This window comes from Cajanus cajan, chromosome 9 (genome assembly GCF_000230855.2).
Source record: "Cajanus cajan strain Asha chromosome 9, NIPB_CcT2T_4, whole genome shotgun sequence".
In the NCBI taxonomy this organism is placed as follows: domain Eukaryota; kingdom Viridiplantae; phylum Streptophyta; class Magnoliopsida; order Fabales; family Fabaceae; genus Cajanus; species Cajanus cajan.
Genome location: NC_138525.1, coordinates 47,445,373 through 47,589,551, shown reverse-complemented (window position 1 = coordinate 47,589,551; position 144,179 = coordinate 47,445,373). Strand labels below are relative to the sequence as shown.

The 144,179-nt window shown below is 37.2% G+C and overlaps 4 protein-coding genes across 8 annotated transcripts; 3 read left to right on the top strand and 1 right to left on the bottom strand.

The window, feature by feature from the left end:
- Nucleotides 1–16,552: 16,552 nt before the first annotated feature.
- Nucleotides 16,553–17,218, bottom strand: LOC145952122 (uncharacterized). Its single transcript, XM_083064349.1, has one exon. The coding sequence runs from the start codon at nt 17,216–17,218 to the stop codon at nt 16,553–16,555; it is 666 nt and encodes a 221-aa protein (XP_082920475.1).
- Nucleotides 17,219–38,509: 21,291 nt separating this feature from the next.
- On the top strand, nt 38,510–39,217 carry LOC109813269 (lectin beta-1 and beta-2 chains). The gene has a single exon (XM_083064348.1). The coding sequence runs from the start codon at nt 38,510–38,512 to the stop codon at nt 39,215–39,217; it is 708 nt and encodes a 235-aa protein (XP_082920474.1).
- A 29,812-nt stretch (nt 39,218–69,029) lies between these two features.
- Nucleotides 69,030–99,356, top strand: LOC109813255 (ABC transporter B family member 6). 5 transcript variants are annotated; one of them, XM_083064477.1, is made up of 7 exons: nt 69,030–69,202; nt 69,291–69,416; nt 71,464–71,671; nt 71,993–72,047; nt 72,127–72,302; nt 72,477–72,677; nt 99,265–99,356. In XM_083064477.1, the coding sequence occupies exons 3-7, from the start codon at nt 71,636–71,638 to the stop codon at nt 99,325–99,327; spliced, it is 531 nt and encodes a 176-aa protein (XP_082920603.1). In that variant the 5' UTR covers nt 69,030–69,202; nt 69,291–69,416; nt 71,464–71,635; the 3' UTR covers nt 99,328–99,356. The 5 variants fall into 5 exon arrangements, with proteins under 5 accessions (XP_082920603.1, XP_082920601.1, XP_082920600.1 ...); XM_083064475.1 differs by lacking the exon at nt 99,265–99,356 and adding an exon at nt 75,100–75,558 and having other exon boundaries at nt 69,031–69,202; nt 69,340–69,416; XM_083064474.1 differs by lacking the exon at nt 99,265–99,356 and adding an exon at nt 75,100–75,558 and having other exon boundaries at nt 69,031–69,202.
- Nucleotides 99,357–128,306: 28,950 nt separating this feature from the next.
- LOC109813268 (L-type lectin-domain containing receptor kinase IX.1) lies at nt 128,307–130,713 on the top strand. The gene has a single exon (XM_020377437.2). It carries the CDS (start codon nt 128,394–128,396, stop codon nt 130,251–130,253), a length of 1,860 nt encoding a protein of 619 aa, XP_020233026.2. The 5' UTR covers nt 128,307–128,393; the 3' UTR covers nt 130,254–130,713.
- Nucleotides 130,714–144,179: the final 13,466 nt, after the last annotated feature.

Below are 144,179 nucleotides of genomic sequence, written 5' to 3'. Positions count from 1 at the left end.
ATATTTTGAAATGTATATATTACGTCAATTTTATTTTATAAGAATGAAGTATCAAATCATCTTGAATTAATATAAAATTTTATATATATGAGCTAAGAGTAAAAAACTTTCAATCTAACGGTTGAATTTATAAAATTCATATTTAATATAAAGTTATTGAGCGATGAAATACTTAGTAAAAGTTACACCGTTGTTATTATAACCTTTCTCTTTTAAAATATTATTTTTATAAATTAAATTTTAACATTTTAAATAAATTATTAATTAAGTTAATATATTTATTCATCTTAAAATATGACTAAGGGAGGCGCATGCGAGGAAGAATGATTAAGGGAGAGCATTGCATTTTTTAAATAGTTATAGTACTTTTAAGATCGGTTAAATTTTAACCAATCCTAAAAGTACTTTTAAGATCAGTTCTTCTAAGACCGATCTTAAAAGGTATGTCTGACACAAATTTTAAGATCAGTTACAAAAGAACCGATCTTAAAAGTGGTCACATTATTTACAAAATTTCCACCGTGTCACTATTAAGATCGGTCACCTTTTAACCGATCTTAAAACCCCGATTTTAAAACTAATTTTTGCACTAGTGAATGTTTTTGCTGCAAAGGCTTTGGCCATTTTGCTTCTCATTGTCTTAAAAAGTTTTGCAATTACTGCAAAAAAAAAATTCACATCATCAAAGAATGTCAAATCTGACCACCATGAAGAAATGCAACAACCTTCACTACCCTTATTGGTTCTTCTACTACTCTTATTTCTGTGATCAAAATCCGCCTACTTCTGTGCCTACTTTAACCCCTAAAATGGTTCAACAAATAATCATTTCAACATTTTCTGCTTTGGTCTTTCAGGTAAAGCTTCTATATCCAACTCTCCTTGGTATTTTGACTCTAGCGCATCTGATGTGCTTCCACTTGGATGCACATGGATGATTCAATCCTTCACGGAATTCCTTGGAGAAACTTCAAGGAATGGAGACGCCACAAAGGATCAAGGTGACCTAAGCTTGCTTCAAGCTAAGTCCAAAGAAGAATGGTGTCCTAGCTCTACAAGGAGAAGCTCTCAAGTAGGGTAGAAGCTAGGAGTAAGGTGACTTCGGAGAAGGAGAATTCTATGTGAGGAATACTCATTCAATATAATCCAAAGTGTTACAAACTCTCGGCCAAAAGGAATATATAGAGTAAAATTAGGTTAAATGGTTCCTTGGGTTAGCCTAGGGTTAAGTAAAACCATGGTATGGTTACTTAACCTTAGGCGCCTAAAATTTGAATTCAAAATTCAAATTTTAGGAGCCAAACCCGGAACCTCCATGTGCTCCATCATTTGGCATGTAATTTGGCTTCTCATTTGAGTTGCATTTAAGTCACACCATGTGCATGTGTGCACATGGCCGAAATGCCTCTCAAATGCCAAGTTAATTACATGCTAATGATAATGCACATGCAACCTTAATTAACCCTAAATTCTAATGACCTCTAAATGTAATTCCTAAGCTACAAGGCCGGAAATACAAGGCCCAAAGAAAATACAAGGCACTAAGGCCCAATCCTATACTATCCCTAATCTAATGGGCTTGAGACAAAGCCCAACAAAACAAAGTGGCGGGCCTTCCTTGGGCTTGGGCCCACTCTTCATGCATCATCCTTGTCATAGCCCTAGTAGTTGGGCCCTTAGCCCATGGGCCTCCTCCATCATCCCCTCCCTTTTGAAGAGGATTTGTCCTCAAATCCAAAGCATCCTCCTCTTGGGTAGCTAGTCCTGTAAAAAGAGATAGATCAGAAACATTGAAACTAGAACTAACTCCATACTCAGAAGGGAGATCTACGACATAGGCATTATTATTGATTTTCTTAAGGATTTGGAAAGGGCCATCCCCTCGAGGACTAAGTTTTGACTTTCTTTGGGAAGGAAACCTATCCTTCCTAAGGTGTAGCCAAACCCAGTCACCTTCCTTGAAGATAACTTCTTTCCTACCCTTATTATTATATTTTTGGTATTTTTCTGTTTGGGATTGAATATGATCTCTAACCCTCTCATGTAACTTCTTGACAAACTTAGCCCTAGATGTGCCTTCTTTATGAATAAAGGAAGCAACATCGGGTAGGGGTAATAAATCCAAAGGGGTAAGAGGATTAAAGCCATAAACAATCTCAAAAGGAGACATGTTAGTGGTTTTGTGAACCACCCTATTATAGGCAAACTCCACATGGGGGAGATAGTCATCCCATGACTTTTTATTGCCTTTGAGGATTGCCCTCAACATAGTCCCTAGAGACCTATTCACTACCTCAGTTTGCCCATCAGTTTGGGGATGGCATGTGGTAGAAAATAGAAGTTTAGTTCCTAGCCTTGCCCAAAGAGTTTTCCAAAAATGGCTAAGGAACTTAACATCTCTATCGGAGACTATAGTTTTGGGTAACCCATGTAGTCTCACAATTTCTTGAAAGAATAATTTAGCAATGTGACTTGCATCATCCACTTTGTGGCATGGAATAAAGTGTGCCATTTTACTAAAACGGTCCACAACCACAAAGATGGAATCCTTTCCTCTTTGGGTTCTAGGCAATCCAAGGATAAAATCCATGGAAATGTCTACCCAAGGAGAAGAGGATATGGGCAAGGGGGTGTATAGTCCATGAGGTTTAGTGGTAGACTTTGCTTGTAAACAAGCAATGCAACTACTACAAAACCTTTGAACATCTATTTTCATATGAGGCCAAAAGAATTTCTCTTTCAAAAGTGAAAGAGTTTTCTCAATTCCAAAATGCCCCATGAGCCCACCCTCATGGCTCTCCTTAACCAAGAGTTTCCTAATAGATCCTTGGGGTATACAAAGTTTGTTTTCTTTAAAAAGATACCCCTCAGAAATATAGTACCCTTGATAAGGTTTTTGAATACATAAAGAATAAAAGTTAGCAAAATCGAGGTCTTTCTCATACAACTCCTTGATGTCATCAAACCCTAATATTTGAGAACCTAGGGTGTTTAATAAAATATGTCTTCTTGACAAAGCATCAGCTACTACATTTGTAGAGCCCTTTTTATATTTGATGACATAAGGAAATTGCTCAAGGTACTCAACCCATTTTGCATGCCTTTTATTTAATTTATGTTGACCCTTCAAGTATTTAAGTGATTCATGATCACTATGGATAACAAATTCCTTGGTCACAAGGTAATGTTCCCAAGTTTGAAGGGCACGAACTAAAGCATATAACTCCTTGTCATAAGTAGGATAGTTCAAGGCAGCCCCATGAAGTTTTTCACTGAAATAAGCTATGGGGTGACCACCTTGTAACAACACAGCTCCTATGCCAAGTCCTGAAGCGTCACATTCTAGCTCAAAAGTTTTAGAAAAATCAGGCAAAGTTAGAACGGGTGCTTGAGTAAGTTTATGTTTAAGTTCTTGAAAAGCTAAATTATGTTTTTCCTTCCATTCAAAAGCCACATCCTTCTTCACCAACTCATTGAGAGGTGAAGCTAATGTAGAGAAGTTAGAAACAAATATTCTATAAAAACTTGCCAAACCATGGAAGCTCCTAACTTCACTAACATTAGTAGGAATAGGCCATTCTTGGATGGCTTTGATTTTCGCGGGATCCACATGAACCCCATTTTTGCTTACCACAAACCCTAAGAAAATAACATTATCCACACAAAAAGTGCACTTGTCTACATTGGCAAACAAGTGATTGTCTCTAAGAACAAGTAAAACTTGTCTTAGGTGATCCATATGATCACTTAGACTCTTGCTATATATTAAAATATCATCAAAATAAACAACTACAAACCTACCAATGCAATCCCTAAGGGTATGATTCATTAGCCTCATGAATGTGCTAGGTGCATTAGTAAGCCCAAAAGGCATAACCAACCATTCATATAGACCAAACTTAGTCTTAAAAGCAGTTTTCCACTCATCACCCTCCTTAATTCTAATTTGGTGATATCCACTTTTAAGATCTATCTTGGAAAATATGGATGACCCATGCAATTCATCAAGCATGTCATCAAGCCTAGGAATTGGGTGCCTATATTTTATGGTGATGTTGTTGATGGCTCTACAGTCACAACACATCCTCCATTTTCCATCTTTTTTTGGCACCAAAATGACAGGCACAACACAAGGACTTAGACTCTTTTGAATCCAACCTTTCTCCAACAACTCTTGTACTTGCTTCTCTATCTCTTTGGTTTCTTGTGGGTTAGTCCTATAGGCTGGCCTATTTGGAAGACTAGCCCCAGGCACAAGATCTATTTGATGCTCTATTCCCCTAAAAGGTGGAAGTCCAATGGGTCCTTCACTAGGGAATACATCACCAAATTCTTTTAAAAGATTTTTCACCTCAAGAGGTAGAGAAGTTTCCAAAGAAGATGTGGCAGTGCAAGTTAGTGTTCCTCTACACATGAGGATATGAGAAGATGGTTCAATAAAAAGAGAAGTTTTATGTAAAGGCTTTGAATCAAAAATCTCTTCTTGAACTATCTCTAGAGAGGGAACACTAGTCTCTCTAGAATCCTCTTTTTCATCAATTTTTAGAAGCTTTTTTTTTTCAACTTTTTTTTGTTTTCCTTTTTCTTTATCACGTTTGGCCTTCATTTTTACTTGATCCTCCTTCACTTGTGAAGGTGATAAAGGATGAAGCACAAACTTTTTACCCTTATGTGTGAAAGTTATTTTATTAGTTAGACCATCATGATAAGTTTTTTTGTCAAATTGTCATGGTCTCCCTAATAAAATATGACAAGCTTCCATGGGAACTACATCACATTTAACTTTGTCTTGATAATTCCCAATAGAAAACTCTACTTCCACCTGTTGTTTGACCACCATATCCCCATCATCATTAAGCCAATGAAGTTGATAAGGTTTTGGATGGGGTGTGGTAGTCAATCCCAACTTCTCAACCATCCTAGTGCTACAACAATTGCACCAAGATCCACTATCCACTATGAGAGAACAAGCCTTGTTTGAAATGTTACATCTTGTATGAAAAATGTTCTCTCTTTGGGATTGTGTATCACTAGGTTGATTGTTGAGGACCCTTCTCATCATAAGAAGTTCCCCATTGTAAGGGTAAGTGACCTCACATGACTCTTCCTCACTTGCTTCTTCTTCATCCTCACTTGAAGATGAAGAAGTAGTTGCTTCATCATGGCTACTATAAATGTCTGGGCCCCTTAAAATCATTACTTTCTTGTTAGGGCATTGAGAAGCAATGTGGCCTCTCCCAAGACACTTAAAGCACTTAATATCACTAGACTTAGTGCTAGTGTGTGAGGTGTTTGTTTTTTTGTCATTGTCTTTTTCTTTACCTTTGTCTAGATTTTTGGAGGGAAAAGTATTTTTCTTTTCAAAATCATTTTTCTTTCCCTCCCTCTTGTAGTCAATTTTAGAATAAGAAGATGAGTATGAGCTTGATTTATAACCTTTTCTCAAATTTTGTTGTTCAACTTTGATGCAAAGTTGAACCAAATCATTCAAATCCCTATAAGGGAGAAGCTCAACCTTATCTCTTATATCAAAAGTCAAACCACTCAAAAACCTAGAAATGGTAATGTTTTCCTCCTCCCTAATACCAGCCCTCATTAGGTATAACTCCATCGTTTGTCTATACTCTTCCACAGTCATATTTTTTTGATGGAGTCTTTGGAGCTTGTTGATAAGCTCCCTAGTGTAGTAAGAGGGTATATGCCTCCTTCTCAAGGCACTCCTTAATTCATTCCAATATTGAATTGGAGGATCATTATGGAGACGCCTATCTCTCACAAGAGAAGTCCACCAATACATGGCGTGACCTTGGAAGCTTAGAGTGGCTAAGGAGACTTTTCTTTCTTCACTCACTTGGTGGCAAGTGAAGATTTGTTCAATGAATTTTTTTTTTTTTGATGTTTTTGTGAACTATGAGATACTAGTCGTATGAAAGCAAGTAAAGACAAGTATTAAGCAAGAAATAAAACTACCTAAACGTGTCCTAGGGTGAGAGCTTGAGAGATACCAAAGATCAATCAAGGACCACTCCCACCAAGTACTAACGAAAATTGACTAACTAAGGAGAGATGGTTGTGTACCAAAGACACTCCCAAGACACTCCTTCAAATGGCTTATTACAAGGTTTCAAGAAAACTAAATAGCAAAAGTGAATGGCTTAAAAGAAAACAGCCACCAAGAATTAGTGATGAATTAGTGACCAAATTTGAAAACAAATTTTCAAACTAGTAAGGAAAATTAGTCACTAAAATCCGTCACTAATACTTATATATATATTTTTTTTTTAAAACAATTACAAATACAATTCAATTTGAATCTCCACCAATCTTCACGGTTTGGTCTAGTCCAGCAGCCACAAAATGTCTAGCCAAGAATGTGTATGGTATTTGTGTTTAAGTAGTCAAATCCGAGACACCTATGTTCCTTCCTCCTCCTTTTCTTAGGCTTCTTTTGATGACCCTTGTAGAACTAGCTTCTAGGAAGATAGGCTAGGTCAAACTTAGGTCACACTTTGAATTTAATCAATTATAAGTGCAACAAAGAATATTGAAGAAGTAGAGAAGACAAGACTAGATTAGGAAATGACAAGTTTAGATAACACAAATGAGTAGATGACTAGAACAAGAAGGAATTGACCTAGATGAGTTCTAGAATGGATGCACAAAGCCAAAACACTCAAAGATAAGTGAGCTGAAAATATTATGAGTCAATAACAATTTCCAACCGAGAAGAACACATGTAAATTCAAACTCCTTACTTGGCTTTTGCTTTCCAAAATTAGGTTTAACATTTTTTTAATCACTTTTATTTTGAATTTCTTTTGATCTTTCTTCTAATATTTTTTTTTTAAACTTAGGAGTTGCCTTTTTCTTTCAATATTTAGGAGTCATATAAGTTTCGGTCACCTTATGAAACACTAAAACCGGATTTCAAATTTGAATTGCCAAATGACAAGCAAATAAGGTTCAAATTCAAGTCAAATGAGTCATGCTTTTTATGCTTGTAAATTTAGAAGGCACATGCACGGTTTTAGGCTCCACAATTCAAATTCAAATTTGAATTACAAACACAAATTTCAGCACTCCTTTACACAACAAAGATCAAACACTCACGGATTGAAGAAATTTTTTTAAGACATTTTCAAATTTTTGGAAACCTAAATATTCTAAGAAAACTACTAATGATCTAATAGTAGTTCATGAACTCAATCAAACAAAATATGAGCTTATACCAACAATAATGGATCTCGGCCAAATCCAGAAAAATACTTTTAATATGCAATTCCAAAAGAAAATCAAATCGGATCAACAAGCATAGCTAGGAATGATGAACATGAAAGAACTACACAATCCTACTAGACATGGATTCCAAAACCAAAAAAAAAATAAAACTCAAGCAATCAATGACCGAAAAAAAAATTTTCAATGAGACTCAAAGAAATTAAAAAGTTCATAGGCAGAAAATTTTCCTAATAGACAAAAGAGTTGGAGCATGATTCATGGAAGCAATTCAAGATAACATGCATATATGAATCATTCAAGCAAAACCGAAACTAGATCCATCAATTTTAAGACAAGAAAATAGATCTAGGAAGGAATCAACTCTAAAATGACATGAACACAAAATGAACAAGATGAACACAAGATGAATGAACCACGGATCACAAATTTCAAAAGATAAGGATCAAGACTTATCTCTTGAAGACAAACCGGATGCTCTTGATACCACTTGATGTGCTTCCACTTGGATGCACATGGATGATTCAATCCTTCACGGAATTCCTTGGAGAAACTTCAAGGAATGGAGACGCCACAAAGGATCAAGGTGACCTAAGCTTGCTTCAAGCTAAGTCCAAAGAAGAATGGTGTCCTAGCTCTACAAGGAGAAGCTCTCAAGTAGGGTAGAAGCTAGGAGTAAGGTGACTTCGGAGAAGGAGAATTCTATGTGAGGAATACTCATTCAAAATGATGGATTGATAAAATGGAGTGTTTGTTGCTAGAACCAAGAGCCGAGATGGTGGGAATAATAGTGACCCCTAAATTTTATAAATTTTTTATAAGGATATCATTAACCTATAATAAAATTTTCAGGTTGTAATAAGTTGATTTGATATCAAAATTAATGAAAATTCTCCAATAATTAATAAAATATCTTAATTATAGAAATTTAGGAAAATTTAAATTAGTTTTAGCTATTTTATTCGTAACAATTCCTAAAATGCATCTCCCAAAACTAGTCTAAGATAAGTTAAACAACCTACAAATACTTAGTTCAAACTTAGCACAAGTAGTGCATCATTTTGGTACAAAAATTATATCACATCAAATATGCTTACAAAAAATTTAACATAACCAAATAATGAGTCGCGTGATCTATCTTCTACCACATCATCAAAAATGCATGGCAACTCTTTATAAAAGTTTATAAAGTTATGTTGAAAACATATATTGATTTATATAAATTTTGAGAGAGAATGTTTCAAATTAATTCTTATGTTATGTTTGAGATTTTTTTTAATTAAGATAGTTTAAAAATTTTAAAATTTAATTTTTTTATTTAAATAAGATAATTAGATTCTATCGCATGCTTAATTTGTTTGTATACATTTATATATATATATATATATATATATATATATATATATATATATAACTTTACAAATGTAAATAATAATCAATTTTTAATATTTAACAATTTTTAAATTAAATATAATTAATAACTTAAATAATTTTTAAATTTCAACAATACAAAAAGTTATTAATATTCAAAATTAAATAGAAGAGGAGAAAATAAAAGAAAAGTAAGAAACATACTAAATGTTCTTCCAACACATCCGCATTAACTACCTTTGAATGACAGCACTTCAAGCAAGGGCAAATAATTCTACTAGGATCTTTTGCATGCTCAACTGCAAATCTACGAAACTCTTTCACCCCATCTTCATATTCTTTTGACAATCGACTAGCAGACATCCATTTTCGATCCATTTTTTCTTGATCTATCATATTAGTCATTGATAATATTTACATCAATGTTAACATCTAATCACATAAATGCATGGTTTTAAAAAAATTATTGTTTATCTATACTTTTCATACATCAAATAATAAAAAAAAGAAAATTCTTTAAAGACTTACCTTAATATTTTAAATCTGTAAAGGAAAAACTTTCAACAAGTACAATAAGGCCTTCAATCTTTTCAATAGTAGTTGCAAGTTCAACAATATCAACCTGCCATAAGATAAAATTAAATTAGAAATTTTAAAATAATTTTTTGACAATTAAAGTGATTATAATCAACTAGTTAATGATAGTAGTAATAATAATAAATATTAAAAAATAAATTTTAAAAAGTGACTTGTTTAAGAGAAAAATAATTTTTTTTAATTAAAAAGTAGTAATAATAATAAATATTAAAAAAAGTGTCTTAGCCAAAATCGCAAACTAGTTAAAGTCAATAATTTTGGAAAGAAAATTTAAACATATATAATAATTAATATATTATCATCACTACTAATAATATTGTTCTTGAATCAAAATTAGTTATCATATTTCATTTTGTTAAATTGCTGTTGGCTTTTCAAGGTAACCATACATTTTATCTTGGTAACAAAAATTGGTAGACCAATAATTAGGAAAATAGTGTCACCGATATTTATGATGTGCTATATATTATATTCATAAAATATGAACCTAAATTAAAATAACCTTTTTTATTTATTTATATTAAAATTGGTACACCAATAATTAGGAAAATAGTGTCTTACCCATGTCCTCTCGAACACGTGTATATAAAAAAGGAAGCAAAGTAGTCAACAACGCATGCACTCAAAGGAAAGAGCCTACCTCTGTTACAGGCCAATGCAGAGTTACCCACAGCAAAAGTTGAATTTCCTGAGTCTTCCAAGATGCTTTCCACCTCTAAAAAGTTAAATTATTTGCAAGTTCTGGATTTGAGCTCCAATAGGCTAAACTGCGCCGTTCCGTTTGCGCTGTTCGAGCTTCCCGCGCTGCAGCAGGTGACGCTGTCATTCAACGGGTTTTGGTCGGTGGAGGCTTTACAGTGCAACGGCTGGGTGTAACTGCATTTACCGGTTGCAACTGAAGAAATCTCAGAAGGGATACATGTGTATCACTGTGAGAAGATTTTGTTCTAGGTGGTGTCTTTGGAACCAGTGAATTACTTGGAACAGATGGTGTAGACTGGTTGAATAAGCATTTAGCAACATTGGATCCATGAACTTGTGATTGCCTGGGTATGCAGTTCTCTGATGAAGACTGAATGGCTGAAGGCTGAGCTACAATTGTATTATTGACAACGTTATCAGATTGTTGAGGAGCATTTTGACCTTGGACAGGGATTTTCCTACTGGATGATCTACCACGAGATTTTTTAGCAGCGGGAGGAGCATCCGCAGTTTTAGTATCCTTTCTCTTTCTGTCAGATACATTCACTATTGGTACTGTCGACATGTTTCCACCTCGGCATTTGAATTGCTAGATTGAGGCACTAATGGTGTGTTCAATTTGTTTTGCACAGAAGTAGGATTCCCTGGATGAGATTTGTAACTAAAAGTTGGTTGAGGAACCGCTACAACCGCTGATTTTGCAGCAGGTGCAGGGAGGTTTCCACTGGCATTGTAAGCAATCATCACATTATGCATGCCTTGCAACAGCATCTGAACCCGGTTCTTCTCTTGCTCCATAACGACCCGATCTTGATCCAACATCACCTTCTGCTCCTTCAAGCAGATATACTCATCCAGCATCTCACCCAAAGTCAACAAACTCAGGTGGAGTGGCGCGGTTGGAGAGGCTTCTGTTGGGGGGAACTACTTGTTCGGGGGGATTCCGAGTGCCCTAATGGCACTTGAAGCGGGTGAGGTGAATGTGAGGCTTGTTGATAATTGCTTCTATAGGTGCCCTCGTGTTTTCTTCTTTTGTCAGGGTGGGGAACCGAAGTCTTACGAAGAATAAGAGATTCAACCACTTCATTCCCTTGTACATATATTTGATAATATAGGAGGCAAATCTTCTTCTTTTTTTTTGTTTTTTTTTGTGCATTTGTGTCTTGTGATTAATTGAATGTTTTTTTGTAAAATATGCAGATTACCAATCACTACAACCCTATGAACCAAGCCCCTTCTTATTCGGTGGCATAGTGGTAAGTATAAAAGGTTACAGAAAGAATGCAATAATAGTAAGTGTAAAAGGTTACCAAACCAGAAATTCGAATGCAATAAAGCAGAGATAATCTTGTCTAATTATTAAAATTTCAAAACAACACAAATCCATCATACATCATTCGCAGCAAACTCGCAACTAAAAAAAATAGTAAATATAAAAATAAAAAATAAATGCAATATTTGACTAAAAGAAGGTAATCGCATATACAAGAACTCACCTTTTTTATTTCTTATAAGAAGAAACGAACGTAACTTCAATGAATCTTGCAAAAAGTGTAGTTAAGGATGAATCTTGCAAAAAAAAGCCCTAGATTTTTCCGTGGAAGAGATTGGCATCTTAAAATTTGTCATAAATTAACGTCTTCATCACGTAATTTGTCACGGTGCATTGCATTCATCTATTGATCAAAGAAAATTGATTAAAGAAAAAGTACAGAAAGAAAAGATACAAAATTTAATATACAGAAAGAAAAGAAACGAAATTTAATATTTGTTTCAAACTTGTATCAAAGTTAAGCATTAATGGAAAAAAAATATTCGATAAAGAAACAAAAAAAAAACACCTAATGATAAAAACCTGAAATATGAGTCAATAACGTGATTGCTGAGCGTAACTTGAGATACACTTTACGATCGAACAACAATGATGGTGAAGGAAGATTTCACAATCGGGAGGGATAAAGATGATTATGGCATGAAGGTCGAGAGGGACAGTGAATAAGAAAAGAACCGAGAGGGACAATGAATAAGAAAAGAACCGAGAGGCTAGAGAATAGGAAAAGAACCGAAAGGCTATAAAAATCTGAACAGTGAATAACAATGTGAACGTGATCAAGGACCAATTAATAGAAAGTGTGAATAAAAATCTGAACAGTGAATAAAAATCTGAACAGTATAACAATGTGAACGTACGTGAGGGACCAATTAATAGAAAGCGTGAATGAAAATCTGTTCAGATTAATTTTTTTAATAAAAAGCGTGAGGGACCAATAGAAAGCGTTTTTTTTTTAATAAGTGCTTTGTTTTTATTTATTTACAAAACTGGTTTTTCAATGAACGCCATAATAATTTTTTAAAAAAATAATTAATTTATAAAATTTTATAAATGATGCTTCTATTCACACGCGCTATCTATTTATTTTCTTTAGAAATCTGTTTTTTAGAAAAGCGCTATAACATATTTTTTCTAAATAAAATAACACAAAGAAAACATTTTTTTATTAAGCGCTCTCTATATAAAACTTTTTATAAAATCTTATAAATAACGCTTCTATTCAAACGCGCTATCTATTTATTTTTTTTAGAAAGCACTTTTTTAAAAAAGTGCTATAACATATTTTTTCATAAATAAAATAAAAGATAACATTTTTTTTAATAAGCGCTCTCTATATAAAACCTTATTATGGCACTTATTTAATTAAGCGCTCTTTTAATGTTTTATGTTTTAAAACACAGCACTTATTAATTACGCGCTCTCTAAATAGCGCTATCTAATGCCACTTTTGGTGTAATATTGTGAATTGGTCTATCGACCTTGTTTAAATAAAAATTAAGTGATGCTTTTTTAATTGGTCTTCTTAGTTATTTTTTTCCTTCTTAGTAAGGATGTATTAATCTTGGTTACTAAATCGATCTTTATATAGGAATAAAATAACACTTTTAATTAAATAAAAATTGAAGTACAGTTTTTAATTAAAAAAAAATATTAAATCATTAATTCATTTGTAAAGAACACAAGCATTGAAGCTTTTGTATAAGATTACTAGCGGCTCAAATACTGTGAATGCCGTGCACGGCCTTTCACTTTCTCTTTAAATGATGTTAGTGCAGAGCAATTGAGAAGAAGCTTCGGGATGAGACAAGTCAAATATTAATTTGGTTCTGATGGTACGGCCTTTTCATATGTTATTGTGATTGATCATCAAGTGTTTACAGCATAGAGCCAGTACGTAGAATAAGTCATGAATGGTTGAAGTAATTTCACTACAAGTCAGGTGTATAAAACAAGTTCCTTGACTAAACTGGTTATTTGGGCCCACACGGCAAGGTTTGTTTGATATTTTAATGTTTAAGAATCATTCAACGATTGAGAAATTAATGTGTGACGAGATATACTTTTAGCTAGATAATATCCTTTTTTTTTTAGTATAGATAATTACATTGATTTCTTTTAGTTATTGGTAGATGTAGTAACTAACATATCATTGTTCTAAGTTATACCTGAAATTAAACTCTAAGTAAATTTTCGAAGTTTAGTGTACTGCAAAATAAATATAAAAAGAAAAAGTAATTTCACGATGATTTGCATAATATACAAAAATTGCTACTAAACATTAAAAAATTGTATATAAATGTTTATTTTATCATTGACTCACAAACTATTAATTATTCAAATATTATATAAATTATATAACGACTTTTTAAGTTTTACTCAAACAGTTATAAATAAAAATATTTAAGTTTTACCTACTTAAATATTTATAAGTAAAAGTAAATTTTTGTTTTTCTCACAATCATCATATTTGTAAGAACAACATCATTAGGTATAAGTCATTTTCCTTTGAGTTGAGAGGAAGGAGACTCTGTTAATATAATTAACATATTTTTCAATGAAAACTAGTGATTAATAAAATTAATAAATATTTCACATCAACAGTATGTAAGCAAATTAAACAACGCTAATATAAATTGGCACTCTAAAATTTACTCTAAGATTAATGTATGATTTCTTCTAAATGCACTTGCTTACTCACGTGTTGGGGGAGTTGAGGGACACCTAGAAGAGTTAACGGATGTTTACGGTAGAATTCATTCGTGGACCCTTTATATTAGAACTAGCACGTAAATGGTTTCAATTTAGGTATTTAATTTAAAAACAGAAAATGGAATAGACAATGGAGTAGGAAGATTTAGTGATTACTTGTTTCTAAAGATTCTTCAATAATTAACAAGCAATAATTTCCAGACATATAAATGCTAAGATGAACAGAATGGATAATTGAGATATTTGCAATACAAATCATGGTTCAACTTACATAACGTTCCAGAATTACAATGCTGAAGTAATCTAACTACGTGGGTTTAAAAGAGATAAACTAAGAAAACTACGCTAATTCTACTCCTAAAAAGCAAAGAAAAGTAGTCAAGAAATTGGTACCCAGCAGATGCGTGCACGGAAGCCATATGCGCAGGCAGAGAGTGCTTACAGAAATGTGAGTATGAAATTTCCGACCCCTTGAAAGTACATATTTCTTCGTATTTATAGAGCCAAATGAAGGTGGTTAATTTTAGTGCATGTGTGTCATGGGAAGGTAACCGCCATCCACTATGCCCAATAGGTGGTTTTAGAATGTAACCGCTCGTTCCACTCTTTTTCTTTTCACTTCGATCCATTTTTCGTTAACCGTTCTGAGATAACTACTCACTACTTGGAAACCTTCAGTAATTTCCATCTTTCGAGCACTTCTCGGTTTGATTCGACTCATTTTTTCGACTATATTTTGAGTACGGACAGCTTGAGCTTTTGATACTTCCTGAAACTCCTGAATGTGCTTTTCGAGTTACCTGGTCTTCGAGTGATCCTAACAAATGCCCCCCTAGGAATTTAATCTTGATGCGCATACTACCCAAAGAGATTTGAATTCCTATCGAGAGTTATTTTCGAATCCTCATCGAATGGCTTCAAATAGTGACTTTATATTTCTTTGATGAAAACCTATCTTGATCCTCAAATTTCAGAGTATTGAAACCTCGAAAAAAACAAAAAGTGGACTCGGGCAGCACCAAAACTATAAGTAAACTTGCCTCAGTATTCTGTTATTTGTTATTTAGAGTCTTGACTATAAAGATGTGTCTTCCCATCTTAGGTTTTGACCACAAAAAAGCCAGATCAAGGGAAGGGAAAACTAGTGATCCCTTCCTCCAAGAAAACTCAAAAGCCTTCCAGTGAGAAACTTCTTAAGGATGCGATGAAGTCGGTTCCCAAGGTATTTTTATTTTGATTTCGATCACCTTTCCTTCTTTCTTGATTTTTCTAAGATATTTGCTCATCATAGGACGTCAAAATCATCTACATTGACTCCTCTCGAGAAATGTCGAGAGATATACCTCTTGTTACTGGGGCATCTCAACAGGTTCATCTTTTTACCAACTTTCATTTTTGTTAACTTTAATCTTTTCTTCTAATCACCTCCATTTTTGTAGTTGGTCACGCCTCAATTAAATGTTGCTGAGATTGCTTCAATCGTGGCCTCGATAAAGATCCCTCCTAAGATCGAGGAAGACAAGGTTCCCCAATCGGAACCTTTGGCGAATGTGGAGACCCTCCAACAATCTGCCCAAGGTGAAACTGCTTTCGAGCTAAAACCTCCCTTGAGTCCAAACAAGGGTATATCTCTTTTATCTTTGAACTTTTATCCTTTCATGAGTCTTTACAAAACTATCTGCCTTACACATTGTATTTGTCTATAATAGATTCGATTGATCTCCCAAGCCTTTCACTACTTCTCCTTCGACCCAAGGTGGCGTCGAATCTTCTATACAAGGGCTTTCCTCGATCCCTTCAACTGACTTGGATTTAATGAGCTTTTTCAATGAAGATGACGAGGATATCAATAGTATTTTCGACGTTCTCGACAACTGGACGAGTGGTCCATCTGGGTCGGAAAAGGAGAAAGAGAAAATTGGAAGCAACTCCATCTTTCCAACCTGTGCTCGAGTCTTTTAGATCGAAGGCCTATGTAGATGACCTGGATCAAGCCCTCCTAGACCCAGCCTTTAAAGTCGAAGTTGAGCAGATGGTCGAAGACTTGCTTGCCTTCTCTGACCTTCCTCCTGCAATCCATATCGAGCTACAAGAGTTTACTCAGTCTTTTACTCTTGCCTCAGATCTTCGATCGAAGTGGTCTACCATTTTCTAGGAAGTGGCTCAGATTGAAGTTGAAAGCGAGGGAGATCGTGCTAAACTCGAAAAGCTCCACGAAGATCTAATCTCCGTTCGGAAAGCTACTGAGGAGATGATCCCTGTTTTAAAGAAGTTACAACAGGAAGAAGTAGATTGCACAGCGTCCATTGAAGCCTTGCAGCATGAGTTGAATACTCTTCGCTCGAAACAGGCTACTTTGAAGACTCAAAGTCAAGACGTTTTGCAACGTTAGAAGAACTTAAAAGAAGAAGGCAAGGTTATCTCTTCGAGACTGGCCAAAACTTTGGAGCACAAGAAACATCTGGAGAGTCAATGTGTTGCTCGAAGGCAAAGCTTGGATGAGGCTTATAAGGCTTTTAAAGATTTCAAGTCCAAGTTTTGTAATAATTAGATTTTTCAATCTTGATTTTTTCAATTTCTCTTTGGCTTGTAATGAACAACTATTTAACATTCTGCTCTCTCATGAAAGTGTTTCAAATATTTTCCATTTATAACTTTGTTCACATTTGAATCGATTTCTTTAATCACGTATGAGTTTTTCGAATATACTTGCTCGATTATAAAGGGGCCTTCCCAATTAGGAGACCACTTTCCAAAGTGTAGAGATTTTTGATCCATGGGAAGAATCACTTTTAACACCAAGTCATCAACTCGAAAACTACGTGCTTTGACTCTCTTATTGTATGATTTCTCGACTCTTTCCTTTAGTTGAACAAGGTTTTGCAATGCAATCAATCTTTCTTCCTCTAAAGAAACCAATTTATCATACATTAAATTCCAATAATCCTCCATAGGTAACTCATTTTGTTTCTGTATATGAATTGATTGCAAATTAATATCTATAGGAAGAATAGCCTCGTGCCCATACACCAGTTTATATGGAGTAGTCTTCGTGGCATCTCTAGGTGAATTTCTATAAGCCCATAATACTTGAATAAGAGTTTCATGCCAATTTCGAGGCTTGCTCGAGATATGTTTCTTGATCAAGCCAATCACCACTTTATTAGCGGCTTCTACTTGACCATTTGCTTGTGCATAATATGGTGTTGAAGTTATTAACTTAATTCCTCTTGATTGAGCATATTGAGCAAATTTTCGACCTATAAACATTGTGCCTTGATCTGTGGTGATTGTTTAAGGAATCCCAAACCTTGTTATAATATGATCTTCGACAAAATCAATTATGTCCTTTTGCTCGACTTCCTTTAAAGGAATAGCTTCAACCCATTTTGTGAAATAATCTATGGCAACCAAGATATATTTATGATTTTTCGAGGAGGCTGGATGTATTTGTCCTATAATATCAATTTCCCAACCTCGAAATGGCCAAGGCTTAATAATCAAATGCAGTTCACTTGCAGGTACCTTTTGTATTGGTCCATGTTTTTGACACTCCTCGCAACTTTTTGCAAATTCGATACAATCTTTAATCATGGTTGGCCAATAAAAACCTTTTCTCGACAAGATCCATTTCATTTTTTCACCTGCCTTGATGTGCTCCACAGATGCCTTCATGTATTTATGCCATAGCTATATAACTTTCATGACTCCCGAGACATTTGAACAAAACTCCATCGAAACCTCTTCTGTATAATTCGCTATTTAACAAGACATAATTGAGGGCTTGGAGTTTAATTTTTCTTTCGATTTTCAAATTGGGATTTTGCAAGTATTCGACCAATTCTTTTCTCCAATCTTGTTGACTCGATGAACTGACACTTAGACTCCTTAAATGACATATCAATTCATTTTCGGTATGAATTAGAGAATCGAGACATTCCTTACTTACTTTATACCCTGATGCCACCTGATCCGATTCATTTGCGATGGTATTCGAGTCTCGAGGAATATGTTGTAACTCAACTTCATCAAACGCATTAAGTAACTGCACAGCTCGAGTTTTGAATTCAATTAATTTTTCGTTTAAACACTTATACTCTTGAGTTAATTGTTTGATGACTAGTTGTGAATCACCTCGAATTGATACGTTCCTAGCACCTAACTCTTTGAGAATTTCGAGTCCCGTTATTAGTGCCTGGTACTCAGTTTCATTATTCGAGTATCCTTTGTTTGTTTTTAATGATAACTTAGTCGGGAATCCTTCTGGAGAAATGATTAAAAGACCTATCCTAGTGCCTAATTCGTGTTTCGAGCCATCGAAAAATAATTGCCAGGACTTGGTGGTTAAGAAAGTAACTTCTTCAGTTTCTTTCGAGTGATCTGCAAGAAAGTTTGCAATTATTTGTCCCTTAGTTGCTTTTAACGGCTCGAAAGTTAACGAGTACTCAGTTAACGCAAGTGCCCATTTGTCAACTCGAGAATGTAAAACAGGTTTACACAACATATACTTAATCACATTACTTCGACAAAATATTACAACATCACAAGGCCTAAGATAATACTTCAACTTTGTACAAGCAACATAAAGACTTAAACATAATTTCTCTAAAGGAGTATATCTAATTTCTGCCCCTACTAACATTCGACTTAAATAATAGATGACTCTTTCGATGCCATTATTATCATCTTGTGCCAGCATGCCCGCAATAGTCGAATCGCTAGCTAAAATATACAACTTCAGTTGCTTTCCTTTAGAGAGTGGTGCAAGCACTGGAGGATGAGCCAAATAATCTTTGATTTCCTCGAACGCTTTCTGGTGCTCTTCATTCCATCGAAATTCTTGCTCCCTAGGAGAGATTGAAGTTCTTTCTTATTCGATGGAGGTTTAGTCTCCATGATAGCTTTGGTCTTGTTTCGATTCACTTCGATCCCTTTCTGGTGTATGAAAAACCCCAGAAATTCTCCCGCAATTAAATCATGGAATATCAAATTCATTGCCCTTTGATAAGTTGCACCTGCGTTTTTTAATCCAAATGGCATCATCACCCATTCATAGACACCTAACGCACCTGCAGCAGCATCTATCATAGTTTCAACAATGGGCATAGGATACTCGTACTTTGGGGTTGCTGTGTTGAGATCTCAAAAATCAATGCATACTCTGAGTTTCCCATTCTTTTTTATGACAGACACGATATTCGAGATCCACTCAGCATACCTTGAAGTTCTAATGAACTTTGCTTTCAGTAATCTTTCGATTTCTTCCTTGATTTTTTCGATTACTTCAGGAGCGAACCTTCGAGGGCTTTACTTGACAGGTTTCTTCCCAGGGATCATAGGTAGCCTATGTTCTACCAATTCTCGATCCAACCCTGGCATTTCATCATAATCCCATGCAAAGCAGTCTTTGTATTCATGCAAAACTCGAATTAATTCCTCCTTCAATTCCCCTTGCAAGAATTTGCTAACATAAGTGACTTTCCTGTTTTCGACAGTTCCCAGATTAATTTCTTCAAGTGGGTCTTGGGATTCTAGCTTATGTTCTTCATTGGTTGCTCTTTCGAATCCCAAAGGCGAATCATCAAAAATACAGTGTAATTTCAACTCCAATTCTTGCTCTTTGTCTTCTTTTGAATTTTCAACTTTTCGATCTACTTGTCCTTCTATTTTTTGATTTTCTTTTTTGCTCGAGACTCCTAGATCTCTTTGATTTTTTGTTTTTTGTTTCTCTTCGGCCACAGTGGCCGTGTTTTTCTCATCATCCTGGACTTTATTTATATGGACCTCCCTGTCCTGTCTTTCTTCGGCCATGTTGGCCGTTTGATCGGCCACGTAGGCCGATATTTGAGCTAAGAAGCTCGAATAAGGATCTCCATCCTTCATTCCTCAATTGGAGCCGAATCTTTTTCGGCTCGAATTATAAAACCTTTCTTCACATCCCAACAGAAAGTTTTCTTAATTCCTTCTTCCTCATCCATCACTCCAGAGTTGTAGGCATCGAAAGGCTTGGTCTTTGCAAATGCTGTTAATTGTTGATCAGCAAAATACATACCAACTTCATACGTTTTCTGGTCAGCCTCGAGAACCTCTAACCCTTCATCATCGTTCCAGAAGAAAATATTTTGGTGCACCTTAGAAGGGACAGCTCCTACCCCATGGATCCATTCTCGACCTAGCAGGACGTTGAAATTCGCCTTGGATGGCGTTACGATAAACATGGTAGTCCTCTTCACACTTCCAATCTGCACATCAAGCAGAATCATGCCTTCAGGGTTGTTTACGGTGGAATTAACCATCAAATCCTGGGTTCTTTTTATTTAGACTAGCATACGAACGTATTTCAATTTAGGTGCTTTACTGTGTTATCGTGTTACCGAGAATGGAGAGTAGGATGAAAAAGTCTTAGCAACTACTTGTTTCGAAATGTTCTTCGATTAAAACAAACAAGCAATGTTCCCACATGCAAATAACAATATGAATAGAATGAACAATGTATACATTCGCAATACAAATCATGTTCAAATTACATAATGTTCAAGCATTACAAGATTAAAGTCTATAACTACGTAATTAAAGGGAGAGAAGAGAAAAGAAAGACTACACTAATCCTACTCCTAAAAAGAGAAAAGACAAGTGGCCGAGAAGTAATCATACCCAAAGATGATTCCTTGCATGGAAGCCATATGTGCAGGCAGAGAATGCTTCAGAATTTGGTTAGAGTATGAGTTTTCCGACCTTTGTTAAGGTGCGTAGTACTTGTATTTATAGAATTAATTAGGGGCAGTTAATTTCGTGCACGTACATCATTAGGGGATAACCGCTGCCCATTATGCTCACCACGTGGTTTTAACTTGTAACTTCTCACAACCGCTTATCTCACGTAAATTAACTTCTCGACCCAGTCGTTAACTCTCCTTGTATGACTGTAAGTACTTTGCACTATGTTACTACTTTTCGAGCACATCGAATGTCCCATTTCAAATAATTACCCATTTGTTCATTGGTAGACGCGTGCCTTTATAATCTCTTTCGAGGAATCTTGCAAATATTTCGACTCGTTCGTCTTCGAGTTGCCCCAACAAATGCCCCCCTAGGAATTCGATCTTGAAGTGTATGCTAATCGGAGAGATTCGAATTCCTATAAAGACTTGCTTTGATTACTTACTTGTCAATCGAAGTACACATCTTTCGATGATACCCTATTCTAACCTGTACTTGAGTTTGCATTTACTGTACCTGACTGTTGAAGCGACATTGATGGAAAATACGGCGCGTGTGTCCGTTCTTTTTCTATTATTTTTTAACTTGTATCGAACAATTAACATTCCATCCTCTGGTGAAAGCATTTTAAGTATTTTCCATTTATTACTTTGCTTGCACTCGAATTTAACTCCCTAATCACATATGCATTACTTGAATATACTTGTTCGACTACGAAAGGACCTTCCCAATTATATGACCACTTCCCTAAATATCGAGATTCCTGATCCATGGGAAGAATCACTTTTAACACTAAGTCCCCAACTCGAAATTGCTGTGTTTTAACCCTTTTGTTGTATGATTTCTCGATTCTTCCCTTTTGTTGAACAATATTTTGCAACGCAATTAACCTTTCCTCTTCTAAAGAAATCAACTCATCATACATTAAATTCCAATAATCATCAATAGGTAATTCATTTTGTTTTTGTATGTGAATTGATTGTAAATTAATATCGATAGGAAGGATGGCCTCATGTCCATAAACTAACTTATACGGAGTAGTTTTCGTGGCATCTCGAGGTGAATTTCTATAAGCCCATAGTATTTGGACAAGAGTATCATGCCAGTTTCGAGGCCTGTTCGAGATATGTTTCTTGATTAAGCCAATCACTACTTTATTAGCAGCTTCCACTTGACCATTTGCTTGTGCATAATATGGTGTTGAAGTTATTAACTTAATCCCTCTCGATTGGGCATATTGAGCAAATTTTCGACCTGTAAATACTGTACCTTGATCTGTAGTGATTGTTTGGGGGATCCCAAACCTTGTGATAATATGATCTTCCACAAAATAAATTATATCTTTTTGCTCAAATTCTTTTAAAGGAATAGCCTCTACCCATTTTGTGAAGTAGTCTATGGCGACTAGTATATACTTGTGGTTCTTCGAGGAAGGTGGGTGTATTTGGCCAATCAAATCCATTGCCCACCCTCGAAATGGCCAAGGCTTGATAATCGAGTGCAACTCACTGGCCGGCACTCTTTGTATCGGTCCATGTTTCTGACACTCTTCACAACTTCTTGCGAATTCGATACAGTCCTTGATCATAGTTGGCCAATACAAACCTTTTCTTGATAATGCCCACTTCATTTTCTTTCCAGCTTGATGTGCTCCACAAATACCTTCATGTATCTCCGCCATTGCTATGTAGCTCTCATCTTTCCCCAAACATTTGAATAAAACTCCGTCGAAACCCTTTTTATACAATTCATTATTCAGTAAAAGATAACTAAGGGCTTGGAGTTTAATCTTCCTTTCTACCTTTAGGTTGGGATTTCGCAAGTATTCGATCAATTCGCTTCTCCAATCTAGCTGACTTACTGAACTAACATTCATAATTTCTCGGTGCTCCACCAATTCATTTTCTGTGTGGATTAAATACTCGAGACATTCTTCACTTACTTTATACCCTGAGGCTGTTTGAGCCAACCTATTTGCAATGATATTTGAGCCTCGAGGAATATGTTGTAATTCGACTTCATCAAAAGTGTTAAGTAATTGCACGACTCGAGCCTTTAATTCAATTAACCTCTCATTTAAGTACTTATATTCTTGTGTTAATTGTTTGACAACTAATTGTGAATCCCCTCGAATCAATACATTTCGAGCACCCAACTCCATTAATATTTCGAGTCCAGCTATCAACGCTTGATACTCAGTTTCGTTGTTCGAATACTTTTTGTTCATTTTAAGTGACACTTTTGTCGGCAATCCCTGAGGGTTTAGGATTAAAAGACCTATTCCAGCGCCTGACTCATGTTTCGATCCGTCAAAATATAATTGCCATGGTTTCGTGGTTAAGTATAAAATCTCTTTTGACTCATTCGAGTGATCAGCGAGAAAATCTGCGAGTACTTGACCTTTAACTGCTTTTAGTGGTTCAAAAGTAAGTGAATATTCAGTTAATGCAAGTGCCCATTTACCAACTCGAGAATGTAAAATAGGTTTACACAACATATACTTAATCACATTACTTCGACAAAATATTACAACATCACGAGTCCTAATGTAATACTTCAACTTTGTACAAGCAACATATAAACTTAAACACAATTTCTCTAAAGGAGAATATCTAATTTCTGCTCCTACTAACATTCGACTTAGATAATAGATGACTCTCTCGATGCCATTTTCATCTTCTTGCGCCAGCATGCCCGTAATAGTCGAATCACTAGTTGAAATGTACAACTTCAGTTGCTTCCCTTCAGAGATTGGTGCGAGTACTGGAGGATGAGCCAAGTACTCTTTGATGTTATCGAATGCTTTCTAGTGATCTTTATCCCATCGAAATTCTTGTTCCTTTTTTAAACGTAAAAGAGGAGAAAATATTTTAGTTTTACCAGACAAGTTCGATATGAATGATGGAGTTTAGGTTGAAGCAATGGAGTGATTCTTGCTTCTTGTGAACTTCTCCGAATTTGAAGACCTTTTCCTTGAGCTTGCCTAAATTCAAATGGAGGAAGAAGATGAATGGAATGATAGGAGAGTCCCTAAGCTAAGGATGGAAGCATCCAAGCTAAAGATCCAAAGGAAAGCTCATTTTCAAGCTTAGGAATGGAGGTTTTCCTAAGACTAGGTTTAGTGAGATTTCGGTGACTCTTGGGGAGAATATGGCTGAAGTAAAATTTAGAATTCTCATTCATTCAAAAGTGTTTACAATAGTGAAGGAGTCAAGCATTTAAAGCCACGGATCATAGGAGTCTTTGGAGCCATCACATGTGCACTCAAAAGTGGCGCCAATTTGAATTCAAATTTGAATTTGAATTCAAATTGGACGTCCACTTATCCTAACCCATGTGCAGCCCTTCCTTCTAGATTCTTAATTGCATTTAGAGGTAATTTAGGGTTCATTTGAGTGTACACATGTGCAGCCACCTTTGGCACAAAACATGTGACTCAAATGAAACTCTAATTACTCCTAAATGTAATTAACATTCTATGATTCATGCTTTATTACTTAATCCTTCTAAATTCCTATTCTAATGGCCTAAATACAATGGCCAAGCAAATACAATGGAAAGGAAAAATTACAAGAATGAAAATGAGCCCAATATTGGGTACCAAAAGCCCAAAGGCCCATGAAGCCCAAAACTAGGCCCAATAAGCCTATATCCTAAAATGCTATCCTAAATGGTCCAAAATACAAGACCTAAAATATAGGAATCCTATACTAACATGATATATGCAAGACATAAGAAAATAGCTAAAACAAGATATGGCCCATGAGAAGTTCAACTTGGGCCTTCCAAGCCCATCGGGCCCATTGGACCTCGACTGGCCCAAATCTTCATATCTAGCCCATTCCTCTTGGCTCTTTCAATGTGTCACCCCTTACTTTCCTAGGCATGATTCCATCAATGAATCTTCGCAAAAAGTTCACTTTACCTAGGAGAGATTGAAGTTCCTTTTTGTTCGATGGAGGTTTAGTCTCCATAATAGCCTTCGTTTTGTTTCGATCCACTTCAATTCCTTTCTGGTGTATGACAAACCCCAGAAACTCTCCTGCTGTAACACCAAAAGCACATTTTAGTGGATTCATTTTCAAACCATGTTTTCTCATTCTCTCGAAAGATAATTTTAAATGACTTAGATGATCCTCTTTTCGTTTCGACCCAACAATTATGTCATCAATATATACTTGTACAAACTTACCAATTAGATCATGAAATATTAAATTCATTACCCTCTGATAAGTAGCACCAGCATTTTTTAATCCAAATGGCATCATCACCCATTCATAGACGCCTAAGGCACCTGGACATCGAAAAGCAGTTTTCGACACATCGTTAGCTGCAATATAAATTTGGTTATACCCAGAATAACCATCAAGCAAACTCATAATTTCATTACCTGCAGCTGCGTCTATCATGTTTTCAGCAATAGGCATAGGATATTCATCCTTGGGCGTTGCTTTGTTGAGATCTCGAAAATCAATGCAGACTCTGAGTTTTCCATTCTTTTTAATCACAGGCACAATATTCGAGACTCACTCAACATATCTTGAAGTTCTAATAAACTTCGCTTTTAGCAGTCTTTCAATTTCTTCCTTAATTTTCTCTACTACTTCAGGGGCAAATCTTCGGGGATTTTTCTTAACAGGTCTCTTTCCAGGAACTGTGGGTAACCTATGTTCCACCAATTCTCGATCTAATCCTGGCATTTCCTCGTAATCCCATGCGAAGCAATCTTTATACTCATGTAAAACTCGAAGCAATTCCTCCTTTAGGTTTCCTTGCAAGAACTTGCTCACGTAGGTTACTCTTCTAGCCTCACCCATTCCTAAGTTTACCTCCTCGAGTGGATCCTGAGATTCTAACTTATATTCCTCTTTCTCCGTTCTTTCGAATCCCAATGGTGAGTCGTCGAAGATACAATCCAACTTGGGATCTAGCTCTTGCTCTTGGTTTTCTGTTGTTTTTTCGACCGCGTGGCTTTTTCCGTTTCCTCGATCTTCTTTTTTGCTCGAGACATCTTGGTCTCTTTGATTTCCTGTTTTTTGGTTTTCTTTTTCGTTGGAAACTCCCTGGTCTCCTTGATTTTCTATTTTTTGTTTTTCATCGGCCCATGTGGCCGTACTGTTTTTATCAACTTCCTTCAAAAATGCTTTTTTACTTTGAACTTCTTCAGCCATATTGGCCGTTCGATCGGCTACGTAAGCCGATATTTGAGCTAAAAAGCTCGAGTAAGGATCTTTATCCTTCATTCTTCAAGTGGAGCCGAATCCTTCTCGGCTCGAATCACAAAACCTCTCCTTACATCCCAGCAAAACGTCTTCTTGATGCCTTCTTCTTCATCCATCATTCTAGAATTGTAAGCATCGAAAGGTTTAGTTTTCGCAAACGCTGTAAGTTGTTGGTCAGCGAAATACATCCCAACTTCATAGGTTTTCTGATCAGCTTCAAGCATCTCTAACCCTTCATCATCATTCCAAAAAAAAATCTTTTGGTGTACAGTGGATGGAACAGCTCCTACTCCATGAATCCATTCTCGACCTAGCAGGACGTTAAAGTTTGCCTTAGATGGCGTTACTATGAACATTGTAGTCCTCCTCACACTTCCAATTTGTACGTCGAGCAGAATCATACCTTCAGGCTGAGAAGACTTTCCGGCATAATCCGAAATCATTATGTTGTGAGGTTTTAAATCTGCTAAGGACTTTCCAAACCTCTTCAGCATTGTCTTGGGTAGGATGTTCACAGCTGCCCCTCCATCAACAAGAACCTTATTTACCTCTTGCCCCTCAATCAACAATGTCAGCAATAAAGGCTTGAGGTGTCCTTTCATTTCCTCAGTAGGAGAATCGAATACAGCAGTGTTAAACTTGGGAATAACCCTTGATATTTGGCTAACCCATACGATTTTCGACTCATAATTGGGGTCCTCGAAGAAGTCCTCTCGATGGATATCTTCTTGTTCATTCACAGCTTCCATGTGATAGACTATGGCCAAGGCCAAGGAATCCAAGAGGTGATATCATAAAAGAACCAAGAGGAATGGGATGATCTTCAAGACCTTTTCATATGTTTTGTACATAGTTTCTTTTGTATAGGTTATTTTTGCCTTTGTATTTGTAAGGCACTGTATTTCCCTTTTTAGTAGCTATTGTATATTGATTCTAGGGTAGGTTACTTGGACACTTTGATTCCATTTAACCTAACCTAGAAATACATTCTTTTCTTAGTTTTCTAGTAGGAGTGGCATTAGCAAATTAGAGAGTGTCCTTAGTAAGCTAGAGAGTGCTCCTAGCAATTTAGCCAAAGGTGGTCCTAGGCTAAATTTTTCATATTGGACTCATTTTACTCCTAATTTTTCATAGATTTGATTTAGCTAGGTTCCATTTCCATTGAATGAACCTAACTAATCCAAATTAACCATTTTCAAATCAAAAGGAGTAAATTAATTCCAAGAAGCCACCCACCTTAGAAGTGTGTTCACACTTGTGTTCACACTTGTGTGAACACTTGTGTTCACACTTGGACGAAATTCATGGAGTTTCTTAAGCTTGGAAGCTTGAAGCACAAGCTTCTCCTTGGCTAGCTTACCAAGCAAGCCAAGTGAGAAGCTTGCTCTCCAAGCCTCTTGACCTTGGACGGTTTATCTAGACTCAACCATGGTTCCTAGTGAACCATGGTCAAGACTAGCTTGCTCTCTAAGTTTCCTACTCCTATAAACTTGTAATTCTTTGATTGTAAAACACTTTTGAACAATTTGAGAAATGAAATCTGAATTTTCTCTCTAAATCAAGAGTCACAAAAACCGAAGAGAACTTTCTCTCCTAAGTTCTCTCCAAAGGTGCTTCAACCTTACCTTGGTTCCTTAAGCTTCTACCTCAAGCTAAGGAGTAACCGAGCCACTTCAAGGCTTCTTCTCCATTGAAGAACACTTCAAGGAGCTTCAAAGAGTCATTGGAGTCTTAACCTCAATAGCATTCACGGTCCTAAGCATGGAGCAAGTGAAGGAATCTTCAATCTCCTCACCTAGTTCCATCACCATGGCTCCAGCATACTCAATTGGTAAGATCAAAACTATCCCACAAATGTCCTCTAAAGAGTCCTCGAAGCCACTCTCGAAGCAATCAGTGATCATGTCCTCCTCGTCATCTTCAACGAACTTTTGAGATGACTCTCCTCTCTGGGGAACAGGGATCGAAAAACGATTTCCTTTTACTCCTTCAAAAGTAGCTTTCTGCATCCTTTGCTTTCTTCTCCACTGAGTTTTACTCAAATTGTTGAAAGGTTGTCGAAAGCCACGACCATAACTTCCCGTTGGGAATTTCCCTAGATTTCCTTGCACTGGGTTCCGTGGATAAGCCATCACTTGTTTCCCTCGACCTATTCCTCCGACCATAGGTCTTGGCGGTGCATTCCATTTGCCAATAGGCACATTAGCATTTGGAACAAAAGTGTTACCAAACCTCGATGAATTATACATCTCCATCTTTCCTACTGGAGCGTTATATTGAGGCATGTGAACCTGCCTCATAGTTAACCCAGCATTCAACCCGACGTTGGGCTTAGGCTTTTGTCGAAGGTTTTCAGCCTTATAATTCATCATCATATCTGACTCCTCAAAAGCCTTAGCAGCAGCCCTATCAAATACAGCACTACATCGAGGGCATAACATCACTTCTCTATCAGCTTCTTTCTTTTTCGACAAGAAATCAACTAAGCTATCCCCCTCTTTAGGATAAATGGGCTCCTGCTCCTTAGCAAAATCTTCCATTAGTTCCTCGAGCTTCTCATCAGAAATGGGCTCAATATTGTCATCCTCTTCGACAGTGACATCCACCATATTGATCCTTCCTATCGAGACTGGCTCGACATATCCAGTATGAGCAGCAAATGGGTCTGTGTCCACTTTCATATCTTTCTCCTGAAAAGCAAGGCGACCATCAGTAATCGCCTTTTCGATAAAATTCCTGAAACGCACACAATTGTTAGTCCAATGACCATACATATTATGATATTTACAAAATTTCTTTCCTTTTCTTTGCTCGAATGGGGGAATTTTATGATTTTCTGGGAGTACGATTTGTTTATCTCTTAATAAAATATCAAATATTTTTTCCGCTTTGGTTACATCAAAACTATACTTCTTACTCGAATTACCTTCTACATTATCTCCTGGTTTTAACATTTGACACTGATATGTAGGGCCAGGGCGTAGTTCTGCTAAGTTGATCTCAAACTCCTCACTCGAGATTTCACAATTAGAATCTTCCCCAAGATCTGAATTTTCTAAATACGCTACCTTCTCCTTTCGAACAAATTTGTCAAATTTTCTCAACCTTTCTTTTTCTAGTTTAATTTGTTCGATCCTTCTCACTTTTTCAGCCAGTTGGGCCATATCCCTCAACTGTTCGTTTACTAACTTCTTGCGTATCGAGAAATCTAACCCTGTCGCCGCAATCCTAACTAATTCATGTTCAGGTATATTGGTGTAACATCGAGATTTTAATTGCCTGAATCTATTCAAATAGTCATCCAAAGTTTCATTATCTTGTCTTTTGATATTCATCAGATCGACTATACTAACTTTTGTTTCCTCTCTAAAGAAGTGTTCATGGAAACTACCCTCTAACTGTACCCATGTGTGTATCGAATTAGGAGGTAAGGTAGTAAACCATGTAAAAGCATGTTTAGTCAATGAACTAGGGAAATATTTCATTTTTAAATATTCGTTATTTGCTAAATCCCCACATTCGACTCCATACCTAGCTATGTGTTCGACTGTTGACTCAGTCAATTCTCCTGCAAATTTCGAGAACTTGGGTACTTTTACTCCTCGGGGTAGTTCTGCTTGGGTAATATAATCAGGAAAAGCTGACACGAAATATGGGCGTTCGTTTCGACCTACATCGAATCCATGCCTATTTAATATTCTTTCCACCATCTGGTCTAAATGATCATTGGGATTCCCATTAGGTCGAATTACATTCTGAAAATTTCCATGCCCCCCAAGGTTTTCTCTGTCATTCAAGTTCGCACTCATGGCTCTCGAAGGTGTTCCCTCACCTAGTTTATCCCCTATTTTGTTTATCAATTCATACAGGGGAGTCATAATGTTATGCATTTGAGTTGACAACAAATTGACCATGTCATGATTACTATGGTCCATTTGCTGTCTAAGAGCCATCATAGTCTGGTTACTAATTCCAATGGGTACGTAACTGCCTTGTCGAATTAACGAACCTTCCTGACTCGTTCCTATATGTTGATAGGGGTCTTGCATAACAAACCCCATGCCGTTTGGTCCAGGATTATATCCCTGTGGGGATATATGCATTTGGGGATTAGGCCCTATCAAGGGTACTGGCATATCAGCATGTATAGGTTGGGTACTTCGCCAATTAGGTGGCATACCCCAAGGATACTCCCTCGTGACATCTACCAGTTCCTGAGTTACATTATTTGGCCTTGCTGTGTTTTCGAGTAACACAGGAGGAGACCTTGCCCCCCCGGTCACATTAGTAGCACTATCAGGATTGGGGTTAGACTGTTCTACATTTGCATTATTATGGCTTGCATTCGGATTATTAGACGTAGACATAGTTCTCCCACTCCTTAATCTCATGCAATTCACACACCTAAACTAGTCCAATTATGTTCTGAATTAAACGAGTCCCACCAGGCGTGCCAATTTGTTTACGGTGGAATTAACCATCAAATCCTGGGTTCTTTTTATTTAGACTAGCATACGAACATATTTCAATTTAGGTGCTTTACTGTGTTATCGTGTTACCGAGAATGGAGAGTAGGATGAAAAAGTCTTAGCAACTACTTGTTTCGAAATGTTCTTCGATTAAAACAAACAAGCAATGTTCCCACATGCAAATAACAATATGAATAGAATGAACAATGTATACATTCGCAATACAAATCATGTTCAAATTACATAATGTTCAAGCATTACAAGATTAAAGTCTATAACTACGTAATTAAAGGGAGAGAAGAGAAAAGAAAGACTATACTAATCCTACTCCTAAAAAGAGAAAAGACAAGTGGCCGAGAAGTAATCATACACAAAGATGATTCCTTGCATGGAAGCCATATGTGCAGGCAGAGAATGCTTCAGAATTTGGTTAGAGTATGAGTTTTCCGACCTTTGTTAAGGTGCGTAGTACTTGTATTTATAGAATTAATTAGGGGCAGTTAATTTCGTGCACGTACATCATTAGGGGATAACCGCTGCCCATTATGCTCACCACGTGGTTTTAACTTGTAACTTCTCACAACCGCTTATCTCACGTAAATTAACTTCTCGACCCAGTCGTTAACTCTCCTTGTATGACTGTAAGTACTTTGCACTATGTTACTACTTTTCGAGCACATCGAATGTCCCATTTCAAACAATTATCCATTTGTTCATTGGTAGACGCGTGCCTTTATAATCTCTTTCGAGGAATCTTGCAAATATTTCGACTCGTTCGTCTTCGAGTTGCCCCAACAAGGGTGTGAAGATTTTCCTGCATAGTCCGAGATCAATATATTATGAGGCTTCAGATCAGCCATAGATTTCCCAAACCTCCTCAGCATTGTCTTGGGCAAGATATTCACAGTTGCGCCTCCGTCGACCAAAACCTTATTCACCTCTTGCCCCTCGATCATCAATGTTAGCAATAGAGGCTTAAGGTGTCCTTTCATTTCATCTGTAGGAGAGTCGAGCACGGTAGAGTTGAATTTGGTATATGAATTACATCTCTTATATACTTTTATTCAACCTTTTCATTACAATGTTAGACTAATCACTCAAAACTCTAAATTATTATGAACCTTTTAAAATTATTATTCATATTGTTATGGTGATTTAAAACTACCATTCGTTAATGAGATACGTTACCTAATCATTCTTACGAATAGAAAAACTTTCAATATTTGAAAATTTTATTATGATATATTCCTTAAGCTTTTATTTTAAACAATTTTTTTGTCCTTGGATATGTATAAGAGTTTACTTTTACTCTTTTGCAATTTATTTTTATTTATGATTTCTATAATGTTTAAACCTTTTTGGTTTAAACAGGATATGTGTTAGCATTTTGTAAAATCAAACTGTTGAGAAATCAAGTGTGAATATGATGTTCAGTTCGATCTCTTGGTAGTCATTATCATTAGTCGATCTGTTAACATTTTAATTCTCCCCTAGAATAAGGAAATATTTTTCTACGAAAAAATTAATCTTTGAATGAGCTGGCCAGTAGATGAATAGGATTAAAGGCCCTAGCTTGATTCCATTTTTAAAATATAATTATAGAAAATTAACATTGCTAAATTAATTAATTTTCTTCAAAATTAAACATGATATTTTTATATTTCATATTACTATTAATTTTCTTATGTGCAGTCAACTATTATCCAACTTCTTCCTATATGATTAAAAAAAAAAAAAACTTCTAACTATTGTACGGGGTACGTAACATACGTCATCTTCATTTCAGTCTATATGCATTTACTTTTTAATGGTTGCGAGTTAACGTTAACTCCTTTATCATTAATCTTGCCGAGAATCTCACCTAGTGTTTTCAATAACTTTCTTTAAATTTTATCATTAAATAAATTCTCTCTTTTATCATAGAAAAATTGTAGATGGAGATGATACTTCCAAGACTACTGAACAAAGAAATTAATTAACATGTTAAAACTTCTTAAATCAAGTATTACCATCCATTTAGTAATTAGTTGAAATTAAATAATATTCAATTTTACATTATATTTTATTTATCGATGATCACTAGATAATAAATTCCTTTTATTAAGGTATCAAATAAATTTCTTAAAAATATAAAATGTTTATGAAGAATAAAGCTACTAATTTAGTCTTTAAAAATATAAAATATTTGTAAAATTAATCCTTTTATTTCATTGGATTTAATCAATCTTACGGGCATAAAGACGAATATAATGGCCTTTTACATATTAAAAAAATAATTTATTAAAAATGCCCAAAAACTAATAGTAATACATAAATTTAAGAGACAAAACAATGGCAAAATTATTTGAAGAATTATTAGATTTACGTGCTAATCTTTAAAGATTATCATATTTTTCAGTCATTTTTTAATAACCTTATTCGACGTAAAATTAGAAATAAAAGACAGAAGTATTTAATAAAACGAGGTAATGTGACAAAGAGATAAAGATAAAATGTTTTTAGAAAGTATTATTTATAAGATAAGTGGGAATAGCATATATATAGGTCATCTTTAAATTAAAGATCAAATATCTTTTTTACTATAAAAATTAATCTTTAAACAACTGGCCAGTAATTTAATTAATCTGATCAAAACACCTACAATTAAAAATCAAAATTGTAATTTGTAAAGCATTTCGTTGTTAACATATTTTCCATAAAGCATTTAATAATACGCAAGGTGTGTCAAACATGTAATAAATAACCTTTGATTTTAGTTAGAGTAATGTTATTCATACACGCTTTTCCGCGAAACAAGAGAATAGATGGTGGAAAAGAAGACAGAAACGTGAAATAAAAATGTACGAGAAAATAATATTATTCTTGATACTACACGTACGGCATGCAATTCTTTCTTGAACTTCAAGCCACGATCCTAGCTGAATGACTCGATTTAAATCCCACTTGTGTTATAAATTTTTAATTTGGTATTTATACACAAATCAGTAGTGAACCTAAGACCTTCAGTCAGTAGAAACAGTATAAATTTTTTTAATATATATATATATATATATATATATATATATATATATGTGTATCAAGACATAAATATTACATAAAGAAAAAAACACAAAATTTAATTATACATATACATGTATTATCCTTATATATATAGTGAGGAAGTTTAAATGCATTCCTGAGATATACGTAGGTCTGCCACTACACAACACCTTATTATCAATCTTTATACTGATTATTGTTACTATTGGCCCTCTTTGCACATTTTTTATTAGGTCCTTGTACATATAAAATATTTTTAATTTAATCTTTACACGTGTATCACACTCTTAATTTAGTGTATATATAATTAAATAGCAACTAAATTAGTGTATATATAATTAAATACCAACTTAAGAATTCGTTAAGTGCACACCAAATTTATAATAAAAAGAACTAAATTAATAATGTATTATAGAGTTAACTGTCCCAAACTAATAATATTTTTTCATATTAAATCCAATTTAATAACATTTTCCATGTAAGATAAATTAAGAATACACAACACAGTTTAAATTATGTAATCAACCTAATATTATTCTTGATTTTACTACACGGCACGCAATTCTAATTATTTAATGAGTTTAAGGTATTGTTAGAGTAAAAACAAAATAGTAGTTAAAACCTTAAAAATAATATACTTTTAAATATAAAAAAAAAAATTGGAGGAAGGTCTCAGTTATAGCCTTTTAGGAATAAATATTCTTTTGAACCATTCCAAGTCATGAGTTATGACCATTTCAAAGTTAGGGTTCCATAAATATTCAACCTTTTACAATTTTTTTTTCTTACAAGATTATCCTATTATTATTTACGGCAATGGAATATAAATGAGCCGGTTCCATATATCTTCCCTACAAATACATGAGACAACAGCGAATCGGCCTAGAGTGAGTGGTAATAAACCATGATGTTTTTTTTTTTTGAAAATAGCAAAATTAATATATAACAGGTAGAAGGGGTACCTGAACCCATCTACAAAGTAAAGAGTTTACCAGGATTACAGAGAAATACTTCATACAATTGTATCTCTTCATGGTCAGAAACTGCTACCCTATCCACACCTATCGAAACAAATATACGACCCAGAGTTGCTACTCCATTGATAGAAAGAATATGCAAAGGATGGTTTGAGGGTAGATAGCCACCTCCAACTAAAAATGAGAATGTCTCTAACTATAATAGCTTGTTCAAAAATTTCACCGTCAAAGATACACTTATTCCTATACCTCCATAAGGTCCACATTGTAGCGAGCCACACAGTATGCCATGTTTCTGCCTCTGACTTGTTTTGAATTGGTGCTGGAAGGAAGGAAAAGTGATCGATAATCTACCTAGGGAGAGGTGTAGGACAATTTAACCAGGAGAGGCAGTGTTTCCAAACTCTATCAACCATCGGACATGTACAAAAAATGTGTGTTGAGGTTTCAATATCTACCTTGCAAAAGATACATCTAGAATCATGCTGACCAATTATATTTCTACGTGCCAAATTTTCCACAGTTGGGAGTCCTCGATTCACAAGCCTCCAAGCAAAGACTAGAACTTTAAGAGGGGCAGGGATGGACCATATTAACTTGAAGATATCATAATCTTCAATATTGACTAAGTCAGCTAATATGCTCTGATAAGCCGACTTAACAGAAAACAAACCTGAGGACTCTGCCACCCAACTCCAAGAGTCACACTAGGAGGAGTTGAAGAAATGACTATTAATTTGTCGCAAAAGTTGTTGTTCCAAAGGAATTTCCCACTCAAATCTATGTCTCCTCCATCTGAGGTGCCACACCCATTCTCCAATCATAACTGCCCCAATCTCTGCAATAGAAGCAAGTTGCTGATCAGATATAACGAACAATCTAGGGAACGCAACTGCAAGATTAGTAGGCCCCACCCACTTATCTAGCCAAAATCGAACTTTAGACCCCCACTCCAACTCTCCACTCAATCAACTTATCAAACCAATTATCCTCCTCAACTCCACCACACACCATTAAAAGATCCCTCCACCATATAGAATCCTTTTGAGAGGAGTCTTGAGCACACAGATTGTGGCCACCTCTGTACCTTGATTGTAGTACCTGAGCCCACATAGAGTTAGATTGGTGAAAGAGATTCCATCTCCATTTAGCCAATAGCGATGTATTGAAGATTTTGATATTTTTGACTCCCAATCCCCCTTTTCCCTTAGGTAGGGTCACCTTTTCCCAACTAATCCAACAAACCTTGTTATCTCCAACTCCACCCCACAGAAAGTGCCTTTGTAGGGAAACTATCTCTTTAGCCACCTGATTCGGTATTTTGAAGAAAGATAAATAATAAAGAGGGAGGGATGTAAGAACAGAATTCAGCAGACACACCCTACCTGCCATAGAAAGAACTTTATGCTTCCACATCGCAAGTTTCTTCTGAACTTTTGCGATAATTGGCCTCCAGGTAACCACATTCCTAGGATTTGCACCGATGGGGAGGCCTAAATAAGGAAACGGAAGAGATAGAAGTGTACAATTTAACAGATGTGCAAAATCCTCAACTAAGGCCTGATCCACATAAATAGAACCAAATTTACTCTTGAAAAAGTTAACCTTTAACCCTGAGACCACCTCAAAACATTTGATTAGACTTTTTATCAGGAATACGTTTTGCAAAGAAGCTTCTCCAAAGAACATTGTATCATCTGCATATTGAACTAAACTAACTTCAACTTGATTTTGTCCGACCTTCACACTATTAAATCTGTTATGCTTCTCTGCTTCCCGCATCAATCCTGACAACCCTTCTGCTACAATCGTGAAGAGGAAGGGGGCCAATGGATCACCTTGTCTCAGTCCCCTTCTCATTGGGAATTCATCAGTGGGACTACCATTAACTAGCACTGATAGAAAAGTTGTGTTGAGACACTCCCTAATCCATCCAATCCATTTATGATTAAAACCCAAACGCTGAAGCATGTATATTAGGTATTCCCATGAGACAGAGTCATATTCTTTCTCAAAATCAACCTTAAAGAATATGATAGGTTTTTTCATCCTCTTAGCCTCATCAATAACCTCATTAACAACCATCACACTATTTAACATATTCCTACCTTCAAGGAAGGCACTTTGTTTCTCATCAATAACACTCGGCAAAACTTGCTTGAGTCTATTAGCAAGAACTTTGGCTAAAATCTTGTACATACACCCAACCAAGGAAATGGGTCTATAATCCTCAAGCCTTTGCGGATCATTTTTCTTTGGTATTTGAGTAATGAAGGCAGAATTTGTGCCCCTCAGCAGTTTCCCATTGTGATGAAATTCCATAAGAAAGCGACATATGTCCCCTCTTAAAGTTTCCCAAAATTCCTTTAAAAATTTGAAATTCATACCATCAAGACCCGGACATTTATTACTTCCACAATTCCAAACTGCAGATCGAATCTCCTCTTCAGAAAATGGAGCAATGAGCATTTCATTCTGGTAGTGGGAAATTGATTTAAAATGTGTACCATCTAGTCTTGGTCTATTTTGGCATTGCTCTTGAAACCTATGAGAAAATAAATCTCTAACATGTCCCTTAACAACTGTAGGATCCTCTGACCAAGAGCCATCAATGAATAATCCTTTCAAGGCATTTTTCTTTCTCCTCCAGCTTACCATAAGATGAAAGAATTTGGTATTCAAATCCCCTTCCTTCAACCATTTCACTCTTGACTGTTGTGATAGAACTGACTCGTTTCTAATTGCGACTTTCCAAAACTCATTTTGTAAATCCACTCTCTTTTGGATCTCTTCCTCAGTCAACCCAAGATTTTCCTCCTTCTTATCTAGGTAGTTTAAATCGTTGACGATCCGTTGTTGTAAGGCCTGTGGATTCTCAAACGACTTTAGATTCCATTGTTTTAACTTTGACTTCAACACTCTCAACTTTTCCTTTAGAACATATGCACCCCACCCCTGAATTGAGATTCCCTCCCAAGAATCCACAACGAACTTCTTAAACGATGGGTCTTGAAACCAATGATCTAGGGTACGGAATGGTTTTGGTCCCCAATCCGAGTTACATACTTTCATCTTGACTGGACAGTGGTCAGAGATACACCTATTTAATACAGTTTGTATACTGCCAGGCCATATAAGAAACCATTCCCTAGAAACCAAGATTTTGTCCAACCTACTCTTAACCATACCATTTGGCTTATACCATGTGAATCGCTTACCAACAATAGAGATATCCTCGACTTCCGTATTAGAGATAAAATCATTGAAGTGTCTAATATCAGTTGGGTTATGGTTCTCATGCACAAAATTGACCCTTTCAGATTCCGCTCGAATACTATTAAAATCACCAGCTAGACACCAGAGAGATACAGAAATAGTACTCCTCTTACAAATTAGCTCCGCCCACAGTTCCCGTTTTAACGTTGATTGACATGGGGCATAAACATTAACAACCACAATTTGCGCACCATTATCTTTCCAGGTTCCCACAATACCTAGAAATCCCAAACTTTCAGACTGATTGACCAAATCAAACTTGTCTTTCCTCCAAGTAGTTAATAGACCACTTGCCATGTTAATGGCGGGAACCATCCTCCAGTCACATTCGTTGTCCCCCCACAATGAACAGCAAACCTCATTTGTTACCTCCTATTTTTTAGTTTCCTGCATGCACAAGATATGAATGTCTTCCTCGATTATGAGCTTTTTAATATACCTCTGCTTGATTTTCCCTCCCATCCCCCTTACATTAAGAGTCATCAACTTCATGATCTACCATCTATATTATCCACCCTTGACTCATCTATTATCCTATGCCTCTCCTGTTGGTCTCTTGACTCTAGATTAGCCAATGTTTCTATTATATGTTCCTCCTCACCATCAAACATCACACCTAAAGCCTTTCCAATTTCCCAAACTCGCTTAGTCTCTATGACCTCAATTCTTAACCAGAACATCCTATTACAATTTCTAATATTTCCATCAAAAATTGAATTACAAAATGAAAGGACTTGTTGCCTAACCTTTTTTCGATTTCGCTTGACAGAAGCAACCTGTTTACCTTTGATGGATTGCAGGTTGGGAATAATGGTGTGATTGTGGTCCACCACATCATCTGGAAGTGGGAGAGAATGAATGACTGGAGAGTTGGATGGAACAATAACAAGTTCAGAAGTCTCAACGTCATCTTTGATAGCATTTGTTTGGATCCCAACTGGAGACTCAACCTCCATATGTTTGCACTACTTGAAAACTTTTCTTCTTTTGCGCACCCTTGTCCTTCCAATAGTTCAACCACTTTCCTTCAACATAGCTAATTTCAACGATACTGAAAGCGCAAGCTTCGTTGGATACACAGGCGTAACAAAGATTGAGAACGGAACCCTAGTTCTCAACTCACTCGTCAACGACGGAGTGGGACGAGCCATCTATGCCCAACCTCTACATCTCAAAAACTCTTCTAATGGAAATGTCACTCACTTTTCTACTCGTTTTTCGTTCACTATCGACGTGTCCACAAAATCCTACGGTGACGGTTTTGCCTTCTACGTGGCACCTCTTGCATACCCTATTCCGCCGGATGCAGGTGGTGGTCTTCTTGGCCTATACGGTGACACGCAAAACATCATTGCCGTCGAATTTGACACTTACCTGAACGAATATGGTCCGCATATGTACCACGTGGGGATCAACAACAACTCCAAGGTGTCCCTTGCTACTTCCTGGTTTGATATTGAGAGAAACATAGGGAACATGGTGCATGCGTTAATTACTTACAATGCTTCAGCAAAACTCCTTTCTGTTCCTCTCTTTCCTGCTGTTCTTAATTATATAGAAATCTGAATTTAACTCACACGTCATTTAATATATTATTTTATATATATCATTAATTTATTAATATTATAATTAAGTCCTTATAATCTATTAATTATTTTTTTAATTTTAAATTTTTTAATTTTTCTTTTTATTTAAATATTAGTTTTTTTTTCTTTTTGAGTTCATACAAAAATTAATAATTCTTTTATAAATAATTACCATTTCTTTTTATTTTTAAAAAGTTAATCAAAATATAAATTTCTAAAATTATTTTAATTAAACACATAGAATAAATAAATTAATATCTAGACTTGGTACTCATACATATATATAGGTACATATATTATTTTTTTTTAGAATTTTTTATTTTTATTATATATTTTTAGTATAGAGGTTCCTTCCTGAGTCTTAGTAGCCTTGCCACCACCTGTACCCTATAATTTTTCAACGGTCTACTAAGGTCAAGAGCCTCGTGATGGAGATAGGGACCATCACCCTCTTTAATTCATGCTTCAAACTTTCAACAAGCTTTCTACACCTCTAAGCCATATGGGAGTATAAATGAGCCAAATGCTCTCAAACTTCATAACATACATGAAAATAAATATGCTCTCTTTGTACAATTTCATAAACTCCACCTCCTTAGGTATCTCATGTTATCTAAAAAGTACTTCTCAAGGAATACACTCTTAAAGTACTCTTAGTCCACCTCAACTCTCGAGCATTTAACAAATACCCGTCCACCAAAACTATGCTTCTCCCAATAACCATATACATCACATAAGCTAACTTCCTCTCATCCGTGTACCCTTTAACATTCCAAAGATTTCCTCCATCTTACCCAACCAATGGTTAGCCACATCAGACAAGGAGCTATCTACCTCATCCACGTCCAATGCAGGATAACTAAGGTAAGGAACTCTTGGGACCTCATGCCTAGTGTGGCAAAATCCCATGCTCGATCTCATGTCAACTCAAGACGATTCTCTCTCCTCATGCTTAGTGCTACTCCTTTGGCACTCGTCACCAATCTAGGTAGAGATAATTCTCTGACCTCACGTACAACACCATTCAAACGACACCCAAGACCACTTCAACTCGAGGCAATTCTCTCTTCCCACATCTAGTTGATGGAATCACGCCTAGGAGGGAAAGAGGTAATATCTTGAAGGATCTAAGAGGAATGAGTTAGACATGAAGATTTGGGCTAGTTAGAGCCCCATAGGCCCGGTGGGCTTGGAAGGCCCAAGTTGCTTCTCACATAGGCCACACCTTGAGACATCCATTTTCTTCTATGTTGTATATATTATATTAGTATAGATTTCATATATTTTGGTCTTGTATTTTGGACCACATAGATTATCATTTTTGGGCCATAGGCTTATTGGGCCTGTTTTTGGGCATTATGGGCCTTTGGGCTTTTGGTACCCAATATTGGGCTCATTTTGTTTCTTTTATTATTTTTTAATGTTTGTGATAGGTTGGCCATTGTATTTAGGCCATTAGAATAGGAATATAAAGGGAAAGTTTAATTAGACAAAGTTAGCTAAAATTAAGGTCACATTTAGGAGTAGTTTGAGTTGCATTTGGTGCACATGGGCTAAATGCAACCTTAATGCACATGGAATCAACTCTTGGACGTGCACATGGGGCTGCCAAGAAATTTGAATTTCAAATCCCATTTGAAATTCAAATTTTTGGCACCAATTGTACTCCTTGAGTTGGCACCATTATGCTTGCTTCCTTAGCCTATAAATTGGACATTTCTCTTCACATTTCAGTACTTTGAACATTTATGAGATTTCTGAAAATTCACTTCAGCCAAGTCTCTCTCAAAGTCATCCAAAAAGTCCATAATCTTAGCCTTAGGAATCCTAGTTTCTAAGCCTTGGCCGTGGGCACTCTTTTGAGTTTCTAGCTTGGATGTTTCCATCTTAGCTTAGGAATTCTCTCTTCTTTGACCTCTAAACTACGTTCAAGTCCATAATTCTTCAATAAGAAAGAAGATCCATGTGCTTGGAGAAGGAAAAGGAAGCAAGTTCTTTCACTTCACTTGCCAACTCCATCACTAGTACCACCAATCTGCCAATTAATAGAATTGATGACAAATTATTTGACATTATTTTCGTTGATTTGCTGAACCTTTAAAATAGCATATCTTACATTACTGTATAACTACAATTATGTAATTATACTAATTAGCCCAACTGTAGATTAGCATTTTTTTTAGCAAACTTTAAGGTTAGAAATCAATTTGGAATCTTATTATTTAATAGAGAATTCTTTAGAGGAGAACACACAATTTTCACCTCAATTTCTCTAAGTTTTACATGGTATCAGTCTCGATTCTGATTCATACCTAGTAGTTTTCCATTGCGCTCCTAGTCTTTGTGTTCTTAGTTCTAATCTCTTGCCATGGTACTATTCACAATGCACATTGTTCACATCACGGTATAATGTTTATTGGCAAGTATGATGCCCTCTTTGTTCGCCTTAATGGAAAGAACTACTCAACCTAGGCATTCTAGTTCCAGATCTTTGTCAAAGGCAAGGAGCTTTGGGGTCATGTTGACAAAACTGATTTTGCTCTTTACAAATCAATGCACAGAGAGGCACATGCCAAATGGGAGGTTAGAGATGCACAAGTTATGACCTGGATCATTGGCTCAATTGAGCCAAATATCGTCCTCAATCTCAGACCCCTCAACACGGTAACAAAGTTGTGGGAATATATAAAGAAAATTTATAACTAGAACAACATTGCTCGCAAGCTTCAGCTTGAACATGAAATTACCATTTTTCAACAGAATAGTCTCTCAATTTCTAAATTTTATTCACATTTCACTACAAAAAAAATGCTATTTAGTGGGGGTTATTTTACGGCGGTTTTAGAAACCCCCTCAAAATAACATGAGTTGCGGCGTTTTGGTGGAACGCTCAAAATTGTAAAAATAGTGGCGGTTTTTATCACTTTTTGAGGAGGTTTATGCCCTCCGAAATTTGAGAGGCAATTTTCCGTAAAAAATTTTCACCATTTTCCCCCGCAATTTATTTTCACCCAATCCCTCCAATTTTGTCCACATTTACCTTTTACTGACTCTGCTCCTCCAGCCAAGCGCACCACTTCGTTCATCTGTGCACTTCCACCGTGCGCATTGCCTGGCTCATCCACTTCCACCGCTCCGCTCAGCCGCACACTACTCCGGTCAACCGCACGCTGCTCTGTTCATCTGCACGCTGCTCCATTCATCCGCGCGTGCGGCATTGCTCATCCGTGCGTCGCTCCCACGTTAGGGCTAATCTCCCACATTTTCGCTCTACTCAACCCTCTCTCTCACCCTACCTTCTAGTTTTTCAAGTATGTTTCCTCTTTCTTTTCTATAATTTCATCTATTAAAGAGAAAGTGTTTGACAATTATATTGTTGTCGTAGGGTTTGTGATTGGTTGAAAATGATTGTTTGTTTCATTGATTTTACGAGTGGTGTGTGAACCTGGTAGTGTCTTCTTTGAAAAGCTTTGGCCAAATGAAGTCTAATGGTGTATACGTGAGGGAAAAAACTATGGTGGGTCCGAATTTCCTGATATAGTGTCTTATGCCAAAGTCAAATATGTGTGTAGTGGATAAAAGGTCCAAAACCGACGAAACTTCCCCACAACTTTTTGGATAAAATTAACCAATTCTTTGAAAATCTTAATCCTGTCCAAACTTGGCAGAATGGGAAAAAAATAAGTAAATAATAAAATTTCCCCCCTTCTCTATAGTGTATGTCATAACTTTCTCAGGTTGGGCCTCATTTCAATAGGGTATGTAGCATCTTCTCAGCTTTGGTTAAAGCCATTGCGATACTTACCTCACAGACCAAAACTTTTTGGTTACCCCTTTTTACACGCACAACTTAAAAAGTGCAGTTTATTATGGTAGTAAAATTCACGGTTTCTACTTTCTAGGATGTAGGCATAAAATATATGCGTGCTGGAGAAGCTTAGTCAAATTAATTAGGTGAGAAAAAGCCTTTTAATGTGTACAGGTAAGTGTCTTTGATGTTGGTAATTACTCAAAGAATGGAAATGAATGTCTAATCATTTAAAAAAAATGAATTGGATGATGAAATTCGATTATTATACATAAAACACGGTTTAGTTCTTCCTTGACCAGCTGGTTTCACATTGGGGAGAGGGAGAGGTCTAATGATCTCATCTAATGTTGCATATATAATATATAATTATTCTTTCATTGAAAAGTGGCATACAAGATCAGAAGAGGGAGTGGATACTGATATAATTGTCAATTTCTAGGTTGAATATGTAGCATATGACTAAGTTTCTTAGCAGATTTCATTTTCACATTTAAAATTCTAATCTAGCTTGGTATCGAAGGTTGTTGACTGGATTTTGTGATGAAAATTTTTGCCATTTAATAGGATGGCAGGACATGTGTCCCCGTAGTTGAGCAACTAGTTAATATACAGTGAAATATTGGACCACCTGTGTTGAAGGAAAATAATAGTTGTGTGACGAGAAAGAGGCACATGGACATGGTAAGGAACCAAAAGGTGTTAATAGACAGTTTACTTGGGAATAGAGCTCAGGACACAAAGTTTTTTTAAAAAAAATATTTAAATTTTCACAATAATTGTCCTTTTTCTTTGTTTAAGGTAAGGTTGCTACTGAGACTGGATTGTCTTGTTAAATTTTAATTGTTTGATGTCACTTTTTTGGGGGCTTCTACTGTCAAACAAATAGCATTTTTAAACAAATAGCATTTTAATTGTTCCCTTGTTGGATTGTGTTCGATTTTTAAACTCTATTACTCTTGTCATGTACTAGGAGCTTCCACTTGCTTCATTTTCATGTTTCTGTATTCTGTGTTCATGTTTTGGGATGGCTTGTGTTGTTTGCATCGTTATGGCATGCTTGGAAAATGTTGGTCTCTTTATATTTTATATTGGTTTCGGTGGATTGGTCCAAGATTTGTGTTGGTGGGGGTTTGGAATGGTAATGTTAGTGCTCGTTTAGCTGTTTCTTATGGATTTGCCATCTCACGTACGGAAGTTTCAGCTTGATTTGACAGCAATTTCATGAACAATATATATAGTTGCAACTTCTAGTGCAATGTGGAAAAGTGTTTGAGTTTCCTATTTGGTTTTTATGATTGCATGGACCTATCTTCCTCCTTCATCTCTGTTTTTACTGGAGGTGTGGTACTACTTCTATTTTAGGCTTGTTTAATCATTAAATTCCTGTTCTGACTTCTGTTTGGTGCTTATAGCCTCCTAATTATTTTTATTGAGATTGGTTTGTAAATCTGTTTGGTGCTTATAGCCTCCTAATTATTTTTATTAAGATTGATTTGTAAATATGTTAATATCACTTGTATTGTCTACTCTCTTAAATATAAGTATGATGATGATTCCTTTCAACCACATACACTACTATTGTTCGTTGACAACACCACCTGACATCTAGAATTAAAATGAGAGGATAACTTCATGATAATTAATTTTACTGGTAGCGTTAGGAGACTCTGTTATGCAAAGCTTCTCACTGTGTTTGAAGATAAATGATAAAGCCCTCTGAAAAGCTGAGTATTCTATGTTACTTTTATTTTTGGTGGTCAGAATTTTCAATACTAGAGCCATCTACAAGGGGAGATTAGGAGGCAAAGCTCAGCTTGGATATGTTGAAACTTACCCGTCTGGTCGATATGGACGTGTAAGTGTTGCTCATTCACTTTAACTTCATCTTCATGTTTTGTGAATGGATCTTGGTTAAATTTCTGATTAATTGGTCTAGTGTTAATATTCACAATATGGTGATTAAGTTGGAGGGGTATATGAATTGATTGATGAAGATGCTATTTTGTGTTAAACTTGAATTTAATTTGAGTATATGTTCTTAAGATACTTATTAGTTTGATCTCGGAGATTGCACTTGGATTATGGAATTATATATTATGACCAAATTACACATCCTTTATCTCTAAATTGTACTGATACTAATTTATTTTTCTTATTTCAGCCTAGTGACGTTGGAAGTGAACTTGAATCGCCGTTAGATGCTAGAGGATCATCTGGTGGTAGCAACTTGAATAGCCAGTCTAATATTTAGACCTAGTTTCTTATATTGTAGACTGCTTTAGGTTATCATGGTTTTTGAATTTATAGTGTTGTAAAAACTTAGTTTCTTTTGGTTATATATTGTGGTGTTGTATTTGCTGTCAACTTGGACTTCTGAATTAGCTTTGATTGTTGTTACTCTTTTGTAGTTATGTAACCTTCATTACTATCAATCCATTGTCCATTACTATTATGGATGGAGCAGAAATTTGAATTTAAATTGTCCACTCAATATGGTCTTGTTGTCACAGATATCAAATGTTTGATTACCATTGTTTTTTATGTTGTTATTGTCTTTTTTATTTGACATCTTGTTGTCTATATTATGGGTTTCTATTGATAGTTTGTATTCTCATTAATTTTTTTTTTCTTATAAAAAAGTTAATATTATCCAATGGAATTTGGATTATGTTATGAGTACCTCCTTGTTTTTTTGTATACAGGTTAAATGTAATTTAGATTAAAAAATAACATATATTGTAAAATAAAAAAATAACATTTAGATTGAGGAGGTCAAAAACCCCGCTAAACAATGGAATTTGGTATACAGGTCACACGCAATTTAGATTAAAAAAATAAAATATATTGTGAAATTAAAAAAAAACATCATTCAAATTGAGGAGGTCAAAAACCCCCGCTAAACAAAACGCCGCAGAATGGAAAACGTAGCGGAGGTTGGTGAAAATCGCCGCATAATGCTAGTGGCGAACGTAACTGCGGCGTTTTTATAAAACGCCGTTACTTATTTTGAGGGGGGCGAAAACCGCCGCAATATGACAAAAAAAACCGCCGCAAAATAACGAATTTCTTGTAGTGTTTCATGAATCTTTGGGTTGAATATACTATCATTGTTTATAAAGATTTGTCAATTGAAGGAAAAATTGCACTCCAAAATGTTCATGACACCACAAAATGAGATCAATTTCTTATGAAATTGAGATATGATTCTGAGGGCATTCGGACCAACCTAATGAACAGGGCTATTGTCCCCTCCTTTGATGAATGCCTAAATGAACCACTTCATGAAGAAGAACGTCTCCTCACTTAGATAAATTTGAAACAACAAAAATATGCCTCTCTTCTTATGGCGTATGCAGTACAAAGTAGATCTTGAGGACAAGACATGAGTACTGTTCAATCACTAGTGGAAAAAAGACTTTTAAGATCGGTTATTTTTTTACTTTTAAGATCGGTTAAAGAATCGATCTTAAAAGAGATGATCTTAAAAGATGGACTTTTAAGATTGGTTATTTAACCGATTTGAAAAGTCTAGCTTTTAAGATCGATTATGAAATAACCGATCTTAAAAGTATCAGGTCTAATTTTAATAAATTTATTAATGTAACAACCCTCATATTTGGCCTTTCAAGGATGTTATTTCACGACACTTCACTTTGCAACGTGTTTTGTCCTTCCTGCACATTTTCTGGAAAACTTCCCAGGAGGTTACCTAGGGATAGCAATGGGGCCCCATGGGGGCGGGTAATAGTAAACCCGCTCCCGCCCCACTAAATGAAAATTGGCCCCATACCCACGCCATATCCGTGCGGGTATCCATTAAGCGGGTATCCATGAATTTCTTGAATACCTACAGATATCCATGGATATCCATGGATATTTATAAATTTTTTAAGCAATTAAAAAAATTATATTATAAATAATTTTAAGTTTATATTTAATGTCATTGAAATATTAAAAATAAAAATTTAATGTTAATTTTGAATTTGTATTTAACGTTAATTTTGTTGAAATAATAATAAAAATGCAATATAATCAATAACTTAAAATACATCAATCTGACAAGTAAGTTAAAGTCTCATCACAAAGTTACAATAATTCAATCTCATAATTCCAAACGAAAGTAAACAACTTAAAGTACATAAATCTTATTGGTCCAATCAAAGTTAGAAAATTAATCAAATTACATCTAACATAATTCTATAACATGCTTAACACATGTTAGTAACTTCATCAACCTCACTTTTGTAAGAAAACAAGATGAGAGTGTAGTTTTAGGGCTATGTAGTATAAGAATAATTAAGATATTTAAGAAATAATATTAAACGGGTATCCGCGGGTATGAATATCATCATACCCACCCCCGCCCCATTTATAAACGGGTAAAAAATTATCCGTCCCCATTATCCGCGGGTACCGAATTAGCCTATCCATTTATTATCTGTAGCGGATTTTATCCGCAGGTACCAGCAGGTGCGAGTATTTTTGTCATCCCTAAGGTTACCCATCCCTATATTACTCCAAGTCAGGCACACTTAATTGTGAAGTTCTGATGAGATAAGCTACTGAAAAACAAATGCATGTTGTCAGTATAAGTAGTACAAATTAATTCATTTAAGTCATCCTCAACTATACAATCTCATACTTATACTATTTTTGAATCCCTCTCATTTTGGTGTGTCCAGACCGCTATAAAAGTATAAAAATTATATAATAATTATATTATATTTAATTAATCATTATTTATATATATATACTTACTTGTATAATTAACAATCTACTTATTTTTATTTAAAATTAATATTATGATACAATTTATTAAATTATTTATTATAAATTTAAAAGTTTAAATAATAATTTATATATTTTAAAATGATAAGGGTTATAATAACACTGGTGTAACTTTTACTAAGTATTACACCGCTCAATAACTTTATATTAAATGTGAATTTTGTAAATGTAACCGTTAGATTGAAAGTTCATATCACTTTATATGTTTATATCAAATTTTGTTAAAATTGAACAACAACTTGAAGGTAATCAAAGTGTTCATATTTTTAGTATATTTTGAAATGTATATATTACGTCAATTTTGTTTTATAAGAATGAAGTATCAAATCATCTTGAATTAATATAAAATTTTATATATATGAGCTAAGAGTAAAAAACTTTCAATCTAACGGTTGAATTTATAAAATTTATATTTAATATAAAGTTATTGAGCGGTGTAACACTTAGTAAAAGTTACACCGTTGTTATTATAACCTTTCTCTTTTAAAATATTATTTTTATAAATTAAATTTTAACATTTTAAATAAATTATTAATTAACTTAATATATTTATTCATCTTAAAATATGACTAAGGGAGGCGCATGCGAGGAAGAATGATTAAGGGAGAGCGTTGCATTTTTTAAATAGTTATAGTACTTTTAAGATCGGTTAAACTTTAACCAATCTTAAAAGTACTTTTAAGATCAGTTCTTCTAAGACCGATCTTAAAAGGTATATCTGACACAAATTTTAAGATCAGTTACAAAAGAACCAATCTTAAAAGTGGTCACATTATTTACAAAATTTCCACCGCGTCACTATTAAGATCGGTCACCTTTTAATCGATCTTAAAACCCCGATTTTAAAACTAATTTTTGCACTAGTGAATGTTTTTGCTGCAAAGGCTTGGGCCATTTTGCTTCTCATTATCTTAAAAAGTTTTGAAATTATTGCAAAAAAAATTCACATCATCAAAGAATGTCAAATCTGACCACCATGAAGAAATGCAACAACCTTCACTACCCTTATTGGTTCTTCTACTACTCTTATTTCTGTGATCAAAATCCGCCTACTTCTGTGCCTACTTTAACCCCTAAAATGGTTCAACAAATAATCATTTCAACATTTTCTTCTTTGGTCTTTCAGGTAAAGCTTCTATATCCAACTCTCCTTGGTATTTTGACTCTAGCGCATCCAATCACATGACCAACAATGTTGTTGCCCTTTCCAATGTTACCAATTACTCTGGTAATTTGCACATACACACCATAGATGGAAATAATTTACCTATCATAGTAATTGGTGATATCTCCTCATCTCTCACCAATGTTTATGTTTCCCCTAATCTCACCACTAACCTTATTTCAGTTGGTCAATTAGTTGACAATAATTGCAAAGTTGAATTCTTAAAATCTGGTTGTCTTGTGCAGGATCAACACTCAAGGACAATGATTGCGAAGGGGCCTAATGTTGGAAGTCTTTTTCCTCTTTATTCATCATTGTCTTAGTGTTCTTTTTTGCCTTCTATTTCTTGTAATTATGCAATTGTTAATTTCCAAACATGGCATAAGCATCTTGGCCACCCAAACTCCAATGTAGTTCATGACTTGATGAAATCTGGCGTTCTTGGCAATAAAAGTTTCCCATCTCTTAGTGCTATTCAATTTGATTGTTCTTCTTGTAAACTTGGTAAAAGTAAAATTCTATTGTTTCCAATTCATCAATTAAATATCAATCTTCCTTTTGAAATGATTCATTTATGGGGAATAACACCTGTTATATCTCATGCACATTACAAGTACTTCATTACTTTTATTGATGACTATAGTCGCTTCACACGGGTCTATATTTTGAGCTATAATGCTAACACATTCTCTACATTCAAATTCTTTCATGCCTATGTTAACATTCAATTTTCATCAAAAATTAAAATTCTACATTCTAATAATGGGGGAAAGACACATCTCATATATTTCAAGAGTTCTTGCAGGCAAATGGTATATTATCCCAACGGTCATGTCCTTCCACACCCCAATAAAATGGGGTAGTTGAACGAAAAAATGTCATTTTCTTGATGTTGTCTGAATACCTTAATGTTGGACTCATTTGTGCCCTCCCATTTTTTGTGTGAAGCTCTTTCAACTACTATCCACCTTATTAATCGATTTCCTTCTCCAATCTTAAACAATGATTCACCTTTCTTAAGATTATTTGGTCAGCCACCCACTTAATCCACTCTTCGCGCCTTTGGTTGTGTCTTTTATGTTCATCTTCAACCATAAAAAGGTACCAAGCTCACAAGTCAATCTATTGAATGTGATTTTCTTGGTTACTCAACCCATCAAAAAGGTTTTATATGCTATGATCCTCATACACATAGGATGCGGGTTTCTAGAAAATGTCATTTTTCAAGAAGATACATATATATTATTTTGCTACCAACCAAGACACTCACTCTTCTACAACCAAATTTGTTTTTCCATTGTTTTCTAACAGTTCTGTAGGAGAACGACCTTTCTTGGTCTACCAAAGATGTTTAGCTATTCAACAAATTCAGTCTTCCATCACTCCAAGGCCCCTTCCCAAACATACTTTGGTTGTTGATCCAACGAATCAACTAGACTCAGTCTCTTTATGTCGTGGTACTCACATTCGTAAACCACAAAAAATGTACAATTTTTCTGAACCTTTTATCTTTGACAACTAATTTAGCATTTGTTCCTATTCATTCTTCATATAACCAGGCTATGAAGAATAAATGATTGTAGGATGCTATAGAAACTACACTTTTGGCACTAGAGGCAAATCAGACATTGTTCCATGTCCTTCATATGTTAAACCTTTTGGCAATAAATTTGTATTCACTATAAAATTACGTTCAGATGGATCAGTAGATCGGTATAAGGCTAGATTGGTTGTTCTTGGAAATAAGAAAAAATTTGGCCTAGACTATGAAGAGACCTTTGCACATGTGGCCAAAAAGACTACTATCAGAATTATTCTTGCCATTGCTACCTCTAAATCTTGGCAAATTCACCAACTAGATGTCAAAAATGTATTCCTTCATGGTGACCTCAAAGAAGAAGTTCACATCAAACCAAACTTCCTAATGATATGTCTTCACCCTTACTTGATGTTGTTTGCAAACTAAAATGTTCTTTGTATGGATTAAAAACAGGAACCCAGAGAATTGTGGTTTAAAAAGTTTAGAACAACCCTACTTGGCTTTTCCTTCCTCCAAAGTAGCTATGATACATCTCTTTTATCCAAAGGACTTTAAAAGGAATTATGATGCTCTTTTGTTTATGTCAATGACACTGTCATCACCGATTTAGATCAAGAGGCTATCACTATAATCAAAGAATTGTTACATAAAAATTTTCATATGAAAGATCTTGGACATCTCACTTTTTCTTGGGATTAGAAGTATGATTAAAAAAAAGCATCTTTGTTAGTCAACATAAATATACTCAAGGTATAATTCAATTAGCTAATCTCACCAATGTAACTACAGTTGACGCTCCCATGGAAGTTAATGTTAAGTTAAGACAAGATGAAGGTGAAATCCTACCAGACCCAACATTATACAAGAAGTTGGTTGGAAGTCTTATCTATCTTACCATCACAAGACCTAATATCTCCTTTGTTGTCCACACAGTCAGCAAATTAATGTAAAACCCTAGACACCTGCATTTTTCAGCTATACAATGTATCATTAAATGTTTACTGCCCACTCCTAGGCGTGATCTCTTCTTTCCTACAAGTTCATAAATACAACTTAAAGCATACAACGATGCTGATTGGGTTGGATGTCTTGACACAAGAAAGTCTACTACTGGTTGGAAGCCTTTATCTCCTGGAAATGCAAGAAACAAGATTCAATTTCTAAATCCTCCACTAAAGCTAAATATTGGTCAATGTTTGCAGCATGCTTTGAGATTATTTGGTTACAGGCCTTCTTTATGAACTTGGTTATTCACAAATACAACTTACTCCATTACATGCTAATAATACCAGTGCCATGCAGATTGTAGCAAATCTTGTATACCATGAAAGAACGAAGCACATAGAGGTCGATTTTCATTTAATCAGGGAAGCCTACGACCGAAGAATTATCACTCTACCTCATGTCTCAACATCTGTTCAAATAGTTGATGTCCTCACCAAATCCTTGACACGTCAACGACATAATTTCCTAATCAACAAATTGATGCTTCTAGATTTACCTACATCAATTTGAGGGGGGATGTCAATAAAATTAATGACATATTATTTGAAATTATTTTCGTTGATTTGTTGACCTTTTAAAAGAACATATCTTATATGATTGTATAGTTGTAATTATATTAATTAGCCCTGCTATAGGTTAGCACTTTTTAGCAAAATTCAAGGTTAGAAATTAGTTTGAAATCTTATTATTTAATAGAGAATTCTTGATAGAGGAGGCCCATGGGCCAAAGGCCCAACTACTAGGGCTATGGCTAAGAGGATACAAGAAGAATGGGCCCATGCTCTAGAGAAGCCCATAGTACTCTTCAGTTGGGCTTTGACTCAAGCCCAAGTAGATTAGGAGTAATGTAGGTTTGAGCCTTTGGGCTTGTAATGCATTTTGGGCCTTGTATTTCGGCCACCTAGATTAGGATTTACATTTTATGGCAATGTGAATTTAGGGTTAATTTAGGTTAGTATGTGCATGTTCATTTGCATGTAATTAGTATGGCATTTAGTATGCATTTCGGCCATGTGCACACATGCACATGGTGTGACTGAAATGCTACTCAAATGGATACCAAATTACATCCAAATGAGAGTGCACATGGGGAGGTGACCGGTTGGCACCAAAATTTGAATATTTGAATTCAAATTTTGGCACCTAAGGTTAGTTAAACCATACCATGGTTTAACTTAACCTTAGGTTAAACCAAACGTGCACCTTACCCTAGCTTCCCTATATATTCACCATTGGCTGAGAGTTGTAGCACTTTTGGATCATTCTATGAGAATTCTACTCTTAGCAAATTCTCCCTCCGAAAGTCTCCTTGAATCCTATCTTCTACCCTATTTGAGATCTTCTCCTTGTAGAGTTAGGATTCCCACACCTTCTATCCGAAATAGTTAGGTGAACTTAGGCTACCTTGCTCCTTCTATCAAGCTTCAATTCCTTGCATCAATCCAAGGATCCGAGAAGGAGTTGGTTGGAAGCATTCCTTGAAGTTTTTCCTCCAAGAAGAACTTCATCAAGTGGTATCTAGAGCTCGGTCTTCAAGAGATAAGTGTCTTATCTTTTGAGTGATTTGTGTTTTGATCCGTGTTAATCTTTGTGTTTTTGTCATTTTTGAGTTGATTCCTTCCTAGATCTAATTTTGTGCTTAAAATTTGATGGATCTAGTTTTCGGATTGCTTGAATGATTCATACACGCTTCTTGATTTTGTTGCTTTCCATGAATCATGCTCTACAAATTGTGCTTCTAGGAAATTTCAGCTTATGTGCTTTTATTTTCTTGAGTCAATTGAAAATTTTTGGTCATTTGAATTGCTTGAGTCTTTTAAGTTTTTGAATCCATGTCTAGTGTCATGTGAAGTTCTTTGTATGTTTTAAATTCCTAGCTATGCTTGTTGTTTTGTTTTTGTGTCATTTGTTCTTAAAATTTTCTGGACTTGGCCGAATCCAATTGGTGTAGTTGTGCTCTATAATTTTGGTTTTGAATTGAGTTCATAAACTACTATTAGATCATTAGTAGTTTTCTTAGTTTTAGGTTTCCTTTGTTTCAAATTGTCTTCTAAACTTCTTGTGTCAATCCGTGAGTTTAATTGATTTGAAATTTTGTTTTGGCTGGAAAATTTGAAATTCAAATTTAGTGTGCTAAAACCGTGGCATGTGAGTGAGAAAAACAAGTAAGAAAAGCATGTGCAAAGTTCATCTCATTTAAACCTAATTTGAGTTGCATGTGTGTTTAAATTCAAATACGATTTTAGTACATTTTTTAAATAAAAAAAAATGACCGAGAGTTTGTGTATTCAAAATTCAAAAAGATAAAAGGCATCTCCTATATAAAAAAAAAGGAGAAAGAAATCAAATCAAAGGTTCAAAAGAAAATTGATATTAAAAAAAATAGTAAACCTAATTTGCAAGTGAAAAGCCAAAAAGGAGATTGTATTGTTTGTTTGTGCTTCTCGGTTTATTGTGAAAGCATGGAATGTTTAACATGATTTTTCAGCTTAAACTTTTGAGTCAATTTTTATTTTGTCTTTCTAATTCTAGAACCTACCTAAGATCATTCCTTCTTGTGCTAGCCTTGTCATTTTCTTTGTTCATCTAAATTGTCTACTCTTTACTCTACTCTTGTCTTGGTTATCTCTAAATTGTCTTGGCTGTTTGTGTTAACATTGAACTCAAAGTGTGACCTAGTGTTGACCTAATCTATTTCAGTAGAAACTAGTTCTACAAGGGTCATCAAAAGAGGACTAAGATAGGGTTGAGGAAAGGTGACAAAGGAGAACACTATCGGAAGGCTACTAGACAAATCATCGAACACTTCAAAATTCTGGAAAAATTTGTGGTTGCTGCACTTTACCAAAGCCGTGAAGATCCATTGGAGGAATATTTCAAAATTGTATTGAATTTTAAAAAAATAGAGTATTAGAGACAGATTTAGAGACTAAATTTCCATCACTAATTTGATTTTCCTTACAAAAATGGTATCTAATTCCATCACTAAACTCGGTGGCTGTTTTTGTTTCATTGAAAGCCACTTGTTTACTTTTCTGTCCAACATTTGTTTCAATTGTAATTGGCCATTTTTGGAGTGTCCTGGAAGCGTCTTTGGTACACAACCATCTCTCTTTAAGAACCCTAATTTTCGCTAGACTTGGTGGAAGTGGTCCTTGATTGGTCTTTGGTACCTCTCAAGCTTTCACCTTAGGAATCCGTGTAGGTAGTTTCTAAATTTTGCAATTTAATTTGTCTTTAGTTCATATTTCGTCTAGCTTATTCATTACATCAAAAATCACAAAAATATTTTCATTGAAAAAGGTTTTAGGTGAGGATTAACTACAAGGGAGATTAGTAATTTTTACTTGAAGAGGCTTGGTTATTAAGTGGCTCTTAGTAGCTCACCTCCCTCCAAAGTTCAATTTGTATACTTAGTCCTCCAAGTACTTAGTCTTAACCTTAAAAATTTCTTTCAAAAAGTCTTTCATATAACAACAACTTTTACCTATAATGGAAGAATTTTCTACTCCTCATAGTGATAGTAATTCAAGTGACTACAATGACATTTCAAAAGTAGCACATGAATTAAGATCACTAAAGATTTGGAAAAAGAGGCCCAACTTGCAATTTTGGAAGAGGAAATTCGTCTATTAAAGGAAAAAGAAGAAAGATTGCACAATAAAAACCGAAGTAGGCATAGTTCTCAAATTCATAGTTCAACCCTAGGAGAGTCCATGCATGATGATAGCCTAGCCTTAGGAGATCATTTCCAACAACCTCCTAGAAGAACCCATAGGACCCCTAAAGTTAGGGAATCTAGAGTAGATCTCCCTTACTTTCATGGAAAGGATGATGTGGAGGGGTACCTTGATTGGGAAATGAACAAATCTTCACTTGCCATCAAGTGAGTGAAGAAAGAAAAGTGTCTCTTGCTACTTTGAGTTTTCAAGGCCACGCCATGTATTGGTGGACATACCTTGTTAGGGATAGGCGCCTCCATAATAACCCTCCAATTCAATATTGGGATGAGTTGTGCTTTGAGAAGGAGACACATTCCCTCATATTACACTAGGGAGCTTATCAATAAGCTCCAAAGACTCCATCAAAAAAATATGACTGTTGAGGAATATAGACAAACAATGGAGTTATATTTAATGAGGGCTGGAATAAGAAAAGAAGAGGATATTACCATTGCTAGATTTTTGAGTGGTCTCACTTTTGAAATAAGAGATAAGGTTGAGCTTTTACCTTACAGAGATTTGAATGATTTGGTTCAACTTTACCTCACTTCAAGCAACGAGATTAAGAGGAAGAAGAAGATAAATGTCCAAGCTTTGAGCTCCAACTAGACAAGCTACGCACCAGTCCAACACTTACTTCAAGCTTTGAATCTATAGCCTCCAGCTATGAATCTCACGCACCAAAGAGATCTAGAAAGAATGAAGCAAAAAGGAAGCTTTAAGAACCACAATCTATCTCTCTAGAAGTTTCTCTCTCTAGGTTTTGAAGAGCATGAACTTACGAGACTCAATTTTTAACAGAAACCTTATATTTCCTTCCCTCAAGGTCAACTAGATGTCTAGCCAAAAACCCTCATAACAAACCCGACTCCTAAGAATTTCTCAACTATCAAAATCACACAACACACCTCAAGCACCATACACATAATTATTGTTAAAAGACATGAAATAATAAAAAACTTATAGTGTTACAAATTTCAAATATAAACATTAGTAGTTAAAAAATGAATAAAATAGTATTATTATTATGATAATGTATTAATAATTTTAAATAGTATAATATAATATTATAAATAAACATAATATAAAGGCATATATATGAATAAATTTTTATTATAATAATGAAGAAAATTAAAGAGTTTTATAAAAATTTTAAAAAATGCTAAATAATTTTTTAATTTGATTAATATCTTAATTTTAAAAAATAATTATTTAAAAAATTAGTTCTGATTATATATATAATTCAAATAAAAAACTAGTAATAGATCAATATTATAAATTAAAAATAAAATATTTTATAATTATAATATATTAATAATTTAAAATAGTCTAAAGTAAACTATAAAAAAATAGTAGAAGATAATATTATAAATAATAATAATAATAATAAATATAAAAGAATATATTTATACTCATATAGGTGCCAACTATAGTTGCTAATATATATTTATATATTTATTCTATGTTTTCAGTTAAAATTTAGGAAATTGAAATAAATTTTATTTAATTAATATTTAAAAAATTAAAAAATAAATAGTTGTTTAAAAAGCTTCTGTTCTAAAAGAATTTTAAAAAATTATTTTTAAATTCAGAAAGAAGAATAAAAAATATTTGAATAAAAAATAATAAAAATAAAATTAAAAGAGTTATTAATAGACAATAAGAACTTAATTACAATATTAACAAACAAATAACATCCAATAACATACTAAATAATATGTCAATTAAATACACATATTTACATACTATTGACTCATAATAAAGAGAGTAATATATATATATATATATATATATATATATATATATATATATATATATATATTACATAAAATATGAATTAATAACCTGTTTTAATATATCATATGCAGAAGATGTACGAAGCAAATTTTGGACGACTTCTATATGTGTGTATGATTTATATATATTCTCATGCATGTGGTGTATACATCTTATAAAAGCATAAAATAATATATTTTATGATTGAATAATAATGTAAGAGTAGATTCTTATTTGATATATAGAGTGACGAAAGAACAATTATTCTGCATTGATATATAAATAATAAGAAACATGATTAACTATATATATATATAGATATATGAATCCAAAAAGTACTGAATATTGAGGTCACAGATTGAGCAGACTTGAAAAATCATTTATTATGTTTATTTTATAATTTAAGTTTTGCTCAATCCGCGATATCAAACTAATATTTAGGTTATTTAACATATTTTTTTGGATTTATATATATATATATAGAAGAGTTATAATAACATTAGTGTAACTTTTATTAAATATTATATTGTTTATAATTAATAATTTTATATTAAATATAAATTTTGAAAATTTAACCATTAAATTAAAAGTTTATATTTCTTAAATTATATATATAAAATTTTATATTAATTTAAAATAATTTGATACTTTATTCTTATAAAATAAAATCCATATAATATATTCATTTTAAAATATACTAAAATATGAACATTTTTATTACTTTCAAGTTATTGTTCAATTTTTAACAAAATTTGATATACACATATAAAGTGATATGAACTTTCAATTTAACGATTAAATTTATAAAATTTATAATTAATATAAAATTAATGAACGGTATAATATTTTGTAAAAATTATATAGGTGTTATTATAACTCACCTTTTATATATATATGATTCACATATTTTATCATTGAACTAAGTCTTCACAACAAAGGGCCAATAGAATGGGCCAAGAATTAATGACTGAAGTTGTCATTCAACTAGCTCCCTTGACCAAAACTGGTTGGACACTTGGAACTCCCCACGAAAACGTAATTAAGATATGTGTGATACACCATTCCTTTCATTTACTTCTATAGCCAGTATTTGGTAAAGAGGAAAAATGACAATAAATAATTGAGTAAGAAAATGTGTAAAAGATAGAATAAAAATAATTTTTATTAGATAAAAGAAAAATAAATGAGAAATACAATAAAAAATTATCAATAATTTTATTCTTGATTTGGCTTGATGAAAAGTTTAAGACATCACCCTTATTTTATACTAGTAGTTCCTCCTAAATCAACATATAGGATTTTGTAAACACAACCTTAATCTAATTGTTACAATAATTTTCTATAGTATTTTTCAAATATCAAACCTACTTACATATTTTAGAAAACACATTTTACATGTTACTTTATAAATATCTTTTAAAGAGATATTTCTAGAATATATTTTTAGAATTTGACCTTATTATATTTCTAGAAATTAGATTTTTATTCAGACAAATAAACTTAAAATCTACGCAAATGAGAAGAAAGGGTTTGAGTGATGAGGAAGTTAATAAATGGGAGCGCCTATGCAAAATGACATTCTTGTAGTGTTTTAAAATATTACTATATTACATTGGTGTAATATAACGTAGTATAGTTTCCGTTGTTTCGCTTACATTCAATGTAAAAGTCTTATGTAGAATCCATTATTTTGTTTTGATTAACTAACAATTTTCAAACTTCTTCCCGTTATACACTGTAAGTAATATTGGCGTAATTAATTGTATTTACTACTTTTTATTGTCGGGGTCAACGTTAACTCCTTTTCCTTAATTTTGTCGAAAATCTCACTAGTTTTTCAATAACTTCCTCTTGTAATTTTTTTTAACATCTAATCAATTTCTTCAAATAATAACATATTATTATATTTATTCTAATGAATAATCTAATTTACTCTTTAAAGTATATAAAATATTTATAAAATTTATCGTTTGGTTTCATTAATAATCTTACATAAGGATGAATACAATGACCTTTTACTTATTTAAAACACTAATTTATTAAAAACTCTTTCAAAGACCAATATAATGTAGGACACTAATTTTAATATGCAAAACAGTGACAAAGATCATTGTAAAACTATTATATTTTTATAGAATACTTGCTAATAATAAATTTTTAAAGGTTATAAAATAATTTTTTTTAGTTCTTTTACTTTACCTTTTAATCTATATAGTTTAAAATAATTTTTCTTACTCTTTATATTTATCTTTTTTAATTAATTTTAGTTCCTATAATTTAATTTATATTTTTTAGTCTATATACTTGCAGTTATTAAGTCCTTTTAGTCGGTCTCTAATGTCAAAATTTTTATATAACATTGTTTGTTTTGCGTGTCTCAACAATAGATGTCAGAGATGGGGATAAAAAAACATTAAAATAATGACCCGGAACTAAAAGGATTAAAAAAAATTTAAATATAAGAACTAAAAAGATTTATCTTAAACTATTAAGACTAAAAAGAATTGAAAAAGATAAATATAAGAATTAAGAAAGTTTATTTTAAATTATGGGGACTAAAAAGTAAAATTAATAAAATTATAAACACTAAAAAAATATTTTAATCATTATTTAGCAACGATGATTATCCTAAAACTACTTGCTAATGAATTTTTAAAGAAAATGCGTACCAGGCATGTAATATATAACACAGTTGATGAGTACATTTTTTTTTTTTTTTTTACATTGATGAATATATGTACATTTCTATTTTTTTTATGACGTGATCAAGGACATGTACAATTACAAAAAAGAAATAGGTACCGAAAAATAATAGAGAAATTAATGTGGAATAAGGTAGAAAATATAATGAAAAAAATATTGAGAAAATTTACATTATAAAAAAGTATTGCAATCCAATAGGATTGTCATGGAGATCAGAGTAAATACATGAAATTTATGTTCAATTTTCATTGTAATCATAATAATCTATTTTTTAAAAATAAAAATATCTTTTGCTCAGAAGCTAATAACTAATCATTCGAAGTATTATATGAGGAACATGCAAAATATGAACATTTTCTGTTTTGATTTCTGATTCTTCTGTTGTGTTCCTTGTTAGATGTGATGTATGAATATGTGATTGATTTTGAAAATGAATATGTTTTGATATGAATTAGAGTACTCTGTGAGTTATTGAGAGAATCCTATGAGAAACAAGCAAAATATGAATATTTTCTGTTTTGCTTTCTGAATGCTCTGTTGCGTTCCTTGTGTGATGTAGAGTGTAAATATGTATTTGATTTCAAAATTAGATATGTTTTGATATGAATTAGAGTGTTTTGTGGGTTCTTGTACGGAATCCTATGAGGAACAATTATGAATATGATTATGTAAAATATGAACAAATGACATGAGACATGATGTGAATGATAATGTGAAATGTGATGATATGAGACATGAAATTCCATGACAAGTGAAATGTTGAGTTAATGAAATAGTGAATGTGTGACATGCATCATGTGCATATATGATCTATTCTAGGTGTACTGCTTAGGCCGCACACCAATGATGCAACCAGTTAACAAGGTGTACCTTAGGGTCACCAATGATGTAACAAGCTATGTGATGAAATGACTTATTCCAGGTGTGCCTCTTAGGCCGCATACTAGTGATGTAACAAGTTATGTGATGAAATGACTTATTCCAGGTGTGCTGCTTAGGCCGCATACCAGTGATGTAACAAGCTATGTGATGAAATGACTTATTCCAGGTGTGCCACTTAGGCCGCATACTAGTGATGTAACAAGCTATGTGATGAAATGATCTATTCCAGGTGTGCCGCTTAGGCCGTATACCAGTGATGTAACAAGCTATTCTAGGTGTACCTTGGGTCACCAATGATGAAATGATGAGAAATGTGAAACTTCCATATGGCGCCACATGCATGCATTTATGAGTCGAGTCCATGACATCATTGCATGATAAAAAGTGTTCATGTGATATTGATTGTGTATGTGTATTGTTTACATGTGACTTATGTTTGTTGTGTGCGTGTGCTATCTAACCTTTATTTCTGCACTTGGAACCGAGTGAAATATTTCTCACTCCCTTGTTATTCTTTGTATGTGTTTAAATTGTGTTGCAGGTGATCATCAGCATGAGGATGTTGGTGATGAGGCTTAGGCTTTAGTTGGGCATACTCTGATAGGATATGTGACATCGGGGCTTCGCTAGGTTTAGCATTGGAGTTTCATTACTGTTATTGTGTTTTGGAAAGATTGATGTTTTATTTTGTCATTATTTTCGCATTGGACTACGATTTTTGAAATATGAATGTGAACTCTCTATCTATGTGTTCTAAAACCTTACTTTTTTAAGAAAGTTTTATTTATTCAAGAATGTACTTTATATTTATTGTGTATTATGTATGTTGATGGAACCAACTTCTCCATGAAGGCTAGTTGTTGATTCCTTCTCTTCTCCAAGGATGATATGATGCAAATGATGATCTTCTCAAGGGTAGAAAGTGATGCACAAGGTGTTTAGGAGAGGGTAAGGTGATGCCCAAAAAAATGGAAGGAGATGAAGGGGTGGTGTTTGGTGGTGTAGCTCTTTTAGGCTAGCTCACTTCACTTAGGATGATGACGACCAACCAAGGAAGACCCAATCTCACTCAAGGAAGAGAGGAGAGGATAGGGGGCCATGGAGTTCCTAGGGGACTAAGGAAATAATGAAGAGGCACTAGGCTCACTCAATAGCATTAATTTCCAAGTGGCTACAAGGTAGGTTACCTAGAGTACTTACAAGGAGAGAAAGACATCTAGGGTTTCTTGGGAGCATTTGGCCGAAATTTTGGAGTCCAAATGCACCCTAAATGAACCCTAAATGCATCCCAAATGAAATGACTTTCATCCTTCCTAAAAGACTAAAGTACCCTTAGGTCTAAAAAAAGAAAGAAATGGATTTTTGACCTTAAAAATAAGGCTTAAGTCCTAAAATAAATCCTAAGACTAATTTTGCCCCATAATTCAAAGGCTAAATAAAAATACAAAATAAAATTCTAATATCTAATGTACCCCAAAATAAAAGGGCAAAATGGGAAAAGAAAGCAACAAATTAAGGAGAGGGCTCAAATTCCACACACATGATGATCATGGCCTAACCTCAAAAGGAGAGAGGTTAGTAGTCTTGTGGACTACTATATTATAGGCAAACTCTATGTGGGGGAGGCTTTCATCCCAAGTTTTCTTGTTCCCTTTTAAAATGACCCTCAACAATGTGGATAAGGACCTATTCACTACTTCGGTTTTCCCATTGGTTTGTGTGTGGCAAGTAGTGGAATAGACAAGCTTTGTTCCTAGGCTTTCCCAAAGAATTTTCCAAAAGTGACTAAGGAACTTAGCATCCCTATCGGAAACAATAGTCTTAGGTAACCCATGCAAACAAACCACCTCTTTAAAGAAAAGTTTAGCAATATAGCTGACATCATCTACTTTGTGGCATGGTATAAAATGAGCCATTTTGCTAAAACGATCAACAACCACAAAGGTAGAATCAAACCCTCTTTGGGTCCTTGGGAGACCAAGCACAAAATCCATACTAATGTCAACCCAAGGGGAGCTAGCTATAGGAAGAGGGGTGTAGAGTCCATGAGGCATTACTCTTGATTTTGCTTGAAGGAAAGTGATACACTTGGAGCAATGCCTTTGAACGTCCACTCTCATGTGTGGCCAATAATATTTAGATTTCAAAAGGCTTAGGGTTTTATCAACCCCAAAATGGACCATGAGACCTCCCTCGTGACTTTCCTTAACCAAAAGCTTTCTAATGGATCCTTGGGGTATACAAAGTTTTCCCATTTTAAAAAGGTACCCCTCAAGAAGATAAAACCCATCAAAAGGCTTTTGGAGGCATTTGGTGAAGATGGATTGGAAATCTTGATCATCCTCATACAACTCCTTTATATTATGAAAACCAAGGATTATAGACCCCAAGGAAAAAAGTAATCAATGCCTTCTAGATAAAGCATCTGCCACCACATTATTCTTTCCCTTATTATATTTGATAATATAAGGGAATTGCTCAAGATATTCAACCCACTTGGCATGTCTTTTATTTAACTTCCCTTATCCTCTAATGTAATTAAGTGACTCATGATCGATGTGTATGATGAATTCCCTAGTCACTAAGTAATGCTCCCAAACTTGGAGGGCTCTAATAAGGGCATAAAGCTCTTTGGCATAGGTGGGATAGTTCAAGGTGGCCCCATGAAGTTTTTCATTAAAGTAAGCAGTGGGGTGGCCTCCTTGAAGTAACAAGACACCTATGCCAAAACCGGATGCATCACATTCTAGCTCAAAGGTTTGGGCAAAGTTTGGGAGGGCTAGAATGGGTGCATTGGTGAGCTTTTCTTTAAGATCACTAAAAGCTTTTTCTTGGGCTTCATCCCAAATGAAAGGAACATCCTTCTTAACAAGCTCATTAAGAGGGGATGCAAGTGTGGAGAAGTCTTTCACAAATCTTCTATAGAAGCTTGCCAAACCATGGAAGCTCCTCACATCTCCCACACTTTTTGGGGTGGGCCAATCTTGGATGGCTTTTATTTTCTCGAGGTCAACTTGCACTCCCTCTTTGCCAACTATAAAGCCTAAAAAGTTCACATTCTCTTTACAAAAGGTGCATTTCTCCAAGTTGGCATAGAGGTGGTTGTCCCTAATAATTATTAAGACTCCTCTTAGATGTCCAAGATGCTCATCTAAGGATTTGCTAAAAACTAGAATGTCATCAAAATAAACAACTACAAATTTCCCTATGCAATCCCTAAGTATATGATTCATTAGACCCATGAAGGTGCTAGGGGCATTGGTGAGTCCAAAAGGCATCACTAACCATTCATACAAACCAAACTTGGTTTTAAAAGTGATTTTCCATTCATCACCCTCTTTGATTCTAATTTGGTGATAACCACTCTTAAGATCAATTTTGGAGAATATGATGGCCCCATGTAGCTTATCTAACATATCATCTAGCCTAGGGATTGGGTACCTATATTTTATGGTAATGTTATTGATTTCTCTACAATCCGTGCACATCCTCCATTTGCCATCTTTCTTGGGCACCAAAAGAACGGGGACAACACAAGGGCTAAGGCTCTTTTGAACCCATCCCTTCTTCAACAAGTCATCAACTTGTGATTCTATCTCTTTGGTCTCTTAAGGGTTAGTCCTATAGGCAGGCCTATTAGGAAGACTAACTCTGGGTATGAGATCTATTTGATGCTCTATCCCTCTTAAAGGTGGAAGTCCACTTGGAACTTCTTGAGGAAATAGGTCATCAAACTCTTTCAAAAGTATTTGGACCTCTTGAGGTAGAGACTCAAGTTCATGACTAGTGGCAGTGAGTGTCTCTTTGAAACAAAGAAGGTATAAAGGTTGTTCAAGCAAGAGTGTTTTCTTAATATCATTTTTGAGAGATAAGTGACTCTTGTGAAAAACTTCTTTAGAGGTGACACTTGCCTCTAAACTTGATACCTCCTCTTTCATTTCTTTAGTCCTTGAAGAAGGACCTTTTTTTTTTCTCTTTTTTTGATTTTTGATTTTTGTTTTCTTTGTTTTTCCTCTTCTTCCCTCTTGGCTTTCATTTTGATTTGATCCTCACTCACTTGAGAAGGTGATAGAGGACACAAAATGATTTTTCTTCCCAAGTGTTGGAAACTTATCTTATTGGTGAGACCATCATGGATGGTTTTCTTATCAAATTGCCAAGGCCTCCCAAGCAAAACATGACTAGCCTCCAATGACACTATATCACACAAAACTTCATCCTTGTATTTTCTAATGGAGATTGGTATGTTTGCTTATTGGTTGACTACAATTCCTCCTTCCTCATTAATCCATTGCAATTTATAAGGTCTAGGATGGGGTATTGTAGTCAAGGCTAACTTCTCAACCAATCTAGTGCTACAACAATTGAAACTAGACCCACTATCTACAATGAGAGAACAAGTATTTTCTAAAACCTTGCATCTTGTGTTAAATAAGTTCTGTCTTTGAGATTGGTCAATATCACTAGTTTGGTTGTTAAGAAGCCTCCTAACCATGAGTAAGTCTCTACTACAAGGTAAGATTTCTTCTTCCAAATCTATGGCTTCATCCTCACTACTTGAAGTAGATGAAGAAGAACTAGCTTCATCAAGGCTACTATAGTGGTCTTGGCCTCTTAAAATCATGGTTTTATTTGTGGGACATTGAGAAGCAATATGTCCCCTCCCAAGACACTTAAAACACTTGATGTCACATGACTTAGATTCTTTAGAAGGAGCTTTAAGAGAATATTTTCCTTTTTCTTGTTCTTTTTCTTTTTCTTTGAAATAAGGTTTAGAAGAAGATCCCTCTTTCTTGAAATTCTTGTAATAAGAGGGCGTGGAGTCTTTTTTAAAACTTTTCCTTTTGAGTTGGTGCTCCACTCTTGAAAAAAGTTGAACAAGTTCGTTTAAATCTCTATAAGAAAAAAGTTCAACTTTGTCTCTTATTTCAAGATTGAGACCACTTTGAAATCTAGCAATGGTGGTTCTTTCTTCTTCCCTTATTCCAGCCCTCATCATGAATAACTCCATTTGTTGCCTATATTCCTCCACACTTGATGACCCTTGTTTCAACCTTTGAAGCTTATCCATAAGCTCACGGTCATAGTATGGGAGAATATGCCTCCTTCTTAAGGCACTACAGAGTTCATTCTAATATTGTATTGGGGGCTCATGATGAAATCTTCTTTCTTTTTCCAAGGAGGTCCACCAATACATAACATGCCCTTGGAAGCTAAGGGTTGCCAAAGAAACCTTTTTCTCTTCACTTATTCCATGGCAAGAAAAAGGTTGCTCAATTTTCATGCCCTTTGTCTTTGTGTTCTTGGTGGCGTTTGATAGTAATCATCATTGTGATGACTACTATAATGGCTATCACTTGGGGGATTTGTAGGGTGTTGACTACCCTCACTTTCACTTCTAGGGGTTCTCACCCCATTGCCTATTTGAGACCTAGTTGGGGGAACCCTTGGGTTGGATCCCCCAACTCCTCCCCCCATGACTAGTTTTGCTAGCATCTCTTTTATTTCTTTATTGTTTTTCTCATTTTCTCTCTCTTTTCTCTTATATTCTTCCTCTCTTTTTTCATTTTCTTCTTCTTTTCTTTTTATGTATTCCCTAAGTTCTCTAAGTTCATCCCTAAGAATATGTTTACTACTATGGGTATTTTGACCACGTACACTTGAATGATTGTCGCAACCCAAAAATTTCTGATCTCGCGACCTATGGTTTAGACATCTTTTTAAAATCTCATCAATTAAAGAATGTTCGGACACCAGACTAATCCTTAATTAATGGTTTTGAAAATAGGTTCTATGGAGTCGCCACCAATGTTTTACTCAAAATATTGGAAAAAGAAAAGGTTTTTTAAAGTCCAATAATGGTCTAGATAACCAAAATTGAGTTCAGGGGTCGGTTACGTGTAGGGAAGGTATTAAACACCCCTACAATGCCCTTAATCGGTACCCTATGATGAAGTTAACATTATAAACAATAATAATATAAATATTAAATCCCTTTTTATTGATGATTATTTACATGCTTGAAATTTAAATTAAACAATTGACTCTAAAATATCTACATGGTTGTTTTTATTATAACAATATTTATCAAAAATAAGAAATAAAAGAGAGAAGAAGATTAATAGAAATACCTTGTAGCAAGCTTTGTTAAATCTTCCAATATGGAAATTCTAGGTGCTTTGTGGAAACCTTTCACACTACACAAATGCTTCACAAATCTTAAGAAATACAATAGGAGGGAGAGAGAAAGAAATTTCGAGCTCTAAGGAGTTCTGGATGAATTTTTGTGGCTCTGAGAACTATGCCCAAGCTGTCTATTTATAGGCATCAGAAAGTGGCCAGAACGGCCCATTCCAAAACTGGAACGGCCCATTCTGGATTTGAATGTTATGTATTAATTTTGTGACTGGAACAACCGTTCTGAAACTACAACGGCCCGTTCTAGAAGTGAGATTAGCACATAATTTCCTAGACTGGAACGACCATTCAAAACAAGAGCTTGTAGGCCATTTTAATAACTTGGAATGGCCTGTTCCAATTTAGGAACAACCCGTTCCAATTAAGGTTTTAGCCCTTTTTTGAGGAGTTTGGAAGGTCCGTTCCAATCTTGGAACGACCCGTTCCAATCTTAGAATGGCCTGTTCCAATTTAGGAAAAGCCCGTTCCAAACTAGGGTTTTAGGCCCTTTTAGGAACTTGGAACGACCCGTTCCAAATTGGGAATGGCCCGTTCTGATTTTGGAACAGCCCGTTCCGGGCCACTGAAACCAATTTATTTGGGTTTCAGGCCTTCTGATGTCCTGTCCTATTGTTTGCATGCTTTGGGAGCTCCTTCCCTTCATAATAGAGGTCAATTTCCTTGTTTGTATGCCCCCAGACGAAATTGGGTGTCTACAACTTCCCCTCTTTACTTGTCCTTTGGAATAGTATTGTGTTGCTTTTCCAAAGGCAAGTAAAGACGTAGACATTTCATCCGGGTCTTTTCTTCATCTCTTTGGTGCTGGCATTTCTGCATTGTTTCCCTTGGATATGTGTATTTGCTCGTATCTTCACCCTTTAGAGCAGTTGCGTACTCTATTGGGTAACAAGGATGACAAACTGTACACTTGATCTTCAGTCTTCGAGTAGAAGCTCCATTGTCTCTCTTGTGATAATGTGTTCCTTTATTTGCAACTTGTTTCACTCTAAGGTTAGGTAACCCTCTTTGTACTAGTTTTGGGGATCTAGCAACCCTTTCACTAAGGTTAGGTAACCCTCTTCGTTCTAGTTTTGGGGATCTAGCAACCCTTTCACTAAGGTCTGGTAACCCTCTTCGTACTAGTTTTGGGGATCTAGCAACCCTTTCACTAAGGTCAGGTAACCCACTTTGTACTAGTTTTGGGGATCTAACAACCCTTTCACTAAGGTCAGGTAACCCTCTTTGTACTAGTTTTGGGGATCTAGCAACCCTTTCACTAAGGTCAAGTAACCCTTTTTATACTTGTACTTGATGTCTCCTCATTGGCGTTGTGGGATGAAAGACTGCCCCTAGGTGGATAGGCAGGAGAGGTTTGATGTGCCCCTGTGTTGGTGGGCTGAGAAGTGGATGGCTGGCAGGGATTCCAGTGTTGCCCTTGTCACGTGAGTATTGCGATGCCTCTCCAGGCGTTAATCTTGTGGTAGAAATATTTTTTTGAACTTTATTTTCTTAGCTTTGGCTTTTTCATGATTAAAGCTTGCCTTTTTTGCTATATTTTTTTTAACTGCTTCTGCTTTTTCAACATTTATGAAACTTGCCTTTTTCTCATGTTTTTTTTTATCTTTATTTTCATCATCGGTGGAGGGATCTATTCCCATGATATTATTCATTGAATCTTTATTGATAAGTATTATTTTGGAAGCCACTCCTGGCTTTGGTAAGGAAAGCATTCCTAGTCTTGGCATTCTCTTGGATCATCCTTCATTTGGTAAGGAAGTAAGGCGTGATGACCTCTTCTTGCTTATAGGCTTACTTATTTGGTCGATTCCATTCTATTCCACTGTTGATATGTCTTTGCTTAGTGGGCACATAAAGTCACTTGGGGTTGCCATTTGACACTGCTATTGCTCATGCTTGGCTATTTATCTTTCACGAGTGCTCTATGCTGATGACTCCTTTGACCCATAGGAAGTAAAATGCATGGATGTATGGATGCACATGAAAATGCAAGATAGAAATAATTTTTATTATTTATTCCGTTTTTTTGTTTAACGCCCACTACTAGAAAATTACTGTTTAACGTCGCTACATTTACATTAATTTTCGAAAAACCGATGTAAAAAACATATGCGGTGGCAAACTTGTAAATTAATAGAAACTATAAGCACATTTACATCGGTTCTTCGTAAAATCGATATAACCATGAAGTATTCTACATCCGATTTCCTTTTAACCAATGTAGAATAGTTGAACAATTTATCTTCTTTCCGCGCGCGCTGTACAGTACCTTTAGCGCCTCCGCAAACTTTCGCACACGCTCATCTCCACTGGAAGCACAATACCTTTAGGCGGCGGCGGCGGCGGCGGCGCTTCACCTTCTGCCTTCCCCTCATCTCGTAAGTCTTTTAGCATCGAGAAACTCCCCTTTTCACTCTTCATCGTGCTTCGCTCGGCTTTATTTATTTATTATTTATTGCCTATTAGGTTACGAGTTCGCAAACTAAATTTCCTGCGTATTTGCATTTTTCACCAGGAATCGGCTAAACTCTAAACCCTGCCACTTCTTTTCTTCCTCTTCCTTCACCGGGAATCGGCTAAACCCTACCATCGGTGAGTGCCACCGAACCACTTCCGCTTCCTGACCTGTAATGTAGGGTTTTAATTCCAAAAGGAAATTGTTCTTTTCTGCTTTACTCTTTTTTTTTTTCATTCTTAATATCGTTGTTTAAACGAGTTGTTTGGTGCCTGTTGTCTGATGGAGTTTGTTGCTGTGGTGCGTTTGAATCGGCGTTCCCTTTCATTGTTTTATTTAATATTTTTGAGGTGGTGAGGGTGAGGGGTTTGCGTTTTATCTGGATGTTTTGAATGTTGTGAAGCGCTTAGTCGGTTGTTAAATTCGATGTAATGTGAGAAGTTCTGCTTGGAAGATGTGGATCTTCGTTGCTGATTGGTTGTGTTTAGCTTGCAATGGTTTCAATTTGCTGTTTGATTTGAAATGTTTCAGGTGCATTGTGTGAATTTGCCGTTTATCCTATTAGTTAGCTGGTGATACTGATTTTAAAGAATTAGCTGATGCTTTCTCTTTCGGGGGTTGATAACTGTAATTTCCTTATTCGTTTTGGATTTATTCACCTCTTCCATCTTAAATAAAAAGAGTAGCACTATGAGAAGCTATCTAAGTATCTACGTATTATGACATTTGGATTTTTTTGAAAATCCGAATGCCGATATTAAGCTGTTGAACTTCTGGCTTCTAATTGTTTTCATTCATGAGAAAGGCAGTAAGGGTGATGTTAATTGTTAGGGGAAAGTGGAATAAAGAAGGCCAAAAGAACTTGCACTGACCCCTCCATATTGATTAAATAATCCACAAGATAATTTTGTGTTCTGTTTCTATGATTCATTATTGATTGGTTCATAAGCCGAGTTTTAGCTGGGCTAACTTGGTTGATTGTGGCTTTGTTTTTGGGTTCAAATTTCCTGCCTATTAGGTGAATTTAGAGTTTGCGGGGCAACTGCCCCCAGAAACTTCTAAATTTTTCTCAATATAATATACATGTATAATTACAAATTGCCCTCATAATTTGAAATATATAATAAAAAAATTCCATTATATGAGTATTGCCTCCTTAATTTATGTGTGTGTATATGAGTAGTATTGTTCCAACTATTACTGCTAACTTTTTGGTGTGATTCTACCAAGTTTCTTATAATTATTGAGTTCCATTTTAGACTTTTATCATCATGGTCAGAAGACAATGGCAAAGAATGCTCATATACAAGTCAAGTATACTTGATTTCTCTTTAGTTGGGAATTTTCTTTGGTAGTTAAATAGTTATTTAATTGATATATTCCTCGAGATTAGCCAAGTAGCTGGTTATAAATCTTTTCTTGAATTATAGTGGAAATGGGGTTCATGTTAAACTAGATATATTGTGGTGGTGCGTACCTATTATGTAAGCAAATTATGGTTTCCTTCATCTATTATTCATATTTGGTCAGAAAAGTATTTATATAGATGTCATGAGTGCCTCTTAGTGTGTTATATTTTCATTCTTTCATATTTATATAAATTATTTTTTCTTCTTAAATTATTAATTTGCTTTATACAGTATGATTATCCTTTTTCTTAAAAATTAAGGATAATCATACTATGACTTAAGTAATAGTATGATCTAAATAAGACTAATGAATTAAGTAGTTTTAAGTTAAATCACAGAAGATTAGGAATTATTATGAAATTAAATGTGTTTAATTTGAATCTAACTACCACAAGAGTAATGTTAATTCAATTAAGCACAGTTTTGTATCTTGAAAGGGAACCTTTAACTTTTAATTAATTTCTTTAATTATTTTAATTAATATTTTAAAAAAATTAAATGCAGTTGTTTTGAAGATAGTGATGGAAGATCAGGAACAATAGTTTACTTTTATAACATGAGAGCTTATAGTGCTTTGAAAGATTATAATTTACTTTTATAAGCTTAATGAAACACTACTAAGTGCTTATATGACAAGTTCAAATAAACTCCATAAATCTTCGAAACCTGTCTTCTAGAATTGTATTTTTTAAGAGATATTTTTATATGAAAGAAATATTTTTATTGGAGGTCTACATTATTCACTTTTTGGTCTCTTTGTTTTTATTGGGTGCAGAGCATTGTGGAGTTGCTTCAACTGAATGTTCCTATGGCGATGAAACTGGCGTTTGATGGTTTGAAGGGTTCGAGGTATAAAACAAGAGACACTGCTTCTTTGCAATGATGAGTTTATTCGAAAACTTAATAAGGAATGGAGAGATGAAGATCATGCTACAGATGTTCTCTCAATGTCACAACATGTACCTGGGCTCAAGATTCCTATTGTAAGAATTGCATTGTCAAGCTGATTATAAGTTGTGCAGGGTGTTGTAGACAATAAAGTTTAGAACTTACATGTTGGAATAAAAATAGTTACATCATATGTCATGGGTTGACCCATAATCAATGAACAATTGGTTTGTGTTTTAAACCAGCTTCAAACAGGGAACTGAAGAGTATAGCTGTTCATTTTTCTACTGGTTAATTTAGTGGTTGAACCATATGACATCACGACTACATATTTATTTATTTTCAAGGCACATAGTTTGTAAACCAGTCATGAAAAATGGACTTAAATGCTTTATTTACCCTTGTTTCTTCTGCAGCTTGCTTTAACCATTGTTTATATTGCTGGGGGAGTTTTTGCTGCTGGTTGGATTGGTAAATTATTTATAAGGAATGTTTCTTATTAGATGTTAAATTTAAGTTTCCTGCAATATTAATTTTTCTTGTTTAACAGAGGTTTCATGTTGGATTCGTACTGGAGAACGGCAGACTGCAGTCATCAGATCAAAATATGTCCAAGTATTACTTAACCAAGATATGAGTTTTTTTGACACTTACGGAAATAATGGAGATATTGTGAGTCAAGTATTGAGTGATGTGCTGCTCATTCAATCTGCTCTCAGAGAAAAGGTATGTTGGGCTCTTCTTGGGTGTATATTCACTCCTTTGTAAATTTGTTATTCTTTCCAGATATATTCTTTTAAATTTGTTATTATTTCCAGATAATATTGGAAAAGCGTGTTGTGCTCTTCTTGTGTGTATATTTACTCCTTTGTAAATTTGTATTGACTTTTGATGATACAGGTTGGGAATTATATTCATAATATGGCAACGTTCTTCAGTGGTCTTGTTATTGCTTTTATCAATTGTTGGCAGATTGCATTGATAACACTAGCTACAGGTCCATTTATTGTGGCTGCAGGAGGAATATCAAATATATTCCTCCACAGGCTTGCTGAGAATATTCAAGATGCGTATGCTGAAGCAGCCAGCAGTACTGAACAGGTTATTTATTGTTAATTTTTATTCATCCTTGCATTGAACCGTGAATGCTTTATACATAAATTCAATTCAACAGTGGATTTCGGTTATTTTTAATTTTACTAAACGCCAAAAGAAAGAAAATATTTAAATCTGTTCGAAAGTCTTTCATATCATGTATATGATTCTGTATCTTTCCTTGTAATATTATTCATCTAGTAAGTGTGGTTCAATTCAGGGCATGTAGATGGAAGTTTTGTAGAAGGTCTTTGATAGAATGAAATTTTATATTTTTCTTTACCATGTTATAGAAATAAGACTTGCTTGAGATGACTGTTACTTAGATGGTGCCTATTTTTTGATAGAGAGTTTTGCTAGAATCGAAGAGAAAAAAATACAACTAGGGGGAGGACAAGGTATTCTTCTAAAAAGAAAATTATATTGCAGCAAGGTTGCCCTATCTTTTTGCATATTAGCAACTTCCTTCAAGCAGACATGATTATAATAATGTTAGAAAATAATGGCATAATCCAAAAGGGGGACTGAATTGGATTCTATGACACTTTAAAAATTTTCAGAGTATTTATGATCTTTATTTCAATTAAACTTTTCTAAAAATGAATTTTTAATGAAGTTTCTTAAAGACTTGTTAAAGAAGAATGAATTCTATATGCTTTCTTGATTAACCAATAATGAGGTTCAAAGTTAACACCAAAATGTAATGCTTTGATTCAGTTAAAACCAATGTTATTCATGCACACATGTTAATCAAGAACAATCTTTTTTAATGCACAATCAAGATATTACACAAAATACAAATAAGAGTAAGAGAAGATTGCACAAGTCTTTTATCCTGGTTCAGCCACTCCACATGTGACCTACATCCAGTCCTCAATCATAACCTGATCAAGATTTGTTCCACTATCTTAATGAAGAAGGTTTACAAGCATACCACACTTGCATATACTCTTACATTCAAGATAATCACTTTCTTGACCTCAAGAAAGCACCCCTTGTAGAAACCCACTACAAGAATTCCTTATCACTTGAGAAACCTTCTCAAGATTTACAAGTATTCTCAAAGAATTAAGGAACGAATTCACTTGGAATTCAGAAGCAAATCTTAATCTCTTCCCTTTCAAGAATGTGATGATGATGATGATCCTTTCAAAGTTTTTCACAAACGTTTTTCTTCTTGGATTCACAAAGAAAACTCTCCAAGATTGTCACAAAGACATCACAAAAACACTTTTCTAATTTTGATTCTCAATTCTTACTCTGTTCTGAAGTTTCAAAATGTCCAAACTATTTATAAAAGTTTCAGAACTAGATAATCGATTATTTTAAAGAATAATCGATTATTTTATTCTTCAGGTTTTCTGGAAACCAACCAAGAACAATATAATCGATTTGCTGGATAATCGATTATTCCAGAGAGTCATTTCTGGGATAATCGATTATTCCAGAGAGTCATTTATGGGATAATCGATTATTTCACAAATAATCGATTATTACAGCAAGGCATTCCTTTTTGTCAGTTGCTGAAATAATCGATTATATTTAATGATAATCGATTATTTTGAGTTACTTTTCAAAACTTCGTTTTAAGTCTCAAAATAACTTCTTAATCCTTTTAACTCATCATCATACACTCCCTAATCAGTTTAGATATAGATTTAGCTTATGCACACAGCACACACAACAGATAAACTCAATCAAAACATTTTTATAAACTATTTCCTATTACATAGCACTTTCTTTTGACTTTATTTTTGACTTCTAAGTTGTTGTTGTCCTTGGCACACATTCGTTATCATCAAAACTCTTCAAGCCTTAGAGGTGATCTCATCAAGCTCAAGTTTCAACAATCTCAACAAATAATGCCAAAGAGAAGTTAGATCATATGCTAAACACTCTCAAACATGCTAGCATTCTGCTGCAACTAAGTAGTGGAAGGCTGGAAGCTGTGTTTTTCTGACTGCATGTCGAGGGTTGAACATTGTGATCTTTTGTTCCTTCAAATAGGAATTGAAAACTAAGTCACAATTTGTGAAATGGTAGCTGTGAAATAAAATGCTTCTAGATTTCTAATTGTAATTGTCTGTTTGTTCTTATGGTCTATGGATGAGCTGTTGCAAATTCATTCATCTAAGAGTTATTTATATCTGTGGTTCATGCTTCTATCTGTGTTCTTGCTTCATTGGATCCATATTTAGTTGTTTATATGGAGTAGTTTTGAGGTTTACTTTATGGTTGGAAGGGAATGAATATGATTGTCTTGATTTCTTTATTTATCTGAAAGTATGGAGAAGCTGCTCATTTATCTATGTTTCTTTGCTTGAATGGTTTGAATTTGGTGAAGTGGAAAGAATGGTAAATTTCTCATTATTTGATGAATCATTTTAGTGCCATCAGTTCTGAATGTGTATAATTTCTGGTGAAGCAGGCAGTTTCCTATATAAGGACCTTGTATGCCTTTACAAATGAAACACTGGCTAAATATTCATATGCAACATCACTGCAAGCTACTCTTAGATATGGTATATTAATAAGCCTTGTTCAAGGGCTTGGTCTTTGTTTTACGTATGGGCTTGCAATATGTTTTTGTGCATTACAACTCTGGGTTGGAAGGCTATTGGTTATTCATGAAAAAGCTCATGGTGGTGAAATTATAACAACTCTGTTTGCTGTGATTCTAAGTGGCTTGTGAGCATCATTCCCAACTTCTATTTTTTTTTCATTCTTTTTAATTATTTTTCACTGTAAAGTGTATTAGTTCTTTCAAGAGGCAAATGACTTCATTGATTAGTACTTAACAGTGTGATGTTATATATAAGAGATTTTGGGATAATTGATGTAGAATTGCCTATAAAGCTTTCTACGATGTAGAATAATGTATATTTTACATTTGTCCCAACAATAACTGATGTAAAATATGACATATTTTACATCAGTTCTATCAATAATTGATGTAGAATATGACATATTTCACATTGGTTCTATTAATAACTGATGTAGAATATGATATATTTTACATCGGTTTCACCAAGAACCGATGTAAAATATGGCATATTTTACATTAGTTATGTCAATAACCGATGTAGAAATGAGACTTTTTACATCAATTTTTAAATCGATGTAAAATATCTTGCACTTTCTACATCGCTTGAATCTACTTCATTTTCAAAATCGATGTAAAATGTCTAAAAAAATCGATGTAAAATGTGTCTTCTGTAGTAGTGGCCCTTCCATATGCCCAACCTCATATGCATGCGATGCACTTTATGCTCATGTGTTTGTTCCTAAAGATGCAATTCATTTTTTTTATGTCGGGAAATTAACCTGTACGTACGAATTAAGGTTAATGTTGACGATTTCTTTCTATCCATGCCAATCTTGATTACTGTAGGGATATGTTCTTTTGAGCCCAAGCTTCAGTGGCTCCTTGACTATCCGGTCGATGTGTGGTCAAGCGTCTCTAACCTCTGTTTGAGAACATCTCGGCCTTCCCTCTGTGAGTATTCACTGTGCATTTTTCGTATATCTTTTCAGTACCAATTTTAATGTCATAAGGGTCAAGAGAAAAGAAAGAAGGGATGTTTGTATTTTTTTTTCAAAAGGTTATTAGAAAATATTTTTTTCTTTTTAAAAGGGTTTTTTAGAAGAATGGCTGGCCGAGGTTAGCTAGTGTTTAGGCTGATGAACAAACACATTCGAAGTAAGGAAACTATTTTCCACGTTAGCTTAGTATTCCTTTCAAAGTTTAAGTGATGATTTGAGATTGCGCATTGATTAAGTGATCTCCCCGAGCTGCCTCTTGGTTTTCAGTTCGGGACGGTGCTTTGCCTTAACTTTTGTTTAGGTAACTTGAGATGTGTTTCCTAGCGGACATTTTGTTTCTGATCCTTACTTTTGCCTAGGTTACCCTTTTTGTTTGTGGGTCTCCTAGCAGACCTTGCCCTAATTTTTGCACAACCCCCTTAGTGGGTTTCCTGCCGGGCTTTTATCCTTGCAACATTTGTGATCATCTTTCCTTCCTTCATTAAAGAGGGATGCCCCTTGCACTGATTTTGTTTGGACTCTTATCTACAAGTCATGCCGAATTTGATTGATCTTTATGTGTTCCTTATCACGTATTAAGCCCTTCTTTCTAATGACGTCCTTATTTCAAATGTACTTGTTCATTTAAGGTTTGTTGACAAGGCTTAGAATAGATAAAAGGGAGAAGAGAAATGAATGAATGTACTTATGACATTAAAAAAATACTTCCAATTTACACGTGCTCCTTTAGCAAAGCTCGAAGCCCGGACATGCCTCGAGTTCGTGATTCATACACAGAGAGATACAAGGAGGTTGCCCCCTAGAGAGTCATGGATGACTTGATTACCTCAGAAAAACCCTTCCACTTGCTTGGTGTTTGTAGTTCAGAGTCAAACCTTTATGAATTCTTGCTTTGTATATGGAATACTCAAGCCTCCTTTCGGTTTTCAACTCGAGTAGACATTGCTTTTTTTTATATATATATCCCTGACTTTTGCATAGGATGTATCCTATCAGGATTTTGATTCCTTTACCCTAATTTTTGCCTAGGACGCCCTTTATGGTTTTTCGTCCTAGTGGGTTTTTGTCATGCAATGCCTTTGAGTTTTATTGTAATTCCCTAGAAGCAAAGATTCATTCATTCTTGACCATTCCTCCTATTCCAACAGTTGTCATTTCCGCATGGGGAACTCTCGGTGTTTGAATCGTCAATTTGGGCGTGTTATGCCCCCTAGTCTTCTTGCACAATTACTAGTTTTTAAGTGCTTCCAATTTGATGTATCGAGTTTGCACTTGATTACCAGTGATCTCATTATTTGATTAACACGTACAAGTTAGGTTTCTCTTTTTATTCTTATTTATTATTTACCAGGATAACATATGAGGTGCAAAATAGGATGCAAAGATGATTGAGAAATTCAACAAATATCATTCTCATTGATTTGTTTGTTTAGAGAACATTTTTTGTACAAGATCTTTCGGTGCACTTTGATAATGCTGTTGCAGGCTACAGAAGCTCATGCTTGAATGATGTTCCTATGGTTGCTCGTTCGTTGATTTGCAATTAGTCTTGATTTCTTCTCAGATTCTCTTCTTGCTATTCCCATCAGAAGTAACTGTCAATAGGATCTTCGGGTTCCTCACTATTTTGGTGATTTGCCAAAATTTCCATCTTTATTGACGAGGTTGATGAGTCAGAGAAGAAAGATGCGGTTTGGAGTGATTTGATAATGAATTGGAGGTGTAAGGGTGCTTATTATCAATTTTTCAAACTCCCTAAGTTCATGATTTCTCGTTCATCAGGGGAGTTTTCTTTAGCTTCTCAAACTATGTTCTTTTGAAGCAAATTCTTTTTCTCTCTTTTTTTTTTTTGCTTTAATTTTCTTTTTTGCATGCCTCCTTTTCGAAATTTCAAATAATCTCCTATATGGGTTGAGGAATGAAATCTTTCTAAATTGGAAGAAGTCTGAGAAGATGTAGACTTTGCCTTCTGTTGAAAGGATGACAAGAGTCCAAAGTCTAGTAGGCCTCCTTAGTATAAGGGCACACGACTCTTGTACTTTAGAATGTTCTCTTTTCTCAAATATCTTTACATACTATGTGCCTTCCATTTTCTAATGAATGTATATGCTAAACTAAAAGATGCACGATATTTGTTTTCTGCCTAAATTTTATCATTTTTTTACTAAAAGGGAATGATGCATGATTTTTGCTATATATTTATTTTTTTTGTTATTTATTTTTTGAAATAAACTATCCTATATGATGCTTTGAGGTTTGGGTATATAGAAGGGAGTTAAAATTTTTATCATATTTTTTTATTAATATCTATTTGTTTGTAATTCTTATTCATTTGAAATAAATAAACACAAAAAAATGCAACACTCATATGTTCAAACAAATGTACACCCGCGAACAGTCACATTTAAATCCTTGGTCTGTGGTCTCTAGAAGAAAAGTGTATTGTATAGGACAGTTCTAATCTCACTGGTCTTAAGTCCCCCAAGGTTCCCCCATTTTAGGGACCCAGTATCTCTATCACCATCACCTGGCAAATTCTAAGGTCTGTTGTAGTATTTCGGGCTAGACTAACCGGTTATCACCTTGAGTGTGATTTCTGACAAGGCTCGCAGGCTCCAAGGCCAAACTTGGGCCGGTCATATGTCAACCCCTTCCTATGTTTAATACCCTCATGCCCCCGGGTGTAGGGGAAACTGTTGTGTGTAAAGGTTTGTGTACAATTTTTTATTCCAAACAAGTGCTGAATTTAAACAGACAAACAGATATGAAAGCCAAACAAATAAAACAAACAAAATAAAGGGGAAAAATATTTAAATTAATATTTTTTATAATTCTAATTTCATCATTTATATGGGCTTGACCCTCTTAAAACGTCTCTAGTGGAGTCGCCATCTGTTGCAACCCGAAAATTTCTGATCTCGTGACCTATGGTTTAGACATCCTTTTAAAAATCTCATCAATTAAAGAATGCCCGAACACTAGACTAATCCTTAATTAATGGTTTTGAAAATAGGTTCCATGGAGTCGCCACCAATGTTTTACTCAAAACATTGGAAAAATAAAAGGTTTTTTAAAGTCCAATAGTGGCCTGGATAGCCAGAATTGGGTTTGGGGGTCGGTTATGTGTAGGGAAGGTATTAAACACCCCTACAACGCCCTTAATCGGTATCCTATGACGAAGTTAACATTATAAACAATACTAATATAAATATTAAATCCCCGTTTATTGATGATTATTTACATGCTTGAAATTTAAATTAAACAATTGACTCTAAAATATCTACATGATTGTTTTTATTATAACAATACTTATAAAAAATAAGAAATAAAAGAGAGAGAAGAAGATTAATTGAAATACCTCGTAGCAAGCTTTGTTAAATCTTCCGATATGGAAATTCTAGGTGCTTTGTGGCAACCTTTCACACTAGACAAATGCCTCACAAATCTCAAGAAATACAATAAGAGGGAGAGAGAGAGAAATTTTGAGCTCTAAGGAGTTCTGGACAAAATTTTGTGGCCCTGAGAACTGTGCCCAAGCTGTCTATTTATAGGCATCAGAAAGTGGCCAGAATGGCCCGTTCCAAAACCAGAACGGCCCATTCTGGATCCGAATGTTGTGTGTTAATTTTGTGACTGGAACAACCCGTTCTGAAACTAGAACGGCCCGTTCCAGAAGTTACATTAACACATAATTTCCTAGACTAGAACGATCGTTCCAAACAGGAGCTTGTAGGCCATTTTAATAACTTGGAACGACCCGTTCCAGTTTAGGAACGACCCGTTCCAATTAAGGTTTTAGCCCTTTTTTGAGGAGTTTGGAACGGTCCGTTCCAATCTTGGAACGGGCCGTTAGAATCTTAGAACGGCCGGTTCCAATTTAGGAATAGCCCGTTCCAAACTAGGGTTTTAGGCCCTTTTAGGAACTTGGAATGGCCGTTCCAAATTGGGAACGGCCCGTTTCGATTTTGGAATAACCCGTTCCGGGCCACTGAAACCAATTTATTTGGGTTTCGGGGCTTCTGATGTCCTGTCTTGTTGTTTGCATGCTTTACGAGCTCCTTCCCTTCATAATAGAGGTCCATTTCCTTGTTTGTATGCCTCCGACGAAATTGGGTATCTACAATGATCACTCATCTTTGATCAAGAAAGGTTTTCACAAAGAGGTTCTTGAAAATATTTTCACAAAGAGTGAGTGATAAAAGGTTTTCACAAAAGATTTTGAGTGCAAGAGTAGTGATAGGAGGCCTAAGTGCACAAAGTGAACTATCAAGGGAGCTGGACTACAAAGAGTTTCTTAAAAACCAAGCCTTTTCAAGTAGAAATCACTAAGCCCCTTTTCACTTTTCTCACAAAAAATAATTTTAGCACAACAAGAGTAAGTGTGTGTTTGGACCCCTAGTAGGCAACTTTGGAAGCCTATAAACGAACATACAACAATCTAAGGAATTATGCTAACAACTAAGAGAAATAAAGGAAAGCAATAAAGCATATACTAGTCGGAAGTCCTAGGGTGGAAGCTTGAAGTGACCTTGGGGGTTTTCAAGACACTTCCACAAGTACTAAACGAAACTACTCCTAAAAAACTAATTAATGTAAGAGGCCAATTTACAACCCAATTGAATGAATAAGGACCAAGACACAAGTGGCCCAATCAAAACAACACAAAATTGGCCCAAAAGAAAGAGTAAAGAAACAAAACAAGAAAATTCTTCAAGCTCCAATTTGGTGTTCCCTTCACAATGAGCAAACTTGGTTAGTTTCCTCCCAATGTGTTTGGCACTCTAAGTTTGTGATGGTTCCCTCCCAAAGCTCTTTGGATCTCACGGCCAACTCCTCCAACTCAATCTTCCCCAAAATTGCATGGAAGTGTGGAAGTAGGCTTCATCTATACCAAGTGAAACAAACCAACCAAGAGCAAGAAAGGAGGCCAAGAAATAAAAACTAAAAATGCTCAATTAAAAAGGCTAAACTCAAGGGGAATATTGATGAGACAAAACACAAGGAATTTCAAGAAAGACAAGCAAAAAATTAAGACACATTTAAGAAGGCAAACACTCAAAGGAAAATCCTAGAAGGGTTCTAGAATAGAATTAAGTGTTTAATGTTCCTTGTCTTTAAATGAAATCAATTAGTGTAAGGTCTCTTCCTTAATGTCCAGCCACGGTTTTGGTCATAAAATGGGTCCAAATATGGGTCCAAAAATGGCCCAAGTCCAACTCCAAGTGTGCAAGGGTATAATGGTAATTGTCCACAAGTCTAGCAACAATTTCCTTTTGAATTTTTTTTCTCTTGTATTTTTCCAGCCAGCTTTTGGTGCAGCCCCTTGGTCAATTTTTTTAATTTTAACCTTGTTATGTTGCTTGGTTTTTACACTTGTGGGTGAATTAAAAGTAGCACAAAAAATAGGAGACAAAAAGGACAAGTAGCATGCAAAAAGAAACTTTTGTAAGGTGGAATGTGTCTTGTACTATGTACTAATTTGATGCAGTTTTTTTAGCAAACAAACACACATTCTTGACAGATTTTTCAGCAACAAAACACTACTTGGTTGTCATACAAAGGACAAGGGACAATCATGTGATGATGAGCATGTAGGGGTGGCTAACCATGCATGTATAGGAGACAAATCCACATGGAATTCAACAAACTTTTAGAACATATCATGAACTAAATAACATGCATGAATGACCTCTAAGAACATACAAAATTTTCGGCCAACCACTTAGGAGAGGAAACATGCATCATTCGTTTCCATGTTACATACATCAAGTGAAGGTGTTATGCATATACTTGGTATTTGGGTGAAAAAGTGAGAGAAACACAAACTTGAGACAAAACTTGGACAAATAAAGATTAAAATGGGGTTCATAAAGTGTTCATCATGTTCTTAACAAAATTTTCCAGCAAAGGTGAAAATGGAGAAAAACACACAAGAATTTATTTTAAAGGAAACCTAGAGCACAACAAAGGAAGGCTCATGAACCAACAATGAACCACTCAAAAAGAAGACAACATTTTAAGCAATATTTGAGAGGATAACATCAAGACATATGAGAAGACTTAGACATGACAAGAAACATTTAGAAGACACAAAAGAGAAGAGACAAGTTACCCTTGAAGACAACCATGACTCTTGATACCACATGATGGAACCAACTTCTCCATGAAGGCTAGTGGTTGATTCCTTCTCTTCTCCAAGGATGATATGATACAAATGATGATCTCCTCAAGGGTAGAAAGTGACGCACAAGGTGTTTAGGAGAGGGTAAGGTGATGCCTAAAAAAATGGAAGGAGATGAAGGGGTGGTGTTTGGTGGTGTAGCTCCTTTAGGCTAGCTCACTTCACTTAGGATGATGAAGGCCAACCAAGGAAGACCCAAGTTCACTCAAGGAAGAGAGGAGAGGATATGGGGCCATGGAGTTCTTAGGGGACTAAGGAAAGAATGAAGAGGCACTAGGCTCACTCAATAGCATTAATTTCCAAAGTGGCTACAAGGTGGGTTACCTAGAATACTTATAGGGAGAGAAAGACATCTAAGGTTTCTTGGGAGCATTTGGCTGAAATTTTGGAGTCCAAATGCACCCTAAATGAACCCTAAATGCATCCCAAATGAAATGGCTTTCATCCCTCCTAAAAGACTAAAGTACCCTTAGGTCTAAAAAAAGAAAGAAATGGACTTTTGACCTTAAAAATAAGGCTTAAGTCCTAAAATAAATCCTAAGACTAATTTTGCTCCATAATAAAAAGGATAAATAAAAATACAAAATAAAATTCTAATATCTAATGTACACCAAAATACAAGGGCAAAATGGGAAAAGAAAGCAACAAATTAAGGAGAGGGCTCAAATTCCACACACATGATGATTATGGCCTTTGGTATGGTGTGTTCTTCATCTTCCTCTACTCTCCTAGCCATGGACCTTGTGATAGGCCCTATATGATGCTTCAAGGATGGTCCTCCATCATATGTGGGGTAGAGGGTGTCACATATTCCATCAGTAATATAACTTTTACAACGATTTTTTTTCCATAAAAAATATAAAAATTAAAAAAAAATCTAACCTATATTCTTTAATTCTGCATAATTCTTACATATAAAAATTTCATAAATAAAATTTAATATTTTGAGAGGGATCAATAATTCCTAACAAATTTCGTGATAAAAATTTTTAAGCTATTTGTGACAGAATTTGTGACAAAATACAAATGTTGACAAAAATTTTGTCACAAAATCCGTCATTGACTTATTTATTATTGTATTGTGACGCATTTTTGTGAGAGAATAATTATAGAGGAACTTAATCCGTCACAAAATCTGTCACTAATTTTATTTATTTTTTATTTAGTGATCGATTTTGTGACGAATTAAATTGTCTCTAAAAAATCCGTCACAAAATCTGTCAGTAATTTTATTTTTTTATTCAGTGACGAAAATTGTGAGATTTGTTAGAGACAAAATTTAATCCGTCACAAAATCTGTCACTAATTTTATTTTTTTATTCAGTGAACAAAACTGTGACAGATCTTTTAGAGACAAAATTTAATCCATCACAAACTTCAATAAATGGCATTCCATCACAAAAATTTAAACTTTACAAAATTCATTACTATTAGTGACCATATTATTTTCGTCACAAATATTAATTTTTCTAGTAGCGTCTCTCACCTTTTGTTATCATAGATAGTACATATATCTTTCAAAGTGAAGAACGTAGCCTTTCTCTATCATTTGGCCAATGCTCAATAGATTTTCTTTAAGATTGGAACAAGTAGGACATCATTAATGAGTGTCGTACCTTTCTTAGTCTCCACCATGACAGTGTTTTTGCCTTTTGCCTCTACCATGGCACCATTTCCCAATTGTATTTGAACTTTGACAGAGTTATTAAATTTTTTCACTATAAGAGAAATACAAATTACCGATGGATACAAATCTAACGAGAAATTTATATTTCCAACGAATTTTACTGATGAAAAAAATTCATAGGAAAAGTTATATTACCGATGAAATATTTTTGACTGATTTATATTTTCCAAAAATGTAAGAATTTTCGATGAAATTTTTTTACAGATGCTTAAGTCAAAATTTTTCGAAGGGATGTTACCGACAGATAATGGTTTTTCAAAAATTTAATGGTTTTTGACGAGATTTTTGATGGAATATCCATTATAAATGGTTAATATTTTGTCGAAAATTTGAGCTATAAAAAATGTTTACTGTTCTATCGAAAATTATATCCAACGAAAATGTTTAATATTTTGTTTGATAATAATAAAGATTATTAAAATTGACAATCATATATTAAAAAGAATCAATAAAATTTAATTATCTATATATATTATATATTTTTTAATAAATTGTTACATAAAAAAGACTAGTAAATTATATATATATATATATAGAGAGAGAGAGAGAGAGAGAGAAAGAGAGTGAGAGAGAAGGAATCAAATAACTCACAAAGTAATTCTTAGTAGAGTTAACTACGTCGCTTAATAACTTATGGTGTATGTTGAATTTCATCGATCCAACTGTTAAATTAAAAGTTCTTAAATTTTACAAATAATTAATTTAGAAAAAAATTGATTAGCTCTAAAATAAATTATTTGATAAAAATATAGTTGAAAAATTAATTATTTTAAATTATTTAACTATAATCTTATTGACAATTTACTATATAATCTTGATATTTTTGTATAACTAATATATGATTTTAAATTTGATATTAAAATATTATGATATAATTAGATTAGATTTTAAATTAATATTTTATTAATAGTTGATCATTAGAAAATAAAAGAAGTATAAATACATTTTTTGAATTTTATATGTTAGATTTAAGATAAATAAATATATTATATTAATTAATAATTTATTTAAAATATTAAAATTTAATTTATAAATAAATATGATAAATAAAAGAATTGAATTAGATAAAAAAAACTTTAAAAATCCTTCAAAATAATCTTGTTCACATTTAATATATAGGTTTTTGATTTATATCAAGGTTAAAAAATAAAATAATATGATCAAATTAATCTTATATAGAAGATAACCTTAAATTATTTTAACCTTAATATTCAAATAAATTCAAAATTTTATTTATTATTATTCAACTAATATTTTGATTTGTATATTACGGATTATAAGTATTTATATATAAATAAGTTTTAATATGTAATAAATAAATTTTTATAATTTTATAAATTATATTATCATTATAAATTATAAAAATAATAGTTTAAATATATAAATTATTATTTTAAATTTTAAATTTATAATAAATAATTTAAATTATATCATAATATTAATTTTAAATAGAAATAAGTATATTGATAATTATAAAAGTATATACACAAATAAAGATTAATTAAATATAATAATAATATTATTATTGTTATTAATTAATATAATTAAATATAATATATAATTATTATATATTATTATATTTTTATAATGGTCCGGACACACCGAAATAAGAAAAATCTAGAGATTGTACAAGTATGAGATTGTATAGTTGAGATTAACTTAAAGGAATTAATTTGTATTACCTATACTAATAAGATGCATCTACTTTTTGGTAGTTTATCTCATTAGAACTTCACAATTAAGTGTGCTTGACTTGGAATAATTTAGGGATTGGTGACCTTCTGGGAAGTTTCTTAAAAAGTGTGGGTCTAAGGATAGAGGGTCGGGAAGTGGTTATTCTAAAGAATTTTTTTATGCCCTTTTTTTGACGAATTTGTATTCATCGAAAATTCTCTCTTTCAGATGAATATTCTTTTTTATTGACGGATTATGTTCATCGAAAATTTACGTTTTTCTTGTAGTGTTTGAAAATGCTTAGATCATTAGTCATTTGATTACTGCACCCACTATCCAAGTACCATCTTCCTTTTGATTCATTGTTGGAATATTGGATAACATAGAAAAGATGTTGCATATTATTTTGCTCTTCGACAAAATTTGCTTGTTGTTGGTTTTTGTTGCGATAATTTTTCTCCACATGTCCAAATTTCGTACAATGTTGACTCTAACGTTTTCCACGATGCCAACAATCTTTTTCCAAGTGACTTGTCCTTTATAGATACTGTTGAGAGTAATGGTGAATGGAGAGAACATATTCCTTGTGTATTGCAAAGCACAAGATGTGTTTAAATACAAAGTAGTGGGCCTAGGCTCATAAGATAAAAACTATAAGATAAAAACTATAAGATAAAATTATATCTAACACTCCCCCTCAAGCTGGTGTATATAGATCATATGCACCAAGCTTGTTAATCAATCCTAGGACCCCGTAATGATTTGGTGAAGACATCTGCCAACTGATCAGTAGAGTTAACAAACTGAGTAGTAATGTCCCCAGATAAAATCTTCTCACGAATGAAGTGACAATCTATCTCAATGTGTTTGGTCCTCTCGTGAAATACTGGATTTGAGGCAATATGAAGGGCTGCTTGGTTATCAAATATGAGAGTCATCTGTGTAACTTCGCCAAATCTCAGTTCTTTAAGCAACTGTTTGAGCCAAATAAGCTCACACGTAGCAGAGGCCATGGCACGGTATTCTGTTTCTGCACTAGATCTTGCCACTACATTCTGCTTCTTACTTTTCCACGAAATCAAGTTATCGCCAATAAAGACACAATAACCTAAGGTGGATCTCCTGTTAGAGGGAGAGCCTGCCCAACCTGCATCTGAGTATCCCACAACTTGGGTATGATTGTTGTAGCCATATAATAAACCTTTTCCTGGAGCACCTTTGATATACTTCAGAATGCGGATGACTGCATTCCAATGTCCTGCACATGGAGAATTGAGAAATTGACTCACCACACTAACCGCAAAAGAGATGTCAAGACGAGTTACTGTGAGATAATTCAATTTCCCAACCAGTCTTCTGTATCTCTCGGGATCTGAGAAAGGCTCCCCCTGACTCGGTAAAAGTTTGGTATTAGGATCCATAGGTGTATCAACGGGCTTGGAATTCATTAGCCCAGTTTCCTCTAAAATATCCAATGCATACTTTCTTTGAGATATTACAATTCCATCTGTAGATTGCGCTACCTCAATCCCCAAGAAATACCGAAGTTTACCAAGGTCTTTTGTCTGAAAGTGATGGCAAAGATGTTGTTTTATCTGAGAAATGCCATGATGATCACTACCGGTAAGAACAATATAATCAACATACACTATCAAGTAGATACACCCAGCAGGGGAATGTTGATAAAATACCGAATGATCAGCTTCGCTTCGAGTCATACCAAACTGTTGGACTACAGTACTGAATCTACCAAACCATGCCCTTGGAGACTGCTTAAGACCATAAAGTGATTTGCGGAGACGACATACCAAACCGGAAGACTCCCCCTGAGCAACAAACCCAGGAGGTTGCTCCATATAAATTTCCTCAAGCAAATCCCCATGAAGAAAGGCATTTTTAACATCCAGTTGATAGAGAGGCCAACGGCGAAGAGCAGCCATGGCTAAGAATAATCTGACAGAGGTCATCTTGGCAACAGGGGAGAAAGTGTCACCATAGTCTAATCCAAAAATTTGAGTATAACCTTTGGCGACCAAACGAGCTTTGAGTCGATCAATGGTGCCATCAGGACCAACCTTGACTGTGAAGATCCATCGACATCCAACCACAGACTTCCCAGGAGACAAAGAAACAAGATCCCAAGTACCATTGTGATAGACTATGGCCAAGGCCAAGGAATCCAAGAGGTGATATCATAAAAGAACCAAGAGGAATGAGATGATCTTCAAGACCTTTTCATATGTTTTGTACATAGTTTCTTTTGTATAGGTTATTTTTGCCTTTGTATTTGTAAGGCACTTTATTTCCCTTTTTAGTAGCTATTGTATATTGATTCTAGGGTAGGTTACTTGGACACTTTGACTCCATTTAACCTAACCTAGAAATACATTCTTTTCTTAGTTTTCTAGTAGGAGTGACATTAGTAAATTAGAGAGTGTCCTTAGTAAGCTAGAGAGTGCTCCTAGCAATTTAGCCAAAGGTGGTCCTAGGCTAAATTTTTCATATTGGACTCATTTTACTCCTAATTTTTCATAGATTTGATTTAGCTAGGTTCCATTCCCATTGAATGAACCTAACTAAACCAAATTAACCATTTTCAAATCAAAAGGAGTAAATTAATTCCAAGAAGCCGCCCAACTTAGAAGTGTGTTCACACTTGTGTGAACACTTGTGTTCACACTTGGACGAAATTCATGGAGTTTCTTAAGCTTGGAATCTTGAAGCACAAGCTTCTCCTTGGCTAGCTTACCAAGCAAGCCAAGTGAGAAGCTTGCTCTCCAAGCCTCTTGACCTTGGACGGTTTATCTAGACTCAACCATGGTTCCTAGTGAACCATGGTCAAGACTAGCTTGCTCTCCAAGTTTCCTACTCCTATAAACTTGTAATTCTTTGATTGTAAAACACTTTTGACCAATTTGAGAAATGAAATCTGAATTTTCTCTCTAAATCAAGAGTCACAAAAACCGAAGAGAACTTTCTCTCCTAAGTTCTCTCCAAAGGTGCTTCAACCTTACCTTGGTTCCTTAAGCTTCTACCTCAAGCTAAGGAGTAACCGAGCCACTTCAAGGCTTCTTCTCCATTGAAGAACACTTCAAGGAGCTTCAAAGAGTCATTGGAGTCTTAACCTCAATAGCATTCACGGTCCTAAGCATGGAGCAAGTGAAGGAATCATCAATCTCCTCACCTAGTTCCATCATTTTTGGTATCTAGAGCCTAGTGCTCTTGAGGTTTTTGTTTCTAACTTTTTGTTCTTGAATCCGTGTTGTATCTTCCTCCTTTTACATGTCTCTTTGTGTTGCTGCATGGATCTAGTTTTAATAAATATGTTGATGGATCCTTATGTCACATATGAAGTAATTGATTCATAGTTTTGCTTGTTCCTTATTCTTGAATCAATTTGTGGTGCGCCTAGGTTCCTATACTTGTGCGTTTTGATTTTTGCTTGAGTCTTCTCCATTCCTATAACATGAGTCCGTGATTGGACATTGATAATGTTAGTGTATGTTTTTGTTTTTGAATCATATGTTTTGTCTAGAGTCATGTGTAGTCCTTTGAATGTCATTGATTCCTAGACTAGCTTGTTTTAACCTAGTTTTTGTGTTGTGTTGATTGAGTCCGAAATTTTTGTGGAATTTTCTTATTGAATCTGTACCTCACCATATGTGCTTTTGTTTTACATCATTGAGTTCTTAATTTGCTATTAGTCCTAGCAAATTTCCTAGAGTTAGGTTTCTATTATGTCTTGTTAAAAGTTTGTCAAAAAAAAAATTGTTAAACACTACTCCTATTAGGTTTCTTGTGTCTTGTTGAGTGGCTGAAACTTATTGAAATTTTTGAACATTAAAACAGAACCAAAACAGAGGTGTGAGTGTCTTAAATGCATTAGAAAAACAAGAGAAAGAGTGCTTAAAAATTTGACAAAAAAATAGTACAAAATTGTGTAGCACTAGTTGAAAATTGCATGTGAACACCTCTTGTTTTGTGTCAAATTTTGCTGCAGTTTTTCTACCTTAAAACCGAGACTCCTAAGTGATCAAAAGGCATTTAAAACTCCTGAACATTGAAAGAAAAATAAGAGAAAAATATTTTACTAAAAAGAAAAGAAAGAAAAAGCAAAAGAAAAAGCCAAAAGGAGTGAAAATTTTGCTTAAAATTGCTCTCGGTTTTGATGAATTTTTGCTTACATTTTTAGTTGGTCCAGCCACCTATTTGTGTCTTGTTTTTGTTCATAATCTTAGCTTTTAATTTTGTAATCCATTCTAGTGCCTTTCCTAGGATACTCTTGTGTGTGCTAGCTTCCAAATTTGCCTTAATTTTTGCTTGTCAATTTGTGGAACTCTTTCTAGTCTTGTCTCATTTTCTTCTACCACTTGGTGTAGCCATTCTAAATTGTTCATTTTCAGTTTTAGCACTAATATTCTAGTCTTGAAGGTGGTTGAGTGCTTCTTAAAAGGTGTAGGAGGCCAAGGCAAGAGATATCTACTTGAAGGCTTTGGTGGTTGCTTAGGGAGTTTGTTCTCTCTTGGTGACAAGGTTCTTGAATACACCTAGAAGTGACTAACCTCAAGGTTACTTCTAAAAAAGGAGTGAAACACCTTTGTGAGGCTGCAGTTGGTGGCTGAATTGGAGCAAGAAAGAACAAAGCTAATTGTGAAATTTTTTTGTGAAAATTTAGAACAAATTTTAGTGACGGAAATTTTTGATTCTAAAACCTACTTCTCCTTACAAAATCCGTGACTAACATTTGCTTCTAATTAGTGGCTAATTTGTTTTTCTTAAAATTAGGTGCAGCTACTAATTTCATTTGAGTGTGAATTTACATTTCATTTAGAGTGTGAATTTGCATTTCATTTGAAGAAAATTTGAATTTCATTTTCTTGTAATTTTTAATTTCCAAATTTTTTGTACAAGGCCTTTATTAAGGAGTGTCTTGGAGTGCCTTTGGTGTATCTCCATCTCTCCTTAAGAACTCTTAATAGCTAATCACGTGTAGTACTTGTGAGAGTGGTCCTTGAAGGTCTTTGGTGCCTTTCAAGCTCTCACTTAGGTTTAATTGCTTTCAACGTCTAGTTTAAGTTTTCAAGCAATTTATGTTTTAAGCAATTTATGTTTTCAGTCATTTAAGTTTTCATGCAATTTAAGTTTTCTTGCTCTTTATGTTTTCAAGCATCTTATAAATTGTACACATAGGCACTTGCTTGTTATTTTTCCTTAAGAAAAGTTCTTTGTGAAAATTGTTTTGTGCAAGACAAAAGTACAAGGGGGTTTAGAGATTTTTACTTGAAGAGGCTTGGTTATTAAGTGGCTCTTTAGTAGCTCACCTCCCTCCAAAGTTCAATTTGTACTCTTAGACCTCTAAGTGCCAAGTCTAAAGCACTCCAAAACTTTATTTTCATAAAAACTATTTTTGTGTGAAAAAAAAAATATCTCTTGAATTAAAATGTCTCAAGATTCCTCCCATAGTGAAAGTGATGGCTCTCCAAAAAGTCTTTCTTACATTACTAAAGAGCTCAAATCACTTAAACTATGGAAAAAGCAAGAGTCCATTCAAAGAGAGAAGGAAAGAATTGAAAGAGAAGGACAACTTGCTTATCTTGAGGAAGAGTTGAGAATTTTAAGACAAGAGGAGGAAAAATTGAAAGAAGATATGAAGAAACATAAAAAAAAGAGTAGGAGCTCACATTCCCAATACACATCCCCTAATGAAAGCATGAATCAAGGGGATCACTACCAACATATTCCTAGGAGAACTACTAGGCCAAGGGAAGTCAAGGTTGACCTCCCACAATTCTTTGGCAAAGATGATGTGGAGTCTTATTTAGATTGGGAAATGAAGGTTGAGCAACTCTTTGCTTGCCATAGGGTAAGTGAAGAGAGGAAAGTACCTTTGGCTGCCCTTAGCTTCCAAGGGCATGCCATGTATTGGTGGACAGCCCTAGAGAGAGAGAGACGCCTCCACAATGATCCTCCAATTCAATATTGGAATGATCTTAAAAGTGCAATGAGGAGGAGGCACATTCCCACCTACTATGGGAGGGAGCTTATGAATAAGCTCCAAAGGCTTCAACAAAGAGATATGTCTGTAGAACTCTATAGACAACAAATGGAGCTTTTAATGATGAGGGCATGCATAAGAGAAGAGGAAGCCACTACAGTAGCCAGATTCTTAAGTGGTCTTAACTTAGAGATTAGAGACCAAGTGGAGCTACTACCCTACAGGGACCTAAATGACTTGGTCCAACTTTGTGTAAGGGTAGAACAACAAATGTTGAGAAAATCTTCTAAAAGGGAAAGCTCCCACTCTAGATCTCTTAGGAAAGACTACTTGGAGGAAGAAAAACCTTTTGAAAAGAAAATTATTTCAGAACCCTCCAAAGAATTAGCTAAAAGGAAAGAGAAAAATAAAGATAAGGATAGAGATCTCATCACTCCACACACTAGCACAAAGACTAGTGATATTAAATGTTTCAAGTGTCTAGGGAGAGGTCACATTGCTTCTCAATGTCCTACAAAGAAAGTTATGATCTTAAGGGGGCATGACACTTATAGTAGTCAAGAAGAGACTACTACCTCCTCTTCTAGTGAGAGTGAGGTTGAAACAAAGCTTCAGAGGTCCAAAGTGGAGCCAATTTATCCTTATGAAGGAGAGCTCCTAATGCTTAGGAGAATCCTTCATAATCAACCTAGTGGTACCCTATCACAACGAGAGAACATCTTTCATACAAGATGTAATGTTTTAAATAATGCTTGTTCTCTCATTGTTGATAGTGGTTCATGGTGCAACTGTTGTAGCACTAGGTTGGTTAAAAAGTTGAGTCTAATTACTATGCCACATCCTCAACCTTATCATTTGCAATGGCTTAATAAGGATGGTGACATAGTAGTTAACCAACAAGTGAAGGTCAAATTTTCCATTGGGAAGTATGAGGACCAAGTTTTATATGATATAGTACCAATGGAAGTTTGTCATATTTTGTTAGGAAGACCATGGCAATTTGAAAAGAAAACAGTACATGATGGTCTTACTAATGAAATTACCTTCACTCATAAGGAAAAGAAATTTGTGTTTTATCCTCTCTCACCTCAACAAGTGGCTGAGGATCAAACACAAATGAAAATAAAAAGAAAAAGTGAGAAAGTAGGGAAGAGTAAAGAGGAAGAAATATCCTCTAAGGGAGTTATGTCTAAAGAGAATTACTTTGTCAATAAAGAACCTATGAAAACTATTCTCTTTATTCATAAAGACCTTAACTCTTACCCTCACGCTGCCACTAGTCTTGAAGAAGAGATTCACAAATCCATTATTTTTAAAGAAAAAGAATCTCAACTTCAAGATTTTGTGAAGGAGAAGTGGACTTCTTTTAGTTCTACTTCTCATGCTACTTCCTTGGTGGTGCCCAAGGTAGATAGTCTTCTTACCTTAGTTGTGTCAATAATGCACCCAATTTATGGAATATATTATTCGTTGGATATAACATCTGAACCTTCAAGGTTCCTTGTGACAAATTCTTTTCATAACTATCCAACAAATAATATAATCCAAAATTGTTTAGGGAATTTCTTAGTAATATTTTCCTTATTTTTTAGGAAAAGCCTAGCTTACCACATAGGGTACTTTAGGCAAGATATTTTAGTTTTTAGGATTAAGTCTTTAGTGTGCTATAGTTTTAGCTTTAGCACATTTTTAGGATTTAGAAATATACCTAGTCTATGTTTAGGAGAAGATCCTATTCATTATATTAGTAGGTCTAGTATCATAGATTTCTTTAGGGTTCATGAAAGGATTCCTTCTAGGATACTCCTTTCACATTTATTTGTTGAAAATATCACTTCTAATGAATTTCATTATATATTTGTAGGTATGGCCAATAATCATGAGGACCCTCGAGATTTGAGGTCAAATCCTTTTCAAGAGGGAGGGGATGATAGACTATGGCCAAGGCCAAAGAATCCAAGAGGTGATATCATAAAAGAACCAAGAGGAATGGGATGATCTTCAAGACCTTTTCATATGTTTTGTACATAGTTTCTTTTGTATAGGTTATTTTTTGCCTTTGTATTTGTAAGGCACTTTATTTCCCTTTTTAGTAGCTATTGTATATTGATTCTAGGGTAGGTTACTTGGACACTTTGACTCCATTTAACCTAACCTAGAAATACATTCTTTTCTTAGTTTTCTAGTAGGAGTGGCATTAGCAAATTAGAGAGTGTCCTTAGTAAGCTAGAGAGTGCTCCTAGCAATTTAGCCAAAGGTGGTCCTAGGCTAAATTTTTCATATTGGACTCATTTTACTCCTAATTTTTCATAGATTTGATTTAGCTAGGTTCCATTCCCATTGAATGAACCTAACTAAACCAAATTAACCATTTTCAAATCAAAAGGAGTAAATTAATTCCAAGAAGCCGCCCACCTTAGAAGTGTGTTCACACTTGTGTTCACACTTGTGTGAACACTTGTGTTCACACTTGGACGAAATTCATGGAGTTTCTTAAGCTTGGAATCTTGAAGCACAAGCTTCTCCTTGGCTAGCTTACCAAGCAAGCCAAGTGAGAAGCTTGCTCTCCAAGCCTCTTGACCTTGGACGGTTTATCTAGACTCAACCATGGTCAAGACTAGCTTGCTCTCCAAGTTTCCTAATCCTATAAACTTGTAATTCTTTGATTGTAAAACACTTTTGACCAATTTGAGAAATGAAATCTGAATTTTCTCTCTAAATCAAGAGTCACAAAAACCGAAGAGAACTTTCTCTCCTAAGTTCTCTCCAAAGGTGCTTCAACCTTACCTTGGTTCCTTAAGCTTCTACCTCAAGCTAAGGAGTAACCGAGCCACTTCAAGGCTTCTTCTCCATTGAAGAACACTTCAAGGAGCTTCAAAGAGTCATTGGAGTCTTAACCTCAATAGCATTCACGGTCCTAAGCATGGAGCAAGTGAAGAAATCATCAATCTCCTCACCTAGTTCCATCACATTGTTCTGAAGAGCACACAGTTCATCAAGCATGGCTTGTCTCCAACCAGGGTGGGCCAAGGCATCACCTACATTTTTAGGAATAGACACAGAGGAAAGAGAAGAGAGACAAGTATATTGGGAGGGGGATAACCGGTGATAACTCAGAGTAATATAATGAGGGGAAGGATTACGAGTAGAACGATTACCTTTCCGGAGGGCAATAGGGAGGTCAGACTCAAGTGGTGGGTCCGGAGGAGACGAAGGAGGTGGCACCGAAGTAGAGTCGGGTGGGAGTCCAATGGGAAGGCTAGAGCGTTGCCGACGATGATAAACTTGAAGTGGAGGCGGAGGCGGAGGTGGGGGGTCGGGTAACATAGCAGACACAGGAGGAGTATCAAAAATAAGAGGTAAGGGTGAAGGGGCAATGACAGGTGTAGGAGAAGAGGAAGAAGATGAAAAGTAGAGGGAAGACTCAAGAAAGGTGACATCAACTGAAATTAAGTAGCGACGAAGGGAGGGTGAGAAACATTTATACCCTTTTTGAGACCTAGGATACCCTAAAAAGACACATTTGTGAGACCGAGCGGATAATTTGTCAAGACCAGGACTGTGATTATGGACAAAACATGTAGATCCAAAGACGCGAGGTGGTAGAGGGTGGAGAGGTTGAGTGGGAAATAAAATAGAGTGAGGTATTTGGTTGTTGAGGACAGTAGATAGCATTTGATTGATGAGGTAGCAAGCAGTGAGGACAGCATCACCCCAAAAAGGTTGAGGAACATTACCATGAAGTAAGAGGGTGCGAGTGGTCTCAATTAGGTGTCTATTTTTTACGCTCAGCCACCCCATTTTGTTGAGGGGTATATGCACAAGAAGTCTGATGAAGAATGCCATGGGAAGCCATGAAGGCTTTAAAGGAGTGAGAGAGGTATTCACGAGCATTATCACTACGAAAAGTACGAATAGAAACACCAAATTGAGTTTGAATTTCATTATAAAAGGATTGAAATATGGAAAATAATTCGGAACGAGATTTCATTAAAAATAACCAAGTACATCGAGAGTAATCATCAATAAAAGTGACAAAATACTGAAATCCTAAAGTGGACTTGACCCGACTCGGCCCCCAAATATCAGAATGAACTAAAGCAAAAGGAGACAACGCTCAGTTGGGGACACTCGGAGAAAAAGAACTACGACTATGTTTGCCTAATTGACACGACTTACACGACAAATGAGACAACTTAGACAGACGTGGTACAAGTTGTTGAAGCTTGGCAAGGCTAGGATGACCTAATTGAGCATGGATGAGGGAAGGGGAATCTGCCACCAAACCAACAGGAGCAGAGGTGCGTAGGTGATAAAGGCCATGAGACTCACATTCGGTGCCAATCATCCGTCCCGAACTCCGGTCCTGTAAGAAAACAGAATCTTTAGTAAAAGAGATAAGACAATCAAGAGAGCGAGTAAGACGACTAAGGGATAATAGATTAAAGGGAGACTCTGGGACATAAAGGACATTGTCAATGGAGAGAGAAGGAGAAAGGTGGACAGTACCAACACCATGAGATGTGGCGCGAGAACCATTAGCCATAGTGATAGAGGGTAAAGAAGCAGAGGTAGAAAGAGATGAGAAAAGAGACCGATTACCAGAAATATGATCGGTTGCACCAGAATCTAGGACCCAAGGGCCAAGAGAGGTGGAGTGAGTGAGACCAACAAATGAAGGACCTGTGTGCGCAACAGAAGCAGTGGAATTGGAAGCTTGACGTTCTTCATACCATTTAAGGAAGTCATTGAAGAGAGCTAGGGGCCCAGAGCCAGAACTATTAGAGGGGGTAGCACCAGATGCAGTAGAGACAGGAGAGGCAGTGTGGGCAACAACAGTAGTAGGGCGAGGGGGACGACCATGTAAGACATAGCAACGGTCAATTGTGTGGCCCAGTTTGTGACAGTGATCACACTTGGGACGACCTTTTCCCGGTTTGCGAGAACGCTGACGATCATCACGTTGAGAAACCAAAGCAGAGGAGTCGCTAGTGGGAGCTGAAGAAGGTATGTCAGGGGAAAACTTGCAGGGCACACGCAACAGAGTGGACCAAGCCGAGTTCAAGGTAGGCACGGTCGGAGATCCCAAAATCTGATCACGAATGGAAGAGTACTCATCAGGAAGCCCATACAATGCCATCAACATAAAGAATGTTTGGCGTTGCTCTAGTTCCTTGGCAGGAGTGTCAGCAGGAGGCAAAAGTTCATTGAAGTCATGTAGGAGGCCATGAACTTTGCCCAAATACTCAGCCATGGAGCCATCAAGACGTCGTGGGGAGATGATATTCTGGAGGTTTTGACACACACCATAGAGACGTTGAGTATCATTGGTGTATAACACTCGGGTTTGTTCCCATACATCAACACATGTCTCATGGGCACGAAAAATTTGCTTTAAGGAGGGATGAATAGTCGACTTAGGGACACTACAAATTTGAGCGTCAATTTTCATCCAACGAGGACGATCCTTCTCATCAAGAGAAGGAGCTGTTTGGGTAAGGTGAGCAACATAATCCTGTCCCTTAAGCCAAAGTTTGATATCCGAAGCCCAAGTATCATAATTGGTGCCATCTAACTTGTCAATGGAAAGAGGGACATTGACATAATTAGTGAAAATAGCAGAGTCAGGCTGATCAGCGGAAGAGGAAGCCATAGATGCTGTAACAGGAGAGAGAAACAGCAACAGGAGAGAGAAAAACGGCCCGAGAAGGAAGAGATCCGGGACAAACGATGGCCGATCACAAAACAAATCACAGATCTGGGTAGAGGGGGTCTGGGCGAGTCTGGCGTCGGTGATCGCCGCCGGAAAAGTCGTCAGACGTGCCGCCACGCGCGGCGGCCGACGGAGAGGAGAGAGAAACTGCGCGAGCATGGAACCGGCGCGTGGGGGCGCGTGCAGCCTCCGTTTGCCACGCGACTGGCGGCGTTGGGTTCGCCGGAGGAAGGCGAGTTGGGTGGGGCGGTTGCCGGCCGGAAAGGCGGCGGCGGCGGCAGCGAAGAAAAAAACCCTAAAAAAAATAGGAAAAAAATTGCCGGAAGGAGACACGATAGGGTGGGTAGCTGGAAAACGGAATGAGACACGTTCTCCGGGCACCGATGAATAGTGGGTCCACCGGGAGGTCAAGGATTAGGCTCTAGATACCATGTTGAGAGTAATGATGAATGGAGAGAACATATTCCTTGTGTATTGCAAAGCACAAGATGTGTTTAAATACAAAGTAGTGGGCCTAGAATTTTCATTGATCTTAGAAAAACTTCTAGAATTTTCTTTATTTCTAGGAATATCTCTGGTATTTTTATTTCTTTCGTATACTTTATTATATATGAGATCGTAATTTTAGCTTTGATTGAAAGGCATATATTTGATAGAGTTTTTTTCTCACCTTTCCAATCTTTGTTCATATAGGTTGCAAAAGAGTTCAGTAGTGTGTCATTGATAGTGTAAAAAAAATCTTTTGATTGTTCAATCGCAATTGCGATTGCATCATATTTAAGGATAATAGTAATTAGAATTTTTCTTAACAATATTTTTGTCAAGAAAATCTTCTCTATAGGCTCTCATTTGACTAACTATTTCTTTTATTCTAGAATATTAATCTTTTATGGTCTCAGATTCTTTCATTTTTATTAATTCAAACTCATGTCTTAGGGAATGAAGTTTAACATTACATATATACCTCATCACTTCCTTGAAACTCTTCCTATATTGTGTTGCAAGCTTCCTTTGCACTTGTACGTGGCTCTCATTATTCTTGGAAAATTTGTGTCATCAACTACTTGTTGAAGAACAAATAACGTCATTAAATTTTTCTATTTTTTTTTCTTTAACCCCTTCCTCTGAGCTACAATAAGAGTAGAGGCGTCTTCTAGAATAGTAAGTTCATCTTCTATAACGTCCCATAAATCTCGAGAGCAAAAACAATGTCTTCATTTTGATACTCCAAAAATCATACTTTTCTCCAATGAAAATAGGAACTGGAATAGATGATGGTTGATTGGTAGTAGTCATAGGATGAGAAAATATTTTAAAAAATAGTATAAAATATAGTTGGGTTTTTCTAGAAGTAGTTGAGAAATTTATCTACGCCTAGTAAATGACCGAACGTAGCTCTGGTACCACTAATAAATTTTAAAAATATCAAAAGACAATTAGTTTTATTTGTTGGAAGAATGATAGTAACATGAGTAGTCTTGAGAAATTGTATATGATAGTTGAATAGTAATTGATAGTGAATAATAGGAATTTATTTGATTTTAGAGAGTAGTAGTAGTAGTTGTTGTGCTTACAATGAAGTCTCACTTTACCTATTTATAAGCATGGTGCACCACCTTTGGATAATAGAAGAAATGTATAAAATTTTTAGACTCTTCAAGTCTCTACACTCTTTTAGTTTTTTATAGAGACTTATATATTTTATCTTATATTTTTTAGAATTTTCTTTTTTTTTTCCTAGAATTTTACATCATAATTTAACAGAAATGCTGCCGGTGTGGCTAACCATAGGGTTTTCAGGTTCAACCGGCTCGTCCAGATAGGAAAACGTTATTCATTCGTGGGAGTTCACTTCAACTCTGAATTCCACGCATTCAGAGGTAAACAAAGACAATAACATCGTAAGTAAATACAAGTTACAAGTCGAAGTAGTTGTTGCAGTGGCTTGTTCTATTTCTTTTGTGCTCATCATGGTCTTTGGTGTTTCTTGGTTGATCTTGTTCTTCGTCAAGAAAAGAAGCACCGAGGGTGGTTTTGATGACTTGGATAGAGGAGCCATGCCTAGAAGGTTTGGTTAAAAATATTAGTTGCAATTTATTTTTATTTATGATTTCTATAATGTTTAAACCTTTTTGGTTTAAACAGGATATGTGTTAGCATTTTGTAAAATCAAACCGTTAAGAAATCAAGTGTAGAATAGGATTAAAGGCCCTAGCTTGATTCCATTTTTAAAATGTAATTATAGAAAATTAACATTGCTAAATTAATTAATCTTCTACAAAATTAAACATGATATTTTTTTTTTCTTTCATATTACTATTAATTTTCTTATGTGCAGTCAACTATTTTCAAATTTCTACCTAGATGATTCAAAAATAATAATAAATAAAAAACTTCTAACTATTGTACGGAACATACGTTATCTTAATTTCAGTCTATATGCATTTAATTACTTTTTAATGGTTGCGAGTTAATGTTAACACCTTTATCATTAATCTTGCCGAGAATCTCACGTAGTGTTTTCAATAACTTTTCTTTAAATTTTTTTCATTAAATAAATTCCCTTTCTTATCAAAGAAAAATTGTAGATGGAGATGATACTTCTAAGACTACTGAACAGATAAATCAATAACATGTTAAAAATTCTTAAATCAAGTATTAACATCTGTACCGGAGAGACCGTATCGGTCACGTGGGCCAACACGTGCCATTTCGTCAGACACTCATGCATAGTAAGCCACGTACAAGCATCACCATCAACGTCGGCTCGGCATGAGGCCGAGAACCAACATCAGTCTGGTTAATGCCAATATGGACCATCATCACTCATCGAGTCGGCTCGGTCAAGTACCGTTCCGACATAGATCATACCGGAAGTATACAAGCTGCTGTATACGGACTAGACGGTTCGGTCATTTGCCGTTCCGACTAGTATTGAATTGTCGGCTCGGCCTCTTGCCGAAGGGTTAAACAAGTCATAACGGTAATCACAATTAAGAAAGGTAAGTACATGATTAAAGCCTAACAACCAATTAGTACCGTATTACCTAATTTGGTAAATATCTGAGAAGGCCCATCACGCTCAGGCCCATGTCAGATGCTATAAATAGGTCACACATAACAAGGTATGTCACTGTTCATTAATTATCCTAGAATATCGTGCTTATCCTTACTTGAGCGTTGGAGTGCCTTTTGCAGGTACCTCCCCCCTCTGAAGAATTCGTTTGAAGTATCCGTTCGGCCCTTCTTACCAAGAAGACTACGAGTGTATCCTTAAGCAGGTACATTTTGGCGCCCACCGTGGGGCCGAACCGATAGCATTGCAGAAGCACTGAAAGTTTACGAGTAAAAGAATCATGGTAAAGACAAGGAATACTAATTTTGAAGGGCAACAGTCTGAAGACGAGCATCAGTCCGGGGCCGAGACGGTTGAGGAGACAAACTTGACCGATGTGGTGCGCCAGATGAAGGAAGAAATGATCGCCATGAAACAACAGCGAGAGAGAGATGCTGCCGAGATGGCTGCATTGAGAGAAGAGAATGCTGCGCTGAAAAATCAATACCGGGATCCCACATGGAAACCATCTGAGACAACTCACACACAGGGGTCGTTCCACTTGCAGGGCCCTCACTCTTCTCTTCCCCACACCTCCGTCACCGCTCCAGCTGCGCACGCTTCGGTCGGCCGACCGATCCAGCCTTTGCCGGCCGGAGCACATCGGCATCCTTTTACCCCGAACATCATGCAGATGGCACTCCTTGACCATTGGAAGTCTTTGCCCTTAGACAAGTATGATGGCACTACCGATCCAGATGAACACGTGGATGTGTTCTTGACTCAAGTTACTCTAAGCACAAACGATGATGCTGCTCTATGCCGAATCTTCCCAACATCCTTAAAGGGACGAGCACTGAGTTGGTTTACTCGGCTTCCAGCCAACTCGATCGATTCGTTCAGTACGTTGGCTTCCCAGTTCACAATTCAATTTGCTACCAGTCGGCCTCACCAATTGACCTCGTTGGCACTAATCAGCATTCGTCAGGAGAAGAAGGAATCTCTTCGGACATTCATGAGCCGATTCAACAAAGCGACGCTCGAAATTCGAGACTTAAACCCTGCTGTAGCTCTACACCACCTTACCACTGCCTTGAAGCCAGGGCCTTTTGCCAACAGCATTTGTAAGAAATCCCCTACAGACATGGATGATTTGCGTCGGCGAGCCGACAAGTACATGCAGATGGAGGAATTGGCCGAGTTCCGGAACCAAGCCCGAGTAGAAGTGTCAACAAAACCTGACAAGCTGGCCGAGCCGAGTTTTCGGAGTCGACCGAAAGAGTTGGTTCCCCGCGAGAAGCCTCCTCGGGGACCAAGGTACTCACAATACACGCCCCTCAATACTAGCCGGTCAGCAGTATTAGAACAAGCACTGGCCTCGGATATACTGGTCATCCTAAAACGAGCATCAACCCCTCCTCGGGCCGATACGACCAAGTCATGCAGATATCATCGCAACCGTGGGCATTCAACTGACGATTGTTTGGCTCTGAAGGATAAGATTGAAGACTTAGTCAAGCAGGGACAGCTGCAAGGTTTCGTTGAGCGTCCAAACCGATCGAGATACTAAGACCGGTCACGGAGACGCGACCAACTCGAACAAAGGACAGAAACACGTTCTCGCAGAGAACGTAGTCGGTCTAGAGATAGAAGAGAGGATGAGCCTTCGGCACAGCCTCGACGAGTCATCAATACCATTGCCGGGGGATTCGCCGGAGGTGGCTCGTCTTCATCTGCACAAAAAAGACACCTGCGGGCTGTCCGGCATGTTCATGCCATCGAATCTGCTCGTCGCCGCCTTCCCACTATAACTTTCACAGAAGCTGATTTTAAAGGCATCGATCCGGACCAGGATGATCCAATGGTAATCAGCGTCGAAATTCACAATTGTATTGTACGCAAGATGCTGGTCGACCAAGGAAGTTCGGCCGACATCCTCTACTGGAATACGTTCAAGCAGTTGGGCATCCCGGAGTCCGAGCTAGTTCCGTATGATGAACCCTTGGTCGGGTTCTCCGGCGAACGGGTCAAGACCAAGGGATACATCAAGTTGTCGACTCGGTTCGGATTTGAAGGCGCCGAATACCGAGATGTTTCAGTTAAATATGTGGTGGTACACGCCAGCACATCTTACAACATTCTCCTTGGACGACCATCACTGAATCGGCTCGGAGCAGTCGTATCTACCCCTCATTTGGCCATGAAATTTCCGGCCGAGTCAGGACGAGTCGTCACGGTTCATGCCGACCAAAAGACGGCGCGGGAATGTTACTTCGCTAGTTTGCGACTGCCAAGAATAAAAGATGAGGTACCTAGGAGGCCGAGTGGGGTTCACTCGGTGTCCCATCATTCGACTGTGGACCTTGATCCCCGGATCGATCAGGACGAAAGAGTCGAACCTGTTGATGACAAACAACCGATTCAAGTAGGGGTGTTGGAGTCACAAGTCACTTATATAGGAGCCAACCTGTCCGAGCGGGAACAATTGGCTGTCAGCCAAGTGATCCTCAAAAATAGTGACCTATTTGCTTGGCATCCCTCTGACATGCCCGACATTGATCCTAGTTTCCTCTGTCACAAATTGTCCATAAGCAAAGAAGCAAGACCGATCGCTCAACGGCGTCGAAAGGCTGGGGAGGACAGGAAGGCGGCAATAGAGGCCGAAGTGAGTAAGTTGCTAGAAGCCAAGTTCATCCGGGAGGTACACTACTCAACTTGGCTAGCTAATGTAGTAATGGTCAAGAAACCGAATGGGAAATGGCGCATGTGTACTGTCTACACTAATTTGAACAAAGCCTGTCCGAAGGATGCCTATCCGCTACCAAACATTGATCGGCTCGTCGATGGGGCATCTGGCCACAAATTCCTGTCATTCCTGGACGCATATTCCGGATATAACCAAATCCGAATGCACCCTCAGGATGAAGAGAAAACGGCGTTCATCACCGAAACAGCCAATTACTGTTACCGAGTTATGCCCTTCGGCCTGAAAAATGCCGGAGCCACTTACCAACGGTTGATGAACAAAATTTTCAGTGACCACATTGGCCGATGTATGGAGGTGTACGTTGATGACATGGTAGTAAAGTCAAGTAGCGTATCTGTACACGCACAAGACTTGACTGATGTGTTTCACGCGCTTCGGCACCACCAAATGAGACTCAACCCCGACAAGTGCGTATTCGGGGTCTCAGGCGGCAAGTTTTTAGGGTTTATGTTGTCCAGTCGCGGCATTGAAGCAAATCCTGACAAGTGCCAAGCCATTCTAAGCATGAAAAGCCCAAGTACCCTGAAAGAAGTTCAGAAGTTGGCAGGCCGGCTCACTTCGCTCTCCCGTTTTCTTCCTTGCCTAGCTGAGATAGCTAGACCCATCCTCCTTTTGCTCAAGAAGACCGAGCGATTCCAATGGACCCAGGAGTGTGAAACATCATTCCAACATTTCAAGGAGCGCCTTAGTACACCCCCAGTCCTTTCCAAACCAGTTGCCAACATTGACATGATCATATACTTAGCGGTCTCCGATAGCTCAATTAGCGCTACGCTAATACAAGAAAACCGAGAAGGGCAACAACTAGTGTATTTCATTAGTCGGACTTTGCAGGAGGCCGAACGACGATACCAGTTAATTGAAAAGGTAGCCTTAGGACTCATCTACACTGCTCGTCGACTCAGACAATACTTTCATAGCCACAAGATAATTGTTCAGACCGATTGTCCAGTGGCAAAAGTATTAAGAAAACCAGAGATTGCCGGCCGAATGATGGCATGGTCGGTCGAGTTGTCAGAGTTCGATTTGTCCTTTGAGCCGAGAGGTCCAATCAAGTCGCAGCACTTGGCTGATTTTGTTAACGAGCTTACCCCTTCGGGGCGTTTTGAAGACGAATCATGGACCTTGCATGTCGATGGGTCTTCTAACGCCCAAGGCAGCGGAGCAGGAGTGATACTGGCTAGTCCCTCAAGCGTCACAATTGAGCAGTCCCTTCGGTTCGGTTTTCGTGCCTCGAATAACCGAGCGGAATACGAGACCCTACTAGCTGGGATGCGGTTGGCAACCGAGATGGATGTGAAGCGAGTCATATGCTGGACCGACTCAAAGATAGTGGCCGAGCAGGTCAATGATAATTTCCAAGTTAAAGATGCGAACTTATTACAATACTATCATCTATTCCAAAAATTGAAGGATGAATTCAGCGAGGTTCAGGTTCGCCATGTTTTGTGTAGCAACAATGAACGAGCTGATCAGTTAGCTCGGCTCGCCAGCAGCCGGAAGCTGGGACAGATGCGCACCACTATTCATCTTGAAGTTCCCTCCCCAAGCGTAACAACCGAGTGCATGGCAATAGATGAATCACCCTCATGGACTACACCCATTCGGAACTATATCACTAACGGCGCAGTACCGGCCGACCCGTTAGAGGCTAAGAAGTTGCGAACACAGGCGGCTCGGTACTCCATGATAGCCGAGGACCTCTACAGACGGGGGTTCTCCACCCCGCTGCTCAAATGCATAGATAGTCACCAAGCAGATTACGTGATGAGGGAAGTCCATGAGGGTATTTGTGGCTCCCATTCCGGAGGACGAACCTTAGCAGCTAAAGTCTTGCGGGCCGGTTATTATTGGCCAACTCTGAAGGGGGACTGCGCCGACTTTGTCAAGAAATGTGTTCAGTGCCAAAAATACGGGAACCTCATCCATGCCTCAGCTGCTGAACTGCATAGCATCAGCTCTCCATGGCCGTTTACTTTATGGGGCATTGATGTACTCGGCCCATTTCCGGTGGCGAAGGGACAAGTTAAGTTTCTCCTCGTAGCTGTCGATTACTTCACAAAGTGGATTGAGGCCGAGCCGCTTGCTTGCATCTCCGCCGATAATGTCCAGAAATTTGTCTGGAAGAACATAGTTACCCGTTTCGGCATCCCATATGCCATCATCTCGGATAACGGCCTACAATTCACAGACAAAAAGTTCAACTCTTTCCTTGAAAACCTTGGCATCCGACATAGGTTTACATCAGTTGAACACCCCCAGTCGAACGGCCAGGCCGAAGCGGCCAATAAGGTTATCCTCACCGAATTAAAGAAACGGCTCGGTTCGGCAAAAGGGGCATGGGCCGAAGAGTTGCCAGAGGTCCTTTGGGCGTATCGATGTACACCACAATCAGCAACAAAAGAGACACCCTTTCGCCTGACTTACGGCGCGGACGCCATGATCCCGATTGAAGTCGGAGAGCCATCATTCCGAAGACAGCACTTCCATGAGGAGTCTAACAATGCTTCGCTCCGAGCCGAGCTTGATGTCCTCGATGAAGCACGGGAAAAAGCACAGATTGTGGCCGAGGCATGTAAACAACACATGACATGCCGTTTCAATTCAAGTGTTAAGCCGAGAACATTTCACGAAGGTAATCTTGTATGGAGAGCAACTGGGTCAGCCAGACGCAACTCTTCAGAAGGGAAGCTATCAGCCAACTGGGACGGCCCTTTCCGGATACGGCATGTCCTCAACAATGGAGCGTACAAGTTAGAAGAGCTGTCCGGCAAGGTCGTTCCTCGGACATGAAATTCTACTCATTTGAAGACATATTACAGTTGAATCAACATCATGTATTTACATTTCAACTATGTATAATGATGCACTCTTTTCCTTGAACCGGTCTTTTCTCCTCTTAAAAAATCGTGAAAAGAGGTTTTGACCGGCAAGGTTTTTAATGAGGCATCCAATCAATAACAACACAGTTCAATTATCTTTGACTTACTATACATTATGTCTCTCGGCTAAGGATGTGACTTTCAATCCTCCAAGTCTTCCCTCCCGAGATGTCTCTCGGCCAAGGATGTGACTTTCAATCCTACAAGTCTTCCCTCTCGAGACGTCTCTCGGCCAAGGATGTTACTTTCAATCCTACAAGTCTTCCCTCCCGAGATGTCTCTCGGCTAAGGATGTGACTTTCAATCCTACAAGTCTTCCCTCCCGAGATGTCTCTCGGCTAAGGATGTGACTTTCAATCCTACAAGTCTTCCCTCCCGAGATGTCTCTCGGCCAAGGATGTGACTTTTAATCCTACGTCTTCCCTCCCGAGATGCCTCTCGGCCAAGGATGCGGCTTTAGTTTTAGATCTTCTAACCCGAGATGACTCTCGGCCAATGAGAAAAACATTGCGAAAAGAATTCAAAGCAGTATACGAAGAGAAAAATCGAATTTATTAAAAGGCACTATCGGCCTAGCAACAAAAAAAAACGGGCACTATTGGCCCGAAATTACAACGCAAAAACCTAAGAAACTACCTCCGCCTCGCCAGGAATCGGACCAGCCTCAGGCGCTTCTTCCTCCTGAATTGTAACATCCTCATTTGGCTCGTTCGCCCGAGTCGGAGCTTCCTCGTCGGCTTGTTGATCAGGAGGAATAGAAGTGAGGTCCACCAGCTTCCCTTGAAAGAAATCTTTCGTCATGTCAAGATGGAAGTCTGGCGGAAAGTCGCCGAAATGACAGGCTTGCCGAGCCGCTTGGGCAAAGCCGGCCTGATGCTGGCTAAGGACCTTGGCACGCGCTTTCTCCTTATAGGCCTCGAAAGCGGTCTTCTCATCATCCAACCCCTTCCCTAGAGCAGTAACCTTGTCGGTCTCGGTCTTCAAAGCAAGTTCGAGACGCTGAACCTTCAAGGCCAAGTCGTCGGCAACCCGCCCTCTGCGATCCATTTCAGCCTGGTACTTGCTGTTGGATGTTTGAGCGTCTGTTAAAGCCGCCAGCGTCTCTTGAAGAGACTTCTCCTGCTCAGCAAGCTGCCGGCGCAGCCCATCAGCCTCGCCGTTCGGCTGCATAACTATGCTTTGGGCCATTGCCACGGCCCGCACTTGGAACTCGCAGAAGAAGCTCCATTTTTGAGCCGATCTCCTGCGACTCAGCATCCCTTGGCCGGCTTCAGAAGTTAAGTCTTGACTCAGGAAATCCTGAGCGTTGACGTTCCCGGCCAAAAAACTTTTCGAAGATAGACCTTCTGGAACAGGGGGGCTAGCCACTCGGCGTTGTTTGGCCCGGCGACTTTCTTCCTCGGCCCTTGCATCCGGCCTTCTTTTTTCAGGTTGGGGCCGAGTGGGTTTCTTTTTCCGAGCCGACGACCCTACCCCACCAGCTTGGACGGTAGCTTGATTCCCACCCATCGGGGCTGAAGTCTTGTTTCCAGTAGTCGCCGCCAATTGATTCCGGATCAGGTTACGGATGTCTAGATCGTCATCTCCATGGGCAGCCATTATACCTGCACATTATTAGTCACAATCAATGATAACACACAAATTTAATTAAATAAGAAAGGTACTATACCAATTAGTTCCTCGACTACATCGGCCGATTCAAACAACCGGATCAGAGGACGACATGGTAGAGGCCGAGGTAGTTTGTCTAAAAAACTTAGACTCATTCTCTCCTCCGGGGACATGCGTGATTTGGAAACCGTGTCGTACTTGCGCGGCTTTCGGGTCCAATACAAGGGAAATAGGGGATTCCCTTCGGCATCAAAGAAATACTTTTTTCCTGGTTCTGGCCGAATCATCACCTTCATAAATCCCACTTTAAATTTTTTGTACGAGGTGGTAAAAGGTTGCAGCAAGCAATCATTGTGACGAATCAACGACAGCCACTTAGCCTTTTTCGTCGGCCGAGACGTATAGAAGTGCAGGAATAGATGTGGAGTGGGTTGGAGACCGAGGGCTAGACACAAATGCCTAAACCCTTGCATAGCGGCCCAGGTGTTCGGGTGAAGTTGGGTCGGCGCCACATTAAGAAGCCGAAGTATACTCATGAAATAATCGTCAAAAGGGAGGGATATCTTCAGATCCCGGAACATATAATCATACACGTAAAAGAATGGGTATTTGGACGATCCTTGATTCAAATAAACGAAGTCTGGATTCGAAGCCCCGTCACCTCGGCACGGTTGGAAAAAGACAGCAGAAGGTTCTTCAACTTCGGGAAAGTTTAAAAACTTTATGGCTGATACGAAGTCCACAAGAGACTTCTTGCTCGTATACCGAGAGTATACACTACCAACTTCACCATGTACCCACGAATACCCGGGAGTCGATATGGGAGGAAAAATTCTTGACGATTCCCCACCCCGACTCGGCTGATCTTCAGAACCCACAGCCGATGCCGAATCATTCCCGCTTTACGACCGATCGGACCCCGAAGCCGACTCTGCGGAATCGCCCCCATTCGAAGCTGAAGCCGACGCTACCTCCTGGTTCGGCGTCGTCCTTAACCTAGATTCCTCTTCGTCCCCAGAGGAGTCAACATGAACAATGTCCAGGTTAGCCAGTACGTACTTGATGATTGAACTTGACCAATTGCTGTTGAGTACTCAAAACGCTCTCAAATATCTTCGGCTCGGAGCAGCTAGTAAGTTTGCATGTGGAAACCCTTCCTCCTACACATCTATTTATAGGCGTTCTTAATAGGCAACTGAAGAGACACCCCCTCGTGCCTACCGTTGGATCATTTAGATCCAACGGTCTAGGGCGCGCAACTCTTCGCATGCGTCATTAATGACCAACGGTTATATCCCTTCGCTTCCCACCATAACTTCTCGCGTACGCCATCAAATGCCCAACGGTTACAACCCTTCATATCCCACCATCAGTTGTAACCCTTAGCTTCTTCTTCAAGACACCAACTGAAAAATCCTGTTTTTATTTCATTAACCTTTCGCGTCGCTTCGCTCCTCAAAGGCTAGGGGGCTTGTGTACCGGAGAGACCGTATCGGTCACGTGGGCCAACACGTGCCATTTCGTCAGACACTCATGCATAGTAAGCCACGTACAAGCATCACCATCAACGTCGGCTCGGCATGAGGCCGAGAACCAACATCAGTCTGGTTAATGCCAATATGGACCATCATCACTCATCGAGTCGGCTCGGTCAAGTACCGTTCCGACATAGATCATACCGGAAGTATACAAGCTGCCGTATACGGACTAGACGGTTCGGTCATTTGCCGTTCCGACTAGTATTGAATAGTCGGCTCGGCCTCTTGCCGAAGGGTTAAACAAGTCATAACGGTAATCACAATTAAGAAAGGTAAGTACATGATTAAAGCCTAACAACCAATTAGTACCGTATTACCTAATTTGGTAAATATCTGAGAAGGCCCATCACGCTTAGGCCCATGTCAGATGTTATAAATAGGTCACACATAACAAGGTATGTCACTGTTCATTAATTATCCTAGAATATCGTGCTTATCCTGACTTGAGCGTTGGAGTGCCTTTTGCAGGTACCTCCCCCCTCTGAAGAATCCGTTTGAAGTATCCGTTCGGCCCTTCTTACCAAGAAGACTACGAGTGTATCCTTAAGCAGGTACAACATCCATTTAATAATTATTTGAAATTAAATAATATCCAATTTTACATTAGATTTTATTTATCGATGATCACTAGATAATAAATTCCTTTTTATTAAAGGTATCAAATAAATTTCTTAAAATTATAAAATGTTTATGAAGAATAAAGCTACTAATTTAGTCTTTAAAAATATAAAATATTTGTAAAATTAATCCTTTTGTTTCACTGGATTTAATCAATCTTACGGGCATAAAGATGAATATAATGTCCTTTTACATACTTAAAAAATAATTTATTAAAAATGCTCAAAAACTAATAGTAATACATAAATTTAAGAGACAAAACAATGGGAAAATTTGAAGAATTATTGGATTTACTTGCCAATCTTTAAAGATGATCATATTTTTCAATCATTTTTTAATAACCTTCTTCGACGTAAAAATAGAAATAAAAGACAGAAGTATTTCATAAAACGAGGTAATGTGACAAAGAGATAAAGATAAAATGTTTTTTTAGAAAGTATTATGTATAGATAAGTGGGAATAGCATAGGTCATCTTTTAAATTAAAGATCAAATATCTTTTTTACTATAAAAATTAATCTTTAAATAATAGGTTAGTGACACCTAATTTCGTATGGACCCATAAACAAAGAAATGGACATCGAGTATGAAGAAATCGAGTCCTCGAAAGGCTAGAAACGACATGACACGACAAGACATCAAGAGGTCCAAAGCCCAATAAGGGTGAATTAAGAGTCCGGAACGGGCCGTTTCCAAACCAGAACGGGCCGTTCCAATCTTCTCAAAAGGCCTAGAAACCCTAGGTCAGAATGAGTCGTTCCCAATCCAAAATGGACCGTTCTGACATAGTTTGTTACGAGTAAAATTTAAATCCAGAACAAGTCATTCCGATTCCGGAACGGGCCGTTCCAGATTCAAATTTTATTCGTAACAGAATGACCTAGAACGAGACGTTCTGGTCAGTTATGATATTTATAAGTAGCCGCGTTAGGCACTGTTTATGGGACCAAAAAATGATCTAAGAAAATCCCATATAGCTTGAAAATTCTTTCTCTCCCTCTTATTGTATTTCTTTAGATTTGTGAGGCAGTCTGTAGTGTGAAAGGTAGCCAAAAAGCACCTAAGAGTCTCCATACTTGAAGAATTAATAAAGTTCGGTCAAGAGGTATTTCAGTCAATACCTTTCTCTTCCCTTTACTTCCTCTTTTTGATAAGTATTGCTCAAAATAAAAGGAATAATCATGTAGACATCTTCGGATAATTCTTGTAATTTAAATTTCATGCATGTAAATAACCATTAATAAAGGGGATTAGATATTTAAACTATCATTCATTATTATGCTAATTTTGTCATAGGGTATCGATTTAGGGCGTCGTAGGGTGCTTAATACCTTCCCTACACATAATCGACCCCGAATCCAATCTTGGTTATTAAGGCCAAAATTGGATTTTCAAAAATCCTTTCTTTTTCCAATATTTTAAGTAAAATATTGGTAGCGACTCCATGAACCTATTTTAAAAACCATTAATTAGGAATTAGTCTTGACTTTGGGCATTCCTTGATTAATGAGATCTTTCAAAACGGTAGTCCAAGCCATTAGTCGTAAGATTGAAATTTTTTGGGTTACGACAGGTGGTGACTCCACTAGGGAAGCTTAAAGAGGGTCAGACCCAAATAAATGATGAAATTAACAAAATAAGAATAGTTCAAATATTTTTTCCCATTTCATCATGTTTGTAAATATTCATCTTTATCTTGTTCTTTTATCTTTTATCTACCTTTTGTCTTTTATCTACCTTTTATCTTTATTTATTATCTTTATCTTTTATTTTTATCTCTATCTTTATCTTTTTATCATTATCTTTATCATTTTTTATCTTTATTTTTATCTTTTTCTTTATCTTTTATCTCTTTTGTAAATATATGCTTATCTATTTTATAGTGGCTTTAATATTTGTTTGTTTGTTTAAATTTTGCACATGTTTGAAATAACAACTGTACACAAATCCTTGCACACAATAGTTTCCTCTAAACTCGAGGGCATGAGAGCGTAAACATAGGGAGTGTTTGACGTAAAAATTGGCCAAGAACGGCCTTAGGGCTTGCAAGCCTTTGTCAAAAATCACACTCAAGGTGATAATCAGTTACTTTAGCCCAAAATACTGCGATAGACCTTAGAGTTTGTCAGGTGACGGCGAAAAGTTACTGGGTCCCTATAATATGGTGGCACCTTGGGAGCCTTTAAAGACTAGTGAGGAAAATCAGAACCTTCCTATACAAAGCACTTTCTTTGAAAGAGACCCTAGATCATGGATTTGAACGTAATTGTTCGTGGGTGTACGTTGATTGAGCATGTGTGTGTGCATTTGTCTATATTATTTGTTTCAGTAAGAGTGGATTGTAATTTTAAAACAAACAAAAGATAATAAAGAAATAAAGATAAAATAAAGAAATTTATACGCTTTTGTACATTCTTAAATCATCATTCCATTAACATCATATAGGTAGTCTTTTATTTATTTTTTTAAATAAATGATGAAATAAAAATCCCTATCTTTACCATGTATCACTTCCCTTTAAACAATGAAAACATGATAAAGTATAGGCAAAAAATCATGACATGCATTCTAGGTTAGCCCATTGATCACCATGCATTTTTTTTTATTTTACTAGATTTGGAAAGATTAGGAAGTAGCATGCACAGAAAGTTAAGAAAAGCGAATGCTTTAAAATATGACAGTATCCGCACTCGAAAGAAAGACCCAAACTCAATTTTGAAAAAAAAAATATTATGATTAGGCTTTTGCTTCATATCTGTTAAGACATGCCTTCTTGAAAGTCTAGTATACACTGTTTACAAAAGCCCATTAGAACAAAACATGTTCTAAACAAAAGTGGGGGGAAAACCAGGAGCCCACCAAGACTGAAGTTTCAAACAAAGAAAATAGTGCAAACTTAGGCACTAATAAGGTGTGTTTTGCACAAACAACAGTCAATGGAAATGATATTTATCAATTCTTAACTTTCTCTCATTCTGCACTGCATTCATTTAAAACATATTCTTCCTTGTAAATAAATTAAAATAAAAAGGGAAATTGACATATGTGTGTTAATCACGAAAAGTAAGTCACTGGTAATCAAGCCCGCACTCTAGAGCGGGGTAGCTTAATGATTAAACCAGTTACAATCTAAGTGGGTAAAAGGGAAAGAACGTCGAAACAATTAACTATCAAGATGTCGAATCTTTTTCAACGTGATAAAACCGTGTCGTGGGCCTACAGAATCCAAAGTGACATCAGCAAAAGACCCATCCAACATCACCGGGGTCGGAGGAATGATTAGGAGTGGCCAAGACTATACTCTTAGCAAATGGTAAAGCTAATGCCTCCAAAAAAAGGAAAGAAAATTTCAAAGAGGAAAAAAGAAGAACACGAGGAGGAAGATGAATTTCTTGAACATGTAATGTGGAGTGAATAGAACTTTCTTATCAAGATAATTTCAGAATGGAGAAGAAACATCATGTTCAAAGACATTGCTTGTTAAAAACTCGCTAGGACGAAAACCCGCAAAGGGCGTTCTAGGCAAAAATTAGGATAAAAAAAAGAGCCCGCCAAGACAAGGGTCCTTGGTAGAAGAAAGGCTAAAATCCCAATAGGATACGTCTTATGAAAAATTTAGGGATAGCTTCCCGAGTTGAAAACCAAAAGGCAGCTCAGGTATCCTTTTCAAAATGCAAAACTCCATGAAAGTTCTATGCCAAAGCTCTATTATTGCTCCCACCTACAGGCGCCTCCTAAGAAAGGCCATAGATGCATCAAACGCAAGTTGTACCTTCCTCGTTCCACCAAAGAGTCAAGTTCATGACAGATGGCAAGCTGATAGTAGATTCTAACTAAGGAAGAACTACTTATCAACAAGTCGCTTGTCATCTTTTACATGGATACGATGGAGGAAACCTTAGGATAGCTCACATTAATAGGAACTCGAGTAATGGAAGCTTAGTAGCATAGATACTACCATCTAGGACAAAGGAATGGTAGAGATGTGTAAGGAATGACTAAACTACCATATTCCGAGACAACTCAAAGCGATAGGGTTCAGGATATGAGCTAGTCATATCTTAAAAGGAAGAGGAGCTGAGATATCTCCCTTTGCATGAAGAGTTTCCAAAGTGTTGGCATACAAACATCAGAATAAAAGCTCAAGTGTATCGACCTCTCTAAGGGGCACACTCCTTTTTCTCTATGTACGAATCACGAACTTGGGGCATGCTCGGACCCTCGAGCTACATTAAATGGGCATATGTAAATCAAAAAATTTATTTTGATGCCATACTTTTTTCTACTCTCTTCTCCCTTCAATCTACTCTAAGCCTTGTTAACAAACCTTAAATAAACAAGTACATTTCAAATAGGAATGTCATTGGAAACAATAGCTTAATGCACGATAAGGACAAATAACATCAGACAAATTCGGCATGACTTGAGGATAAAATCCCAAACAAAATCAGTGTAAGGGGCAACCCCTTTTAATGAAAGAACGAAAGGTGATCACAAACGCTGTAAAGACAAAAGCCCAACAGGAAACCCACTAAGGGAGCTGCGCAAAAATTAGGGCAAGGTCCGCTAGGAGACCCACAAACAAAAAGGGCAACCTAGGCAAAAGTGAGGATCGAAAAGAAAATGTTCGCTAGGAAACACATCTCAAGTAACCTAGGCAAAAGTTAGGACAAAGCAACATCCCAAGTTGAAAATCGAAAGGCGGCTCGAGAAGATCATTTAATCAAATATGCAATCCTAAGTCATCGCTTAACTTTGAAGGAAATAATGAGCTAACGTAGAAAATGATTTCCTCACTTTGAATATGCTTGTACATCAGCCTAAACACCAGCCAACCTTGGCCAGCCGTTCTTCTTAAAACAATCTTCCTAAAATGAACCTTTTGGAAAGTCAAAAATATCCCTTTCTTTCTCTTCTCTTGACCTACATGGCATTAAGATAGTATTGAGAGATACACGGAACATGCACAGTGAATACTCACAAAGAAAGGTTGGAGGTTTCCTAGAATAGGGTATGGGAACACTTGATCTGGGGGGCTAACAAATCATATTCAGTACAGGCAGAAGGGTCAAAACTACACAAACCTTAGGTTCAAGAAGCAACACCTGTGATAACTTTGACACGACTAAAGGCTAACAATCCACACCATTGATTAATACACATAGATTAATTTCTTGAAAGTAATAAATAAATTTGCATTTTAAGCATTAGCATAGAAACATCATTGCATAACATGCATATGGCATGAGGATGCACGAAAAGGGTATAAATTCACCATAAAAAATAGCATCTAATCCATTCTTGCTTTGCACTCTCTTTGCATTTTGCATCCCTGTTTTGTTTGTTAGTATCATGGGGAACTCTTGAGCCAAAACACCTGCAAGCGCCAGAAAGCTTGACCATCAAGCAAGGCCATGTATTAACAAGAAGGTGTTAGAAGCCTAACTCAATAAGGGCACTCCATACAAGTGGTTTCATATAGCCACCAAGAAAAAAAGGACACATCAACAACAAGACAAAACAAAACTCGCCAAAGAGGAATAAGCAAGCTTACATGAATGGATTACAAGACCAAAGCCAGGAGAGGTTTCAAAATAATATTCATTAAATAAAAAAGCACCATCACCAGAGAAAATGAATATTTTCATCAATAAAAAAAATATATTCATAAAAAGGCAAGTTTCAAACATGTTGAAAAGTTGAAGCTAAGAAAATAAAACCAAAATACCCCAACCAAGCCATCCAAAAGACGAACAGTCATCTAGGCTACTGGATATCAGAGATCCAAATAAGGGGCAGAATCATTGTAACTCCTTCCAAAACAAAGACATCACTCTATCCCTAAGAAGAACCAGTTGAGACCAAAGAAAGATATCCAACACAAGTGCATACTAAGCATCTTTTGACCATCACCAACACAGGAGCACTTCTAACAAATCATCTACAAACAATCTGGTTCAAGCAGCAATCACACGCTTGGAGAGGCATCACAATACTCACTTTGGCAAGAACAACACCAAATTCCTACCAACCATATACATCTCCAAGGAAGACGCCTAGAGAGGCATCATAATTCTCACTTTGTCAAGAACAACACCAGATTCTTGCCAGCCACATACATCTCCAAGGAAGACGCTTGGAGAGACATCACAATACTCACATGGCAGGGGCAACACTAGAATCCTTGTCATCCATCTACTTCTCTACCCACTAACACAGGGGCACATCAAGCATCTCCTGCCCATCCTTCTTAGGGCAGTTTCCATCACAAGTCAACAACGAGGGCACCGTCAAGTACCTTAAATTAAAGAAGGATCACCGTCAAGTACCCACCCAAAGGTTCCGAGGTCCACCTTTACAAAGGACATCAATACTCATCTCGATTGAGAGTCATCTTCGTGCCTCTCAAATCAGTGAGCAACAATGAGGGCATTGTCGAGTACCTCAAGTCAAATCAAAGAGCGCCATTGAGCATCCACCAAAGGTTCTGAGGTCCACCTTTACAAAGGACATCAATACTCATCTCTAATAAGAACCCCCGTTGTGCCTCTCAAATAGTGAGCGACAACGAAGGCACCATCGAGTACCTCAAGTTAAATCAAGGAGCATCGTCAAGTATCCACGAAAGGTTCCGAGTTCCACTTTTACAAAGGACGTCAATACTCATCTCGATTAAGAGCCACCGTTATGCCTTTTAAATCAGTGAGCGACAACGAGCGCACCGTCGAGTACCTTAAGTCAAATCAAGGAGCGTCGTCGAGCATCCACCAAAGGCTCAGAGGTCTACCTTTACAAATGATGATGGAGGACCATCCTTGAAGACTCATGTGGGCCCCATGACTAGGTCCATGGCTAGGAGGGTTGAAGAGGAGGAGGGTGTTCACACACCAAGGGACACTCTCCTCATGATAATAGAGTACTAATACTCTCCTAAGCTTCATTAGTTTAGGATTTATTTTGTTTTCCATTTTTACCCTTGTATTTTGGGGTATTTTAGTCCTAGGGTTTATTTCTTTGTATTTCCCATTTTGCCCTTGTATTTTGGGGTGTTTAGATGCTTAGGTTAATTTCAAAATGGGCTAGGCGTGTCCATTAGGAGGGTGACGCACACTTAGTGGAATTGTTTGGACATTTTTGGTGTTAGGTAGGCTTAGGCCCAATTGGAGGGCCAAGGTGCATAGACTTATCATGCACCTTGTTGTAGCCAACCTAAACCCTTAGATGCCAAACTTGGCCACCAAGTAGCATCTAGGGTTAATTTGCATCTCATTTAGTATGCATTTGGCTTGATGAATTTCGGCCAATGCAACACCAAATGAAACCCTAGATGCTAGCACTCCTATTTATACCCTAGCCTATCACCTTGTACATACTTTGGATATATTGAATTTGAGTGTGCATTTTTTTTGCCTCAACTTCTCTTCCATAGTCTCTAGGTACTCCACGGCCCCTCCCTTCTCCTCCTCCCTAAACCACCATGAGTGAGTTGAGCTTGGCCTTCCTTGGTTGGCCTTCACCTACCTTAGTGAAGTGAGCTAGCCAAAAGGAGCAACACCCCACCAAACACCTTCCTCCCCTTTGAGCGTGACCACCACCACCCTAAACACCAACTCTCCCTTAGTTTCTAGGTTGCCTTTGGCTAACCTCCTCCCATCTCCACCCTAAGAGAGCAAAACCCTAAATAGGTTTCATCCTACACTTGGATGAAACAACCTTGAGCAAACCATCCTCACTTTGTGCTTCCGCCAACATCACCACCATCTTTCCATCTTCTTTGGAGTCTCCTTGTTGAACCAAGATCAAGGGCGTGCATGGAACGAAGCCACCTTCCATCAAGTGGTATCTAGAGCCATGGTTCTTCAAGGGTAAACGTTTTCTTTCTTTGTCTTTCTTTGAGTCTTCTTGGTTCTCTCTTTTGATTCGGTCATTTCTTCTCCTTCTCCTTGTGACCGAATATTTTCTTTGTGTTTTTGGTTCATATTTTGCTTCCTTGAACCTTCCTTGATGCTTTAGGTTTCCTTGTTTTTTTTAGGGTTGTCATATTCCATGATAGGTTGAGTATCACATGTTCATGCATTTTGTTTTTGGAATCTACCTATAGTTTTGTCATTTTTACCTCCTATATTTTGTCTTCCATTATATCCTTGTATGTGCCCAAACACCTTGCATGAAAACATGAAAAATACCATGATGCATACATCTTAAGTGGGCGTGCCATATAGAATACTATCTAGGTCATTCATGCATGCTATTAGCTTCTAGCATGTTCTATATGTTGCCATGATTTTCCATGTGTGAACTTCTTGCACATGCTAAAAACCGCCCACCTTACCCTTGCATTTTCACTTGTTTAAGTTGATTTCTTGTTTGCCAAGAACCCTAAAAGAATCTAAGAGGTGTGCTGGACATTTTGTGCTAAACAACTTGACCTAATAGTACAAAACCATTTCCACTCAAAAATATTCCCTATAAACCTCTAAGAAAACGCCACTTGTCTTTGTCTCCTTCTCCTAAGAATTTGACCTAATTTTTGTGCCACCACAAGTGCAAAACCTAAGCAACAAATTGGGCTGAAAATTTAAAAAAAAAAAATTGGACCCAAGGACAATTAAAAAGCCAATTGCCGTGACCAAAAAGAACAAGAACAAAAATCTTGGACAAAAAAAAAATTTATTGGACAAAAAGGACTTGTTGCTAGACTTGTGGACTTGGACCATTACCTTTGCATTTGGAGTTGGACATTTGACAATTTGGACATATTTTTTTGGGACTTATACCTTGGCTGGACCGAAAACACTAAAAGACTTAAGCAAGTGAAACTTAAACACAAACCCATTCTAGTGCCATTCTAGGTTTATTCTTTTGAGTGCTATCTTTTATTGATTGAGTCTTAATTTTTTGCTTGTCTTTCTTTTGGCCTCTTTTGTTTTGTCTCAACTTATTCTATCTGAGTTTAGCCTTTCATAATTTATCCTTTTCAGTTTTTATTTTTTTTTGGAACTCTTGCTCTTGGTTGGTTTTCATTAATTGAAGGTGAAGCACCTATCTAGCAAAGTAGCAATCCTTTGGTGGATTGAGTGGAGGAGTGAACCAAAACCCAACCTAGCCTTTGGAAGGGTTTTCACTAAACCAAAAGGAGAGTAAACACTTTGGAGAGGTGCTAACACGTTTGCTCATTGTGAAGGAACCACAAGAGGAGGAGTTTGAAGACTTATTTTCTTGTTTACATTGTTTTACTTGCTTTCGGCCCCTTTGTTTTAGGCCATTCATCTCTTCCATTTGGTTTGTAATTTTGACCATTTTAAACCTCTTCAACTTGGGTTTTAGAGCGTGTAGAGAAGGTGATTTGAAAACCTTCACTAGGACCCCGACTAGTGTATGTTTTAAATTGCTTTCCATTGCATGCTTTATAGCTTTACTAGTATAATTGTCTAGGTTTTTTTTACTTTTGCTTCCAAAATGTTTAGAAGGCTTAACTTTTTTGTTGCCTACTAGGGGTGCGTGCACACACACACTTGGTAGTGTCAAAATTGTTTTTTTTGTAAGAAAGGTAAAAAGGCTTAGTGATTTTTACTTGAAAAGGGCTTGGTTATTAAGTGATTCTTTGTAGTCCACCTCCCCTTGAAGGTTCAATTTGTATACTTAGGCCTTTTCTACTTATCTTGCACCTTTAAAACTTTTTGTGAAAACCTTTTTATCACTCAATCTTTGTGAAAACCTTTTTAACTCTTTGTGAAAATTTTGTGAAAACCTTTTGATCAAAGATGAGTGAGCATTCTAGTGTACATGGTCATAATTCGCATAGTTCTAGGTCTAGTGTTAGGGATGAGCTTAGGCAATTGAAAGATTACCTAAGAAGAAAAGAGGAAGAAAATATAAAAAGAAAGGAAGAAATTAGAAGAAAAGAAAAAGAGCAAGAAAGAAATAATGAAGAAATAAGAAGGTTGCTAACTAGGTTAGTTGTGGGAGGAGAGGCTAGTGGTTCTAAACCAAGAGGCACTTCTCCTAAGTCTTCAAAGGGCAAAGGGGTTTCTGTCCCTTCAACTATTCACGAAGAGGAGGGGCACCATACCTCCCCTCCAAGTGATGTCTTTTATAGTAGTCATCACAATGATGGTTATTATCAAAGACCACCTAGGCACCATAGGCATAGGGAGTCTTCCACCAAAGAAACTAACATCACTCTTCCTCTATTTCATGGCAAAGATAATGTTGAAAGTTATCTTGATTGGGAAATGAAAGTAGAACAATTATTCTCTTGCCATGGAGTGAAAGAAGAGAGAAAAGTTTCTTTGGCTACCCTTAGCTTCCAAGGGCATGCCATGTATTGGTGGACTTCCCTAGAAAAGGAAAGAAGAATAAACCATGAGCCTCCAATTCAATATTGGAATGAGCTTCGTAGTGCCTTGCGAAGGAGGCATATTCCTCCATACTATGACCGTGAGCTTATGGATAAGCTCCAAAGATTGAAACAAGGGTCATCAAGTGTGGAAGAATATAGGCAATCTATGGAGCTACTCATGATGAGAGCTGGGATAAGGGAAGAAGAAAGGACCACAATTTCTAGATTTCAAAGTGGTTTAAACCTTGAAATAAGGGACAAAGTTGAACTTTTGCCTTATAGGGATTTGAATGAATTAGTTCAACTTTGTTCAAGAGTGGAGCATCAACTAAAAAGAAAATCTTTTCGAAAAGACTCCACTCCATCTTATTCCAAGAATTTTAAGAAGGAGGGTCCTTCTTCCAAACCTTTTCCCAAAGAAAAAGAAAAAGAAACTTCTAAAAGGGCACCTTCCAAAGACACTAAAACAAGTGATATCAAGTGCTTCAAGTGTCTTGGCCGTGGGCACATTGCTTCACAATGTCCCACCAAGAAAACCATGATTTTAAGAGGTCAAGATCACTATAGTAGCCTTGATGAAGCTACTTCCTCATCTTCAAGTGATGAAGAAGAAGTCTTAGCATCCGCGGAAGAAACTTACCCATGTGAAGGAGACTTATTAATGGTAAGAAGGCTCCTTGGTAACCAATCTAGTGACTTAGACCAATCCCAAAGAGAAAACTTGTTTCACACAAGATGTAAAGTTTTTGACAACACTTGTTCTCTCATTGTGGATAGTGGATCTAGTTGTAACTGTTGTAGTACTAGATTAGTTAACAAGTTAGCCTTAACTACTCTCCCTCATCCTAAACCTTACAAATTGCAATGGATCAATGAGGAAGGAGGGATTGTAGTTAACCAACAAGTAAATATACCTATCTCCATTGGCAAGTATAAGGATGAAATTCTATGTGATATAGTGCCATTGGATGCTAGTCATATTTTACTTGGGAGGCCTTGGCAATTTGACAAGAAAACCATCCATGATGGCCTCACCAATAAGATAAGTTTCCATCATATAGGAAAGAAAATTGTCTTGTGTCCTCTATCACCTTCACAAGTGAATGAGGACCAAGTCAAAATGAAAGCCAAAAAAGAAGAAGAAGAAAAAACAAAAAGAAAACAAAAGCAAAAACAAAAGAATGAAGAAAGAAAAGAGAAGGTATCAAGCTTAGAGGCTAGTGTCCCCTCTAAGGAAGTTGTACATAGAAGTCATTTTTCCCTTAAAAGTGACATTAAACAAACCCTTCTATGTGAACAACCCTTATACCTTCTCTACTTCAAAGAGACACTTGCTGCCACTAGTCATGAACTTGAGTCTCTACCTCCTAAGGTTCAACAACTTCTAAAAGAATTTGATGATCTATTTCCTCAAGAAGTTCCAAGTGGACTTCCACCTTTAAGAGGGATAGAACATCAAATAGACCTTATTCCGGGGGCTAGTCTTCCTAATAGGCCTGCCTATAGGACTAATCCCCAAGAGACCAAAGAGATAGAATCTCAAGTTGATGACTTGTTGAAGAAGGGATGGGTTCAAAAGAGCCTTAGCCCTTGTGCCGTCCCCGTTCTTTTGGTGCCTAAGAAAGATGGCAAATGGAGGATGTGCACTGATTGTAGAGCCATCAATAACATTACAATAAAATATAGGCACCCAATCCCTAGGCTAGATGATATGTTAGACGAATTGCATGGGGCAATTGTATTTTCCAAAATTGACCTTAAAAGTGGTTATCACCAAATTCGAATTAAAGAAGGTGATGAGTGGAAAACCGCTTTTAAGACCAAGTTTGGTTTATATGAATGGTTAGTGATGCCTTTTGGCCTCACTAATGCCCCTAGTACATTCATGCGTTTAATGAATCATGTTCTTAGGGATTGTATAGGTAAGTTTGTTGTCGTCTACTTTGATGACATACTTATCTATAGTAAGACCTTAGATGAACATCTTGAACATCTAAGGCAAGTCTTAATAATTCTTAGAGTCAACCACCTTTATGCCAACCTTGAAAAATGTACATTTTGTCAAGAACAAGTGAAGTTTTTAGGATTCATTGTTGGCAAAGAAGGAGTCCAAGTTGACTCTGAGAAAATAAAGGCTATTCAAGAATGGCCCACCCCAAAGAGTGTTGGAGAAATTAGAAGCTTTCATGGCTTGGCTAGCTTTTATAGAAGATTTGTAAAAGACTTCTCCACACTTGCATCCCCTCTTAATGAGCTTGTTAAGAAGGATGTACCTTTCCTTTGGGGTGAAGCTCAAGAAAAAGCTTTTAAAACCCTTAAAGAGCAACTCACCAATGCACCCATTCTAGCTCTACCTAATTTTGAACAAACCTTTGAGCTAGAATGTGATGCATCTGGGCTTGGCATAGGTGCTGTGTTACTTCAAAGTGGTCACCCTATAGCCTACTTTAGTGAAAAACTCCATGGGGCTACCTTGAACTATCCCACCTATGACAAAGAACTCTATGCCCTCATAAGAGCTCTCCAAGTTTGGGAGCACTACTTAGTGACTAAGGAATTTGTCATTCACACTGATCATGAGTCACTCAAGTATCTTAGAGGGCAAGGGAAGTTGAACAAGAGACATGCAAAGTGGGTGGAATACCTTGAACAATTCCCCTACATCATCAAATATAAGAAGGGAAAGAGCAATGTGGTAGCTGATGCTCTTTCAAGAAGGCACACATTGCTTTCTACCCTAGGAACTCATATCCTTGGCTTTGATGATGTAAAGGAATTGTATGAGCTTGATGGAGATTTCCAAGCCACTTATGCCAAGTGTCTACAAAAGCCTTTTGATGGATTCTACCTTCTTGAGGGGTATCTTTTTAGAATGGGAAAACTTTGTATACCCCAAGGATCCATTAGGAAGCTTTTGGTCAAAGAAAGCCATGAAGGGGGACTCATGGGCCATTTTGGGGTTGATAAAACCTTAAGCTTCTTAAAAGCTAAATTCTACTGGCCACACATGAGAATAGATGTCCAAAGGCATTGCTCCAAGTGCATCACTTGTTTGAAAGCAAAGTCCAAAGTAATGCCTCATGGACTCTATACTCCTCTTCCTATAGCTAGCTCCCCTTGGGTAGATATTAGCATGGATTTTGTGCTTGGGCTACCAAGGACTCAAAGGGGATTTGATTCTATCTTTGTGGTAGTGGACCGTTTTAGCAAAATGGCTCATTTTATACCATGCCACAAAGTGGATGATGCTAGCTATATTGCTAAGTTATTCTTTAGGGAAGTGGTCCGATTGCATGGGTTACCCAAAACAATTGTGTCTGATAGGGATACTAAGTTCCTTAGCCATTTTTGGAAAGTATTATGGGAAAAACTAGGAACTAAGCTTCTCTATTCCACTACTTGTCATCCCCAAACTGATGGCCAAACTGAAGTAGTGAATAGATCCCTATCCACTTTGTTGAGGGTCCTCCTCAAAGGCAATAAGAAAACTTGGGATGATTGTCTTCCCCACCTTGAATTTGCTTACAATAGGGTAGTCCATAAGACTACTAATCTTTCTCCCTTTGCAGTTGTATATGGTTTTAACCCCATCACCCCTCTTGATCTCTTGCCTCTCCCTAATACCCCTTCATTGTTTCACAAAGAAGGAGTATCTAGGGCAGAATTCATTAAGAAATACCATGAAAAGATCAAAGGGCAAATTGAAAAGCAAACTGAAAAATATGCCAAATACAACAAGGGTAGAAAGAAAGTTACTTTTGAGGTTGGCGATTGGGTTTGGCTTCATTTGAGGAAGGATCGATTCCCTACTCAAAGAATGTCCAAACTCAACCCTAGGGGAGATGGACCATTCCAAGTCCTTCATAAAATAAATGATAATGCATACACATTAGATCTTCCTTCTGAGTATGGCACAAGCTCCACTTTTAATGTTTGTGATCTTACACCATTTTTAGGAGCTGAGGAATTACATGAAGATTCTAATCTGAGGACAGATGCTTCTCAAGAAGGAGGGGATGATGGAGGACCATCCTTGAAGACTCATGTGGGCCCCATGACTAGGTCCATGGCTAGGAGGGTTGAAGAGGAGGAGGGTGTTCACACACCAAGGGACACTCTCCTCATGATAATAGAGTACTAATACTCTCCTAAGCTTCATTAGTTTAGGATTTATTTTGTTTTCCATTTTTACCCTTGTATTTTGGGGTATTTTAGTCCTAGGGTTTATTTCTTTGTATTTCCCATTTTGCCCTTGTATTTTGGGGTGTTTAGATGCTTAGGTTAATTTCAAAATGGGCTAGGCGTGTCCATTAGGAGGGTGACGCACACTTAGTGGAATTGTTTGGACATTTTTGGTGTTAGGTAGGCTTAGGCCCAATTGGAGGGCCAAGGTGCATAGACTTATCATGCACCTTGTTGTAGCCAACCTAAACCCTTAGATGCCAAACTTGGCCACCAAGTAGCATCTAGGGTTAATTTGCATCTCATTTAGTATGCATTTGGCTTGATGAATTTCGGCCAATGCAACACCAAATGAAACCCTAGATGCTAGCACTCCTATTTATACCCTAGCCTATCACCTTGTACATACTTTGGATATATTGAATTTGAGTGTGCATTTTTTTTGCCTCAACTTCTCTTCCATAGTCTCTAGGTACTCCACGGCCCCTCCCTTCTCCTCCTCCCTAAACCACCATGAGTGAGTTGAGCTTGGCCTTCCTTGGTTGGCCTTCACCTACCTTAGTGAAGTGAGCTAGCCAAAAGGAGCAACACCCCACCAAACACCTTCCTCCCCTTTGAGCGTGACCACCACCACCCTAAACACCAACTCTCCCTTAGTTTCTAGGTTGCCTTTGGCTAACCTCCTCCCATCTCCACCCTAAGAGAGCAAAACCCTAAATAGGTTTCATCCTACACTTGGATGAAACAACCTTGAGCAAACCATCCTCACTTTGTGCTTCCACCAACATCACCACCATCTTTCCATCTTCTTTGGAGTCTCCTTGTTGAACCAAGATCAAGGGCGTGCATGGAACGAAGCCACCTTCCATCAAATGACGTTAATACTCATCTCGATGAGAGCCGCTGTCGTGCCTCTCAAATCAATGAGCGACAACGAGGGCACCATCGAGTACCTCAATTCAAATCAAGGAGCGTCGTCGAGCATCCATCAAAGGCTCCGTGGTCCACCTTTACAAAGGACGTCAATACTCATCTCGATTGAGAGCTGTCGTCGAGCCTCTCATATCAGTGAGCGACAACGAGGGCACCATCAAGTACCTCAAGTCAAATATAGGAGCATCCACCAAAGGTTGTTGGACCCTCAAAACTAGCTAGTACAAGAACGGAAATAGGTCGGTTGAAGCCTTAATATCAGTCCAGCCTGGAGAGGCTGAGCTCAGAACATACTCCCTCTTTAGCAAGCTAAGAATAAGGGGCACACTATCACAAAATTGAGCAAATGGCATAAAGCGTCTACCCGAAGATAGAAGATCAGATGTACAGTTTGTCACCCTTGTTACCCAACAAAATACGCAACCCCAACACTTAGCTATTCTGAAAAAGGCAAGGATATAGGTAAATCCACCTATTCGAAGAAATCGACTTGGAAGCACCAACACGAAGAGATAGAGAGAAAACTCGGACGAAATGTCTACGTCTTTACTTGTCTTTAGAAAAGAAAACAGCTAGCTATCCCAAAGGACAAGTAAAAAAGGGCATCTATAGACACCTAATTTTTTCTGAACCCATAAACAAAGAAATGGACATCGATCGTGAAGAAAAGAAGTCCTTGAAAGGATAGAAATAACACGACAAGACATCAGGAGGCCCAAAGCCCAATAAGGGTGAATTAGGAGCCCGGAACGGGCCGTTCCCAAATTAGAACAGGCTGTTCCAACCTCAACAAAAGGCTTAGAAACCCTAGGTCATAACGGGTTGTTCCCAATCCAGAACGGGCCGCTCTGACATAGTTTGTTACGAGTAAAATTTAAAATCCAGAATGGGCCGTTCCGACGTTTATAAGTAGCCGCGTCAGGCACTGTTCAGGAGATCGAAAAATGATCTGAGAAAATCCCATATAGCTTGAAAACTCTTTCTCTCCCTCTTATTGTATTTCTTGAGATTTGGGAGGCAATCTGTAGTGTGAAGGGTAGCCAAAAAATACCTAACAATCTCCATACTTGAAGAATTAATAAAGTTCGGTCAAGAGGTTTTTCAGTCAATACTTTTCTCTTCCCTTTACTTTCTTATTTTGATAAGTATTTCTCCAAATAAAAGGAATAACTGTGTAAACATCTTAGGATAATTCGTGTAATTTAGATTTCATGCATGTAAATAACCATTAATAAAGGAAATTAGATATTTAAACTATTATTCATTAGTATGCTAATTTCGTCATAAAGTACCGATTTAGGGTGTCGTAGAGTGCTTAATACTTTCTTTACACATAATCGACCCAGAATCCAATCTTGGTTATTAAGGCCAAAATTAAATTTTCAAAAAAATCCTTTCTTTTTTCAATGTTTTAAGTAAAATATTAGTAGCGACTCCATGAACCTATTTTAAAAATCAATAATTAGGAATTAGTCTAGACTTCGAGCATTCCTTTATTAATGAGATCTTTCAAAACGGTAGTTCAAGCCATTAGTCGTAAGAATGAAATTTTTCGGGTTATGACAACCATTAATTTAATTAATATCTGATCAAAACACCTACAATGAAAAATCAAAATTGTAATTTGTAAAGCATTTCGTTGTTAACATATTTTCCATAAAGCGTTTAATAATACGCAAGGTGTGTCAAACATGACCGTTGATTTAAGAGTAATGTTATTCATACACGCTTTTCCGCGAAACAAGAGAATAGATGGTGGAAAAGAAGTACAGAAACGTGAAATAAAAACGTATGAGAAAATAATATTATTCTTGATACTACACGTACGGCATGCAATTCTTTCTTGAACTTCAAGCCACGATCCTAGCTGAATGACTCGATTTAAATCCCACTTGTGTTATAAATTTTTAATTTGGTATTTATACACAAATCAGTAGTGAACCTAAGACCTTCAGTCAGTAGAAACAGTATAGAAAATTTAAAAAAAAAAAAAAAAAAAAAAAAAAAAAAAATATATATATATATATATATATATATATATATATATATATATAGACATAAATATTACATTAAAAAAAACACAATTTAATTAAAAAGTTGAGAATTTAAGGATAATAAGTTGAAAATATAAATTTAGAGGAGACAAAAACTAATAGCCCTATACACATACATGTATTATCCTTATAGTGAGGAAGTTATACATGTATATCCTTATAGTGAGGAAGTTTGAATGCATTACCTGAGATATACGTAGGTGTGCCACTACACAACACCTTATTATCAATCTTTATACATTTAATTGTTATTGATATAGAGATTATTGTTACTATTGGCCCTCTTGCACATTTTTTATTAGGTCCTTGTACATATAAAATATTTTTAATTTAATCTTTACACGTGTATCACACTCTTAATTTAGTGTATATATAATTAAATACCAACTTAAGAATTCTTATTGTGCACACCAAATTAAGAATAAAATAAATAAATTAATAATGTATTATAGAGTTAACTGTCCCAAACTAATAATATTTTCTCATATTAAAGCCAATTTAATAACATTTTTCATGTAAGATAAATTTTGAATACAAAACACAGTTTAAATTATGTAATCAACCTAATACTATTCTTGATTTTACTACACGGCATGCAATTCTAATTATTTAATGAGTTTAAGGTATTGTTAGAGTCAAAACCAAAATAGGGGTTAAAACCTTAAAATATATATATATATATAGTTTTAAATATAAAAAAATGGAGGAAAGTCTCGGTTTTAGCATTTCAGGAATAAATATTCTTTTGAACCATTCCAAGTCATGAGTTATGACCATTTCAAAGTTAGGGTTCCATAAATATTATTCATCCTTTTATAATGTTTTTTGCTCACAAAATTATCCTATTATTATTTACGGCAATGGAATATAAATGAGCCGGTTCCATATATCTTGCCTACAAATACAAGAGACAACACCGAATCGGCCTAGAGTGAGTGGTAATAAACCATGATGTCATTGTCAACCTCCATATGTTTGCACTACTTGAAAACTTTTCTTCTTTTGCGCACCCTTGTCCTTCCAATAGTTCAACCACTTTCCTTCAACATAGCTAATTTCAACGATACTGAAAGCGCAAGCTTCGTTGGATACACAGGCGTAACAAAGATTGAGAACGGAACCCTAGTTCTCAACTCACTCGTCAACAACGGAGTGGGACGAGCTATCTATGCCCAACCTCTGCGCCTCAAAAACTCTTCTAATGGAAATGTCACTCACTTTTCCACTCGTTTTTCCTTCACTATCGACGTGTCCGCAAAAAACAACTACGGTGACGGCTTTGCCTTCTACGTGGCACCTCTTGCATACCCTATTCCGCCTAATTCAGGTGGTGGTGGTCTTGGCCTATACGGTGACACGCAAAACATTGTTGCCGTCGAATTTGACACTTTCGTAAACGAATTAAGTGATCCACAAATGCGCCACGTGGGGATCAACAACAACTCCTTGGTGTCCCTTGCTACTTCCTTGTTTGATATTGAGAGCAACATAGGGAACATGGTGCATGCGTTGATTACTTACAATGCTTCAGCAAAACTACTTTCTGTGTCGTGGTACTTTGATGGAAATACCACTGGTTTTACGCCTAACAATTCTCTTTCACACCAGATTGACCTAGCGGAATTTCTTCCAGAGTGGGTGACTTTTGGTTTTTCGGGTGCAACCGGTGCGTCCAATGAGGAAAATATTATTCATTCATGGGAGTTCACTTCATCATTGAACTCCACGCGTTTGGAGGTGAACAAAGAACATGATGGCATCGTGATTAAATACAAGTTTCAAGTCAAAGTAGTAGTTGTTGCAGTGGCTTGTTCTATTTCTTTTGTGCTCGTGGTCCTTGGTGTTTCTTGGTTGATCTTGTTCATCGTCAATAAAAGAAGTACCGAGGGTGGTTTTGATGACTTGGATAGAGGAGCCATGCCTAGAAGGTTTGGTTATAAGGAATTAGTCGCAGCCACCAACGGGTTTGCAGATGATAGAAGGCTCGGAGAAGGTGGCTCTGGAGAAGTTTACAAAGGGTTTCTGAGTGACTTAGGGCGCGTGGTTGCTGTGAAAAGGATTTTTTCTAATGTTGAAGACTCGGAGAACATATTTACGAACGAGGTGAAGATTATAAGTCGTCTTATACATAGAAACCTTGTGCAATTCATGGGGTGGTGCCACGAAGAAGGGGAGTTGTTACTGGTTTTTGAGTACATGACTAATGGAAGCCTTGACACTCACGTCTTTGGAACTAGAAGAACTTTGACATGGGGTGTGAGATACAAGATAGCGTTAGGTGTGGCTAGAGCACTTCGTTATCTTCATGAAGACGCGGAGCAGTGTGTTCTTCATAGGGATATTAAGTCATCTAATGTTTTGTTGGACACAGATTTTAATACTAAACTTAGTGACTTTGGGATGGCAAAGTTGGTGGATCCAAGATTGAGGACTCAGAAGACAAAGGTGGTGGGGACATATGGTTACCTGGCTCCGGAATATGTAAAGGAAGGCAGGGCTAGCAAGGAATCAGACATGTATGGTTTTGGGGTTGTGGCTTTGGAGATAGCATGTGGAAGGAGGACTTATCAGGATGGGGAGAATAATCATGTGCCTTTGACGAATTGGGCATGGAAACACTATGTGGATGGGAATATTTTGAATGCTGCTGATGAGGGATTGAATAGGGATTTTGATGTGAATGAAATGATATGCTTGCTTACTGTGGGACTGTGGTGTACCCTACAAGACCACAAGAAAAGGCCAAAGGCAGAACAGGTTATTAATGTTCTTAAACAAGAAGCGCCATTGCCAATGCTTTCTATATGACATGCCTCATGTCCTTTCTCATCAACTTACCAATTGGAAATCTGATTCCTTTCAGTTACCACCCATCACTAACAACATGCCTGTTCAAGGCTTTGTAATAATATATCATATGCAAAAGATGTACGTAGCAAATTTTGCACGAGTTCTATGTGTGGATATGATTTATGTATATTCTCATGCATGTGGTATATACATTCTTATAAAAGCATCATGTTCCTATTCGAAACACTTCTTTTGTTCTTCCTGTTGACTAGTCTTCGAAATCCCAAGTGTTGGTCGAGTCCTGACTCCAAGTGGTGGGGAAGGTACCAGCAAAGGCACTTCAACGCTCAAATGAGTATTTGTCACAGAGCAATAAAGGCTATTGTATTAAATAATCATACTTGTCCCATCAGTCCCATCACTACTATATTTATAGTGACGTTTTTGGGCCTGACGGGCTTTCTGAGTTATTGGGCTGGTGCACATCATTTTATTTCTTAATCACAGCTGATGTGGATCATTTAGTATACCTAATGTTTGCTTTATTTTATCCCAGTTTGTTTGTCATGCCGAGTACCCATTTGGCATGTTCATTGGCCGAGGTATTCGGCCTTCCTAGCTCCCAAGTATTTCGTCCTTCTTATTGCTAAGAGTAGTGGGTGTTCCATGGGTGTGATTTTTTACCTATTCAGTCTCACTTCTGGCCGAAAGGGTTGTTCGGATGCTTTGGGAGTCGAGGGGTTGCTCGGCCACAACGAGGGCCTAAGGGGTGTTTGGTTGTGGCGAGGGCCAGAAGGGGTGGAGGGTGTGCAGCCTGACTAGTACACTACGCCCCTAAACCCAAGGATGCAAGATGAAGGGGTTCGGAACAAGGCTCGGGTGATAGGGGTTGGCCGGTCGTTTGGATGATGTGTCATTCGGGGCCAAAGGGTTGTACTGTGTAACATTTAGGGGTGTCGCTTCGTTTTTAAGGCTGAGGTGTGCAAGTGTTTTAGTAGTTGTTGGGATCCGTTCTGAAATGAAGTGTCTCGTGTTTGTAGCTGTTGGATGAAAGGAGATCTGACCGTGCTCGCGGGAGTTGCGACTCTTCGTTCCTTGATTATTGGGGCCTATATAAAGGAGTCAATGTTAGTGACAACGTGCGCTCCTTTGTCTGTACCAAAGAGGTGAATCTTCTTATATATTGTTGTTGCATTCGTCGAGGTACGTTTATGTGTGTGGTGTTACGTTATCGGTCGGTCGGGTCTCTTAGGGTGATTTGAAATGGCATTAATCAATGAGGTGCTCCTGTTTAGTGGGTCCTCGTCTGGTTCTGATGGTCCAACTATAAGCCGAGAAGGGGATGTGTCGGAGTCTAACTCGAGAATGTTCTCGGATGATGGCACCTCTAATGACTCGAAATCTTCTAGATCGACCCTTCCCGATGTCGAGATGGAGGCTCGGGACTATAGGCAGAAGTTTCCCTTGTGAGATTCTCGAATACGAATGGGTGGATGGGGATGTTTTGGCCTACTTTTAGCGTTTTTATCAGAGAAGTGTCATTGAGGGTTTGATGAAACGTTGTACATTGGCCCGATGGGAGGACTAGGATCCCTACCCGGTGATGCTAAAATGTTGTAAAGCTGACAATCGGGCCGATGCCGACTTGGTGTTCCTTGGGAAGAAAGAGAATCAGGGAGATTTTTTTTTACGTGTACGAGTGTTTCTTCAAAGAGCTAGAGTTCTTGATAGAACTAGTGAAGAACGGTTGATGATTCTTCATAGTTCCACCTTAAACGACCTTGCTCCTTGAGGTTGTACTCCTTGAAGATGGCGGAAACACTTGGAGAAACATCCAAAGAGGTTCAGTTACCTCTTGAAGAAGGTGAAGGAGCTTAAGGAACCAAGCTTCAAGGTTGAAGAACCTTTGAGAGAGAACTAAGAGAGAGTTCTCCACGGAATTGGACTCTTGAGAATGAGAGAGAATTCTAAATTCTAAATCTCATCAATGTTAAAAGTGAGCTAGAATGTAGGAATTACAAATTTATAAGGAGAGGTAGCTTGGAGAGTAAGCTAATCTTAACCATGGTTCACTAGGAACCATGGTGAGGTTAACTTGACCGTCCAAGGTTTAGAAACTTGTGGAGCAAGCTTCTCACTTAGCTTGCTTCCCAAGCAAGCTAAGGAGAAACATGTGCTACAAGCTTCTAAGCTTGAAGAGAGTAAAAAGCGATTTCGACCAAGACAAAGAGACTAGGCAAGGTGGGCAGCCAAGACTCTATTTTGCTCACTTTGGTTATTTCAAAAATGTTTGATTTGGTTTAGTTAGGTTCATCCAATGATGATGAGACCTAGCTAAATCAAATCTATGAAAAATTAGGAGCAAAATGAGTCCAATATGTAAAATTTTTCCTAGGCCCAATTCTGGCCCAACTACTAGTCACACCCTCAAGCATTGCTAAATGCCACCCCACTTCTACTACTGAAAAAATAGAAAATGAGTGTATCAACAAAGGAGGTTAAATGGAGTCAAACTCTCCAAGTAACCCACCCTAGAATCAATATACAATGACTAATAAAATGACAAAGTGTCTCACAAATACAAAGGCAAAAATAACCCTATACAAGAGAACTATGTACAAAATATACACAAGTAGAACTAGACTTTCTCTTCATGATAGAATAGTCCAAGTGAAGAGTACCTTGGGCTTAAGAAGCCCACTGGTCTTCAAGATATCCCACTCTGCTTGTATGCTCCTGGCCATAGCTCTAGTGATTAGGCCCTTAGCCCATGGTCTATCATCCCCTCCCACTTGAGAAGGATTTGTCCTCAAATCTGTAGGGTTATCTTCCTCATCATAACCTGCAATGGGAATAAGATCACTAACATTAAAAAGTGTTACTTACTCCATAATCACTAGGAAGATCTAACCTGTAAGCATTATCATTGATTATTTGGAGGATCTGAAAGGGACCATCTCCTCTTGGATTGAGTTTAGACTTTCTTTGAGAAGGAAATCTTTCCTTTCTCAAATGAAGTCAATCCAAATCTCCTTCCTAAAAAATGAGGTTTTTCTTTCCTTTGTGTCGCCACCCGCCGAAACGGACATTAGCATTCGCGACGATGGTAGGACTCTTTTTTAAAGTTTTGGAAAAATGATGGATTGTTATAGCGACTTATTCTCAAACTGAGACCTCATCGAACTAACAATACTTATTAAATGATTCTCACCAACCTATGTTAATCCCAAACGGGACCCTCCATAGATTAGCGGTTTTCGTAAAAAGAAGGGTTCTTGGAGTCGCCACCAATATTTTACTCAAAACATTGGAAAAAGATATAAGGCAATTGATTTTCATAAATCAACCTTGGCCATTACAACCAGAGTCGGGTAAGGGAGTCGGTTACGTGCGAGGAAGGTGTTAGCACCCCACAACGCCCCTTTCGGGTTCCCTATGACGGATTATTTCATAAATAAAAGTATAAAGTTACTAAATTACCCCTATTTATTAGAAACGATTATAGATAAAATATTTACATGATGAAAGCTCTAAACATGCAATGCAACAATCAAAAGTAATAGAAGCGGTAAAAGAAAGGATTTAGAAAGAAACCTCCGAAGCGGGCTTTTATATATATCAGAACAACGTTAGGAGGCTTTTTGGCGCTCCTTCCCACTACACGTCCACTCGCTCCTTTCCCCTAAAGATAATTTTTACTATGGAAATCAGAGAGATTTCCCTTCGACTTGTTCGAATCTCAAGTTAATGGCTCGTGACTCAAGAACTTCGTCGGATCGGCTCCCAGAGAGATTTCTAGGGCAGAGAATAGCTCAAAAACCCAAGAATACTCAGTAGGAGGGTTGAGGAATGTGTAAAAAGTGTGGAAGGACGTGCCAATGACGTCCTATTTATAGGATTGAGGCGCAATACGGCCTGGGGGGGTCAATACGGCCCGTACTGGGTTTTTGAACTACAGTACGGCCGTATTGAATTTGGTACGGCCGTACTGAAGTTCAAAATCTTCAGTACGGCCGTATTGAGTTCAGTACGGCCGTATTGCAGTTCAAATGGCTCAGTACGGCCGTACTGAACCTCTGGGAGGGTGTATTGAGCTCCAATCCTTGCATACCCTTATTTTAAGCTATTCTAAGACTTCTAGGCCTACAAAGAATTATCCTAGGGTCTTCTAGGAGTCCTTCCGGCTGACTTTCCTTCGGTCTTTGAGAGTCTTTGAGCTTTATTTCCGACCCGGACAATTTTAGGGGTCTACAGCTGCCCCCCCTTTACTTAGTCGAACAGCTTTTTGGTGTACTGGTTGACAAGTAAAGGAGTTGACCCAATTGTCCGGGGAGTAAGCCACCCTTCCAACTTGTAGTGTCTTCAGGTGGGAAAACTGTCGAGTAGCCTCTCCATGTTGAGTATTAGTCGTTGCCTCTCCAGGCTCGTGCGTACTTCGGTGTTTCTGACAACCTCGGTAGCGTGAGTTTGCCCTCTCCAGGGTCTGCATGCCTCCGTGTTTCTGACGACGTTGGAAGCTGCATACCTCCGTGTTTCTGACGACGGGGTAGCTGAGTATTAGTCGTCGCCTCTCCAGGCTCGTTGCATACCTTGGTGTTTCTGACAACCTCAGTAGCTGCATACCTCCGTGTTTCTGACGACGTCGGTAGCTGAGTATTAGTCGTCACCTCTCCAGGCTCGTTGCATACCTTGGTGTTTCTGACAACCTCGGCAGCTGCATACCTCCGTGTTTCTGACGACGTCGGTAGCTGAGTATTAGTCGTCGCCTCTCCAGGCTCGTTGCATACCTTGGTGTTTCTGACAACCTCGGCAGCTGCATACCTCCGTATTTCTAACGACGGGGTAGCTGAGTATTAGTCGTCGCCTCTCCAGGCTCGTTGCATACCTTGGTGTTTCTGACAACCTCGGTAGCTGCATACCTCCGTGTTTCTGACGACGTCGGTAGCTGAGTATTAGTCGTCGCCTCTCCAGGCTCGTTGCATACCTTGGTGTTTCTGACAACCTTGGTAGCTGCATACCTCCGTGTTTCTGACGACGTCGGTAGCTGAGTATTAGTCGTCGCCTCTCCAGGCTCGTTGCATACTTCGGTGTTTCTGACAACCTCGGTAGCGTGAGTTTGCCCTCTCTAGGGTCTGCGGTTTGCCCTCCCCAGGGTTGCATACCTCCGTGCTTCTGGTCACTTTGGTAGCGTGAGTTTGCCCTCTCCAGGGATTTGAGATGATTTTGTCTCCACAGTCCACGATGCTGCTTCGACGGTAGTTTTTGATTTTTGTGCCGCTGAGGGCTGGATAACACAGGGATCCGTCTAGGGGATGTGCAGTTACTCATAGGTTCTTGTGTCCCAACTTTCCATTGCGTAGTTGGTGCCCACTGGGGAAATTCTGATTCCTTGGGGATGTAGACACGAAGATGCTCTTTCTGGGGTGAGCGGTGCCTTATGATTGGTTGACGTCCTTTCGACGTTGGTGGAGTATCCCGGTTATCCTTGTTCGGGTGACTCTTTTTTATTTTTCTGGTTTTGTTGCCTCTGTGTAGGCTGTTATCCGCTGGGGGATTCTGTCGTATTGATCTTGATTGGCCTCTTCTGTTAGGCGGATTATCTTGACGCTGGGTGTGTATCTGAATACCGAATTCCGCTTGGGGAATGGGTATTAATCTTTTTGGATTTTCTCTTTTTGAAGGAGTGCCTCTGAGTAGGCGAATGGGAATTGAGGATCTTGTGTATCCCAGAGTATTATTTAGAAAGCCTCTGCAGGCTTAGCTTCACTCGTCGCTTGAGTTGGAAAGCCATCTTCCACTGAGGAAGTCTGAGTTCTTTGACTTGGATGTTTTCGTTTGGATGATCATGCTTCCATTAGGGAATCTGGCTGATCTTGCTCTGATAGCTTTCACTGAGAATTCGGCCTAAGAGTGCAAGCTGAGATGTCTCTGGGGAGTATTATTTCGGCAAGCCTCTCCAGGCTCAGTTATTCTGCATGATTGTTTGATTTTCTGAATTTTGCCTTTTTTTGTCGATTTTTGGCTTTTTCTGTACAGAAATTGAAATGCTAAAGAGCTTTGAATTCAAAGTGGAGAATTTCATTAAATGAAATTGGATTTGTACAATGAAAAGTGGGGCACAGCCCGATCCATCAAATAAACAAAAAGTAAGAAAAAGAGGCCGGTCTTCACTCCTCTGCCGGTAGATCCTGTGGAGGGTCTGGGAAGCGACGATGCAGCCAGACTGACAGGCTGTCAAAATCCTGTCTGAGGGCGTCGATACTGTGCTGCGCCATGTCGAATCGAGTATCGATGCTCTGTTGCAACGCATCGAAACGAGCATCGAAGTAGGCCCTGTCCTGCTGTGAGGTGTCGGCCTCTGGCTGCGGGTCCACATCACCTGGGAGCTCGATGTTCTCGAAGAGCTCGCTGAAAGTGTCGTGTGTGGTCGCTCGTACAAATTGCCTCCCTGCCCTGGCAATGATCTTCATGTTGATCAGGGTGGCAGCATTGATGGGCTTGGGCGCCAACTCCCCTGCATCTATACCATCGGGGCACCCCCAAGTCTCGGCGAGTCGTGAAAGGAGCGTGGAGACCATGATGTATCCTCGCCGAGCGTCGCTACCCTCTCTTGCCCCCAGATTCTTTATATGCTCGAGGAAAAAGAATCTGGGGTTGGCCCTCTGTCCGGTGGCCATGCAGTAAAGAGCCAGTAGATCCTGCCGCGTCACTGACTCTGGGCTCTTCGGTCTGGCATGGATGGAGCCGGTGATCAGCTTGTGGCAAATCCGGAGCGCCGTCGGGAGCCGAGTACCCTTTACTCCAGCGTGGTAGTCCATCTGACCCGTGAGCTCTCTCCACATCTCGTTCGGGGTCAGATTATCGGGGCACTCACAGATGGCGTCCCGATATTCCAGCTGATCAGCTCGCTGAAAGAAGCCAGCCTGGACGTTGAATTCGTCCAGTGTCAGGGAGCGGTATCCTCCCCTCATCCAGAAATCCACTGAGTAGACTGTCGCGCCAAAGCTGTTCGTCGACTCTGTGACACCGACGGTAGCCAGAAATTCCTTCGTCGCAGTCGGGAAGATCTGAGGGTGGGGATCAAGGAGGAATCCCCATCCTATGGCATTGATGTAGCCTCTGACCTCATCCTCCCATTCCATTGCCCGGAGGATGGTGAAGTCGAGCACCCTCGACGACTGGAAGATGAACGACTCAAGGAACTCCAGCCTCTCTTGATGCCGCGCGGTCATTTCGAGTTGCGCGGGGACCCTCTGTCTCTTTCTTGATGACTCGGCCATTTCTCAGAATTAGGGGGATCTCAGACTCACTCACAGACAAGGTATGCAGAGAGATGAGAATGCTGTGCAGAATGAGAGGGGAAAGGGACGTATTTATAGAAAAAAGTAGGTCAGTACGGCCCGTATTGAATTTAATACGGCCGTACTGACCTTCCCGTTAATGTACAAAAGGAGGGGCCAATACGGGCTGTATTGAATTCAATACGCCCGTATTGGTGTGACCGTTATGGCCAATACGGGCGTATTCAACTCAGTACGCCCGTATTGAGTTAAAAATATGTGCATAACCCTAATTTTAATACGGGCGTACTGAATTGGATACGGCCGTATTGAGTTTTTTTTCTTTTTTTTTTGATAAACAGAGAATAAGTGATCTTCCAGTACACCTATCATCTGTATGCATGTATGCGGTATGATGCACCTAATTCTATTTGATTTATTTTTTCAAAAGAATTAACCGATGTGTTTCTCTGTTTGGATTTTTGCCATTCCTCTAGACGGGCTGTGCGCTGCCGATTTCTGTAACCGAGGAATGATGCGTGTTATATTGAGATTGGTGTCATCAACCCAGTGATCCTTCCCTTCCTTTAGAAGATGTATCAACCCTCCTATTGACCACTATATCTCCATGTTTCCGCTAGATTACTCTAAAATCGTTTGGGACAAGAGAAAAGAAGGGAAAGACATTTTTTGTTCAGAAGTTTGTGTTTTAGAGGGGATTATTTTTTCGAAAATGGTTTTTGTAAGAATGGCTGGCCAAGGTAGGCTTATGTGTTTAGGCTTGTTTGATTAAACACTTATGAAGTTAAGGAAGTCTTGTTATTGACGTTGTGGTTCGACAACTTAGATAGTTTCCTTGAACCTTTCTTTTTGAATTCAGCTCATGGTACCATCATGGATTTATTTTCGCTTTTTGATTATCCTTATTTTGCCTAAAACACCCTTTTGTAGCGTCTTAGCGGACCTTTGTTTTTGTTTATTTTTGCAACCCTAACTTTTGCCTAGGTCACCCTTTCGTGGGATTCCTAGCGGGTCTTTTGCTCTTATTTTTGCGCAGCCCCTTTTTGGGTTTCCTGCCGAGCCTTTTTTTTTGTTTTTATGATTTTTGTTCTTTAAAGGATTCTTTTTTTTTATCCATGATGGCACTTGTCGAGGCCAAGGAATGGTGCTCCAAGTTATCACACACACTTTCGCATAAAAATGATGCGGGTTTATTGTTATTAAGACAATTTCAACTTCATTCATGCTTATTCAAACAGGGTTAAGAATAATGTGGTCTAGAAATTTATTGTAAGCAAGAAAAGAAGCAATAAGAAAGAATAGAGAACGATTTTATTATAATTATAGTGGAAACATGTGCCCTATCGAGGCTCGGGGGTCGGGCTGTCCCCGAGGAGTGATCTCTAACAGTCATCAGGTCTATACATCCCTATCGGAAGAAGAAGAGCACTTGATGAAGATGACCAGCCTTGACGCTTGTGAACCGACCTTCCTAAAGATCTGGCTTAAAGAACGTCGAGAAGGATTTTGGTTCCTCTTCGGCCTTTGATCTTTATTAGGGTTGTATCCTAACCCTTGTTTCCCCGGTTTTCTCTTTTTCTTTTTCCTTTTCTTTAGTCTTGGGAGCTTTATCATGAAGATCTTCGGGAGTGTAGATCCTGCCACTCCTAGTCATGCCCCCAAGTCCAGCGATGTTAGAGATATCGCTGTCGGCAGAAAAATGGATGTCGTATATCCATGGCACAGCCTTATTCGATTCGTAGGGAAAAGGTCTTGGAGCAGTGATCTTCAATGGTATCGGACCTTCCCCTTTATTCGTCTTGATTACCAACAACGGAGTTGATGTGCGTTCGCTTGGCGCGGTTGTTGGCTTACACTTAATAACAAACGGCGTGCGATCCATTTTTCGAACATACGCATCGATTAATCCTTTCTTTTTATTAATGTTATTAATAAATTACTAGGAGAGATGTATGAAATGCAAACCTAGATCCCTCCATGATCTTTGATAAGAATGCATGATATGAGATGATGGCGTTGAATATGCATGCATTGTGTTTATTCCTATTTATTCTTATTATTTATTATAAAAAAAAGGGAATGTTGTATGTTTAAAGAATGCAATGTATGCTCAAACAATGTCACATAAACGATGCACAAACAATTCACTCATCCACGAACAGTCACGAGCGAATCACGAGGTAGGGGTATCCTGCAGAAAAGTGCATATTCAAGGAGGTTCTAACTGTTCTCACTGGTCTGAGGCCCCCAAGGTGCCCCCATTATAGGGACCCAATTCCTCTCGTCGTAAGTCGATGGAAAGTTCCAACGCACTGTCAGACTTGAGTTCATGGTTATCACCTTGAGTGATGCTTTCCGACAACGGTCTACGGGTACCTATAGACCCATTCGACAACCGGCCGTACTAACATCCACTCCCTATGGCTTTCCACTCATGCCCCCGGGTATAGAGGGAACTGTTGTGTGCAAAGGTTCGTGTGCAGTTTATATTTCAAACAATTGCAAAAATTTTAAACATCCAACAGTTATTGAAGCCAACTAGGTAAAGCATGTTATCATACAAGCGAGGGTTAATGAAGTAATTTTAAACTATTATTTTAGAAACAATCCATCACTAAATGGGACTGACTCTCGAGGCTTCCCCAGTGGAGTCGCCATCTGTCGCCACCCGCCGAAACGGACATTAGCATTCGCGACGATGGTAGGACTCTTTTTTAAAGTTTTGGAAAAATGATGGATTGTTATAGCGACTTATTCTCAAACTGAGACCTCATCGAACTAACAATACTTATTAAATGATTCTCACCAACCTATGTTAATCCCAAACGGGACCCTCCATAGATTAGCGGTTTTCGTAAAAAGAAGGGTTCTTGGAGTCGCCACCAATATTTTACTCAAAACATTGGAAAAAGATATAAGGCAATTGATTTTCATAAATCAACCTTGGCCATTACAACCAGAGTCGGGTAAGGGAGTCGGTTACGTGCGAGGAAGGTGTTAGCACCCCACAACGCCCCTTTCGGGTTCCCTATGACGGATTATTTCATAAATAAAAGTATAAAGTTACTAAATTACCCCTATTTATTAGAAACGATTATAGATAAAATATTTACATGATGAAAGCTCTAAACATGCAATGCAACAATCAAAAGTAATAGAAGCGGTAAAAGAAAGGATTTAGAAAGAAACCTCCGAAGCGAGCTTTTATATATATCAGAACAACGTTAGGAGGCTTTTTGGCGCTCCTTCCCACTACACGTCCACTCGCTCCTTTCCCCTAAAGATAATTTTTACTATGGAAATCAGAGAGATTTCCCTTCGACTTGTTCGAATCTCAAGTTAATGGCTCGTGACTCAAGAACTTCGTCGGATCGGCTCCCAGAGAGATTTCTAGGGCAGAGAATAGCTCAAAAACCCAAGAATACTCAGTAGGAGGGTTGAGGAATGTGTAAAAAGTGTGGAAGGACGTGCCAATGACGTCCTATTTATAGGATTGAGGCGCAATACGGCCTGGGGGGTCAATACGGCCCGTACTGGGTTTTTGAACTACAGTACGGCCGTATTGAATTTGGTACGGCCGTACTGAAGTTCAAAATCTTCAGTACGGCCGTATTGAGTTCAGTACGGCCGTATTGTAGTTCAAATGGCTCAGTACGGCCGTACTGAACCTCTGGGAGGGTGTATTGAGCTCCAATCCTTGCATACCCTTATTTTAAGCTATTCTAAGACTTCTAGGCCTACAAAGAATCATCCTAGGGTCTTGCAGGAGTCCTTCCGGCTGACTTTCCTTCGGTCTTTGAGAGTCTTTGAGCTTTATTTCCGACCCGGACAATTTTAGGGGTCTACACTTTGCTTCTCTTTAAAGCAGTTCTTTCATTTTGTTGTTGAATATGGGTTTTAACCTTCTCATGTAATTTCTTAACAAAATCAGCCTTAGATACCCCTTCTTTATGTAAATGATGAGAAGAATCTGGTAGGGGTATTAGGTCCAGAGGAGTGTCCCTATCTGACACAATTGTTTTGGGTAGACCATGAAGTCTAACCACTTCCTTAAAGAAGAGTCTTGCTATGTTGCTTGCATCATCTATCTTGTGACAGGGTATAAAATGGGCCATTTTACTAAATTTGTCCACTATCACAAAGATAGAATCCATGCCTCTCTGGGTTTTGGGCAAGCCCAAAATAAAATCCATACATATATCAACCCAAGGAGATAACAACTGGCAAGGGTGTATAGGAGCCATGAGGCATTACTTTAGACTTTGCTTGCAAGCAAGCTATACATCTAGAGCAAAACCTCTCAACATCCCTTCTCATGTGGGGCCAAAAAAAAATTTTCTTTTAAAAAGCTTAGAGTCTTTTAAACTCCAAAGTGCCCCATGAGACCACCCTTATGACTTTCTTTTACAAGAAGTTTTCTAATAGATCCTTGGGGTATACATATTCTTCCTTCTTTATACAAGTACCTCTCAGAAATATATAAACCTCCTTAAGGCTTTGCTAAACACTTGGTATAATAATCATTAAACTCAGAGTCATTGGAATACAACTCCTTAATGTGATCAAATCCCAAGATTTGAGATCCAAGGGAGACTAGCAAAGTATGTCTCCTTGAAAAGGCATCAACAACAATATTAATTTTCCCTTTCTTGTATTTGATCATATATGGGAATTGTTCCAAAACCTCTACCCATTTAGCATGCCTTTTATTAAGTTTTTCTTGACCCCTCAAATATTTAAGTGACTCATGGTCACTATGAATGACAAACTTCTTGGGAATAAGGTACTGTTCCCAAGTTTGAAGGGCCCTAACCAAAGTATAGAGCTCTTTGTCATAGGTAGGGTAGTTAAGGGAGGCACCTTTGATTTTTTCACTAAAATAAGCAATTGGGTGCCAACCCTGTAACAAAACCGCTCCTATGCCAACCTTAGAGGCATCACATTCTAGCTCAAAAGTTCTTGAAAAATCTGGAAGAGCTAGAAGTGGTGCATGGGTGAACTTATCCTTTAAGGCTAGGAAGGCTCTCTCTTGTTTATCTCCCCATATAAACTCAACATTTTTCTTTACTAACTCATTTAAAGGGTAGGCAAGTGTGGAGAAATTAGGAACAAACCTCTTATAGAAGCTATCCAAACCATGGAAGCTCCTAATATCTCTAACACTTTTAGGAGTAGGCCATTCTTGGATGGCCTTGATTTTCTCGGGGTCCACATGAACCCCTTTTTTACTAATGATAAATCCTAAAAATATGACACTATCTACACAAAATGTACATTTTTCTAAATTGCCAAATGTCGCAACTCGAAAATTTTCGATCTCGCGACTAATGATTTAGACATCCTTTTAAAGATCTCATCAATTAAGGAATGCCCGGACACTAGACTAATCCTTAATTAATGGTTTTGAAAATAAGTTCTATGGAGTCGCCACCAATATTTTACTCAAAACATTGGAAAAAGAAAAGGTTTCTAAAAGTCCAATAATGGTCTTGATAACCAGAATTAGGTTCGGGGGTCGGTTACGTGTAGGGAAGGTATTAAGCACCCCTACAACGCCCTAAATCGGTATCCTATGATGAAGATAACGTAATAAGAATTAATAATTAAAATATTTAATCCCCTTTATTAATAATTATTTACATGCTTGAAATTTAAATTATACAATTAATCCTAAAATGCTTACATGATTATTCTTATTATAAATAATTTATTAAAAATAAGAAATAAAAGAGAGAGAAGAAAATTAGCTGAAATACCTCTTGAACAAGCTCTATTAATCTTCAAAGATGGAGATTTGGGTGCTTTTTGGCAACCCTTCACACTACAATGCCTCACAAAAATCTCAAGAAATACACAGAGAGGGGGAGAGAGAAAAAGAAAGAAATTTCATGCTCTATGGAGCTTTAAACGAAATTTTTTGGAGCCCAGAGAAATAAGCCCCAACTGTCAATTTATAGACTTCGGGAAGGGGGTCCAGAACGACCCATTCCAAAATCGGAACGGCCATTCTGGATATGGCTGTTGCATGTAAAATTCGTATACTGGAATGACCCGTTCTGAAATCGGAACGACCCGTTCCAGTAGTGAGAATAACATGTGATTTCTTAGACCGGAACGACCTTGGAACGACCCGTTCCAGATTTAGGAACGGCCCGTTCCAGCCCCGTTCCAGATTAGGAACGGCCTGTTCCAGCCCCGTTCCAGTTAACCATTTGAGCCCTTTTTGAGGAGTTTGGAACAGCCTGTTCCAATCTTGGAACGACCCATTCCAATATTGGAACGGCCCGTTCCAATTTCAAAACAGCCCGTTCCAAACTAGGGTTGTTGGCCTTTTGGAAGCCTCGGAACGGCCCGTTCTAGACCTTGGCACGGCCCGTTCCGATTCTGGAACGGCCCGTTCCTGGCCAATAAAAATATTTAATTTGTGCTTTTGGGCCCTCTAAAGTGTTGGCATGCTTCGGGAGCTCCTTCCCTTCGTAACAGAGGTCCATGTCCTTGCTTGTATGCCCCCGGACGAAATTGGGTGTCTACAGCTGCCCCTCTTTACTTGTCCTTTGGAATAGTAATGTGTTGCTTTTCCAAAGGCAAGGAAAGACGTAGACATTTCGTCCGGATCTTCTCTTCGTCTCTTTGGTGCTTCTGC

Coding starts and splice junctions, on each gene's coding strand:
- LOC109813255 (XM_083064476.1), top strand. CDS start 71,636: ATGTCACAACATGTACCTGGGCTCAAGATTCCTATT. Junction 71,672..71,992: donor CTGGGCTCAAGATTCCTATT/GTAAGAATTGCA, acceptor TTTCTTCTGCAG/CTTGCTTTAACCATTGTTTA. Junction 72,048..72,126: donor TTTTGCTGCTGGTTGGATTG/GTAAATTATTTA, acceptor CTTGTTTAACAG/AGGTTTCATGTTGGATTCGT.
- LOC109813269 (XM_083064348.1), top strand. CDS start 38,510: ATGACTGGAGAGTTGGATGGAACAATAACAAGTTCAGAAGTCTCAACG.
- LOC145952122 (XM_083064349.1), bottom strand. CDS start 17,218: ATGTTTATAGGTCGAAAATTTGCTCAATATGCTCAATCAAGAGGAATT.
- LOC109813268 (XM_020377437.2), top strand. CDS start 128,394: ATGATGTCATTGTCAACCTCCATATGTTTGCACTACTTGAAAACTTTT.